The sequence below is a fragment of the Neofelis nebulosa genome, chromosome 3 (assembly GCF_028018385.1).
Source record: "Neofelis nebulosa isolate mNeoNeb1 chromosome 3, mNeoNeb1.pri, whole genome shotgun sequence".
NCBI lineage: Eukaryota > Metazoa > Chordata > Mammalia > Carnivora > Felidae > Neofelis > Neofelis nebulosa.
Window position 1 is genome coordinate 187,501,502 of NC_080784.1, and position 144,179 is coordinate 187,645,680.

The following is a 144,179-nucleotide window of genomic DNA, read 5'->3' on the forward strand; positions in this document are numbered from 1 at the left end:
TTTCATACTTTCCATGTTTCTGAGTTTAGTTAAAAGGTGCTCTCTGTCCCCTAGATTTGCATGCAGTCACCTAAATGTTCTTGTAAGATTTACTGTTTACACTTAAGTTGTTAATCCACTTGAAATTTATTTTTGGACTTGTGAAATTGGGATACAAGTTCATTTTGTTCTAGATGAACAGCCAGTTGCGCCAGCACTGTTTATTAAATAAACCATTCTTTCCCATAGAATTGAAATACTACCTTTGTCACATATTAAATTAAGATATATATTGAGATCTATTTTTGGATCCGCTCTTGTGTTCCACTGATTTGTCTACTCTTATGCCAATACCGGGCTGGTTGTATTACAGTGATTTTTATTATAGCGGCTTTCAGTTGAAGACAATTCTCTCATTATTTATCTTTTTCATAGTTGTCTTTGCTATTCAGGCCTTTATATTTCCCTGTGGATTTTGATATAATCTTATCCAACTCCCTCCACCCCTCAAAAAGATATTGAGATAATAAATGGAATTGTGTTATGTCTATTGAGGGGGAGAATTGATACATTTATTTTTTTTTAATTTTTTAAATGTTTTTATTTATTTTTGAGAGAGAGAGAGAGAGAGAGAGAGCAAGCAGGGGAGGGGCAGAGAGAGAGGGAGACACAAAATCCGAAACAGGCTCCAGGCTCTGAGCTGTCAGCACAGAGCCTGATGCGGGGCTCGAACCCACAAACCGCAAGATCATGACCTGAGCGGAAGTTGGATGCTTAACCGACTGAGCCACCCAGGCGCCCCAAGAATTGATATTTTTAAAATCTGTAACAGTTAATGTATTTCTTAAAAAAAAAAATAATGGGGCGCCTGGGTGGCTCAGTCAGATAAGCGTCTGACTTCGGCTCAGGTCATGATCCCACAGTTTGTGGGTTTGGGCCCCGCATCAGGCTCTGTGCTGACCGCTCAGAGCCTGGAGCCTGCTTTGGCTTCTGTGTCTCTCTTTCTCCCTGCCCCTACCCCACTCATCTTCTGTCTCTCTCTCTTCCTCTCAAAATACATAAATAATGATAAAGAAAGAAAGAAAGAGTATTACCACATTTTAAAAATTAAAAATTTCTCAATAGAATTAAATGTCCAGTCACTGTTTAATTTTCTCCAATTATCTCATGATTTTTCAGTTTGCTTGTTAGACTCAGGAGCAAAATAAAGCCATAAACTGCACTTGGGGGGTGATTGGTTTTTAATTTTTTTAAATCTGTGGACTCTCCCTCTGCCATATTTGTTCTTGCAATTTATTGAAGAAAATAGATTGTTTAGCAGCATTTTCCTAGGCTGAATTTTGATAATTGCACCTCCTTGGTGTCATTTGATGTATTCCTCTGTCTCCTGTAGTTTCTGTATATTGGTGGTTAGATTTTAGAAGTCTGATCAGACTCAGGTTCGATTTTCTGGCAAATCCTCCGCAGAGAGGGTGGCACAGGATGTCTCTTTGCTGCTCAGCACTTTTCTATCCATTGAGTTGTTAGGGGTCCCATAAGGGGTTATTTTAATTCCATCATTCCTTCTTTATCATTAACTGGAGCAGCTTTAGAAGTTTCTTCTACAAAGATGCCGTGTCCTTTACAACCACCTGGGTACCTGGAGTACAGGTTATGCAGGAAAACAAGATAAAGGATTGATTCCAGAAGAGCTGGTTTCCTGGAATCCTCCAAGGGTGACCCCTGAGTTTTGTTTTCAGTGTGTTTGTTTTGTTAACAACTAATGGGCCTAAAATATTGATGTGTTTCAATTATAGTTATTAATTTTGTTTCAGCAGCCTCTGGGAGCCTCTTCAGGTTGCCTGGCGAGTTCTTTGCACATAGCCCTGGGAATCTTTGCGGTCATATCAGAGGAAAAGAAGCTCAGGTGCTCAGAGCAGGGGGTCTAGACCTGTCCTGGCTGTAGTCCCAGGGACACTGCTGCCTTCTAGAGAAAATGGAATGAGACCACCATCCGGGCATTTAACGTTACCGGGCTTAGTCACTGTTTCTGAACTTTTTCAGTGGACAGAGTAGAAAATGGGGTTTATTTATCAGATTACACGTATCATGAGTTTATATTAATAGCTTTTGTTTTTTGAGAGAGAGAGCAAGTGGGCAAAGGCAGAGAGACAGAGAGAGAGAGAGAGAGAGAGAGAGAGAGAGAGAGAGAAAGAGAAAGAGAATCTCACGAAGGGCAGAAAGAGAGGGAGGGAGGGGACACCTGGGAGGCTCAGTCAGTTAAGCGTCCATCTTGGGGGGGGGGGCGCCTGGGTGGCTCAGTTGGTTAAGCGTAGGACTTCGGCTCAGGTCATGATCTCAGGGTTTGTGAGTTTGAGCCCTGCATCAGGCCCTGTGCTAACAATTCAGAGCCTGGAGCCTGCTTTGGATTCTGTACCTCCCTCTCTCTCTCTCTTCCCCTCCCCCCCTCGTGTTCACCCAAAGTGGGGCTCGAACTCACAAACCCTGAGATCATGACCTGAGACGAAGTCAGATGCTTAACCGACTGAGCCACCCAGCCACCCTATTAACAGTTTCAATTCAAATTAAAGACTACAAGATTTTTACTTAACTAATTGATCTCCTTTTTTCCATACTGAAAAAATTTGGTTGTTAACAATCCCAGAAGATTGTTTATTTGAAGCCACTCTGCATACACTGCAGTCTCAAAATAACCATCTCCATGCTACCTCTGAATTTTTTTTTTAATGTTTATTTATTTTTGAGGGACAGAGAGAGACAGAGCACAAGTCGGGGAGGGGCAGAGAGAGAAAGGGAGACACAGAATCTGAAGCAGGCTCCAGGCTCTGAACTGTCTGCACAGAGCCGGACCTGGGACTCGAACCCACGAACTGTGAGATCATGACCTGAGCCGAAGTCGGACGCTCAGCTGACTGAGCCACCCAGGCGCCCCCACACTACCTCTAAAACACAAGATTTCTGAAAGCAGCTAAAGATAGTTTTTGCAATTCTTTTCTTGCCCTTAGGGCATATCTCACTAGGGACAGGCTATCAAATTACTGTGCTTTAAAAATCACTTTATGTAGGTTCTCTCTGTATAGTTGTGCCACCAACCTGATTCCAGGTGGGTTGGGTTCATTTGGTTACTTTCAGTTTTCAGAGGTTGCTTGTTAAAAATTTAAATTGGATGTGTAACTATGTAAAAGATACATGGTTTTAAAGTCACATCTAAAAGCAAGACATATTCAGAAAAGTCCAGCTTCTGTGCCTGCTTATTCACTCTTTCCCCTAACAGGAAGTCATTTAAAACTGCTATGACGGCTAATTAACTTTCCAATTTTAAATGTAAGTAGATTTATGCACCTGAGTACATATACTAGTATGTGTGTATGTGTGTTGTGTATCTCCCCTTTCTTCAGTGGTAGAGAATTGTATATACTTGCTCTCTACCTTGTTTCATTTAACAAACTGTCTAGGGAGAGATCACGCTTTCTCCCTGATGTTGAGAATTTTAATATTTTCATCCAGTGGAGTTCCTATTCTTTCTTGCTTATCAGTCTTGAATTGGCCAGCATGCCCTCGATTAGGTTTTCAAATGCACCCTTCAGTCATATCATACATCCTCCCTTTCTAATCCATCGACAGCATCCAGCAGGTAAGATGTGTTATTTTATGATATTATCTTTTCCCATCCAAGGGCAAGGTATATGTAAGTGTAAGGGTATCAGTTATATCTCATATTAATATATAAATTTAATTTTGGGAATGCAAGCTGGTGCAGCCACTCTGGAAAACAGTGTGGAGGTTCCTCAATAAAACTAAAAATAGAACTACCCTACGACCCAGCAATTGCACTACTAGGCATTTATCCAAGGGATGCAGGTGTGCTGTTTCAAAGGGACACATGCACCCCCATATTTATAGCAGCACTATCAACAATAGCCAAAGTATGGAAAGAGCCCAAATGTCCATCGATGGATGAATGGATAAAGAAGATGTGGTATATATATTCAATGGAGTATTACTCGGCAATCAAAAAGAATGAAATCCTGCCATTTACAACTACATGGATGGAACTGGAGGGTATTATGCTAAGTGAAATTAGTTGGAGAAAGACAAAAATCATATGACTTCACTCATATGAGGACTTGAAGAGACAAAACAGATGAACATAAGGGAAGGGAAACAAAAATAATATAAAAATAGGGAGGGGGACAAAGTAGAAGAGACTCATAAATATGGAGAACAAACTGAGGGTTGCTGGAGGAGTTATGGGAGGGGGGATGGGCTAAATGGGTAAGGGGCACTAAGGAATCCAATCCTGGAATCATTGTTGCACTATATGCTAACTAATTTGGATGTAAATTTAAAAAAATAAAATAAAATAAAATAAAATATATATATATAAATTTAATTCAATCCCAATTCAAATCTTAACTTGACTTTTTTTTTCACTTTACATTTTTATTTTGGGGCGGGGGTGAGTGAGCACAAGTGGGGGAGAGGCAGAGATAGAGGGCAAGAGAGCATCCCAAGCAGGCCTCATGCCCAGTGCAGAGCCCGATTCAGGGCTTGATCTCATGAGTAGTGATATCATGACCTGAGATGAAATCAAGAGTTGGATGATCAACTGACTGAGCCACCCAGGTGCCCCCCTAACAGGACTTTTTAAGGGAACTTAGTAAGCTAGTTATACAATTCATAAGAAAGACAAAGGGACCCAAATGGCCAAGAATTTTTTGAAAAGAAGAAAAATGAGAGAAGACTTTCCCTGCCAGATATTGGAGCATAGGCTGAGAGGCTACAGTGTGGACATAGTCTAGTAACATCTGCTCCTGGCCATAATGAAATAACCAGCATCCAGATTTAACTTCCTCCCAACACAACGAAATTACTAGACAAAACATACAGAAGAATGGTTTCAGCCATTGGTCAACAGGCAGCATAGAGAAGGAAAACAAACAAGGTGAACCCTAAGATTGCCCAAGCCTACTGCCCACAGAGAATTTCTCAGCTGCAGTTCAGGGAGGAGCATCCAACCAGAGTGACCTCTGACCTGAGCACAGAGTCAGTGTCTGAAGAGGTCAAGGCAGCTAGAATGTGTGGGTCACACCAGAGAGGAAAGAGCCACATGGAGAGAGCTCTGAAGACCTACAGAGGGTTCCCTTTGAGTGTTTCAGCCTGGCACTCATCAGTACATGTGTATCTTACTGAAATCCAGTTGCTGTGACAAAATACCATAGGCTGGGTGGCTTAAACAATGAACATTTATTCTGCATAGTTCTGAAGGCTGGAAGTCCAAGATCAGAGTACCTGGTCAAGTTCTTGGTGAGGGGTCCCTCTTCTTGGTCATACCCTTAGGTGGTCTTGCTTGGTGCTGCTTGTAGATAGGAAAACATCCTGTGTTTCCTCCTCTTTTTAGAAGGGTGTCAATCCCATCATGTGAGTCTCACCCTCATGACCTCATCTAGCCCCAATTACGTCCTAAAGACCTCACCTTCAGATGCCATCTTGTTGGGGTTAGGGTTTCAATGTATGGCTTTGGCGGATTCAAACATTCAGGCCACAGCAATGTATATGAGAAGACCACATGTAAGTGAGAGACCACCAGAAAGGATCACACAGAACAGTCCCCACAACTAGCTTTATCAGGGTAAAGACCCTTCAGGACCTAACTATCAAAGCATAATAAAAGCAAGCTTTGAAAGGATCAGATTCCTTCGCAGTATCTTAACTGTGTCCCAAGACAAAGCCTGAAAATATTTAAAGGGACAAAAAATACCCCGTGTTGAACAAGACAAAATTCATAGTATTTGCATCTAATGAAAGTTTACCAGACGCGCAAAGAAGCAGAATAATATAACTCATGATGATGAGAAAAAGAATCAATAAAACAGACCCAGAAATAATACACATGATAAAACTAGTAGGCAATGGCATTAAAAGAATAATCCCGTTTAAGAAGGTGGAGAAAAGGGGCGCCTGGGTGGCTCAGTCGGTAGAGTGGCCGACTTCGGCTCAGGTCATGATCTCACGGTCCGTGAGTTCGAGCCCCGCGTCGGGCTCTGTGCTGACGGCTCAGAGCCTGGAGCCTGTTTCAGATTCTGTGTCTCCCTCTCTCTGACCCTCCCCTGTTCATGCTCTGTCTCTCCCTGTCTCAAAAATAAAGTGTTAAAAAAATTAAAAACAAAAAAAGAAGGTGGAGAAAGGCATGAATGTGTTAAGAAGGAGCACAGAAGATATAGGAAAGACCCACATGAAATTTCTAGTGACTGAGGTTTTGAAGGCTGAGCCATTCAGTGAATTGGCCTTTGGTGAATTTTGGCTTTTAGAAAATTGGCTTTTGGGGAATTGACCACAGCTCAGACCTGTGACTGACAGCGGGCTAATCTCTTCACTCTTGGAATGGAAGTAGCACAGCTGGGTAACTGTAGGCATTCCTCCTCTTGGTGGAGAAATGGGGGCAAGAGCAGTGTGGGTGTTCTTCTTGGCCATTTACAGGAGGAGTAGAGGAAGGGAACGGACTCCATTGGTGGGCAGGCAGATCCAAGAGAACAAGAACCAAAATTCTGGGTCACACAGAGACGCATTAATCCCACCCAACTGAGAACCATGAACTAACGGAGATAAGGCTCTCGTTGAGTGGGTGGAAATGGTGAAATCTTCCTCCTTGGTACTTCTCTATGAGGAAGATTGCCTAAAAAGTGTGTAAAGCTGGGAGTGGAAGGAGAAACTGTCCCCATCACTAAGCTCTAAGCACCACCAGCTTGTGGTGATGTGGCTGCTGTTCTCATTTCTCAGTCTGGTGGGCCTGATTCCTTATTTTCTGCTCCTTCCTGTTTTCTTTCTAGGCTTCCATTCATCTTACTTGCCTCTCAAATAATCCCGTACCTGTATGGGGCTGGTAACAAGGTGCTACCCTGGGCTTTCTGCTGCTGTGTTTATAAAGTTGACATGAGACGGGGAGACTCTGGTACAAAATACTAGAGCCTAGAGCACGGTCTCCCTTAGACTCAGGGAACCAGGGCTCAAGCCCTGAATGGCCCAGATCTTATGATCGTTCTTATGACCCCCTGAGTCCTGGGCCACTCAGGGATCCACTGGGGGTCTTTTCGAGCCAGTATTCACCCACTTGGTCAGTTGTCTAGAGGGCCAAGGGAATGTGGCCATTTGGAGTCCCTATCCTTGGGAACCTGGACAGGAGGCATAACAATGGGGCTGGGATGTCCATGAAGGGAAGGGAGAGAAGGTGTGCATACCACAGGCCAGGAACATTCATTTGTATCCTTGATCCAGATCCCTTAAATGTTGGCAGTAGGCCTGTTTGCCAGTCCTGAGGCGGTCTGAGTTCTTGCTGGTGGAACTCAATATTATTTTTTACCGGCTTGAACGCTTTCTCTGGGGCCTGGATGTTGTATCAAAACTCATGGCTTTACCTATCCCTCTGTGTCATATATTTTCATCTCTCATTCACTCAACCCCTTTGTCCGGGCTTTTATCCCCACCATTTTTCAGAAACAGCTCATATAAAGGTCATCAATGGGCTCCATCGTTCCAAAGCCAGTGGTCAGATATCTGTGCCATCTTATTTCAATGTTCATTTTCTACTGTCACTGTAACTCATTATTACACACTTAGCAGCTTAAAGCCACAGAATTTATCTTCTAGTTCTATGTGACAGAAGTTTGACAGGGGACTCACCAGGCTAGAATAAAGGTGTCAGCAGGACTGCATTCCTTCCTGGAGGCCCTAGGGAAGAATCTGTTCCTTTGTTTATTCAGAATATTTGCAGAGTTCAGTTTCTTGTGGTCATAGAACTGTTTGGTTTGCAGGCTATCAGCTAAGGGTTGTTCTCAGTTTGTGGAGGTCACATTCATTCCTTCGCTCATTGCCCCCTTCCTCCATCTCCAAAGCCAGCAACAGAGGGTTGGCTCCCTCCCATGCTTTGAATCTCTCCTTCCTCTTCTTTCATCACATCAATCTGACTGACTGTTCTGCCTTCCTCTTCCATTTTTAAAGCCTTTTTGATTACCTTGGGATTGCCAGCATAATCCAGGATAATCTCCCTATCTTAAAGTCTGTGAGCTTAATTTCATCTGCAAAGTATCTTTTGCCACATGATGTAATAGATATAGGCGAAACATCCAGAGAATGAAAATCATAGAGCCAAAGTCCTGCCTACCTTACTGGGCTTCCTAGAAACATGGAATGTTTTCTTCTCGAGATGTTTACTATTCTTATTTTAAGGGGCCTGTTTTTGATGGCTGGTTCTCCTCTGTTGCCTTCTCTGTCAGATGAAAGGACACCAGGAGGATTCCAGGGCCCGGTTCTTACTCATGGAGGAATGATCTCACCTAGTTCCATGTTTTCAAATAACACCTCTATGCTGATGACACCTAGGTTTATATCCCCAGCCCTAAGGTTTAGTTGTAGGCTTAGCTGCCTCCTTGATATCTCCACTTGGAAGTCTGATAAGCATCTCAAACTCAGCACAACCAAAATAGAACACTTTAAAAGTTTGTTAATGTTTATTTACTTAGTTTTGAGAGGGAGAAAGAGTGTGAGTGGGGCAAGACAAAGAGAGAAGGGGACAGAGAATCCCAAGCAGGCTCCATGCTGTCAGCGTAGAGCCCAGCATGGGGCTTGAACCCATGAACAATGAGATCATGACTTGTGCCGAAATCAAGAGCCGGACACTCAACTGACTGAGCCACCCAGGTGCCCCTCAAAATAGAGCTCTTTTTTTTTATTTATTTATTTATTTTTTTTAAATTTTTTTTTTCAACGTTTTTTATTTATTTTTGGGACAGAGAGAGACAGAGCATGAACGGGGGAGGGGCAGAGAGAGAGGGAGACACAGAATCGGAAACAGGCTCCAGGCTCCGAGCCATCAGCCCAGAGCCTGACGCGGGGCTCGAACTCACAGACCGCAAGATCGTGACCTGGCTGAAGTCGGACGCTTAACCGACTGCGCCACCCAGGCGCCCCTCAAAATAGAGCTCTTAATTGATTCCCTCTGACTCCCCATCACAATCCTACCCACCTTAATAAACAGTTCCACCATAAACCCAGTTGATCAGATGTCCCATATTCTTCTTTCTTTCTCCTTTCTCAACCTTCTGTTGAGACAACCCATTAGCATGTCCTGTTGGCTCTTCCTCAAGAAGAGAACCCAAATCCAACTATATCTTGCCTGCTTTTGCCATCATCTGGGTCTAGTCACCATCACTTGTCACCTGGGCTACTTCAGCAGCTTCGGTACGAGTCTCCCTGCTCCCATTTTTGCCTTTTTCCCCATAGTTGATTCTCCAATGGTAAATGGTAGCTAAAGTGACTTATTAAAAAGTAGAACAGAAATAGGCTGGAATACATGCAAACTCCTCACCATGACCCATGGGCCCTACACAATCTGGCCCCTGCTTATCTCAGTGAGCTCATCTCAGCCCAGTCTCTCTTGTTCACCACCTCCATCCACACTGGTCTTTTCCCATTGTTAACACACTCATAATAATTTCCTTCCTTACACTTCTTTGGCTGGAATATTCTTTTCCAGTTCCTAAAAAGGCTGAGTCCCTCTTGCTTTGGCAAGTGCAACTTCTAAGAGGAGTCTTTCCTAGCTACCTTCTCAATATACTCCCTTGTAGCATTTTCAGTCATTCTCTATCGTACTATCCTGTTATTATTTTCCTCACAATACTCATCAATGTCTGAAATTATCCCATCAATTTATTGCTTATTGTTTATTGTTCTCCACTGGAATATAAGTGTCTCAAATGCAGGAATCTTTTCTATTTTGTTTATCACCATAGCCTTAGCATCTAGAACAGTTCTTGACATATAGTTGTCACTGAGGAAATGTATGTTGAATGAATGAATGAATATATGAAACTTTCAAACTTTCTGACAAGTCATCTAGAATGTGTTTGGAGGTTGTTTATATTGAAAATAAGGAAACCAACTCTAATATCTTAAATTGGGTTTCCTGGGAAGCAGATACTGACATTGAGATGAGCACGTAGGAAATGTATAAGAGAGTGCTCCCGGCATCAAAACAAGTGGAAGGGAAGGGAAGAGAGTAGGATTGGACAGAGAGAAAAGTGTGGCTGTGAGAGTCCCCCAAAAGGCTGACGTCAATCCCAGTGGGAACTCCAAAGCTAGGATAGCTCTTCCAATTGGGTCCAGTTCACAGTGGGTGGGACCGAGACTTACGTTCCCATAATAGTAGGTCATTAGACATAGGCTACCCCGGTGAGGAGGGGTGCAGACACCAGCACTGCAATAGGTCTCGATGCTGCAATGAATCCTCATTGCCTCCTTCCTCTACTGCCCATCTACTTTACCCTCACTCTCAGGCAGCATCTTGGGTGCTCCCGATGGCTTACCTGGTAATAAAACTCAGGCCTTCAAATCTTAAGGGTCTGAGTCCCTGGTCATTATGCCATTCTCAGGCTATAGCTACTGCATTTGTATATCAAATTTAGAAAACAGAGTATCTAGAGGCGCTCAAATGAATCACCTGAGTGGAAAACATATTCTTTTTTATGTAGCAGCAGCCATATCTCCTTCTGGTGACCAAAGCCAATTACTTCTGCCAGGATGGTGATTCCTCTTCCCGCCTTCTGGTCCCTTGGCATGAAGAGCTTAGAGAGCCCAGTTGACGGTCATGGTAGGAGTATTCCCTTTTAGGAACCAGGACCCTTAATTATTCAGAATCCAGACTTTCAGGAATGGAAAGTACAAATTCTCAAAATGAATCATTAGAAGTGAAGGAAAGTCGAGATACTCTTTCTCCCAACTTCTGACTTCCAGATCTATGTATTCTACCTATTGGGGAAACAGCACCATATAAAAGTCATTTATTTAGTGGGGTTTTTGTTTGTTTGTTAGAGAGAGAGACAGAGACAGAACACAGAAAGACAGACAGAGAGAGAGAGAGAGAGAGAGAGAGAGAGAGAGAGAGAGAATCCCAAGCAGGCTCCACACTCAGCACTGAGCCAAAATTAAGAGTAGGATGTCCACGGGCACCTGGGTGGCTCAGTTAAGCGTCTGACTTCGGCCCAGGTCATGTTCTCATGGGTTCTTGAGTTCAAACCCCGCATCGGGCTCTGTGCTGACAGCTCAGAGCCTGGAGCCTGCTTCTGATTCTATGTCTCCCTCTCCCTCTGCCCCTCCCCTACTCTCGCTCTCTCTCTCTCTGTCAAAAATAAATAAAATTAAGTTAAATTAAAAAAAAAAAGAGTAGGATGCCCAACTGACTGAGCCACCCAGACGCCCCCAAAGTCATTTATTTAGGATGTGCATCGCATTATGGTGGATGGCATGCCATCATCATAAGATGTTGTCTCTGAGCCAGTTATCCCATCATACTCATCACTTCTGGGTATTGCACCATGTGATAGGAACAGTGTACCTCCTGGTTATGTGTCTGTTCCAGCATTTCTTTTAATGTTAAGTAGGTCCCTTTGTCTGACACAATAGTATGTGGAATCTCATAATGGGGGATTAAATATTCCATATGCTCGTGGATAATGGTACTGGCTGAGGATCTGTGGATAGAGAAAGCAAGCCCACACCTATTCTTGTCCAATGTGTTTATTCTTCGCAAAATGAATGGCTACCCCTTCCAGGGTATCCAAAGTAATTAACCTGTTATCAAGCGGTTGCTTGGGCTCTTGGAGAAGTTGTACCATGCTGGGCATCCAGTGCTGGTTTCTTTTATGAAAAGGTTGGACATTCGGTCGTTGCAACAGTTAGACCAGCCTTGTTACGTGGGACCCAGGCTGTTGCATCCACATAGCTTCCATCCCTGCTACCATGACAATTTCATTCATTTGCCCATCAAGCAAGCAATGGAGTGGCTGATGACAGAGGGCCCATCACCGGATGATATGTGGTTTATTAGTGCCTCTTCTATGATGGATGTTCTCTGATATGCATTAGCATATGAAATAAAGGTCTTCGCACTCTGCGCCCACTTCAACTGCATGGCTTTACCCTAATCCTCACTGTCTACCATTGTCCCCCCAGTCTTCCAAGCTCTCTGCTTCCAGACCCCTGACCAGATGGTCAAGCTATCCAGCATTGCCCATGAATCCCTGTGTTCTCATTTCTTCGCAGGCAAAGTGGCTGACTGAGGCGGCAGTGCAGCCTCTGTTCATTTCCAGCTTTCACCAACAAACCCAATCGAGCCATTTGTGAATCCGTCTCAGGCTTTTCCCTCTTGCATCACCTGATCATTGAGAGGGGAGATGAGCGGCGGTGTCCCGGTAAATGTGTAACAACCAGCTTACTGAAAAAAAGGAAAAAAATATGTGATTTGCAGCATTGGCTCACTTTCGTGGGAGAAATACTTCTACTGTGGTCGGTTTCCAACTATCCACGGGATGTCAGCGGGATGGCAACATTCCTGAAAATTTAACAACGAGCTCGCGCGAGCTGGTACGAACTGGCTCCAGCATACCATTACAGCTGAGGGAGGGGTGGTGTAGACCGGGGGCGGATGATTGAGCTACATGCCCGCTTCCCGCTCTGGCAGTTTTGTGCTTTCTGGTTTTATTGACGTCCAGTCCTAAAGGTTCCTCTTCCACCTGGGCCCATCCCACTCTATGGTTTGGAGAAAGTCATAGAACCTAGCTCACGAGGAGCAGTTCTAGTGTCATGGTCACTTGATGTTCTATGATAAGGTACCTGTCTCTGTTGGGGCCTGATAGTACTCCCAAAGCTGTTTTGTGAAAGGTGTTCAACTCTCTGTCATAGTTGATAGGGTTTTGATCCAGAATCCTATGGATCCACATTGTGATTCTCCAATTGTAGTTATGTAAAATCCATGTGACATCTCTTTCCATCACTGATATCCCTAACGTCATAGGATCTGCTGAGCGGTATGGCCCAGAAGGCTAGCTGTTTGCCCTCCAGCCTGGACCCGTGGCAGAATCCTTTCCAGCTGTGTGACACAGGCTCCAGGCTCTGAGCTATCAGCACAGAGCCCAACACGGGGCTTGAACTTGTAAACCACGAGATCATGACCCGGGCTAAAGTCGGATGCTTAACCGACTGAGCCACCCAGGTGCCCCGGAGTGTATTGTGCATGATGGCGAGGAGGGGATGTCCCCGCATAGCGAAGATCACTAGACTCTAAAAAATTACTTATGGGGCAGGCTCCTGAATCTTTTAAGGTTTGCCTCCCTCAAGAGTGCATGTGAATTACCAAGGCCTCCAAACTCCCAGCCACTCATTTATTTGGTCTCACTAGTATGATGGCACCAATTTCCCAGACCAGTGTGATATTCTGTGGGAGGTCCAGCTGGTTCATGTCTCCTTAGGCTCTGTTATAACAGAGGACAGCAGAGTTAACACAGCACTGGGGCAGGTCTATAAATGGAAACTGTTGCGTACTCCAAAGGAATGTGAATTCTGATTCTTGTTTTGATAGGGATAGAAAAAGGGTGGATTTGCCAGATCACTGCCACATGTCACATACCTGAGTCCATGCTAATCTGCTCTGGCAGAGGTAACACACCTGACACAGCAGCTGCCATTGGGGACGCTATTAATTAGGTTTGCGGTAGTCAATTGCCATTTTCCAGAATCTGGCTGGATTTTTCAGCGTCCAGACCAGTAAGTTAAATGGGGGTATGATGCAGACTCCCACCCATCCATCTTTCAGATCTTTAAGGGAAGCAACAATTTTTACCTTCTTTCTCTCGTTTCTTTTTAATGTGGCAAAATATATACAACATGATGGTTGCCATTTTAACCATTAAGTATATGGTTCGGTGGTATTAAGTGTGTTCACATTGTTGTGCATATACTCATCTCTAGAAAGGTTTCGTGTTTCAAATGGAAACTCTGTACTCATTAAACAAGAAATTCCCATTTCTACCTCTCCCCAGCCCCTGACAACCACCATGTTACTTTCTGACTCTATGAACTTGACCACTCTAGGCACCTCACATGAGTGGAATCATATAATACATGTCCTTTGGAGCGGGGAGGGGCAGGGGGAGAGAGAGAGAGAGAATCTTAAGCAGGCTCTATGCCTAGCACGGAGGGGGTCTGATGCGGGGCTCGACGCGGGGCTCAACGCGGGGCTCCATCTCACAGCCATGAGATCACGACCTGAGCTGAAATCAAGAGTCATTAACCAACTGAGCTACTCCATTTTACATTCTCAACAGCAGTGCACAAGGTTTCCAATTTCTTCACATCCTTGCCAATATTTGTTTTATTTGTCATAGTAGCCATCCTAATGGGTGTAAAAGTGGCTTCCCACTGTGTGTTTTTTTTTTCTTTTAACATTTTATTTATTTATTTTGAGAGAGACAGAGACAGCATGAGTAGGAGAGGGGCAGAGAGAGAGAGAGGGAGAGAGAGAATCCCAAGCAGGTTCCTAGCTGCCAGCACAGAGCCCAACGTGGGCCTTGAATTCACGAAACCACAAGATCATGACCTGAGCTGAAACCAAGAGTCGGACACTTGGTGTCCCTCCCAGGTGACCCTCCCATTGTGGTATGAATTTACATTTCCCTAATGACTAGTGATGTTGAGCATCTTTACATGTACTTATCGGTCATCTGTGTATCTACTTTGGAGAAATGTCTATTAAAATCCTTTCCCCATTTTCGGGGCGCCTGGGTGGCTCAGTCGGTTAAGCGTCCGACTTCAGCTCAGGTCACGATCTTGCGGTCCGTGAGTTCGAGCCCCGCATCCGGCTCTGGGCTGATGGCTCAGAGCCTGGAGCCTGCTTCCGATTCTGTGTCTCCCTCTCTCTGCCCCTCCCCCGTTCATGCTCTGTCTCTCTCTGTCTCAAAAATAAATAAAATGTTAAAAAAAAATTTTAAATCCTTTCCCCATTTTCAAAAAAATGTTTATTTTTGAGAAAGGGAGGGGGAGGGGCAGAGGCTATGAAGTAGATTCCCTGCTAACAGGAATGAGCCCACCTCGGGGCTCAAACTCTCGAACTGTGACATCATGACCCAAGCCGAAGTCGGAAGCTCAACTGACTGAATCACCCAGGTTCTCCTGAATCCTTTATTTATTTTTAAAGTAAGCTCAGTGGACTGAGTCACCCAGGTTCTCCTGAATCCTCTACTTATTTTTAAAGTAAGTTGTTTTTCTTGTTTCCCTAGGTTAATTTTGTGACTGTTTTCTATTCCTTATGGTTTTTTCTTTATTTCTTTTTTCACCTGTTCTTTTGCTTGCCTTCCATGGTTTAAATTGAGCATTTTATATAATTCTATCATATCTCCTCTCTTTATTTAAAAAATTTAAAAAAATGTTTATTATTTATTATTGAGAGACAGAGTGAGAGCGGGGGAGGGGAAGAGAGAGGGAGGGAGACACAGAATCTGAAGCAGACTCCAGCCTGTCAGCACAGAGCCCAATGCGGGGCTCAAACCCACGAACCATGAGATCATGACCTGGACTGAAGTCGGACGCTTAGCCTACTGAGCCACCCAGGTGTCCCTATTGTATCTCCTGCCTTAACGTGTTCCTTACACTTAAATTTAGTTGTTGCCATGCACACCCTCTTGGCTCCTGCAGGTACCTGTTAGCTAGGTCTTACAGCCTTTGTGGGACAGGGTCACTTTCCAATATTATCAACCCTAAGATGTCCCTGGAATATCATATGTTGTGACTTCACTTTATTGCCTAGTAGTCAGCAGGGGAAGTGGGGGTATATCCTGAGAGAAGTGCATTATTATCCCTCAGACAGGAGGCCTGTCACTAATTCACAAGCAAGGGCCACTAGCTTTTAATAGGGAGGAGTGGGGCATTTGGGCAGTCTCAGCAGGTTGAAGGGAATTTAGAAATTCAACATTGTTCAGGTGTATCAACCTAAGTGCCCCCATCCCATGGGTCACAGTTCCACTCTTTCCCTACCGGGGCCCTGCCTTTGACATATCACGTCTGCCTAAGTTGAGAGTTTAATCTTTGCAAGTTTCCACTTGGCTTTCTGTACTGTCAGGTTTAAGTCCTGGGACTGGTCCTCAGTGTTCTCTGCCTTCCCACTGCAGGAGATGAGAACTTCTTTATATGCTCCCAGAAGGTCTTCTGGTGTTCACACTTCACTTTGCATTGCACATCTACCACTCTAATCATTGATTATCTCTCCAAAGCATCAACTCCATTTAGCAGTAGCCATCACATCCTATATGTTTACAGTTACTATTTCCCTCATATTTTGACAGCAATGCATGTTCTTTCACTATATACCACAGGCTCTTTCCCAGTACACCATGGGCAAAACTTTTAACAATTGCCCTGTTTTCTCGTGGTAGCTATGTTCTACCCATCAACACTGATTCATTGTGGGCCGGTGACCAGTGGCCAACTTCAAAATGCAACCACGGCGTCTGCTTTCTAGGACCGTTCCCGGCACCAAATCTTTTCGAGTGGGTTCCATGAAAAGTAAACTCTGGGGGCGCCTGGGTGGCTCAGTCGGTTAAGCCTCCGACTTCAGCTGAGGTTGTGATCTCATGGTTTGTAGATTCGGGCCCTGCGTGAGGCTCTGTGCTGACAGCTCGGAGACTGGGGCCTGCTTCGGATTCTGTGACTCCCTCTCTCTCTGCCCTTCTCTCTCTCTAAAATAAATAAATATTAATTTTTTTTTTTAAAAAGTAAACTCTGAAGCAAAGATCAATGTTCAGGAAGTTTATTAAGGAGTACACTTAGGACCAACACCGGTGGAAGGGAAGAGAGGACAGCAGGATCAGACAGTGAAAAAGATGGGCTGTGATGCTTTTGCATAATGCAAGATTTGACTGGCCTTTGTCCCTGGTTCCTGAGAGGTAACTTCTAAACCCTTGGAATTTCCCAAGTGATAGGACTGTTTTTGCCATTTATGGTGGGTCTTTAGACCACACTTGAGTTTGCTAATAAGATGGTTCAGGGTGAGGGCTGGTCATGCCAGAAAGACAAACCCTGCGATTAAAAGGTTGAGGTTTTGAGGGGCGCCTGGGTGGCTCAGTCGGTTACGTGGCCGACTTGGGCTCAGGTCATGATCTCACCCATTTGTGGGTTCGAGCCCTGCATCCAGTTCTTTGCTGCCAGCTTGGAGCCTGGAGCCTGCTTCAGATTTTGTGTCTCCCTCTCTCTCTGCCCTTCCCCTCCCCCCCCCCCCCGCCACTCTGTCTCTTTTAAAAATAAACATTAAAAAGAATTAAAAAAAAAAAAGTTTGAGGCTTTGAGCCTCTTGACATCAGCCCAACCTCCTGGCCTTTAGGGAGGAGAAAAGGGGCTGGAGATTAAGTTCAATCATGGGGCTAATGATTCAATCAATTATGGCTACAAAATGAAACCCCAGTAAAAACTCTGGATACTGAAACTTGGTGGAGCTTCCTGGTTTGTGAATACATTAACGTGCTGGGAGTGTGATGTGTCCTAATTCCACAGGCAGAGGGTACAGAAGCTCTGGGTTCAGGACCCTCCCAGACCTCATGCTATTTCTTCATCTGACTGGTCCTAATTCGTATCCTTTATAATAAAATTGTACTCATAATGATAGTGCTTTCCTGAGTTCTGTGAGTCATTGTAGCAAACTAGTGAACCTGAGGGAGTTGTGGGGGAACCTGAATTTGCAGCCAGTTAGTCAGAAGTGCAGGTGGCCTGGGCCCCCTGAACTTGTGGATGGCATCTGGAGCAAGGCCAGTCTTGTTGAGGACTATACTCCTAACTGTGGGGTCTGAGCTAACTCTCTGGGTGGTTACCAACCGAACCGTATTGCGGTACAGAAGATGCCATTATAACAACAGCCCCAGATGACCTCGCAGGGAGCTCTGAGACTCTGGAGCTCACAGTTGTCCCAAGTTAGGAAGAAGGACGAGGCGCATATACTTCCACACTGTATTCAAAATGCCATTGGGGACCTTCCCTTAGCCAATGAGCTTCCTGAAAGGAGCTGACAGCTAAAGGATGTCTGCAGGTAGCCTTCTTGGGAACTGAGGGATGTCTTTCACTCTTGGCAGGATTTCCATGGCCAATCATAGTGCCGACTACACTTTGCAACCATTTCTATCCATTAAGTGGTGGAGAGAGGACAGGGTGATTAAAGGCAGTACTGAAGATTCTTGCAAATTAGTAGGCATTTTGCTGCTAAAGAGAATCCAAAGCGGGGGATTTGTGGCAACTGATCCTGGCAATTGCTCGAGGGTGATCATACTGTCTTCGCACTTAAAACTTTATGATGCCCTCCTGTTGCTCTTGGGAAGGATAAAGTCTCCACGTCCTTAGCAAAACCCCTCAGGCTCTGCATGATGTGGTCCCTTCTTGGATCTGCAGGATCATGTCTTCCTCATCTTGTTGCAGTCGTTTGTTCGGTCTATGGATTGCATCTGACCTTTGAAAGTTTTGGGGCCTTTGCACAGGCTGTTTTCTCTGTTTGGAATGCTTTCCTCTTTTTGCCTGACCAATTTGTACCCGTTTTTTAGGTCTTTGTTTACATGTCTTTTTCTCAGGTCTCCCCTAACACTCATTCTGGTCAGAACCACTTGTTATATGTGTGCAGAGCACCTGTCCCCTTTAGATGGCCCTTTTAGCGCTTATCAGAGCTTTAACAAATGACAGGTATTTTCGTACGTAGCTGTTTAATGCCTCTCTTCCTTTGATAAGTGTTACGAAGGCAGGAGCTATGACTATTTTGTTCTGTCTAGTCTCCCCAGGACTAAACTCAGTGCCTGACATGGGGGTTTAATAAACACTCATTGAGTGAGTAAGTACATGAAGTAATTAAGATAGACAATAGTGATGCAGTGTAGCGGTTAATAGTGTGGCTCTGTAGTCAGGCTGGGTTCAAATCTTCCAAATCCTAACTTGTCTACCCAGAGCCCTGTAAATGAGTCCTCCCCTTGTACAATGTAGAAAATTCAGTTTATCAGTCCACATCGAGTTTGTCAGATTCGTGGAACTTGTCCTTAATAACCAAACTCTAGGAGAACAATGTGGAATAAGAATACCTACTTAGCAGCAGCATAGCATAGCACTTAAACACAGTCTGGGAATCCCAGAATTGTGATCTTGCCCACAGTGCTTAACCCTGTCTGTGCATGTTTCCTCATCTGTAAAGGAGTCCAGCTCATAGCACCTAGCTGGAAGTTGTTGTAAGGGCCAGATAGGTTAAAATATATAAGAAACAGGGGCGCCTGGGTGGCTCAGTCGGTTAAGCATCTGACTCTTGATTTCCGTTCAGGTCATGATTTCCCAGTGGTGGGATTGAGCCCTGCATCAGGCTCCACGCTATCAGCCCAGAGCCTGCTTGAGAATTTCTCTCTCCCTTTCTCTGCCCCTCCCTGGCTCGCTCTCTCTCAAATAAATAAATGAACTTAAGAAAATATTTATAGACGTGAAACAGTGTCTGGTACGCATTAAGTTCTTTATATGCATTTGCTATTTTCATTATCGTTAATTTAGGTTGGAAGACATCTCTGACTGGACATTTGGAGCTGGTTAGTTGCATAAGACGTTCCCTCCAGGTGAATAAATTCATGCCACAGACAAATAATAGATCAAAGGTTTGTCTAGTAGATAAAGAGTTGGTGTAAAGGAAATATTTCCTGGCATTTCCAGGAAGCTCTAGGGACCTGGTGGGTGGCTCTTCTCTCTTCTAGGGCCAGTTGTATCTAAAAATCCAAGGTAGAACATCTAGGCACAGGACTCTGCCCCTCCTTCCAAGCAGTGTAAACGTTCTGGCAGATTTTGGCTTTTTGTTCCCCTTATTATAGATTCCAGAAAGGCCACTATCTTTTGGTAGGTATGGCTTTTCTTCATTCAGATTACAACACAATTGATTAGGTTATCTTTTTCTTTCAGTACAACCTAGGACCAAGGCAGAAGCATCACTGTCTTGATTTCAGATCCTCCTTCACCAGGTCTCCTTGCACATTTAAGACAGGCTGATTCTCTTAGGGTGGATAGAATTCCAACTTTTCCATCATTATTTCTCCAAAATTTTAAAGTACTTAATGGTAGCCTTCAAACTGGGAAACACATATGCTCTGGGTGCAGAGACCCACAAAAGTCATAAAAGTCATTTCACCCCAACAGTTTTCTATGGCTTTCGGATAGCTATTATGGCCGTATGACTTATCTTCCCCAGGCTCAGTGTTCACATCTATTAACACCTACCTTGCAGTGTCACTGTAAAAATGAGGACAGAAGTAGGGTTAACACTGTGGAATCCCATAATAGGCACACAGGGGGTAAAAAAAGCAAATTACGCCTTTACTGCCCGTTTCCTCTATTCTGGGAAAAGACATACATACAAACAAAATATAGATTGAATACAGGCCGCCCGTGCTAGTTTAAAAAAAAAAAAGGGCAAAATGGATCACGGAGAGTTTTGACATTTTCTCACCTCAGTTTCCCTGACATAATTGAAAGGGGTCTGGTCAGTGGCTGCAAGTTCTTTTAGATTTGGAGTTATAAAATACTGGGTTCCAAATTTGGCTCTGCCCTGTTTTTGCTGTTATGATCTTGATTAGTTTCTTAACCTCTCATGGTGTCAGACTCCCCTAAAGCCAGGATAATGGAGACGGATAAAATTTCCTAAGCAGGACTAGACTGTCTCCTCTCTGAATTTCCCAAATCAGAAGGGCAGGAAGGCCATAGTACATACACCTCTGAGCAGCCGCACCGTTGGCGGACAGAGCTCTCAGGAGGGAGGAAGCCGCCAAGGCGGAAGGAGGGCGGGCCTGGGATTCCCGCCTACGATGCGTGCGCGCGCACCAGGCACGCATGCACGCATAGCACGCACAGCACGCTGCGGAAGCGCGCGCGCAGGCCCAGCCCTCGCCGCCGCCGCCATTTTAGCTCCTGGTTCCGGCCGCACGGTGTAGGCTGTTGTAGCGGGAGGGGTGGGGGTCCTCCAGAGTTAAGTAGCTGCCCTCGACTGTACCAATACAGCCGCCAGCTTCTTTTTCTTCTTCCTTCAAATCCGCGCGCTTGCAGAGTCCGAAGATGTCCAAGCGGCACCGGTTGGACCTGGGGGAGGATTACCCCTCCGGCAAGAAGCGTGCGGGGACCGATGGGTAAGCCAGGCCGGGGGCGCGAGGCAGCGGCTCGGGCTTTGTTGGGGTCCCCGCGGAGAGCGGGCCAGGGCCGGCCTAGCCACGTCGGCCCTGGAGCCCGACGCTTTGTTTCCCTCTGGGCTTGGCTCACTAGCGGCGGGTCGGGGAAAGCGGCGCCACTCCCGGTGTTCGGCTGGGCAAGGGCGCGGGGAGATGTGTGGTGCGGCCGCCGCCCGGCCCAATCGGGAGGGTGGAGAGGCCTGCGTGGCCACGAGGGCGCCTCCTCCCCGGGCCGAGCCAAGCAAGAGTCACTTCGAGGGGAGCAGCCGGGAGGAACCGCGGACCTCGTGGCCTGGGTTCCCGGTTAAGGCCTGGAGAGGGTGGGGGAGGGCGCGGCGGGAGTATTCCCTTCCAAGGGCACCAGGTATTTCTCAGGCCGAGCGACCGCGGAGAGGACCTTGCCGGGGGGGGGGGGCGGCTGGGTACCTCGCAAGGAGAAACGCGGAGGCCAGAAAGTGAGGGAAGCGCGTGGATTCTTGTGTAGGTTGGGATGGGGGTGGCGGGAGTTGAGTGAGGCGTGCGGACGAGTTCTCGGGGGAAGGGAGAGTAGAGGGCCTGCGGGGGAAAGGAAAATGTGGAGTATACCTGATGGGCAGGAGGGCTGGTGGTTTGCAGCCACTGCATTTGTAGTTTGGCGGGAGAGCTTGTGTCTCGGTCCATTCAAACACTTCAAAGTAGATACTAGGCAAACTTCCGCTCTCTGCGTACGCTCCCGCCATCTCCTTTATTTCCTGCTTTGGCTAAAACTGGTTGTTGGGCATCCCTGGGATGGGAATTAGAAGGCATTCCCCCCCCCCTCCCCCCAAGAAGTTCTCGTTTTCTGCCCCTCTGCTAGTAGTTTTCGAAACAGGCAGACACCTTTCAAAACGTTTTTTAGTATTTATGGCAAAATGTCGCCCGTGGGGAGGTTGTTGGGGAGTTGAAATACAGACTCGTGATGGTTCCGATTGCTTTCCCTTCGCATTTTCTGAAAGCTACAGAGGAATTTAACAGTTGACTTTAGCAATTTCATCAAAATCGTTTCTTGTCCAGTGTGTGTTTTCATTCCTGAAGTTCAGAGATTTATTTGGATAATTCAGGCTAGAACACAAAAGTCTGAGTGTCCAAATACTTTTCACAATTTTATCCTTGCGTATGTGGAGAGAGCGTAAAGAATCACTGTGTCAAGCCATCTATGTAACTTCTGTGAATTTTTGTCCGCCCAAAGTTCTTCATTTGGATTGGTTTCCAGGTGTCTGTTCAGTGTCTGGAGTATAAGCCAGGGTAGGGTGTACTTTTTGATACCTTCCCCTGTTGAATGTGGAAAGCAGAAGTATGTAACATTTTAATCTTGTAGTTTTTTTAGTTTTACAATGTTAGACACTCGTTTTCTCTGTTTTTAGGCTATTTTCTTTTTAGGATCTCTCCTCCCCTGCCCCCAGCAAAACTTTAGCACTTTTGGGTTATAGTGTTACAGACTCCTTAGAGCTGGAAGTGACTTTGAAGAGTATAATCAGCTTCACTCAAGGGATGAGAGATGGAGACTCCGTTAGGGTGGCTTGGGCTCTTAGTGTGTAGCTGGATCTGGAACCTTGATCTTTTCATTCTCACTCTTGGCCATTTTCTTTACAGCACAGACCATGGCTGTAGTTAAGTCAATGCAGCCTATCTTAATGACATTTGTAACGGGTTGTAAAGTAGGGAGCACTTGGTTCTTGGTTCCTGTGAAGTAAAAATAAATTGCATCGCCTGGCTAAGATGCAACTGATGTCTCTCACAAGAGTTCACGTTGGAACAAAATACACTGGGATGCAGTGAATTCATTTATTCATATTTGTGTGTATGTGCACCATTTAAATGCTTTTCTTGAGATGAGTGGTTCCATGGTACATATAGAGCTGCTCCCTTTCTCTTGCAAAACAGATACGCTCCGTAAAAATGTGGACGTTTTTGGGTCTGCGATGGTGACCCTATGATTCTCTTGGATGTTACAGGACATCTACCTGTCGGTGAAGGAGAGTTCTTTGGAATAAAGCCCAAGTTCTGAGATATTCTGGAGAGAAGTTTCTGTACGCATTTCTGTATCACTTCTCACAGAACTAATTTTCGTTAACAGTGGGTTACAATGTTTGATAGTGCTTGGGTTCCCCCCTCCCCCCCCAATTGGATAATTTTAAAAGTTAACTTGTGTTGACTGCCGTGGAGTCTTGAAGGGTTTTTTGTTTTTGGTCCTAATAGTTATTATTAGCAAGTGGCTTTATCTAAGGGAATAATAGGCTTGTCAGTCTTACGAACTCCACTGCTGAAAATGGCTGGCCCATTTCCCCAGAGAAGGAAGGTAATTTGGTGGAAGATTTCATTTAGATTCAAGTTCCCAAACTGTATTTGGCATTATTTAGTCTTGCTGTATTTTATTTGGAAATCAAGTACAAAAGTTGAAGGTTTCTGTTACATAGTGACCTTATTACTGCTTTTTTCATCATCCCACGTTTTCTATAATAATATAAAATTATTACCAAAAAAGACAACTGAAGTATGGAGAAAACTTCACGAACATAGGGACATTATCCATTTTGATGTTTGTTTCAGAGATTACTTCCTTAAAAAAACATTTTTTTTTAACGTTTATTTTGTGTGAGATGGCATGAGTGGAGGAGGGTCAGAGAGAGAGGGAGACTGAGAATCCCAAGCAGGCTCTGCACTGTCAGTGCAGAGCCGGATGCGGGCGTGAACTCACGAATTGTGAGACATGACCAGAGCTGAAGTCAAGACTCCGATGCTTAACCGACTGAGCCACCCAGGCCCCCCAGAAATTACTTCCTAATTGTGGACAAGTGAAACAAATAAAACATGGGTAGAATACATAACTGTGCTCCCCAAAGGATTCTGGGTGCTTTGTATGTATAACCACATTTTCACTGCAGTCCTTTGATGAAAGTGAGGTTTTAAGTCACTTGCCCCAGGGAACAGAAGAAATGTCTATACTTAAAGATACAAAGAAAAGGCAGAAACTTCTCTGAAATCTTCATCCTCCTGTTTAACCCCTTGATGAGCATTGTATTTAGTCTTTGCATGGTTATTCACAAATATAAGTTGTAATATTTATTACCAGTGGGATGTTTCAATATTGGTTGTTTTTGCGTTTTGGTTTTTATTTACTAAGAAATGTGTCAAACAATAGAATAGATATACATTATCCTTTTCACTGGCTCTGTAATATTCTACTTGTAAAGGGGTATCATGACTTGTCTGCCCTGTTTCCTGTTTGTTGGTGTTTAGGTAGTTTCCCAGTCTTCATTATTTTACAAGTGAAAAGATTATTGATATGTATACATACATGTTTGTGCACTTCTGTCCTTAGGAGAACTTCCAGAAGTGAGATTGCCAGATAAAAAAGAATGCTTATTTAAAATATTCTGATTTTAATAATCCGTTGACATCTTACAAGCAGTTCTTGTTATTTCATGTGGAATTTTCACATGGTATTGTAAATTAAAAAACAAACTTTAATGATAAGCATATTTATTGGGCATTTACTGTGTTCAGGCACAATTTTAAGCACACTGCGTATATTATTTAATTTTTGCAATACTGCACAAGACATATGAGTAGCCACATTTTACAAAGAAGTAACTGTGGTCATACTGTTAGCTTAAGTGCTGAGCCAGGGCAGTGGCTCAGACATTTAAGAAACAGGTGCTTCACGACTGTGTCATACTGTGTCTACCTGCCAGTACTGTGGCTGTGTGATCAATAAGCACTGTTTTTTACTCAGGTTTTTAAACATTACTCTTATCTCAATGAGTAAATCTTTGTGCCAACAAAACTCCTGTATAATAAAAGTGCTTGTTTAAAAAAAGAAGACATGCATGTACTTGGTAGTCTACACATTATTTATGAAGCAGCGGGTTTGAGAGTCCTCCCTAGCTGACTTAATTTTTATCCTCCCTCCACCATTGAAAGTAGGTAGTTTGAATCATAGGCAGCATTTCAAGATGATTGAATTTACCTTCTGCATCCTTCCTGTTGCTTTCTTTCTTTTTTAAATTACGTATATACACACACACACATATGTGTGTGTGTGTGTGTGTGTGTGTATATATATATATATATATATATTTAATTTATTTTGAGAGAGACAGAGAGCACGGTAGGGGAGGAGCAGAGAGAAGGAGAGACAGAATCCCAAACAGGCTCTGTCCGCTCTGTCAGCACAGAGCCTGATGCAGGGCTTGAACTCACAAACCTTGAGATCAGGACCTGAGCTGATATCAAGAGTTGGATGCTTAACCGACTGACTGAGTGGCCCAGGCGCCCCTCTTTTTAAAATTTTTTAATGTTTGTTTATTTTTGAGAGAGGGACTGAGCACGAGTGGGGGAGGGGTAGAGAGAGAGGGGGAGACACAGAATCTGAAGCAGGCTGCAGGCTGTGAGCTGTCAGCACAGAGCCCAATGCGGGGCTTGAACCCACGGAGTGCGAGATCACTACCCGAGCCCAAGTTGGCCACCCAACCGACAGCCATCCAGGTGTCCCACTTCCTGTTGCTTTCTTATTTTATTACTATTTTATTAATACTTCTTATTTTGCAGGTTAGTAAATTGAAGCTTATACCTTGCCAGTGGTGTCTTTACTTCCATATCTTAGCAGTTAAATCTTGTGTCCTTAGAATGTATTTTATGCTTCCTATGCTATATTTATTTTTGGTAATGAAGTTTCTGATGAAATAGGCCCTCGAAAAACATTTTTGTATCGCTGTTAACAAGGTGATATGATTTACTTTGTCAGTCACTTTCCATCCCCCGTATTTTAATAACTCTTGAAAGATTAGGTCCATATGTTAAGTGCCTGGTACTGTGCTAGGAGTATAGTGGAGTTCATTAAACTTCTATTTTTGTCCTGTGTCTCTTGTTGGTCAGGTAATGGTCTTCTGTCACACCCTGCCCCCCCCACCTCTAGAGTACTAGAAACATGAATCCTTTGCATTTAGACCAGATCGTTCTTTAAAGGTTCTTTTATGTTCTGTGACCTTTTAGATACCTGGTCTTTGAACCATTCATGGCTACGGTGCTTCTCATTTTGCTGGGCATATTACTGTGTCAAAGTTACAAACTTTCCCATTTACATTCAGGGCAATATGCTTATTTAATTAATGAGCACCTGAGACCAGAGGCAGAATGCGGAAAGCAAAGAAAGGATGGTTGATGGCATATTTCAAAGATAGGGTAGGGAGCTGAGTTCTGAGACTTAATTTTGTGTGTTTACTAGGTTATCCTTGGGGTTCTTTTTCCCTTTGATTTTCTTTTTCTTTGTGCCAAATGGGATGAAAGGCTTCAATCCTAGCTTGTTACCTCCTGTGATTCTGGAGGTGAACACTGGGATGGGAGAAGGGAGAATCGCTTTTCATGTATATATTTTGTATGTATATGAAAAGTATAAATGGGTATATGAAAGTATATATACATATGAAATGTGTGTATGTATGTTTGCACATAATAAAACTTTTCTGCCTGTGTAAATTCCTGTGCAATTCAATTATATTTTAGGGAGGACGACATAAAATATAATTGGTCTCCTTTCTGTAGTTGGGAAACCATCCTAACTTGCTGGGTCTAGCATTTTAGCTGTATACTACCAAGGGGTTTCTCTTGTCCTGCTGCTGTGCTAGAGAATGAATGGTCCTTCCTGCTTGGCTACTGATAATTGGGGTATGGGAAATTTGTATGTCTTTTGTGTCTTATGGATAAGGGATAGTGATGTGTAAGTGGCTTGTCTTCTAGCTCTGTGTTGCTTCACTATTTCAAGTCTGGATCCAAACACCTTGTGGCCCGTTTGCTATAGGATTTGTTCTGAAGTAAACAGGATTAGTCGAATAAAGAAGCAGAGATTATTTAAAAAGTATTGTATTAGGAATCATGTCTAGTAAATAGAAGTAGATACTAGAATTGAGTACTTAAAATTGACGTAGGTTTAATACAGTGGCCATCTGCAGAATTTTAACATTTTAAAAAAAATTACTGTTGTTCATTGGAGCTTGTTTTTATTGGCTATATTTCACTTGATGGATGACAAAAATATACATAGGCTTACAAAGTAATTTCAGTGTTTTGCAGTTGTTATAAAGGAGATCGTGTAGGAGTAAACAATGAAAACAAAATAATGAAAGTGTATTGATTTTAGTATTTCTTATAGAGCAAATATATGCTTATTAAACAATGTTGAGAACGTGCTGGAAAGTGTAACTTGGAAACAAACTCACCTACAGTCCTTTAATTTATATCCTGTTACATGAAAAGGAATTGTCTTTGAGTACAGAAATAGTTTTGAATTTTGAACATACTAGTCAATGCAGAAGATACCATTTCATGTAACACGAAGGAGAATCTGGGGAAGATTGTGGTATCATCCTCTTTTTGCTTTATTTACCTCTACCTTTTCCCCACCTTGCCCTCAGTTTTTAACTTCTGCTGTCCTATTTAAGAAGGGATTTTACCTTACTCGAGTCTGAGTTCTTGTGTTATCTCAGCTGGTGACTAACGGTTGTAGAAAGAGGCCGTCCCTTAACAAAATTAGAGGCCTCATCCTGGAGGGAAAGATGTTTATGGGTGAGGCATGGAGAATTCTTGATTATAAGGACTTTTTATTATCATTATTTCTGATACTTAAGTAATTCATTGAGTTTTTTTACATTGGTTTTATACATTTGGTTGTTGGACATTTACTTTCTTTGTGACTGTAACATTGCCAAAAACATTTTGCGTAAAATTTCAGAATCTGAATTCTAAATTTTTGTTTTTAGGAAGGATCGAGATCGTGACCGGGATCGTGAAGATCGGTCTAAAGATCGAGACCGAGAACGTGATAGAGGAGATAGAGAGCGGGAGAGGGAAAAAGAAAAGGAGAAGGAATTGCGAGCTTCGACTAATGCTATGCTTATCAGTGCTGGATTACCACCTTTAAAAGCTTCCCATTCAGCTCACTCAACCCACTCTGCTCATTCAACACATTCGACACATTCTGCTCATTCAACACACACCGGACATGCAGGACACACATCACTTCCACAGTGCATTAATCCATTTACCAATTTACCCCATACTCCTCGATACTATGATATTTTAAAGAAACGGCTTCAGCTCCCTGTTTGGGAATACAAGGATAGGTTTACAGATATTCTGGTTAGACATCAGTCCTTTGTACTGGTTGGTGAGACTGGGTCTGGTAAAACAACACAGGTGAGTTATCGTATACCATGGTATATACTGTATTGATGTTTACCGTTACTAAATGTTGCTTATTTGATTCTGGTCGTCCTTCCCATCGTCTGTCTGGTAGAACATCCTGAAGAATAATAGCTGCTTTGATGGTTAGCACTTTTCAGTGACACAGAGAGTGGGAATCCGGTAGGGAACGCCTGTTTTCCTGAGTCTAGAGGAAAATAGCAGTGCTGTTTTGTTAATATTAAGTATGGCAGAACGATGCTTTCCCACCACTTTGATCCTGGGGTAGTGCAAATTTGGAGGGACAAGTTTTGTCCATTGCTTGAGTGTAGAGATTTGAACCATTGGGGCGGTTTTGTTTTTGCTATTCTCGTTTGTTTCTTTGTTTTGTTTTGTAATTGTTTTGAACCATGTGAGGATTATCTGTGCTTAAAAAAAAAATGGAATGGCTAAATTAAAGTCTGTTTCCCCGTGCATGACCTCCATCCATCTAGTTACATCCTCCCCCCGTGTACATAGAAGTAAACACTAGTATCTTGTTAGTAACATGTCTAAGATATTTTTCAAAAATGGATGAGCCATTGTTTACTGGAGCCACGTTATAGACCCCATGCTGCTTCTAATGGTTTTCATGAGCAAGTAGATCCATATCCAAGTAGAGTACACTACTGAATGTGAACTTTTACAAATCTGATAGGTAAAGAATGGCATTTCAGTGTAATTTTTAAAAATAATTTAACGTTTATTTTGAGAGACTGAGAGATGGTGAGCAGGGGAGGGGCAGAGAAAGAGACAGAGAGAGAATCCCAAACAGGCTCTGCAGGGTCAGTGCAGAGCCTGATAACGGGGCTTAAACTCATGAAACTGTGAGATCATGATCTGAGCCGAAATCAAGACTTGGATGCATAACCCACTGAGCCACCCAGGCACCCCTGAGTGTAATTTTTCATTTGCGTTTCCTTGCTGTGAGTGAAGTGTTAATCATATTTTCATATGCTTGACTTAAAAGTTTTTAAGATACTACAAAAGTAGTCGTCCCTGGCCATTGTAGAAAATGTGGAAAATCCAGGGAGTACTGAAATGAATTTAATAAATTCATGAATTATCATGTTGTGTTTCCTGGTGGCTTGTTTTCCACGTTTATATACCTGTGCTACATGTATAGAATTAAGCATACTGCATATGCGATTACCATCTATTTTTATTTTATTTCTGTTTTTTTAAAGTTTACTTATTTTGAGAGAGACAGTGCGAGTGGGGAGGGGCAGAGAGGGAGAGGGAGAATCCCAAGCACGCGCCACGCTGCCAGCACAGAGCCCAATGCAGGACTCGAACCCATGAAACTGAGAGATCATGACCTGAGCCGAAATCAAGAGTCCGGATGCTTAACTGACAAAGCCACCCAGGTGCACCTCCCCACCTCCCGCCCCATTTTTTTATTTTATTTTTTTAAAGTTACATATGCTACAAACCTATCAATTTTGGGTAGATCATGGAGACATTTTGAAGGCTACAGTGGCAACCAGAATAGGAAGCTTTTAAAGACTGAGTCTTTAAGGTGCACCTGGGTGGCTCAGTTGGTTGGGGATCCGACTTCAGCTCAGGTCATGATCTCACAGCTTGTGGGTTTGAGCCCCACGTCGGGCTCTGCGCTGACAGCTCATAGCCCAGAGCCTGCTTCGGATTCTGTGTCTCCCGCTCTCTCTGGCCTTCCCCGTTCGTGCTCTCTGTGTCTCAAAAATAAACATTAAAAAAAAAAAAAGTTACATACGCTACAAACCTATCGATTTGGGTATATCACGGAAACATTTTGAAGGCTACAATGGGAACTGGAATAGGAAGCTTTTAAAGACTGAGCCTTTAAAATGATTTTTCTTAATAAGTGAAAGAAAACTTCTTGTGGTGATATTAGGAACTGAAACTGATTTCAGTTTCACTATTACCTTGTGAAAATTTGAATAATGTGTGAAAAGATATAATAACTCTAAACTTCTTAGTATAGTATTTTGAAGAATTACTTCAACTGGTTTATCTAGTTTGCATAGTGTTAATTTATCTGTTTAGTTAACAGTTGGATAAAGCTAGGCACTGTGTCCTATGTATGTATTACCTCACTTAAGTGTTTCAACAACCCTACAAGGAAGTTAATCACCATTTTACAGATGAGCAAAATGAGCCTTAGACTCATAACAATCTTAGAGATATAGTGGGTTGCCCTAGGTTACGTAATAGATACTTAGGTGGGCTCAGTATTTAAAACTATTCCTTTGTTATAGCCAAAGTTATATTTATTTCATGCTGCTATTTTGTGGTCTTACGTGGTTAACCTTAATTCAGAGATGAGTTTATTTAGGAGCAATTAATGTAGAAGAACATCAGTTTGAAACAAAAGGTTTGTGATTATTTGGATTAATATTTATGGGTTTTTTTGTTTTTGTGTACTTACAATGGCAGGGCATTTGGGGGATTCAAAGGGAAGCTGAAAGCTTGAATAATGAGTTGCATCCAAATGCTTTTTTCACATAATCCTATTAAAAACTTTGACTCGAAACCACTAAGAGTAGTCAGCCATTTTTGGTTATCTTTTTGTGCCTGTCAGAAAAGGAAATCCTCGAAGCAAAATCTAAACTATCGACTCTTAACTTTTGACTAAGACTCCTAATAAAGTCACTTTGCATTGCAACTTGCTACGTTCCTACTATATCCATATATAAGAGACTAAAGCTAGTTCTTTCAGTCCACGGGACCGCATGAACAAGGGCACAAGTTCAGAGAGGAGAAAGCTTTGTATACCCTGGCCAGCACATAGGGTGTGTGTGAAGAGGCAGGTGAGATGAACAGCAGGCTGAGAGCCTTAATGGATCATGCTGTAGATGGGGGAGCCATTAGAGCATTTCACTGGAGGAGAATGATAAGAATTTTTACAACAATGTTCTGTCTTTGAGAATGTTGATGACAGACTCTGTAGGAGGTAATCACAAAAATTCGACTGGATAAGGTGGTAGAATGGAGAATGACAGGTGGATTGGAGTTAGGATGTTAATACTGCTGAGGGGACATGGGAGGAATTAATAAGTATTTGGAGGAAGGGGAGAAATGGTTTTGGTTTTGAACTTCTTGAATTTGTGATACCAATGGACTGCTTCTCAGGTGGAAACGACCACAAGGTTAGGTATGGGAACTGTCATTAGGATTGTTATTTGGTGTATTCTAGGTAATGTTAGAAGTCCGAGGAGAATGAGACCAATCAGGATAATGTGTAAAATAAGACTAGAGGGTTGAGGATCGGTTTTTAGGAAGGTAGCCTCAAATGGAAGGGCAGAAGCTGAAAAGAAGGGTTGGAGCCAGTTTGAAGCCTGGTTTGAAGAAGCCTGTACCCTGCATATTTCCGTTCCTGCTTCCCTTCTTAATGCTGTTCTTAGAACTATGAATAGATGGCATTGACTGCGCCGTTTTCCAAATACTGTCTGGGAACCCTTGAAGGTCCTTGAAACTCTTTCTAAGGTCCTGGGAATTTCTGAGTTTACTTCCAGTGAAAAAAAATAATGGCAACACATCCAGAATTGAAGCCCATTAGAGAATAAAACTCTTCTAGTAAGCCAGACATTAGACATCTGCAAAAATGCAGGAACAATGTACTCTTGCTAATTTTTTCTTTTTTCTTTGGAAGATGTAATTATTTTTCATAGAAAATGTTTGTGTTAGTATAGAGTGGGCTTTTATTGTTAGGAATTAATAGTCTAACAATTTTTCAGTTTTAATTTCCTAATATAGTAAATCTATTAGTTTGGTATCCTTGGTTATTTTAAGAGTATAAAGAGGTTTTGAGATCAGAAGTTCAGAAATTGCTATATTAGTCAAAACTTTATATTTTGTTTTTAAAGTGGGAGTAAGTTATCCATTTCACTGGAGTAAATTTAAAAATCTTCTGAACGTTCTTGCCTTCAGAATTCAGAATTAGTTTTAAATAGCTTTAACTGAATGGCAAATGTTCCTTTGAATTTCATTTTGTTTGGTCTTATAAAGTACATGTTTTTGCCTGTGTAAGAAGCTTGATGAAATGAGATAAATCTATAAAACTTTGCTAGAAAGCCACTTAAACTTTGGTTTGTGGGTTTACAGGCGTAGAGAGGAGACCCTTCTGTTTTAGGGTAGTATTTATTTCTGTTCATTTCAAATCCTTTAAAGATACATATTGTTAAAAAATTCTTAGGTTGCAAAGTCACCCTTCCCCTGTCAGATATCTGTCGGTGAAAACAGTTATCCCCAAATTGCAGAAGTAACCTAACTAAAATACAGTAATGGTACAGCAACCTATATACAGGTGTCCTTGTACAGATCCTGTACCAAAAAAACCCGCACGTGGGTTTTCTCTAGCATCAGAGTTTGTTAGGCTTTTGGATGCTTTTATGGACACCCATCATGAACTTACAGCAGTAGATTCCCATTTCTCGTAGTGATCACTTAGATTTTTTCCGTGGTTTTTACGCAGGTAAGTGAATGAAGAGCCATGAAATTCGAGGTTCTATTAGGTTCTATTGATAATGGAACAAGGAGGAAATGCACTGTCACCATGGCAGCCATCCAGCTTGCGCTTGGTGTTTTTGGTGATTTTTCTGGTTTCTCCAGGTGCTGTTGAATTTGAGATTGACAATTACTGTAATTGACTTTTAAGATGGCACCTAAGGTGTTGGTATTGTGCCTCCTCTCCTGGAGGCAGAAGGATAGCTTACAAACCAAATTTGAATGGACTTATAAGGCACATAGCTCTATAACTACAAGAGGATGTGATTTCTATTTTTACCTGCATTTTGTAATTCATTAAGAATTTAATTAATAGTTTCTTAGAATAATTTTGGAAACTCACATTTGTTACAAAGTAGAATTTTTCTGTATTTTTTTATTAAAAAAATTTTTTTTTAATGTTATTTATTTTTGAGAGAGAGACAGAGTGCAAGCAGGGGAGGGGCAGAGAGAGAGAGGGAGACACAGAATCCAAAGCAAGCTCCAGGTTACAGAGCCCGATGTGGGGCTCGAACTCACGAACCGTGAGATCATGACCTGAGCTGAAGTCAGACACTCAACTGACTGAGCCACCCAGGTGACCCTAAAGTAGAATGTTTCATGGGTTGAGTTTCTTTCCAGTGTATAGAGAAATGCTTAATGATGGAACAGTTGATGTTAGAGAGCGTACTCCGCACAGCCTCGGGGGACCTAGCCCGTTCAGGAGTACAGTTATGTCATATCAGTGTTATGTAGGACTCCTCCTTGGCCTAGAGAGCTCACAGAGCTCATGCTGTAAGTTTGAGTCTTAATAATTTGTGGTGTGCCTGACTGAATTTTGTTTTACATGATCGGAATGCAATAAAATACGACATGTTAAGTATACCTAATATGCAGGCAGAGTAGAATTTAATTTAAATGTGAAATTATTTGATAGATTCCACAGTGGTGTGTGGAGTACATGCGATCATTACCAGGACCCAAGAGAGGAGTTGCCTGTACCCAACCCAGGAGAGTGGCTGCAATGAGTGTGGCTCAGAGAGTTGCTGATGAAATGGATGTGATGTTGGGCCAGGAAGTTGGTTACTCCATTCGATTTGAAGACTGCAGTAGTGCAAAAACCATTCTTAAGTAAGTACTATCTTTAAAAATGGCTACTTTGTTTCTCTCCTTTCAGTTTTCTGCCACTAGACAGGGGACTTGCTAGTGGAGTCTCAAGTCATCCAAGTTTAGACTAGTGCAGAGTAGACCTTCCTAGACTTACTAGGTGACTTTTTGTTATGGATTCTCTTTCTTGCTGGTAATATATATAGTTCAGTAGACAATGAATTTCAAAGGTCAGATTTTAGTTATTTTGTGCTGTATCATAGGTGAAATGTTCTATCACTTAAATGATAGAAAAGTTAAGTGATGCATCTTAGTAAAGGATAGTTACTTTAGAAAGAAAGATGTGTGGGATGAGATAGAAATTATTTGGGGAAAAGGGCTTTTAATGTTAATTATACAGCTATTACCATGCATATATTATGAGCTAAAGAGAGGAATCTTTTGTTGTGTAATATACTCTGGGAGTCTCCTCAAATTCCTTTTCCTTTTCCTTTTCCTTTATAGCTGTGATGCATTATTGACTACCATGTGGAGCTTTTTTCTAAAATTTTCTTTAACTCCTAATTCTTTTTTCGTCTTACACTTGTACTCTGCATAAGTCGTAATACATGTTGCCTGATGGTAATTCTTTTGAAAATCTTCCCCTTTTGTTGCTTCTGTTTCTTCTGTGTATATGTGACATTTAAATCATTTTTTAAAAGTGATTTGTCACAATGTAATCTCTTCCCTGAGGTTTTTAAAAGACATTTTTGGAACAGAGTGTTACATGGGCAGTGAAATGAGTCATTGATGGCAGAAATATATGCGGTGTTGTAGGGTAAATTATGTATTATGGAAATTGTCAAATGTATGCACAAGTTACAGTAGTATAACGAACTCCCATGTATTCGGCATCTTCAGCTGTGACGGTCTTGTTTCATCCAGATCCCAACCTTTTCCCTGTTCCATATAATTTGGAACGAATCTTAGACGTTATATATTTTCATCTCTAAATATTGCAGTGTATATAGCTCAAAGATAAAGTTTCTTAAAATACAGCTATGATATTCACAACTTAAAATTTTTCCCTAATCAAAACATCCAATCACTCTTTAAGTTTCATGTCAATTTTTTCTAGCTTCTTTGATAATATTTTATTGGAACTCCAGGTTAAAGAATTCAATATTGTTTTTTTTTAATGTTTATTTATTTTGAGAGAGTAAGCGAGCAGGGGAGGGGCAGAGAGAGGGAGAGAATTCCAAGCACACAGGGCTCTAACTCACCCTGTGAGTTCATGAGATCATGACCTGAGCTGAAATCAAGAGTTGGATGCTTAGCCTATTGAGCCTCCTAAGTGCCCCTCAGTATTGTTTTGTTTTTTTTTAATTTTTTTTAATGTTTATTTATTTTTGAGAGAGAGAGAGAGAGAGCGTGCGCCCGTGGGCCTGAGCGGGGGAGGGGCAGAGGGAGAGGGAGACACAGAATCCAAAGCAGGCTCTAGGCTCTGAGCTGTCAGCACAGAGCCTGATGTGGGGCTTGAACCCCTGAACTGAAGATCATGACCTGAGCTGAAGTCGGACGCTCAGCTGTCTGAGCCACCCAGGCGCCCCTCAATATTGTTTTTAATATAGTAGCTGGACAAGTATTTATTTAAGTTAGTTTGCCTTTTGACTTTAAGGCTTTGTTTTGGTTTGTATCTTAAACTTCATTGGATATTGTTTACTTGTAATTATATAATTGATGAAAGAACTACATAAAATCATAAGATTTTATACTAATTTAAAACGTAGATAATGTCAAGGACTGGAGGAAAATAAAGGTAGATTCTACTCATTTTTAGAAGAAATGATATAATTATTTTGACATTCACTGTATTGAATGTTTCTTCCTTGGTAAGCTACAGTTGAGCAAGGAAAACGGAATTTGGAAACTGGGAGAGAAGAAAGTTATATGCAACACTGGGTCAGAGAGAGAGAGAGAGAGAGTGTGTGTGTGTGTGTGTGTGTGTGTGTGTGTGTGAGAGAGAGAGAGAGAGAGGAAGTGGCAGGCTTTCAAAAGATATATGCATGGGGCGCCTGGGTGGCTCAGTCGGTTAAACGGCCGAGTTCGGCTCAGGTCATGATCTCGCAGTCCGTGAGTTCTAGCCCCGCGTCGGGCTCTGTGCTGACAGCTCAGAGCCTGGAGCCTGTTTCAGATTCTGTGTCTCCCTCTCTCTGACCCTCCCCCGTTCATGCTCTGTCTCTCTCTGTCTCAAAAATAAATAAACGCTAAAAAAAATTTTTTAAGAAAAAGATGTATGCTTGTGGTTCACTTAATAGGGAATGACAAGTAATGTAAATTGATTTGATCAAAATGAATGTATTTTTGGCATTGTGATGTTTTCTTATGGAATGGTTCTCAGAGGCTATTACTAAACTTAAAAAAAAAAACAACCCAAAACTTAATTTTGGACAGGGTAAGCTTACTGAGATTTCTTCTAGAACTTGAAGAGCTAGAAACTAACCCAAGATTGTCTATAAGTGATAGTAAATCCCATTTAATAGTAAGGAGTTAGTGATAGTTTTGATGATAGGAATGCTTCATCATAAATCTCTAGATATATTTTGTATAGTCATCTATCAACTCATTTCTTGAATACCCCAGATCCCAGATGTTAAAAACAGCTAGAACCTTCTTCTTTTTTTTTTTTTAAATGTTGACTTAGTACTTTTGAGAGAGACTGAGAGAGTGTGAGCCAGGGAAGGAGCAGAGTGAGAGTGGGAGAAAGAGAATCCCAAGCAGGCTTGATCCCATTAACTGTGAGATCGTGACTTGAGCCGAAACCAAGAGTTGGATGCTTAACCTACCGAGCCACCCAGGTGCCCCGAAAATAGCTAGCAACTTAAGGAAGATCAGTTATAGGTAATTGGGCAGGAAGAGTGAATACCTCAGGCAGCTCTCAGTGTCCTCTGTTAGCTTTTCTCATACACAGATGAACTTTGAGCCACATAGGGAGTAGGAGCAGCAGCGCCCCCCCCCAAGTCAAATCTGTATATAACTTTTTTAAAAATTTTTTTTTTTTTAACATTTATTTATTTTTGAGACAGAGAGAGAGAGAGCACATGAACAGGGGAGAGTCAGAGAAAGAGGGAGACACAGAATCTGAAACAGGCTCCAGGTTCTGAGCTGTCAGCACAGAGCCTGATGTGGGGCTCGAACCCACAGACCGCGAGATCATGACCTGAGCCGAAGTCGGACACTTAACCAACTGAGCCACCCAGGCGCCCCTGTATATAACTTTTAATGTTTATTTTATTTTGAGAGAGAGAAAGTATGAGTGGGGGAGGGGCAGAGAGAGAGAGGAAGAGAGAATCCTAAGCAGGCTTCAGGCTGTTAGCACAGAGCCCGACTTGAGGCTCGATCCCACCCCTGTGAAATCATGACCTGTGAAATCATGACCTGAGCCAAAATCAAGAGTCAGACCCTCACCTGACTGAGCCAGCCAGGCACCCCTGCATATAACTGTATAACTTTTGACTTCCCCCAAACTTAACTTACCAGTAGCCTACTATTGGCTTCATCAGTAACCGCCAACACATATTTTGTATGTTACGTGTGTACTATCTACTGTATTCTTACAACAAAGTAAGCGAGGGAAAAATAAGCGAAAATACATTTACAGTACTATACTGCATCTGTTGAAAAAAATCTGTGTTTAAGTGGACTTCTGCAGTTCAAACATGTGTTGCTCAGGGGTCAACTGTGGATATAAATGCCTGTATGTCCATTATTTAGCCAGGGAAAAAAAAAAAAACTTCTAATTTTGACCATAGAAGGATGGTTAAAGAAGACTAACTACTGAAAAATCTACCTGGGGGACTCAGACTGCAACCATACTCTTCCTGATTTTGTTGTTGAAACTAAACAAATACTTTTTGCTAATTAAATAATTTTGTTTTAAGAGTACTTAAATTAGTGTATATTTAAGTCATCTCTAGGCACATTAAGGGTTTAAAAGTACTTTTTCCGGTGTTTCAGACATAGATACTTAAATTCTGGATTCTAGGTCTAATCCTGTGCTATTTTCAGAAGATTGAATCTAGTGTAAATTAGTATACTCTGTTAGACTAGCCTTAAAAAGCTGTCCTGTCCCAGTAGACAGATTAGTTTTCAAGCCGCCACAGCTAAATGGTTTTTATATTTTGTTTGTTGTGATTTTTGCCTGCTCCCGTCTCTTTTCTGAATTATTCCTTTTGTAATATGTTTATGTTCCATTTACCATTTTGGGATGGAAATTACAAAAGAAAACCTAGTGAGATAGCTAAAGAACAGCACCAGTCAGTGGACGATGTTGCCAGGTTTGTGACTCGTCAGTGAAAATTATTTTAATTCACAAAAATTGTGAGGAAGAAGAGGTGATAATACTTCTGCAGTGGATTTTAAGAAGCACCTTGGAGTTGTGATAAATTGTAAGAAATAGGTTATTTTATTTTGAGAGAGCAGATGATTTTTTAGGGAATAAAACAAGTTGATAGTCTTGAGCCTTCAGGCAAACATATTTGCAGTTGGTAATTTGGTAGCTAATTTAGTTACTTCCTTTTTGTTTTCTCCCCCAAAGCTGCAAAATTTTGAGATATTTTGCTATTGAGAGAACCTAGTCATTTATGTAAGTCAGTTAATTGAGTGCCTTCTGTGTGTTGGACAGTGCTAGATGTATAGTGCGGGATGTGCTAAAATGTAGATCTGGTTCTTGTCCCCATAAAGTAAATACTACAAATGGTGAGTAGGTTTCTGAAAGAGAGTACTGGGGGTTATATGAGAGCATGATTTGAAAATTCAACTTAGACTGGAAAAGAGAAGGTGGGATTTAAGTCAAGGCCTAAGTTGAAAGTAATAGTTACTCTAAGTGTAGGGATTGGGATACAGGGAGCAGAGCATTCTTGGTAGATGGAACAGCAGTTTTAAAAACTTTCTGAAAGGAAGAAAAAAAGCACTTGAGAAGACATTGTAGTCTATATATTCTTTAAAGTGTCCAAATGATTTGTGTATGTCAGCATTTCCATGCCAAATCAGTTTTGAGATGTTACAGGACTGGTTTATGGAAAGTATTGATAATTAAAGATTGGTTTCTTTCTTTTGCCTAGTTGGAGCATAAACTCTTTGGGAACAAACAGTTTGTGTCTATGTCTGTATACTTGTCTTATGCATGGAACTTAAAAAAAAATTCTGAGTTGGAAAAGGCAACAGAAGAAACTTGTCAATACAATGTAGACTGTGGGTAAATCTTAGACATAATTGTGAGACATGGGTAGCTTTTTCATGAAAAGACATTTTCCCCTATTTCTTGGTAGAGAGGGTATAGTGATAGTGTAATTTGGTGTATACAGTTTATAATTTGCCTCTAATTCTGAATCTTTTGCTTTTGGGTATCAGATTCCAAAATTGAAAGGAGTCTGTCCCAGGCTAAGGAATTGATCTGGGGTAGTGTTAATGAAACAGAAAGTGTTATGGTTCTTTATTCAAGGACACGTGTTTGTTCTTGAAGACTGCACCATCCTGAGTTGTTATTTGTGTATATGTAGCTTCAGGACAAGCTGCTGGAGAAATCGAGAAAAGTTAAGGACAGATCATAGTTTAAATCTATAATTGTGAGTGATAAGGAGAAATGAACAGTCTTGGGTCTTAAGATGTGGTAAACTCCTAGAGAGCTTGAGGGAGAAAAATTTTGAACAAATCAGCCAAAGAAGTGCTATTCTACACAATATGGGTCGGAAATTTTTAGCATTGTTTAATTTCCAAAAGGCAATCTGGACAAGAAGATGAAATAAAATCTAAAAATACTTAATAAATATGAGATTCCAGGACAAACATTGCTACAGTGTGGAGCTGGCTGGTGCAGGACCTTTAAGGTTGACACTGGGGAAGGTTTACCAGGCATTGCCATAGCAGATCCCCATAGCAGATTGTTTGGGGCCTGTGGAAACAACAGTTTGAGGGGCCAGCTGCATAAAGACTACTTAAGCGATTCAGAGTGGGTTTTCTTTTTTTTTTTTTTTTTTTTTTTTTATTTATTTTTGGGACAGAGAGAGACAGAGCATGAACGGGGGAGGGGCAGAGAGAGAGGGAGACACAGAATCGGAAACAGGCTCCAGGCTCTGAGCCATCAGCCCAGAGCCTGATGCGGGGCTCGAACTCACGGACCGCGAGATCGTGACCTGGCTGAAGTCGGACGCTTAACCGACTGCGCCACCCAGGCGCCCCCAGAGTGGGTTTTCAACAAGGCAACCTCGTTATTAAACTGATGAGAAGAGAATCAAGAGCAAATACATCCTAAACCACATCCTAAGATTATAGGGCCAGAATTGTGTCCTAGCTTTGCCACCTATTAGCTCTGATCTTGGCAATGTTAATTAACCTCCCTGTGCTTACTGCTTTTTCAGAAGATAGAGCTAATCATAACAACTACCTCATAACGGTTGTTCTGAGATAAAATACATTAATTTGTGTACAGCCCTTAGAGTAATTCCTATCGCCCAGCAAGTGCTAAGTCAACATTTTTACTTTTGCTGCTGCCGATAGCAAGGGTAGATTTCCAGTTGGAGAAATTATTGGATCTTATTAACCGGTTAACCCAGTTAATTAAAAAGAAACATAAAAACAACTTAATGAAGTTCCTTTTAACACAGCAGTTGAATTACAATATAGGGGTTTTAACTTGAATTAAAACTTGACATTACTTATCATTATGAAATGGATGAACCCAAATCTTTTAGGGCTGGAGGTAAGCTGTGGAAACAGACCATTAATTACATAAACACATATGGTGTTTATTATTTATATAATACACAGTCACATATGTTTATATAAACATAAAGTATAAATTATTTTAATTATATAAACATCAATTATAAATTAATTTCTCAAACATCTATTTTAGTAGGCTTTGTTCTAATTCAAGTATAGCACTGGGATTAGATAAAGGTAATTTTGACTAAATCTTTAGAAAGGGGTGGTAATAAAAAGTAAGTGCAGTTATTTACCATTTACTTATTTCCTGTCAGACTAAAAACTCGTTATTGTCACCTTAGAGTTAGAATTCTTGGGCTTTTGTTAATTCATAGAAAGCTAACATGATTTCCTAAAGGTATGCATGTATTATTACACTTGACCTTTGTGTTTGACTTAGGTAATTACAAGGGTTTAGTTACAGTAGGCTCTTTGTTTACCTTGCTAACATCTTACAAAATATTACATAGAACGTATGCATTTATACTAGCCCTCTGTGAATTGTGTTGTGGGGATGATAGAGCATTTCTTTCAAAATTTGTGAAAACTTGAGGAATGGGCAGTGTGTTTCGAAACGGCGCTTTAGTTGCCTTCTATTGTTGTTCATTTCTTAGGCATTTCTTTTGCTTGATTACATACGTAGCTGACTGAAACACACCAGTTGTATTTCAGCTGTTTGCCCAAATAAAACTATGTTTTGGATGCCGATCTTAAGCATTTCAGCTGAGAACTAGGAGGCTGTCTATACATGTGACAAGTGGGGTTTGATGTTTTCTGTTTGCTTTCTTTTTGTCCGTTTTTTGGCATTAGAAATACATTAAAACATTGTAGATTCCACATTATTCAAAATACTGTGTGGTACCTTTCCATGTGACTATTTACATCTAGTAGTTGTCATTGTACTCAATATCCTGCTATATATAGGCTGTTGTGATTGTTGTTTCGATGTATCAAATTGAACTTGATCGTATATAAATGTTGACTTATCCCATTACAGATGAAGGCAACATTAAGTACATAAAGGAACTGTGCTAGTGTCACCGGTTCTTCTCTGACTTGGTTGGGGGCTTAAGCTGTGAGGCAATTAAGAAGATAGTTTGACTCAGTCACATGAGTTGTGTAGATGATTTCACAGAGACAAGGTATTTCATCTCATTGGAACTGAGAAGGGTGGGAAGGCTTAGGTAGGCCGATTAACTAGGTAGATGAGCTAGGTTTTAAGTAGAGTAGAAGTTCCCACGCTACCTTGGTTCACAGCATCAGTGCTTAATAATGTCTCACTAATTTTTCATGGTAGCCTAGGCCTGAAGAAATAACTAAGAAGTCCGTTTACTTAGTAGTTCGGTCCTAAAAACTTACTAATAATATTTATGGCCTAACAACTTAGTAGCCATTTAAACAAACACCACACATACATCGGGAAAATACTTTTATTTCATTCTTAACTACCGTTGTCTATTAGTGTGATGTCTGCATCAGTCGAACACTGCAGTTTCTTAAACTTTGGGGTCACATTGGATACGGCCACCTTTATTTATTATTCCACACTGATATTTGCCTTATATTTGCTTTTTATTATAGCAACGATCAAAAATTGAGCTTTTCAAAGGTAATATCAAAAGGAATATAGCATAATGAACTACTTCTGCTAGTAGTTCCTGTGGCATCACATTTTGAGTGTATGGAAAACAATAATTAATATAAATTGTTTGGAATCATTAATGTGAGAACATAATTAGTCTTCTCTCTGGACTAGGATATCATGGAGCAAATTGAGTCAGTTTACTAATAGCAAGTTAAGTGACCTGTCTGTACTCAAAGAAGGAAGTAGTTTTCTCCTGACTGGATGTATAAATAGATGTTAAAGTCGTACAGTAATCTAAATTTGGACTGTGCTAGGGGGTTATACATAAGCTGTCCTTCAGGAGATCTTAATATTGAACACAAGTGTATTTGATTTTTTTTTTTAATGCTTATTTTTGAGAGACTGAGAGAGCACAAACAGGGGAGGGGCAGAGAGAGAGGGAGACACAGAATCTGGAGCAGGCTCCAGGCTCTGAGCTGCCAGAACAGAGCCCGATGTGGGGCTCAAACCCATGAACCATGAGATCGTGACCTGAGCCAAAGTCGGATGCTTAACCGACTGAGCCACCCAGGTGCCCCTATTTTGATTTTTTAAAGTGCTGCGTTCACATGTATCAGGTTTGTAAAGTGTTGTTGTTGTTTTTTAACATCATAAAACTATATTAATTGAGAAATACAGTGCTAGCATTTTGGACACATACAGAAGACTTTAAGTTAGTGATGAATCCAGAAATAGCCAGATCACCTTAAAGAGGTGAGTAATTTCCTATTAAACTGATTTATATGTACTTAGAATAGATGGTCAGTTCTCTTATTTTTGTACCCACGACATATAGAAGTAAATGATATTGGAAGAAATTGTTGGAGGAAGGTAATTTGATGACTTTTAGTAGCTGCTGAATAAGTACAATAGCATTCACTGTGAGCATGTTTAAAAATTGGTAATTGACCATTTCATTATGTTGGTATTGTGAAAGATGGGTAGCGTGTGGGTGTTAGACTCACCATATTTATAGTAGTGAAAAGAGCTGTATTTTATAAAGTCACTATACTATATATGCTTCTTTCTTCTAATATAGTTCCTGGCAAGCGCATGCTGTTTTAGCTTTGTCATTTCTTCTGTTTCCTTTACTGCTGTTACTTAAAAAGTATTTTACTTATAGGGGCTTTAAACAAAAATAGGTTAGATGATATGGGGGGGGAAAGAGAATAAATATTTTTTTTGGGTTATAGTCTTAGAAGTCTTTTTTTTTTTTTTTTTTTGTTAAATTTTTTTTTTCAACGTTTTTTATTTATTTTTGGGACAGAGAGAGACAGAGCATGAACGGGGGAGGGGCAGAGAGAGAGGGAGACACAGAATCGGAAACGGGCTCCAGGCTCCGAGCCATCGGCCCAGAGCCTGACGCGGGGCTGGAACTCACGGACCGCGAGATCGTGACCTGGCTGAAGTCGGACGCTTAACCGACTGCGCCACCCAGGCGCCCATAGAAGTCTTGATTCATTATAAAGAATATTGCACACAAAGCTGTTTGTGTAGCCATTTTAATGTGGGTAGTTTTTATCTTAAGTTTGTTTATTTATTTTGAGAGAGGCCCGCATGCATACACCCAAACAAGGGAGGGGCAGAGAGAGAAGCCCAAGCAGGCTCCACACTCGTGGAGCCCCATGCAGGGCTTGATCCCATGAACCTTGAGATATTACCTGAGCTGAAACCAAGAGCCAGATGCTTGACTGACTGAGCCACCCGGGCACCCCTAGTTTTTCTTTTTCTTTCTTTTTTTTTTTTTTTTTTTTTTTTTTTTGTAACATTTATTTATTTTTGAGAGACAGAGCAAGACAGAGCATGAGTGGGAAAGGGGCAAAGAGAGAGGGGGACACGGAATCCGAAGCAGGCTCCGGGCTCTGAGCTATCAGCATGGAGCCTGATGCCGGGCTCGAACCCACAGACTGTGAGATCATGACCTGAGCTGAAGTCAGATGCTTAACCAATTGAGCCACCCAGGTGCCCCCTATTTTTTCTTTTAATAGAGCCACTCATATGACTAGATTGGATTGCAGTGGGTTAATCTAAAGATTTTAGTAAACAGTAGTAAAAATTTATACAAACCTTAAACAGGTTCTGAATTATAACTTAAAACTTGTACATTCATTCATCAGTCTGTTAATGTAGGACTGACACCTTTTCCTTGAATACGGACCCTTTGTTTGGAGTTGAATTATGTAGTAAAATGTCTAGATCTTACCATGGTATTTATAAACTTCACACACTTACAAAATACACAAGCGTTATCTTTCTGGAAATCAAGCGAATTCACCCTTTGAAATTCTAGAATTCCAGACTGCTTTTACTCTTATAGTTATGTCAAGCATTTGATAGTTGTGTGTGTGTGTGTGTGTGTGTGTGTGTGTGTAACAACTTTTTCAAGCTTTTCTGAGCACATAGCAGGACATGCATATAAAACTCTTTTCTGTGCTAAGAGTTTACCATTTCATGTCAAGTATAATTATGTTGACCCAACTGGTAGGAACAGAGATGTGGCTATACCACTGTCTGTTTTAAAGAGGGTATGATTATCTCGAGGATTTATTCATTAGATCAGAGGTAATTAAGAGTGTAGTGTGGACTTCTATATTGAGTATTTAACAGGTGTCAGACAATTGGTACACTAGGTTCTTTTAAATACATCGTTTTGTTTAATTTAAACAAAAGCGACCGTATTCTCATTTTACAAACAGCATGAGAGAAGTTGGTCTTGTTCAAAGTCAGCTGCCAATAAGAAAGCAGGGACTTGAACCTAAGTTTGTCTTGCATCAGGGATACATTCTTAACCACTGTTCCTCCTCAATCGTCCTCATTCCTCATCTCCATGTAATTCTTTTATGTGTAAGTATTTGGAAAGTGGTAATTGTGATTAGATTAAACAGTTCCAGTCATTTATAATAGATAAACTTCAAAGTAGGTACCAAGAATTTCTTTGGGTCATGCTGTGTCAAGTTTTGGATTCTTAAGAAATGCAGTTTTATATTATCTGCATATTTAATCATGCCAGAATAAAGTCTGTACTTGGAAAGGTAACCAAATCCTAGCAGCATTGTAATGGCACTACATAACTAGGATTTTCAGAACTAAAGATTAACTTCTTCAGTGTTTATAGCAGGGCTGGTGTAAGACATGGCTGCTGATTTCACTTATATTGTTCTAGAACAGTAAAAATAAAGTTGCCCTGTTTCTTTTAATGACCGTATATAGTTTGTCAGATTCTATCGATGGATACTCAGATTTGGGGTCTTTGCTATTAAAAACACTTGCTGCCCTTCGTACCCTCTTAGAACCTTGTCCACGCATTTTTTCACACATGCGTAAATATATGTCTGAAATGAATTCCCTACAAATGAAATTGGTTGGGGCACAGGGTGTCTTTGAATTTTATTAGATTGCCAGATTGCCCTTCATAGATGTATCTACCCCAACCAGTAAATAATGAGCATGCAAGTGTCTATTCCTGTATTCCTTGCTGACACTGTGTTGTGGAACTTTTTTTAAAAAATTTTTTTGTTAATGTTTATTTTTGAGAGAGACAGAGACAGAATGCGAGTGGGTTGGGGCAGAGAGAGAGGGAGACAACAGAATCTGAAGCAGGCTCCAGGCTCTGAGCTGTCAGCACAGAACCTGACCCGGGGCTCGAACTCAAAAGCTGTGAGATCATGACCCGAGCTGAAGTCGGAGGCTCAACTGACTGAGCCACCCAGGCACCCGTGGAACTTTTTATATTTGTCAGTATTATAAGTGAAAAATGAAATGTTATTATGGTTTTAGTTTGCGTTGCTTTTGTATGAAATTGAAATCTTTACATGTATTTATAGCCATTTGTGTTTCTTTTTGGATCTAAGACCAGTGCTTTTCTCAACTTTCCAAAAGTATTGCTACCTGCTTGACTGACAGTCATTTGTAAGGTGGTATTTTAAAATGCATCCCAGGGGCGCCTGGGTGGCGCAGTCGGTTAAGCGTCCGACTTCAGCCAGGTCACGATCTCGCGGTCCGTGAGTTCGAGCCCCGCGTCAGGCTCTGGGCCGATGGCTCGGAGCCTGGAGCCTGTTTCCGATTCTGTGTCTCCCTCTCTCTCTGCCCCTCCCCCGTTCATGCTCTGTCTCTCTCTGTCCCAAAAATAAATAAAAAATGTTGAAAAAAAAAAAATTAAAAAAAAAAAATGCATCCCAATCACAGAGAAGGTAAATTTGAAAAAGTGTAGAGTACTATAGGATTAATAAAACTTGGTGTCTGTTCATATTCTTTGCCCATCTTTTTATGGTTAGCTGGCCTTTTTCTTAAAAAAAAAATTGTTTTAATGTTTATTTTTGTGAGAGAGAGAGAGAGAGAGAGAGAGACCGCGAGCGAGCAGGGGAGGGGCAGAGAGGGAGGGAGACACAGAATCTGAAGCAGGCTCCAGGCTCTGAGATGTCAGCACAGAACCTGATGTGGGGCTTGAACCCATGGACCAGACTGCGAAATCATGACCTGAGCTGAAGTCTAATACTTAACCAACTGAGCCACCGGGGTGACCTGAGCTGGCCTTTTTCGTATGGATCGTAGGTGCTTTTAACAGAATAGCTTTCTCGATAGAAGTTGCAATTTTCTTAACAAAATTGGCATTCTGTATTTAAGTTCTAATTTTTGCTCCTATTTTTTTGCTTTATCACACTTCATACCATGTAGAAACTTGAATTTTATACAAGTGCTTTTAATGAATTGAATTATTTGAATCCATGTGTTCCACTATTTACTGTTTTAGTTTGTTTTACACATCTTTGATCAATCTGGATATATATATATATATAATATATATATATATATAAAATATATATATATTACATGTATATATTTTAGTTTATTTTGAGTGAGAGAGAGGAGAAAGAATCTTATGCAGGCTCTGCACTGTCAGCACAGAGACCTACTTGGGGCTCGAACTCATGAACTGTGAGTTCATTACCTGAGCAGAAATCAAGAGTTGGATGCTTAGCTGACTGAGCCACCGAGGCACCTCAATCTGGAGTCTTTTTTAGATGGATGTAAGGTTTGAGGTAGGGATTCAGGAAGGCACACAGTCTCTATCTCAGTATATTCCCTCATCAGAAAACATAACACTGAGTTACTGGGGCATATTTCCCCATATCGACACATTTTCATTACTCATAATTTGAGCATTAGTCATTGAGATTCATTAAAGTTATAAATAATTTGATAGGGTTCATTAAAAATTTAAAACTTTCTGGTGTACATTTTGGGAAACATTTTCACCTTTCTGTGGGATCTTTTTTATGATTCGTTCTTTGAACCAGACCACTTGAGAGAGATTTCAAAAAACTCTTATTACGTATATGTAAACACAAAAGTAAACAAATAATGCCTTTGCAGTATCTCATGTTTTGCCATACTTGGTTCACGTCAGAATTGGTGATACTGGCTGGTGTGAGGTTTGGCACTAGTTGTTGTACTGTGCCATTTGCGTGTGCCCGTTACAAAAAAATACTCCAGTTAAGTTGATACTACTCAGCACGCTGAGGTTTTCTTTGGTTTATTTTCTTAATTAAACAGGGTTGGAAATAGGAACTGCTTTTGACTTGCTTTCCGAGCATGTTTTTGCTGCTTTAGGCATCTATTTAACATGCCTCTTATTTGCCTTGACTTAGAGTAGTACTGTTTCTCATACTTTAGCGAGCGTCAGAGTCACATGAAAGCTGGTTAGAATAGATTGCTAAGCCTCATCCCCCAATTTGTGATTGTGTCAGGGGGCAAGACCCAAGTTTTGTATTTCTAACCAGTTCTCAGGTAATACAGATGACTTTTTAAGCGAGTCTTTGTTTCAAGACCGGAAAACACTGGATAACGGTATCCAGTCAAATGTAGAATTTGACTCTCTTGTGCAATTTTCAATTATTAGTCTGTCATTGAAACTTCAAAATTAGGTAATCACAGTTTTAATAGTGTGACACCCTATTTTTGTGACTGATGCCTTAGTCTGCATAAATACTCCATGATTATTATGAAAGGTGGTAAAACTTAAAAGGAAAATGGTTATAATTTATAGGATCACTAGTACCCGGTTCTGCCTTTTTCTGTGCTCTGTGTTAGGTTATTTATTTATTTATACATACATACGTGGAGGGCCTCATCTATTTAGTAGTACAGCAGATCATCGGTAGCTTTTCTTTTTTTCTCAAGGTTAATAAAGGCCTTAATTTCTCTCTCTCTCTCCCTCTCCCACACACACACACACACACACACACACACACACACACACCCCTCTGTGCATAATTTAACAAGGAAAGAAAAACAAGAATCCATAAAGGATACGAGGGAGCAGTTCTGTTAAAACACAGATAAAGTGCTGTTCCATACAAAACAGCATAAAGAATAATAATCAAGTCACTCTGAACACGAAGAAATCATCTCATAAATCATCTCATAAATCATGTAGCCAAAGTTGCCAGTAAATCTGGTATTGGCTCAATTAGGCAAACTGCTGGATCCTTCCGTCCGTTTTCCTCTGTGTAGCATAAGTAAACGACACTGACAGCAGGCCAGGGGGGTCTAGATGGAAGGAGGAGTACAGAGAGGGAGGAAACCTGGGGATGATGGGTCTGTGGTCTTGCTCCCTGCCTCCCCTCTGGTTTTGAAATAGGCCAGGTCAGTTGGTTGTGGTCTTCATTATTTCTGACATTTTTGACCTGTTGAACTTGGGTCTTGATCTAGACCCTCATCCCCTCTAGTTTGCCAGTGAATATGCCTATACTTTGAACCTCTTACTGTACTTTGAAAAGTCCACAATGTTCCCAGAGTCAACGGCTTAAGTTCATACTAGTATACTTTTTATTTAAAATTTCAAAACCTCAGACATACAGCACACATAGAAGAATTTACTGCGTATAAATATAATACAATGGTAACGACTGCCTCAAGCCTAGTAATCAAAGCATGCCGTAAAGGAGTCTGTGATTGTGGTGACACACAACAGAAGGATTGTCACAAAACTCTCAAGGCCTAACACACCAGTTTTCCAATAAAATACACTTAAGTTTTTCAGATGTTAATAAGATACTCCAGTAGAGACAGAATTAGAATTTTGAAGTGATACATGAGAAAGATGTTAGTTAGATCTAAGGCAGAAATCTGTCCAGGTGTGGCATACACTTAAAGAGGGCATTGCTCAGTTTTCAAGTCAGATGGGGAGGGGGAAAAGGACATAGCTGTTTTTGGAGGACACTTTTATGTGACTTGCATCTGGTGCTGGGTTATTGATAGATCTAGTTCTGTTTCCCTGATGTAAAACAAAAGACCACCTAAGGGTTGGGATCAATTAAATCAGGGCCAAAAAAAAAAAAAAAAAAAAGTGCGGATGACTAACAGCATCCACTGTAGACGAAGAAGGACAGAGAAGAGTAATACTTTTGTTTGTTTTAATATAATCTCTCTGTTCAGTAGATCACAAACTTTTTTTCCCTATGTTTCCAACTCCCACCCCCACACTAGCTTACTTTTTGCTATTGTATTTATCCGTACATTTTCTTGGGACTTTGAGGAGAGTGTGTTAATGTAGGAGGGGCCCAGGATTGGGAATCCGTACAGTGATAACTAGTCTTAATAAGCTGCTTAATTGGCTTCAAGACCCTGGAAAGATTAACTACTAATATTGAATTTTGTTCATTGGAAAAGCAGCAGTATTGACTGTATTTTTAAGAGACCTTTCAACTTTAAAAATGTAGTTTTTCCTGAAGTTCTCTGTAAGCACAAACAGTAAGTTTCTTACATTCCTGTGATAACAGGATAGCAGTAGATAACAGTAGCATCTCGTGGAATTGGATCATTGGGTGATGATCGAATATTGAGGTACTAGAGTAGTGTTGACAGTCTGTCTCTGGAGTCTGGAAGTCTGAGGGTTTGGTTGACCATTTAACTGAGTACATACACTGTGCCTAGTTTCTAATAAAACGTGGCAAATAGTTCCGTTAATGTACAGTATTGGTGTTCTGCCATATACACCAATTCTCAGCATTTGTTCTCAGAAAAATATAAAAGAATGAGTATTTGGGTTAACTGTGCTTTTGAATGCTTTTACTTTACGCTGTTGAAGCTTGAGGAGTCTGAGCAGGAAAAAGATCAAAATAAAGAGAGTGGCTTTTTATCTTAATGTGTTTCAAGGAGTTTTCAAGTTCAAGTCTGATCTGTTATCAGTTCTGTGACTTTCTCATATTTTTAGTATGTGAGATTGAAGGTACATTTTTACAGTCTGAGGGTCTTACAGACTGGTAGCTGTTTGGTGCTTATTGCCTGTGAATGCTTGAACTTGATCTAACTGTACCTATTTCACTTCACTTCAAGTAAGTAATGTGCTGCTGTTGGAACTATGTATTGAGGTAACTTGCTAATTAAAATGTCTTCAAAAAGATGACACTAGGATTCTATTTTGAAATGAGTAAACTTGGAAACCGAGCAGTATGGTGGTATGAATTTGATAGTATTTAAACAAATATTTATTGTTTGACAAGTGACCAATTTGGTTTTTGTTCTTTTGGTTTTTTTCTTGCCTTGCAAGGCAACAGACAAGCGCTTTGTTGAGTCTGAGGAAGTTACTCGCAAAGTAGATGAAAACTGTATTACGTTTTGCTACTGAGATAATGTGGAAAAGGATTGCCTGTCTTATGTCAGTAATCACATCTGAAGGCAGGAGAAGTTCTAAATATCCTCAAATAGATCAAAGCTATTTCAAAGCAACTACAGGCTCTAGTGTAGCTGATTCATGCTCTGTGCTGCACTGTCATTAAGGCATTGAGTCATAGTTTAATTGGCACTGGTTTTTTTTTTTCATGGTCTTAATATAAAATAATCTTGCAGGTAGTGCTGTGTCAACTCCAGAAACGTAGTTTGCTTTAAAAAATATGGCCAAAGAAGAAAGAAGCCTAAAATATATTGAGTAGGATGGGTTTGTTTGCCAAAAGTCTTATTAAATTTAGAATTAAGTTCAGGTGAATTAAAGAGAAGGATTCACTTCTATTGTACATTGTCAATTTGGTGAATTTAAGTGCTCCAACAGATGGCATTAGCTAAAAATACCAAGTTGGTCTGTGAAAGATTAGGTTAGGCTATTTTGTGAAAAGTAGAGACCCAAAATAGCAAAGTCATAAATGATGATTTCAGATTTTTATACTGTTTTTCAATTTGTAAATAAACACATTAATTGAATGAACTGTGACTTCAGCATTTGCAGGTGGACTTTATTTTGTCCACATGCCAAACAAAATATGGTTGTTGTGTGCTAGTGACGGTAGCAGGTGGAGTAGAAGGGATGGGAGATGGCTGCCCATACTGGTATTTGCAAACCACACTCCATCTGAGTGCTACATTAGCCAATTGGTCTTGAACCTTCTCTAAACCTGGTTTCCCTCTCTAGTTCATTGATTTAGCAGATGTCCTTTGCCTTTCTCTTTCATACATATTTATCAGCATTTCTATAGCACTAGTGCTGCCCCTTATTATCCCATGAATGTATTCCTTTTTGTGCTTCTTTGCCATCATTTCATTGAATTGGGTGGGGCTTGGGAAAAGAGATGGTACACTTACATGCTGTTCTAGCTCTTTTGAACCGAGTAGCCTATTGTTAGCCTAAGTGGGGAATTACTCCGGCTTTAAACAAATGTAAATTTGCATGTGGTAACATTTTAGTGTTGTTACAAAACAAGTGTCTTAGTTTTGTTTTGCAGGTTGAATATTTGTGTTTTAAATTTTGTACTTTAGACACTCATTTAAGTGATGACTTTTGCTTTGGTATTTGTGTGCAACCACGTGATCATTATATTCCATAATCAGATTTAAATTTGTTAACACGTTTTCACCATTACAGTCTCACTTGACAAGATTTTGTAGTGTATGACTTGTTTCATATATACTCTTTAGAAATTTTTCTTGATGGTTAATTTTGCAATTGATTATGAAACAATAGCACATTTGTTTTGGGAGAAGGTTTAATTTTGATTCACCTGATGTCTTTGCGTTTTATTTTTATGTCATGAAGTTCAGTTTTAAATGCCCTAAATGAACCTTGGCCAACTTTTTTTTTGTGACTATAGGTATATGACTGATGGGATGTTACTTCGCGAAGCTATGAATGATCCCCTCCTGGAGCGTTACGGTGTAATAATTCTTGATGAGGCTCATGAAAGGACATTGGCTACAGATATTCTCATGGGTGTTCTGAAGGAAGTTGTAAGACAGAGATCAGATTTAAAGGTGAAGTAATTTTTTTACTCATTTATTTCATAAAAAAAAGTACATATAAAAAACGGAACACATGCTGATTACTCTAATCAACTGTAAAAGAAGGAACCAGTAAGTACCTGTGTTGGCATTTTTCTTTGTTTCTAATATCCTTAGCTGTGTCTTCATTTTAGACTTTAGTATGATTCCACTTTTTAGTAGTGTATTTTGAAGCCAAATCTTTTCCATTTCTTTTTTTTTTTTATTAAAATTTTTTTAAATAAACGTTTATTCATTTTTGAGAGACACAGACACAGTGTGAGTAGGGGAGGGGCAGAGAGAGGGAGGCACAGAATCTGAAGCAGGCTCCAGGCTCTGAGCTGTCAGCACAGAGCCTGACTCAGGGCTCGAACCCACGAACTATGAGATCATGACCTGAGCCAAAGTTGGATGCTTAACCGACTTAGCCACCCAGGCACCCCCACCCAACCCTTTACTAAATATAGAAATTTCTTCCTATTAAGGATCAAATCTTTGTTCTGTCCCAACATAAACACATCCGTTATAACTTGTCACGTTGGGAAGTAGGAACAACTATACTCAGAACAAGCTGTTCCTCAGAAATGTGTTTACTTAACCTACTTGCCTCCACCAAGGCAGAAGGATTCTGGGTCTTAAAAATTGTTATCCTAGTTTGATTTTGCTTCTAGAAATTTACATTTTTAAAGATTGAAGTACTATGAGTAGTCATTGATTAAAACTTTGGAGCCGTTGAAGTTTGTGTTTTGTTTTAACTGAAGTATAGTTGACACACTGTGTTAGTTTCAGATGTGCAGCGTAGTGATTGGCAGTGACAGTTCTGGGTGCTGTGCTCAACTCGAGTGTAGCTACCAGCTGTCACCACGGTGCCATTACAGTACCATTGACTGTATTCCCTATGCTGTACTGTTCATCCCTGTGACCTGTTCATTTCCATAACTAGAAGCTTGTACCTCGCACTCCCCTGCACCTATTTTGCCCATCACTCCGCTTCCCTCTTCTCTGGCAGCCACCAGTTTGTTCTTTGTATTTATGGGCCTGTTTCTGCTTTTTGTTTTTAGATACCACATATAAGTGAAATCGTGTGAGCTATTGAAGGTTTTAGGAAGGAAAGTCAAAAAGTAGAAATTAACACTCTAGTAGAATAGTTAATGGGAAAGCTTTTATTCAAGTCAATTTTTAATGGCTTCTATAATGTGTGATTTACATGGAGGGAGGGTGACTGCATAGTTTTATATCCTTGGCACCTGAAGAGCCTTTTGTGCTGTGGCTTTTTTACAACAGTGTAGAAAATCCCTGTTTAATTTAGGAATTTTTCTAAAGAAGTCATGCTTATTAAAGATGATTTGGAGAGAGGAGAGTAAATTTATATCTGCCACAGATTTTTTTTATTTTTGCATCCTATGTTTTCTGTGTACAAGGTTGTCATGTCCTGTTTTAATAAACATAGCAGTAGTCGTACTGTTTATTAGTGTTGCTTTTACCAATCCCTTTTATACATTACGTTAACCTTATGTAAACAAATATGTTATGTATTTTATAAACTTGGGTTTTTTAAAAATGTTGATTTATTTATTTTGAGAGCAAGAGAGAGAGCATAAACGGGAGAGGGCAGAGGGAGGGAGGGAGACAATCCCAAGCAGCCTTCGTGCTGTCAGCGCTGTGCCCAGCGCAGGGCTCGATCTCATGACTGTGAGATCATGACCTGAGCTGACATCAAGAGTTGGGTGCTTAACCAACTGAGACACCCAGGTGTCCCTAAACTTTGGGTTTTAAGGTATTGTTTCATGAAAATATAGTTTATTTATCAGATATCAGGTTTATTTCTTATTTTTTAAAATGTAAGTGTTTTACTGTAGCTCAGTGTCTGTATTTGATTTTTTAATTGTTTATTTGTAGGAAGGCTTTTGTAGGCTTTTTTATAATTGATGTATATAGAAGAGTAAACATTTACTTGTCTTTTTTTCCTGAAGACCATGGGAGAATCCTTGAAGACAACTTTAAATAATTGACTGTTTTCTTTGCAGGTTATAGTTATGAGCGCTACTCTGGATGCAGGGAAATTCCAGATTTACTTTGATAACTGTCCTCTCTTAACTATTCCTGGGCGTACACATCCTGTTGAAATCTTTTATACTCCTGAACCAGAGAGAGATTATCTTGAAGCAGCCATTCGAACAGTGATCCAAATTCACATGTGTGAAGAGGAGGAGGGAGATCTTTTACTTTTCTTAACTGGTCAAGAGGTATCGTCATTGTTTGCTTCATTATTTAGCCTTTAAACATATTAAATTATGCAACTTTTTAAGCCCAAGAACTTGGCATATATTAACCACATATTTCTTATCCCATGGTATAAAGTTTCTCTTCAGCCTGATGGCATTTATATATGAAATACATAACCCCTTTGTATACTCTGTGGATACCTCTGTGTCATTAGTGTTAATTACCCTGAGAATAAATTGTTTTAGAATTTCACGATTTAGCAGCTGTAGTCTCGACTTTGGAGAGACCTGGGTGCGGTAAGTAGTGGTGTGTGGTAATTTGCAGTTTTGCTGAGGTATGAATTTGATCCACACAACCCCTATGAAGTCGGGTTGTTAGCTTGTGAATGAACTTGAGTAACTTGGATGCCCATCCAACGTCAGAATGAATGTTTGTGTTTTGGTTTGGTCATCTGTGTGCGCGCTGAGGATTGTAAGGAATCGTTGAAATTTTTTAGTTAGAATTTACCCGTTTTAAGACACACGTTTTATTCTCAGGTGCTGCATGTTTTAAACTTCTTTCCCACGGTAGCTTTATAGGTGTGCTGTGACATTCTGGAGCTGAAGTTGAGGAAAAAGCTGTCTGGATAAATCCGTTTCAGAGAGCTTTTTGGTGGAAGCTGTTCTTAGAATTTGTCTTCTGTTTGAGTAGGCTTTATGGGTTTTCTAGAATGTGCTTCTCAAACTGACATACGTGCAGATCACGTAGAAAATTTGCAGATTCTGATTCAGTAGGTCGGGTGGAATCTGAGACTGTTGCTGACAAGCTTCCGGGTAATGCTGAAGCTCCCCAGGTTTGAGTCGCACAGGTTCTAGAGCGGCGTTGTTCTGTTAGACCTTTTTTCAGTGCCACACGTGTTCTGTAACTGTGCTGTTCAGTGTGGTAGTCAGCGGTAGCATATGGCTTGTGAGTGTTTGAATGTGGCTAGTGAGAGGAAGGACTAAATTTTAATTTTACAGCATTTGAATAAAGAGCTACCTGTGACCACCCTTTTCCTGTTTCAGTTTTTGTATGGCCCATTAGTTAAGAATTTTTTTTTCCGTTTTAAGTTTATTTATTTATTTTGAGAGAGGAGAGAGTAAGAGTGTGGGGGAGGGCCAGGAGAGAGGATCCCAAGCAAGCTCCTAGTTGCCAGCCTGGAGCCCACACACTGTGAGAGCGTGACCTGAGCTGAAACGAGAGTCGAACACTTAACGGAGAGTCGAACACTTAACCGACTGAGCCACCCGGGTGCCCCTGTTTTCACATTTCTAAAATGTTGTAAATAAGACCAAACAATGTGCAACAGACAGGCTGTGTGGATGCAAAGCCTGATGGTTTTGGCCCTTATGGTAAAAGGTCTGACCTCTGCCCCAGAACATTTCTCAAGTGTGGCCAGTGGACTGCCTGCCTGGGGAAGGAGAGTTTGTTAAAGCAAGTTCTTGGTCCTGTTCCAGACTTGCAGAAATAGGTGAAACCTGAGGCCAGATACAGGAATCTGCATCTTTGGTGAGGTCTACAGGCCACTTTTATATTTCCTTAGGTTTAAAGGTCACTGTCCCAGAGGAATGTTTAAGCCTGTATAATTCCTGTAGTACGTTAATGACACAACTCTGGACAGGGTTGTGGGGAATTGCCCTAGTTCTCCCAGATACCAAAATCAGAGGTCTTCTGTGTGATTGCCTGCCTCTGTTGGAATGTGAATTATTTTATTTGTATTCAGTTTCTACGGGAATGCTTGGTATACATAATATTTGAGCAAATGCTATTGCTTTAAGAGCTAGAAATGTTGAGTAATTGTTTATCCCTGCATTTCTTCAGTATTCATGTAATTTACGATTTGTGCCCCATTGGCCGTGGTTCCTTTTCTATAGAGCAAGGGTTTTCAACCTCAGCGCTGTTTACCTGGTAGTTCAATCAGTATTTTTGTTGTGGGGCGCCCTGTGCATTGTGGCATCTTTGGCCTTATCCGTTAGATGCAGTAACATTCCTTCCTCCGGTTGTAGCAACCAAAAATGTCTGCAGACATTGCCACATGTCCCCTGGGTGGAAAATCATTCCCAATGCAGTCATACTTTTTCTTTTGGGATATAAAACGTGTTGCAAATTCAGTTTTACGGATACACCTCTGTTGCTACTAGTCTTCCTTTCTATGTGTTTTGAATGGAAGAATTTTTATATATTTTGTAAACAAGAGTACCGAATGCTTTTTTGATGGCATATAAACAGTATGTATGCTCTGATGCAGTGTTTAGGTTGTTGAGGTCTTTTTGTCCTTTTGTATCTGGTCTCTAGTTTCTTCATCTAGAGTGCATAGCGTATTTTCTTAAACGACTTCTTAAAATAGCCATTATATTCAGATAACTAAGCAAATTAGAATTTTATCAAATATCAGATGGTCACATGAAAGGTTTTTCTATGATTTAACTTCATATACTTGATATTTTGGCAGCCATCCCATATTTGGGAAAAGGGAGTAAGCCCCATGGTTTTCAGATGTGTGCTGGAGTATATGTTTTCCAGCGAAGTTATTAACTGTAATTGTGAACTAGTTTTGCATGTGCCCTGTTAAATTTTTAAATACCCTTTAGGTGACTAGGCTTGAATTTTGAAGATCTTTAGGGAGAAAGTAGCAGAGTACCTAATGTATTTTGTTTCACTGATTGCGTTTAGTAGAGCTGACTCAAAGACCTATAAAATACTATTTTTCCATGGCTGTGAATCTGTGTTACTTTTACATGGTCAGTTAAATGGTAGATTCCTAGAATTCTCAGGACTCTTGTCTTCATAAATTTGAATAGCACCCATAAAATTTAGTTTTCTCATGAAATTTTAAAATGATTTTTTACGAGCATTTTACCATTTTGACCACTTAAACAGTAATGCTTGTGTGCTAATCTGAGTAAATTTGGGTAAAGGAGATCAATCTTAATTGGTGAAAGGTTGGGAAGAATTTGAATTCTAGAATTTCTTTGTGTTATTTTATGTTAATGCATAAAATCTGGACTTGTGATTAAAATTAAAAGTCCTTAGGGAAGCTGTACTTCTGAATTAGATAAGAGTGATTGTAACCGAAATATCAATTGTTTGTGATATGAAGATGTTGAAACCATTCTTAAAGCAGCACGTTCTTTTACCGTGAATTTTGATGAATAAAATGTCTTCCATATGCAGTGAGTTCAGCCTCCTCAAATTACTAGTCCAAATTTATTTATTAACCTATATTAATACTTTTGGAGCTGAAAGTCGTAAAAACTCCTGAGCTTCTGTCTCAACACTCAATCTTGCTCAAAACTAACAGATGGTTGCTTTATGCTGATGAATGTCGATGAGCTTTGTTCTTTTCTGAACTTCCCATGTTGACTGTGGGAATTTGGTAAACTTAAGGAAAAATTTTGTTGGAGTTTTAAAAGTGTTTAGAACTTTGCTTATATAAAAAACATAAGTGGTGTCGGAATTTTTTCCTCTCAACTTTAGAGATATCTTTATGTCCCATGCAGTAGTGCTTTTGTTTTAACTCTGTACACATTTGACACGTTGGATAGCCTCGTCCAAGTAAAACTGGAGTTACCTTGTTAAAATTCTGGAATCTGCAAATGTACGATTTTGGGTACTTTGTTTTCTGATATATGACATCTGGATGTTTGCTGGCGTTGGACCTTTTATTGTCAGGTCAAATACATGTTTAATTAAGTAAATTAAAAACATTCTGGATATTGGAATTAGTTTTTTCCTATTTTCTTTTTCTTAATTTTAGAAAAAAACTAACTTGGGGCTTATATCCAAATCTTTTTGATTTGGAAGAGATATAATTTTGTATTTGCATACCAGCAGGGGGCATTCTAATCTAGATACAGCATTTAAAAGCTTTTTTTTTTCCCTAAAAATATTTGTTTTATTTGTTGTAGTTTTTCTTTCAATCAGTAGCAGTCTTTGATTTTCTTTTAAAACTTCAGATTTCAAAGGGAACTATTAACATCAAGTCCTTAATAGTAATTTTCTGTGTGATAATTATCTAAGACCCTTATCTGTTTTTTAAGGAAATTACTGTATTTGAACGAGAGGGGAAAATTTTTGTTCTTAAGTGCCCAGAAACTTTGTATTCTTTAGCATGGAAACGGAATTGCATTTTGATTTAAAATCATTTCAAGGAAAATCATTTTAGTTTGATGTAATAAAAATACAGACTACATTTACCCGATGCATTTCCCCCCTTTTTTGTTTAATCATTCTGATTTTTAAATAAGAGATACTTTGTTGATAAAGATAGCTTCTGATTGGGTCGTCCATTGGATAGGCTTCCACATTATTTAACATACTTCTGAGTATAACCAAATTAAGGTTTCAGTAAAATTTAAATTTCTGGGTCTTCCCCCCCCCCCCCCCCCCATTTTTAAGTCCCCTTCCACTCCCTTAGAGCTTTCACCTACCTCTCATTTTCTGTCTCCCACACTCTGAGTAATCATTGTGTGTCTTCTCTTTAAAACCTGGATTTAAATGAAAATGCATTGCGATTATATTCTGTGATGGGGAAGTTTTTGAAGATGCTAAGTTATTTGGGTTAGCCTACTTCTTAAATATCTGTGTTGATACTGTAAAGGTGTTTGTTCTCATTAGGCACAATGAAGCAAATCTTCCATATAATTACATTAGCGATACGTGACATTAAAGCCTAATTGGCTTATTTAAAATATCTAGCACATCAATTTCTTTTAGATTGTGAAAATTGAAAAGGTTATGAGTGTAGTTAAATATTCCTGGGTGAGAAATTTCAATTTTAGTACAATTTGTTGAGAATTAATTAGGACATTTGACTAGAAGAAAAAGAGTGTGGAATGCCAATAAGATAGTTATCTATTTATTTGATTATAGAAATGAAAATTTCTTCAGTAGTTTTGGAAACCCAGTGAGGTTTACCTAGTTTGGATTTACCAAATTCGAAATAAGCTGTACAGAATTAAGATAATGGTAAATACTTACATGTTTCAGTGTGTATTTGTTTTGTTTTTACACTCAGACTTTTATTTTGTAGGAAATTGATGAAGCCTGTAAGAGAATAAAGCGTGAGGTTGATGATTTGGGCCCTGAAGTTGGTGACATTAAAATCATTCCATTATACTCTACACTTCCACCTCAGCAGCAACAACGCATTTTTGAGCCTCCGCCTCCAAAAAAGCAGAATGGAGCGATTGGAAGAAAGGTTAGCATAGAAATGTTCTCTGTAAACATTTCATTAATACAGAAAGTGTATCGAAGTATGAAAGTATGAGATATGAAAGTATATTGAATTATTAAGGACTAAGTGATGGGTGATAGTGATCTGGATTGCACACTACAAAATCTATTTCAAATGCAAATGTTAAACCATATATTTAGGTGGAATTTTGCATAACTTTTGACTATAAAGTAAGAGCATGTACTGTTTCCCATTCCCTCCTTATTAAATGGGAGTTTGATTAGAATGGCTAAAGAAAAGAGGGAGATGGCCTAGTGTTGTCTTTCTCTCCATTAGTAAGTGGATTTCTTTGGGGCTGGAATGTAGATTCTCTTAGTATAGATGTCTGCCTGGCATAGGAAGGGAGCAAGGGTTTTCCAAACCTGTTTCTGGGCTCTTTGTTGGGATGGGACGGGTATCTGAGTTCCAGTTTGAAACAGAACAGCTATCCTTTTATTTTTTTTAAGAGCTGGGTGTTCTAGTAGATTCTTTGAAAGTAAAATTACATTGCTTGAAAAGGTTTGAAAAACACTAGTGGAGTCAGTCATTAGGTTAAATAGTAGCTGTATATGAAATTTGTGAAGATTCTTGATCTCTGGATTTAAAGTTTTCATTTTTTAAAAACAATTTTTTTTAACATTTATTTATTTTTGAGGCGGGGGGGGGGGACAGCGCATGGTAGTGGGGGAGGGGCAGAGAGAAAGGGAGACAGAATCTGAAGCAGACTCCAGGCTCTGAGCTGTCCGCACAGAGTCTGACACGGGGCTCAAACCCATGAACTGCAATGCAAGATCATGACCTGAGCCGAAGTCGGATACTTAAGCAACTGAGCCACCCAAGCGTCCCTTAAAGTTTTCCTTTTTGAAAGTAGGTATAATTTACCTTCATCACCTTGGGAGATTATTATCAAGGATTAAGCTTTGTGTATACAGTGTACTACTATATCTAGAAGAAACTAGTCCTTCATGGTAGCTGCCATAAATTCCTTGAATATATTCACGTAGAAAAAAGTCTCAGTTGAAATATTACTTACTTATGATTTACTTATCAGTCAGATTTGGAATTTATTGCTCTCTTATTTCTATATTCAGGACTAACAGAGTCTCACAACTTTTTTCTGCTTTTTTTCAATCTTTTGCTAATGTTTATCATGATTATTGAAAAATTACACATTATCAAGGTACTTAAATATATCAGGGCTAATTATTTCTTTACATGGTTGTGTAAAAGTTAAATGAACCAGATACATTTTTCAAATTAAAGGAACTTACTGAGAGGATATACAACACCAGCTTAGTGGAGTGTAAATTAACAAGAGATTGATAAGGAAGAAATCAGCCTTCTGAGTTTTTCAGATCAGCAAGAGTAGTGAATATGACTTAAAAAACTGATCAGAGCTTCATTATGTTGAACTTTTCCAGTTATTTTAGTCGTAGTGCTGTTTCTAGAACATGTTAAAATATTTTTCCCTGTTACTTTATGTGCATTCTGAACTTTGGGGAAAACTTGAAGTTTAATGATAGTTTTAGTATACAATTCTGAAGTTGATCTGTTGACTGAAAAGTACTTGTGGAATTCTTAGCATAATTCTGTATCAGTGGTTGTATATAAAGTAGCTGTTTTCTTATATATTTCAATAGTAAAGAGGAGTAGCCTGCAGGCAGATGATTAAATTTTTCTTGAAATCATGTACACTTTGCATATCTGCATTTGTTTTAATTTGATGGGTTTTTTTTAACCACTGAGTAAAATTACATATATAGCAAGATTTGCCAAATTTGTGTCTTTTCGTGTAGTTCTTTTTATTCCATTTTTAGGTTACTGTGAGAACTTAAAAGGGCCTGAGCTTACTGAAATATATTTCACATCTGAGCTCTTTTGCTCTGTTAATTATCAGTGTATTGGAAAGTTAAGTTCAGTCTGCTGCCAGTCCAGTAGATGATACGTTTTCTAGGATCTTCAGCTTAAGCTCGTGGAGTATAATTGAACTCTTGCTTTTTGTGTTCTTTTAAATCATAAGGATATTGAGGAGAGTTTTGTCTTCCTGAAAAGAATAACTCAGCAGTAGTTGGATATATGTGTGGTGAAGGCCATAGATGATGAGGGGGCCACTGGAGTCCCCAGGGCTTGGGGAATCCCATCCTGGGCTTTTAATTCAGAGTCAAACCAAGGGCCATAGTGCTGCTTCATCATCCATTGATGGTGTTTCATTCAGCTAAGGCTACAGGACCTCTTGCTGGGAAATCATGTTCTCTTCTTGGCATGAGTCAGCTTCATCTTCCAGCCTGAGAAGAGCATTATCACAGCCCTCCTGGATGGACCCAGGAGAGGGAGGGAGGACTTCATTAGCGCTTGGTGTGTCATTGTCATGCGAAAAAAAGAGCTTTGAAGCCTGGCACGTTTAAGGAAAAGTAAACGTCTTTATGGAAGCCTAGTTACAGAGAAAGATTCACTCCTCCAGTTCTGTTTTTGGTGCCAGGTGGAGAAGTTGCCTGGAGGAAGGTAGGAGTGCCAGCTGAGACCCAGAGATAGCAGAAAAACACCCCGGCCAAGTGCCGTGACTGGCACGTACGACGAGCCGATGACCTAGCAGGTCGCAGGCGACCGTGACCCTTAGAGAGGTCAAAGGGATTAGTGGGACTTTGGGGGAAGGCGGAAGGGTATGGCGGAAGATGCAGAGGTTCTGTGAAGGCAAGTGGCTGGGTACTGGAACAGGAAGAACTGGCATTCTGTTGCTGTTTTCCTGTTGCACTATTTTAAACAGAAATGCCACAAGTTTGATAATGTCCTGTTTATATTATAAAATATAGGGCTAGAGGCCAAGGCTTGCTGCTTCTGTCATGAATTCATTATACTGCCAGTTACTAGAATGGAGCTTTCATTCATGAGTGTTAAACTGTCACTGATTGATATTCACAATTGATTTAAAAGTACAAAGGAACGTTTAGGGATTTATGTTCTGCTTCCAAGTGTGTAAAACAAAATACGATTTGATTCTGTTTTTCGTTAAATTTGTTCTAATATAAGGATACTAGCTAGCATAAAGTAGAAGGTAATAAGTTAGAATGTTTGGAACAAAGAGAATATTTAATACAGTTTTTAAAATTCCACCAAAATATTTAAGTATAATTCCATGTTTATATTGGGGCACCTTTTGTAAGTAGTGCCTTGTTATCTTACTGAATGTATTAACTTATGAAAAATAGAGTTTATAATATGATTGCAGTAAAAGAAGCAAGACAGCTTTTTACTATTAAAGTTTTAAAATGTAGGCTCTATTAAAGGTAAAGTTTTATGGGCATTGGGGACTTTAGCATTCCTTTTGCAAATAGTTACTGAGTTCCTTTTACATGGACTTCTAACACAGCACTACTGGTAAACAGCTTCAAAGTTTCAGTGATCAAGAAAGTTGAGAATGCATGTATTTATGTGAGGGTAGATCATGTTACCTGTTTTTGTTTATTTATTTGTTTAATGTTTATTTTTGAGGGGGGGGGTATGTGCAGGGGAGGGGCAGAGAGGGAAGGAGAGCGAGAATCCCAAGGAGGCTCTGCCAGCACAGAGCCCTACATGGTGCTCAGACCCATGAACCTTGAGATCATGACCTGGGCCTAAATCAGGAGTCAGACGCTCAACCAACTGAGCCACCCAGGCACCCCCATTTTACCTGTTTTGATCATGCTTGACATTTATTCACGTATTTGACTTTCAGCTCAAGCTACAGTAGTTTTATAGAAGCATTAAAGTTTGCTCATCAATAAATTACTTGTATGCATCTTTTGACTAAGACTTAGAATTGCTGTTTTATAGATTTGATGTTATTAAAATCCAGCAACTATTCTTTAATTTCACTTAGTTTTCATTAATTTTGTCCATACAAATAGCTGATTTTTCTGTAGCTTATCTTACAGTTTACTAATTAACATGGCTCAAAGCATACACTGCTCAATAAAAAAGAGAAATGGCCCTTGTGGAGATGGTTCTGTAGTTTTAAAGAGAGGCTTAATGATCCACTATCTGAAGATAACTTAGTGTGGTGCTGCTGGGACGTGTACAAATAAAGAAGTTAATGTCCTTACTGAAGTGGCGACCCCCGCAGAGTTCCCTGGGGACTAAAAATCCAGACTAGTTGAACCTAAGTGCATTATTGTGTCCAAGTAGAATTCAAGTAGAGCAACTCAACGAACTCTGAGTTCTACTTTCAAGTGGAATTACTGAAATAAGTCAAAGTGGATTTCTTTGGAAGGCGCGTTATTGAGGGGGAAGAGGATACATCTAGATGAAAGTTTAATCTTAACACTTCACATAAAAACATAAAATTGGCAGTGACGTCAAACTTGTTTCCACAGAGTTTATTCTATATTTAGGGGTTATTTACCTGGAATAATTGCTTGGCCAATGAGGTTTGAACGCTTTTTAAGGTTCTTTGAGTGCGTATTGCCGTGTTACAGTCTAGAAAGCTTATCCCATTTATATATATTCCCATTGTTCATATGTAGGTCCCTTGATAAATTCAGGATCACTTTGTGTTCTGGCCAGTTCCTAATTAGATCATATGCCACTTAACATCTAGAACATACTTAGGCTTGCATTAGTCCACTGCTAAGGTTTCAAGGGAGCTGGGTAACTTTTATCATCTCCCTTATTTGTTCTCAGGCGTTATGTATGTAGGTTTTCTTTCGGCTTAGCTAGTATTGCCTCTCCATCTCTAGTAGTAGAGTTATTATTAGAAGAAGCACCCTGAAAGTTGTACAGTTTGTTATGTGAGTTTTTTCCTCATTTTGTCCCCAAACCTACCTCCCATGGTTTCAGAACCCTGCCTTTTTGCTCCTAGACACCTTAATAATTATTAAATCAGTATGGTAGGCAAGTCCTGCTCAGATGTTTTTTAACCAATTTTTCTTTGGGGAAAAAACTTGAAAGTCCTATTTCTCTGGTCTTTTTTAACATTACTTTGACTTTTGGGTAGCAGTAGACTATCGATAATGACCTGGGGTTTGCCAGGATGACCTAATCCTGTGATTCTTTAGCACTTGGGGAATCACAAATCCACACCTCCTTGTAAGTACGCTATGATTTGTAACATACACACCAAAAGGAGATGCATGCACATGAAATGAAATGATTTTATGGAGGAAAATTATTTTTAAGTAACTCTAAAGAATTGATGTCATCAAGAAATTTTTATCACACTAACTGTATTCTGTTGTAGAAGAAACCTGTGAAATGTAATTTTTTCATTTCCTCCATTGTTCTAAATATTATATCCAGAACCATAGTAATTTCACCCCAGAATTCCAGAAGACTCTAAGAAATCACAAGCATGTATCTGGTTCTGTAACAAGTTTATAAGGAATTTTTACATTTTTTATGCAATTTTATTTGTTACAACTTTGTCTTATCTAGATTAATATGCAGGAGTTAAAAAAAAAAAAACACGGTAATTGAGGTTTGGGAGTGTTAAAAACCTTTCCACTAGAACTCATCTTTGCGGGCTTGCTCCCCAGCTCTGCCACCTGACTCCTAAATTCATTGCCCCTTCCACCACAGGACGCTGACTTTGTAGAAGAATATTAAACTCAGGATAGTTATTCAAATTCACCTGTCAACCTTATATGCTTTGCTTATGTTTGCTTCAGTTCTAGCGATTGAGCCGTGTGCGGATCATCTAAATGTCTTGAAAAATATTTCAGTAACCTCAAACCTCCATGTTTCTTCTCTGTTGGCTAGTTAGCAGTCTTTGCAGCTGCCCAGTGAAAAGAAGGATTTTGGTTTTAGATACGTGAATGATTCTAAAATATTACCCTGTTAGTGGCTCCCTAGTAAGCTTTAAGACCTCCATGATGGCCTGGCGGTACGAGTCCTTTAATTTTTTAGTTGTGCTTATGGACATTTCTGCCCATGTGCTCGAGTTTGAGCTGAGTTCTTCCCGGCTCTCTTGCGGCAGATGCCACCCTAGCCTCGAGAAGTTTCCTAAGTGCCGTTTTCTCAGTAAGCTTCCTTTGTCTTCGCTGTGGAATTAAACCCTTTTTAAGTCCCACAGGGAATCTTTGGCGTCATTTACACTTTCTGTCCATGTCTAATCTTCCTTCACAAAATGTAAAAGCTGTAAGAGCAGGCTCTATATCTGATTCATCTTCTGTGTCAACTGCTTGCATATATAGGCATCTTCCCTTAATGGCAGTTTTCTGTTCCTGAAAATCAAATGTTCTGGGAAAAAATACTAATGAGAATCCCATTTACTTACTGTTTAAGAAGAAAAATTGCATGACATGTTAGTCTCAAAGCCCAACCAGTTTCCTAAAATATATCTAAAATCCATCGTATATTTACATAAAAAAAAAACTAGCTACCATATTAGTATGTAAATGATTTAAACATTATTCCCTGGCAATAAAAGGTTCAAATGATTCTTGACGGTTGGTATGCAGTGATGTTTTGTTTGAGACTGTACTCTTTTTAGAAAAATATCTACAGTTGATTCTTAAGATTTGCCAGATCTTGGAGTAGAACTTGAGATTTGACCCCCCACCCGCCCCCTAGCCTTCATGTGCCATTTTGTTTAAAATGTTGAGTTTTGGTGATACAAAGTTTCCTTATAAATATTGTCAGAAAATATTGAAATATTGAAAGAAAATACTGAAATGTTGTAGAGTTTGGATAATAACCAAATAGTGTTCTGTAAGGGAGGCATTTCTGTAAGGTAAGCTTGTGTTATTTCGTTATTTTTCTTTTGATGCTATCCTTAGGTTTAAGAAATCAAAACATAATGTGATTGAATGATAACCTGAAGTAATAGCTTTTGTTGAGAAAGAAATTTGCTGTAATGGACTAAATGAAATTTTGAATTGAGATCTTAAATGTTAATTTGTCTTGATAGTGCATTGGCTGTTAAGGATGAAACCTTATTTTTAGTTTATTTACTGGATTGAAATTCATTGTTCAGTAGAAGTTCGTGGCTATTTTTTTTAAGTTTATTTATTTATTTTGAGAGAGAGAGAGCGAGAGTGAGCGAGCGCACGTGAGTGCAGGGGAGGGGCAGAGAGAGAATACCAAACAGGCTCTGCACTGTCAGCAAGGAGCCTGATGCAGGGCTGGAACTCAGGAACCAGGAGATCATGATCTGAGCTGAAATCAAGTGTCAGACGCTTAATTGGCTGAGCCACCCAGGCACTCTGTCATAGCTATTTTTACTGTCATTTGAATTTTACCTGATTTGTAATACAATTTATGTACTATTTATTTCTTAACAGGTAGTTGTGTCAACTAACATCGCAGAAACATCTTTGACAATAGATGGTGTGGTATTTGTGATCGATCCTGGATTTGCAAAACAGAAGGTACATATGTTGGTACTTTAGTTGTATACTTTATTAAATTAGTGTTAGCTTCACAGTACTTACTATCTACTCATGTAATGACTGGAATTTACTTTTTAGAATTTTCTGTTGTGTTTTGTTTTCAAACGTCAGTGGTGATGAGCTCTTTCTGTTCTAGCTGGCTCTCATTTCGTAAGCCCAGGCATGATGTTTAGTCCTAGGCTGCTTTTCTTTTTCCTGTAAGATTGCTTTGGCCTTTTTGTTTTTGTGTAGTAATAAGGGAACAGGATTGTCATCCCTGTAGATCAGTCACTTCCCCTTTGAAATTAGGGTTTCTGTTATTGCCAGGCATAGTATCTGAAAAGGTGTTAATTTCTAGTTTACAGTACTGAATACCAAGCACTTTGGCCAAATGGAGTGACTACTCAGTAAATAGTGTGTTTGTTCTGTGATTCACAGATCTTTGATTATATTTGATTACATTTTGTAGGTATAATTGGGAGAATTTGTTACACGTAGTGTTTGTCTCTGATGGAAATTTTTCTCTTTAAATTGGCAGTATGAAACTGATTTCTTGTGGATTAGGTTCAAAATATATTTCTTGAACGTTCACTGTGAACATCAGGTGTTGAAATTGACAGGTTCTTTTCAGGCAAAAGCTTTCAGCGCTGTTTGTCCACTATATTAAAGCAAGATAAAACTGGTAGAACTGAAATTATTTTATTTATTAATTTTTTTTAACTTATTTTTGAGAGGCAGAGAGAGAGACACAGAGACATAGACACAGAATATGAAGCAGGCTCCAGCCTCTGAGCTGTCAGCACAGACCCTGACGTGGGGCTTGAACTCACGAACTGTGAGATCATGACCTGAGCTGAAGTCGGATGCTTAACCGACTGAGCTACCCAGGTGCCTGAACTGAAATTATTTTAAATTCGGAAGAGAAAGATGATGTAATCTCTGTGTATAAGAGCCTTTTCATCTTAGCTTGAGTCTTCAGAATGATAGAGTCAGAATATCTGAAAGAAAGTTAAGGCACAGGATGACTCATTCTCAGTTTCCATTTCAGTGTGATTTACAGCCTTCATTAATACTACTTTGTTTATTGTGGGTTTAGCTGTGGACTTTGTATACTTTATGTTAGATTACAGTTCTGTGTTTAACTGAAGAAAAAAAATTCTGAACGTTATTTCCATCCCAATAGGTGTACAATCCTCGTATCAGAGTTGAGTCCCTTTTGGTGACAGCCATTAGTAAAGCTTCAGCTCAACAGAGGGCTGGTCGAGCTGGGCGTACCAGACCTGGGAAATGCTTCAGACTTTATACCGAGAAAGCTTACAAAACAGAAATGCAGGTAAGGGGGTTTGCTGTATACTTACTATGTGTTTGGAAGGTTAAGTTGAACTTGTTACCAAAAGAAAACTGTTTCATTTACCTCATCCTGCCTTTTGGCACCCTTACCTCCTTACTTTTTCCCCCGAGAGAGATTTATGGTGTAATCTACCAGTATAGCTCTCTGTTAACAGTTGCAAGTTGAAGTGAACAGCAGCAGAAACACTTTGAACCTTATAAAGCTAGTTTCACAGAATCTGATCCCTTTCGGGTATGTTCCACATGTATTTTTCTCCTGTGATCAGTGGTTTAGAAGTAATGCCAAAGTAAATAGCCAAAGAGGCAGAGAACAGATACGTTTTGTTTTCTGGAGCAAGAGGATTAAGGCATGTTTAACAGAATAAACATTTTTGTTTTTTGCTAGGATAACACCTATCCTGAGATTTTGCGTTCTAATTTAGGATCAGTAGTGTTACAGTTGAAGAAGCTTGGTATTGATGATTTGGTGCATTTTGACTTTATGGATCCACCAGGTATGAATCCTCAAAGCGTATTTTAGCAAATGTTGTAACCAGAATTCACTAGTTCTGCATTGTATTCTTTACCCACATGCACACATGCACATAACACCCCCTTTTTTTCTTCTGTGTGCATCCAGAGAAGTCTTGTATATTAGGATTAAAACTAAGGAAGTGATAATTATATGAGAAAATTTTTCTTCATTGTTTTCTTTCCTTGGAATAACTAAATTATTCTCGGAATTATTGATTGCATAAGAAAATGAGAACTTTCCTTATTTTTTTTATTTGAGAGGAAGAGCGAGCGTGTGTGTGTGTGTGTGTGTGTGTGTGTGTGTGTGTGTGTGGCATGGGTCAGGGAGAGGGGCAGAGTGAGAGAAAGAGAAAGAATCCCGAGTAGGCTTTTCGCTCAGCACGGGGGCTGATGCAGGGCTTGATCCCACAACCCTGTGATCACGGCCTGAGCCGAATCAAGAGTCGGATGCTGAGCTGATTGAGCCACCCAGGCACCTCTGTTTCTAATTTTATTTTTGTGAACAATTATTTAATTTACTTAGGAAGATGACAGTTTTATCTCCTGTGCAGGGAAATTTTGCAAGTTTATATGATTCATAGTTTGCTAGATCTCTGTAACTGAATTTGATGACAGGTTGAGTTTTGAGTTTGGTCCACTGTAGAATGAAAAATGAGATTGCTTGTAATAGTTTGTACTTTATCACATTTTTGCTTATTAAGGCAGTTTGTTTAATAGATTGCCTTTTCCCCCAGCTCCGGAAACTCTGATGAGAGCCCTAGAACTTTTGAATTACCTGGCTGCTTTAAATGATGATGGAGATCTGACCGAATTGGGATCCATGATGGCAGAGTTTCCTCTAGACCCACAGCTCGCTAAAATGGTTATTGCAAGTTGTGACTACAACTGTTCTAATGAGGTCCTATCTATTACTGCTATGTTGTCAGGTAATAGAGGGAAAGGAACTAAACAAAGCCCAGCTCTTCACAGTTTGGGTGGACTTCACATTTGGTTTTGTTTTTTAATATTTAGCATGATAGCGGATTTTATAGATGGTTTTGAGGAACTCATTTTGTTTCCTAAATACCTTGTAAATAGCTTTATAAAGACATAATATTTACAAAAGTAAAGTAATTCGTTGTGCACGAAATATAGTAAAAACATTGGCTCTCTTGAGTGCAGTAAAATTGCAGTAAGGGAAGAGTACGTCTGAACACAGTTGTAACTGACTTCTTTGATAGGTCCGTCAGTTTTGCGGTTTATTACTGAAAGCACGAGCAGAACCTGTTCTAGTACTTGGCACTGTTAAGTGAGCCTGAGACAAACCCAGACAACTGTCCTTAAATTGAGCTTTTCTAGTGGCAGTCAAACAAAACATGAATTTTAAACTTAGTATCAAATAAATAGAAGTAGTAATGTATAATTTTAGGCTTAGAATCTAATCTGATAATTCTTTTACAGTGGCAGAAAGCACTTGATCAAAGAAATATACCTAAAAGATAAACTTGCTAATTTTGGAAATTAGAGCATTAAGCTGAACAAATCATGCTGTTTTTAGTGGCAGTAAAACATAGTCCACGAATGAACTACAACTTGGAAATTAGATTTTCCAAAAAGAAGAAATACGGCTCGTTACTGTTCACTGATGCTCACAGCTAAAAATAGAAGACATCTTACGTTTTTACTGATGGTCAAAGTATTCTATACTACTGGTTCCAGTACTGGGGAGAATGACTTCCAGTTTCAGAGTGGTTTATTAGTCTTAATTACAAACTTAATGCCTCAAATGATTCAAAATCTTACATGGAATTAAAGGATAAATTTAAAAGATTTCTAAATATAGCAATTTTGGCTTAGTTTAGATGTATGGTATGTTTTAATGGTGTGACTTTTTTTATTTAAGAACTAGCTAAAATGTTTTTTTGCAGAGTTATGACTGATCAGACTCAGAGCAGATGGGCAGGGCAGTATCGAATCATTTTAATAAAATTGTAGTCTCACTTGCGGAGGTGGTGGTAGGTTGTTGTCTGCCTTTCTTACATGTTTTTGTTAGATGCTCCCAGTTGTACTTCCACAGGATTTTAGTTTGTAGAGAAAGTGTGGGGCAAGAGTTAACAGACTGTTTGTGTATTTATTTGTTATCTGCTCGGTTTTTATTCTTCCAGTTTCTCTATCAGGCATTCTATATAATTACCATCGAGTGACTCTAGATTATTAGGCTTTTAAAACAACTGGTTATTGTGACACAGTTGAAATCTTCCAGCTGTATCTTTTACTTGTAATAAGGAGCTCTGCAAAACGTAGGGGTTTATTAGCATATCAAGAAAATGGACATTTATGTGTAGCAGTCATTAAGCATGACGCTTTTGGGGGGACAGTGTTAAAGGGTGAGGAAGAAGTCATGGAACAAAAAGTTTGCCCAGCTTATAATGCTTTGATTTTCATTTAAATAGTTTTTGAGGTTTTCAGGTCCTGATGTAAATAATGCAAATCAAGGGCCTTATAGGGTGCTACTTATTCCCACTGTTAATTCTGGGAGCTAGTTCTCATTAACTTTCACATCTTTGAGAGGTTTCTGTACTTTTACGTATTACCTTGCTTCAGTTACATTAAGCAAGACATTTAATTATTACTTATTGTGATCATGTGTCATTGTCTCTCTTGGCTTCTTTGGTATCTTTTTAAAGGGGAAACTGTATGGGAAAGTAAATTGATACTGTATTTGATCTTGTTGTTGGTTATTCCCATTATCTTCTATCTGGACTGATCATTTATACTTTTTTATATTGACAAGGTTTTAAGAGCTTTAAAAAAAATGTGTTGACAAAAGTCCCAAGCTGTTAAGTATTTTTATTTTCATATTGCTTTTATGACTATGGAATTGCTAAAGTGAATTAAGGAAAGTTGTATTTTAAAAATGTAGTGCACGCTTTGTAACAACTTAAAAATTTATGTGAAATAACATCAAGGCTCTAAACAAATACTGTAGTTACATATTTTGATGACCCTTGAAATAATGACTGTTTCAGACTAATTGTCAACTTTTTAAATACTGGATTTTGCCTTTTATATTGAGGTTTTGATTCAAATAACAGTTTTTTTTTTTTTTTTTTAAACTTGGGACGCCATTCTCTGATCTTTTTATTAAAATGCTGGAAAACTAGGCTGAATCTCCCCAGCCTTTTTGAATTTTCTTAATTCAAAGGCGGTTTAACCTTCCACCACTACTGCTATCCTCAAAACCCAAGATTTCATGATATTTTTTATGTTTACATATGCTTCTGCTCACCGGTGCTAATAGTGATACCCACCAGTTGGTAACAGCCACGGCACTAGGGAAAAAATTACAGTAGAAACGTGCCAATAGATCGGTTAGAAAGTTGTTTTTAGCCCTGCAGGGGGCAAATAGAGCTTCTAACTTCCCTAGGCACTCAGTGGATTCGACGGATGGCCTTTTGAAAAATTACATTTAGCTTAAAGGCTATTGACACCATAATTCTGGTTATTGGTAGAGCTATCGGCACTGGTTTTTGAACTAAGTTGAGCTTTCTATCTCTAGTATCTTGATGGCCTTCAGAATAGCTGTTTTGATGCCTACTTTTAGATCTAGTTAAAATAATCAGGTACTCTGTAGCTTTGAAACCCTCTTGTCTTACAGATGTGGTTAGGTGTTGATGTACCAAATCAAGGTAGTAAACAGTCCAAGATGCAGTTGGAGGCCATCCTGCCCTGCCCTATGCTCTGTGAACTGACCTAGCTAGGCCTTGTTCCTCTATCTGTGAATGCGTGACTCATCGATATGGGCGTTTGTGTTGGGCCCATACCAACCTTGTTTAGTCCCACAGTGTTTTGTTCGCCCCACGGAGGCCAAGAAAGCCGCAGATGAAGCCAAGATGAGATTTGCCCACATAGATGGAGATCATCTGACACTGCTGAACGTCTACCACGCTTTTAAACAAAGTAAGTGTAAATTAGATTGAAGGCACTCTTTTGTCTAAATGTCACTTGCAGCGCATAAGATGTTTCTTCATCTCACTTTCATTTATTATCCGTGACAACTTTACATTAGAAACCCAGAGGTACTTTAGGAAAAACTCCTGACTAGCATTTAAAATAGAAATTGTCTGTCTTTTTCAAAGTTGTTTGCACTTGTAATCAGGGGAAAAGCACCGATTATAGAAAGCTGGAAAATACAGGACAGTAAACACAAAATATCAGTATAAAATTTACTACTAACACAGACATTTTATATACTTTCTTTTACTGTTTATTTTCATACCGTTTGTATTTTTGTAATTTTGTATTATTTATAGAATCTTTACTGCTTAATAATTTTACTAATAAATAGCTCTTAAATAAATATAAAACTGCCAAAACAGAAGACTGGGCTGCAGATGTGAACGATCATTCTCAGGTACAAGTGGTCTGTAAGCGGGAGGAAAAGTCAACTTTACTTGCAGAGTTCAAGAAGAGCCATTATTATTGAGAGGTACCATTTTCTCACCTATAAAATTGGTTACAGAAAGGAGGTTATAGAAAAATAGCTCTCAGGTGTGTAGGAGTAGGTTTAGTGGAACAGTCCTACACTGAGGTGGGAATAGAAGTTGATGTTGTCTTTATGAAAAGCAGATTTTATGTTATCAAGAACCTTAACGAGTTCATACCGTTTGACCCAGAAATAATCTATGCAATTATCTTGCAGTATCCTGTGGACACAGATATAGTTAATGACTTCACCTCAGAATTATTTATGATAGTAAAAAAAAAGGATTTATGATAGTAAAAAAAAAAGGGGGGGGGACTATCTAAATTGCCCACGAGTAGAAAGATAGTTCAGTGATTTATGCTATAGCCACATGGTAAAGTGTTGTTCTAACTTTAAATCATGTTTTCAGAGAGTATTTAGTGACGTGAAAAACATTTTCCAGTTGTTTGAAAACAAGGAAATGCGGTAATCAAGTTACTGCCTGATACTGTTGTTGGAATCGGCCATTTATAAAAATTAGAAAGTTAAAGAAAAAAATGCAGAAAAAATTGCAACAGGTTGTGAAAATGTTTGATATGTATGTATCAGTTTACCTGTTGGGTGACACGCAAAGAATGGTGTAGCTTTATATCATCACCCTTTACCAAAACTGGGGTTCACAATCACTGTTGAGTCTGTGTTTTCTGCTGTTAAGAAAATGGTTCCCTAATTTATAGCCTTGATAAATTTTTCACCTCTGGTTTTCTTTGCAACTCATTGTTATCTCATAAAAATCTCTGTATACGCCTAAAATAGTGTGTTGATTTTGGCACATCTCCTTTGGGGTGGGGGTGAATTTATTTATGTCAGAGTCTAAAAGTGCTGGAGAGCCCGTGAGTGGAGCAAAGAGCAGAGCTGCCAGAGTCCTGCACGTCTGTGCAGGTAGGAGTTGACTAGAATTGATAAATAATCTGTTTAAAAAAGGAAAAAAAAAAAAAAAAGATGAAGGCCAGAAGGCCAGTATACAGTTTACTTCAGAACATTTATCCCTCTCATGTGCAAAGTATTGATAATGCATCATGTTTAAAGATTTTATTCCGGGGGTAGGTCAGTCCAAGAAATACTCTGTATTCCTTTGTGTGTCGAAGTGTACCGTGGTGGTTGATGCTGGGCGACCACCAGACACGTAACCTGTGGACGGACTATGAGAAGAGGTGGAGGGGGGAGGGCCTTGGAAAGGAAGGCTCCTGTCCCGTCAGAAGGAGCAGATTCATATCCATCTTGCCTCTCAAAATCGTTTGGTATCATTAAGATACTGTTTCAAGTGGGATTTAAAAGATGTCTAAAGGAGCAGCACGGGTTTTTACCGTATGGTCTCACAAAACATTTGAATGTTCTTTTAAATTAGGAGATTGTGTTATTTTGTTCTTTAAGTTTTGATAATTGGCACAGCAGTCAGCGTATTTGGATTTCATAATTTGCTCTGAAAATAAAGTTTAGGGCGCCTGGGTGGCTCAGTCGGTTAAGTGTCCAACTTCAGCTCAGGTCATGATCTCATGGTTCGTGAGTTCGAGTCCCACATCGGGCTCTGTGCTGACAGCTCAGAGCCTGGAACCTCCTTTGGATTCTGTCACTCTCTCCCTCTGTCTCTGACCCTTCCCTACTCTCCCTCTCCCTCCCTCCCTCTCTCTCTCTCTCTCTCTCTCTCTCTCTCTCTAAAAAATAAACAAACATTAAAAAAATTTAAAGTTTGTATTGATAATAGAACTATGCATTTGGATTTTAAATATGAATGTAATAATTCAGAAGTTTAATACTTCAAATGATAAAATTACTAAATAATGCTTATCTTTACATGTTGGCAGTTGGGGGCTTTCTATGAAAATATTGTACAGTAGGTATCTATGAAAGTTTTATCCTACCTTTTTTTTTTTTTTTTTTTAATTTTCCATTTCGAGAGAGAGAGTGAGTGAGCACTTGTGGGGGAGGGGCAGAGAGAGAGAATCCCAAGCGGGCTCTGGAGGGTCAACACAGAGCCCAGCATGTGGGTGGAACTCAAGAACCATGACCTCATGACCTGAGTAGAAATCAAGAGTGGAACCCTTCACTGACTGAGCCACTCAGGCTACCTGCCCCCCCGCCCTCTCCCTCAGTATGATTAGTGGAGGGAGTATCGTGAGTGAGTGGTAGCATCCACTTAACTAGATACTTGATGCTTGTCTACTACATGCTTCTCACTGCCATAGGGATGGTAAGCTGTTGGGTGGTTTTAGACCTTTTGTTGTATATGCTGGTCTTAATAAATAAGGTCAAAGGCAACAGAATGACTGAACACTTGGTAAGTGTCTCCAAAGGATTCAGTCTTTAATTACTGACCTATTTTCAAATAAGGAGAGCCATTAAAAAAATAGTGTCAGACTTTAGATCTCCTTATAATACTTGGACATTTCATATCCATTTGTTGAATTTGGAATATTTTCACTAGTTTTTAAATGATGCTGTGTTTTAATTAAAACAAGTATGTTTGAACAATAGCAACTGTGTTTCAGGTATTAGTCAAGAGGAACCCTTTCATTACAGACGATGGTTGATTATACAGTGCAGCTAAAATTCATCTTAATACTGTTGAAATAGAAACAAGGGGATTTAAGTTAATTTGCAACACCTTGATTTCTGTATGTGTATATATGATTTCACTCTGAAATGATTGGATTTTAGATCTTAGAAGTAGCTTACTGGATTGGTAAGAAATTTGTAACTAGCATTATTTTAAGAATATGTTCCCATTTGTAGGTTTTATTTATCAAACTATTTCTCACGTATTTAGAAAATACAGATAGTATTTGTTTATTGACAACTTGAATTGCCATTTTGTTACCCTTTAGGGTATGAATTCTGAAATTTAGAACTCCAGAAAGCTGTACTCGTGGGCAGAGTCTGCACATCAACTTCCCCTTTCAAAAGGCCCCCTTTTTTATTGTCTCAATTTGGACATTACCATTGCTTTTCAGCTCAGTACATTACAGCAGCATAAGCAAGAATACCTCTAAAGCATACTTTCTTTGTCTTCTCTCTGGAAGATATTTGGTGCTTTGTTTAAATGTCAGTAAGTTCAGATGGATACTGCTTCTCATTCTAGATGGGTGAACTAATGGTCTTGAACACATCAGTTCTTCAATTGAAAGATCGTTTACTACCCCACCTACCCACCCACCCTTTCTGAATTGTGGCTGCATTTTGTAATGGGCAAACATTTATTAATATATTGGTTGTTTTTTGAAAAGCAATTAAGAAAATATTGTATGTTATAATTGGTAGAATCCTAGAACTAAGGAGAAAAGAAAGTGCCAAAGATTAATGTACATTACAGAAACGGTAGGAAGGATCAACAGTTTTGATTTTTAAGGAACCCTCCCCCCCCCATTTCACAGTAACCCTCTTAGGTTTATTTATCAAAAGGCCTCTGAAGTAAATAATGAAGTTTTCCATTGTGACTCTCTGGGACATAAAAATGTCACTGTATAATATTTTCTATTATGCTGCAGTTTGAGCTCTTTGATTAGATGAGAAGACAGTGGATTGGTTGGAAGCTTGTCAAGGAGTCATCAGTGGAGAGATATCCCTTTGATAATAAATAAATACATGGATTGAAATTATTTGAAGTGTTCAGCTTTGTTTATTAATACTAATTAATAAGCCTTGTTTATTAAACATGAGTGGGGATTCCAGACGTCCTTATAAACTATATCACTTGTATTTTAATTTTTTTTACTTCTATAATACAGCTCTTTATTTGATTGTAAATTTTTATTTTAATTCCAGTTAGTTGACGTTGTTACATTAGTTCAGGTGCATAATGTAGTGAATAATTCCAACACACCCGTACATCATCCTGTGCTCATCACTGTTCATAGGGATACACACACCCCTATGTTTATAGCAACGTTACTTGACAGTAGCCAAGATACGGAAGCAGCCCAAGTGTCTGTCAGTTGATAAATGGATGAAGAAGAGGTGGTATATATATACAGTGGAATATTACTCAACCTGAAAAATGAGTGAAATCTTGTCTGCAACAACATGGACAGAGTTAGAGAGTGTAATGCTAAGTGAAAGAAGTTGGAGAAAGACAAAACCGTTAATGCTTTCTTTCACTCATGCAATTGAAGAAACAAAACAAATAAGCAAAGGAGAAAAAATAAGGGAGGGGCAGATCAAGAAACAGACTCAATTAATTGAACAAATTGATGATTACCAGAGGGGAGGTGAGGGGGAATGAGTTAACAAGTAGGTGGTGGGGATTAAGGAGTTCGTTTATCACTCGAACTTTAGATCTTGTTTGGCCAACACCAAGAGGCACATGGGTTGCAGTGAAACTTCGAAACACTTCAGGTTTCACAGTAGTCACTTGAGTTCACTTTTATAACTTCTAAATTGTTTTTGGTAATCTTAATCTAAGGCTGTCTTCTCTTTGAAAATGAGAAAGACCTGGATGGCATTTTATCAAATTCCCTCAACTCAGTCTGTTAGACTGCATTAGAAACAACCAGGTGGATGTTCGTGGGTAAAATAACTTAATTCATTAAAAATAGCGTATTCAAAATCCGTTTATTCAAAGTCACAAAATCCACTAGCCAGAAACCTTAGTGCTGTTTCTGATTTTGCACTTCACTACAGATTTTTGGGAAAGTTGATAAAATTTTGATTTGTTTTTAACGCTGATGTGGGTAATTTTCCTTTTTGGATTACTTAGTTTACACTTAATAATGATTTGCCTTTTTAATTAGGTAATATACCTATTTGGATGATTCATGTCCACTTTCTTTCCCCCTCCCTCCAACTTTGTAGATCATGAATCGGTTCAGTGGTGTTATGACAACTTCATTAACTACAGGTCCCTGATGTCAGCAGATAATGTACGCCAGCAGCTGTCGAGAATTATGGACAGATTTAATTTGCCTCGTCGAAGTACTGACTTTACAAGCAGGGACTATTATATCAATATACGAAAAGCTTTGGTTACTGGGTATTTTATGCAGGTATGTGGATAATGCACGCATACATAGTTAAATGTTTACATAATGTTTGCTTTAACAGCCCTTTGAATCTCCTTTAAACACAAGGTAAAGAATGCCTCTGATTATTGATTTTAAATGTTACGTCCAGATTCTCGAATCAACTGATAATGCTAAGAAATTTTATGTGTCTAATGAGTAACAGATTAATTTGCTAAACAGCAAAGTCAGTAATCCGGTTACATAGAAATCAATTTGGAGTTAACTTTTTAATTACCCATCTTTTTTTTTTTTTTTTTTTTTTTTTTTTAATACCAAATGAGGTGCTAGCCATTTTCAGGTGGGATTAACGATTTCTTCAATGTAAATTTCAATTCTTGGCTTTTGATAAACATATTGAAAAGTTTCTGTGACTAGATCTTAACTGGGGATGTATAAACAATGCTGAAGTGAGACATTTGTCTGTGTGGATCCAGAAGTACAGTTCACTTTCCTCTCTGTAGAAACTAAAGACTCTAAAAGTCAAATACTCAGACAGCTGTATTTGATTCACAATGCTGTGGAATGATTATTGGTATTTACAACTGAGAGACTTGGGTGCTGGGAAGAGACAAAAATGTTATTTTAAGTGATAAGATGAAAAGTAATTTAAAACGTTTCATTTAGTGTGAAGTGTAATATGTATAGTGGGGACTCTACTAACTGAAGTACAGCTTGTCAGGTAAACATAGCGGACATTTATTTTAAGGGATTTAAAACAAATTATGTTTAAAAAAAACTCTGTGGTTGTAAAATTGAAAACAAATCAATCCATTACTTGGGATTGGATTGATTTTAATTTATGTCTTCTGTCTCCTGGTTGTTTTCTCATTCTCTATTTTGGCTATGTCTATTAAGCAAGATGTGGCCTGCCTTAAGGCCAGATGAGCTGAATAAATAGAACGGACCCAAATGCACAAAATCAAAATAAGAATTGATTGGTGCATAGTCTGTAGTTGAAATCATAGTGACAGTAAGAACTTTTATTGTGACATCTTCCAAGATTGCGTGCTTATTAGAGTTAGGAAAATAATAGAGCTAGGTATGAAAATTCATTCTTCAGACTCTTTATTCTTCATATTTAATAGGTACTAGTATACAGTGGCTTCTTTTTGACATATTCTTAGATTTGCTTCTAATTCAGAAAAGATTGGCAAAGCCATATTCAAGCATAATGGGTTTCTAATTCTCTCAGGATTAAACTTTGTTAGAAACAGGGCATGCAGTATAGTACCTGGCACCTAGCAGGTGCTTAGTAAATATTTAGTGAAGGAAATGGAGTTCATTTTCTGTTATTTATTCAAAGTTATTCACGTCAATTATTCACACACATTCTTCATATTACTGTAGGTCTAGAATTTTAAAGGGTGTATTGTCTTCTGTTTCAGTGTTTGTTAATTAGTTATTACATAAGTGCCACCAATCGATATGTTTGATTATAGAGAGAAGTACAGGAAGGAATTACGTGCACCTTCCCCCCTCCATTCTTTTTCTCTTCTCTTCTCTTCTCTTCTCTTCTCTTCTCTTCTCTTCTCTTCTCTTCTCTTCTCTCCTCTCCTCTCCTCTCCTCTCCTCTCCTCTCCTCTCCCCTCCCCTCCCCTCCCCTCCCCTCCCCTCCCCTCCCCTCCCCTCCCCTCCCCTCCTCGTAGACTACTTTCTCTCTTCTCCCCTCCCCTCCCCTCCCCTCCCCTCCCCTCCCCTCCCCTCCCCTCCCCTCCCCTCTTTGTAGACTACCTTTTGCTTTTCACTCCTTTTTGCTTTCTTTGTCTCTTAATTGTGAATCTTCTAGTAATTGTTCATCTAATACATAGTTGTTACCTGGCACTAAAGAACCCTTTCTAGTCATTCTAAGGCAGGAAGGACCAGGTAGTGTATATATGAGGCTCTGTGGGCCCATGAGGTCACTGTTCACCTGCTCAGCTCTGTCTGCCCTTGCAGTGCAAAAGCAGCCATGGGCAAATGAGAGTGTCCTTGGGTTCCAACCAGACTGTACTTATGGACCCTGAAATTCAAATTACATAATTTTTACTTGTAATACAAGTACATAACTTACATAATGCAAATTACATAATTTTTACTTTTTAATTTTACGTATGTCCTTACCCCACCCCCAATTATTTAAAGATGTATGAACCATTTTTGGCCAATAGGCCTTACAGATGCAGGCAGTGAGTTGGATTTGGCCTGCGGTAGTTTGCTGTTCCCTGCTTTTATCAGGCAGTGATAAAATAAGTGTAGCCATCGAATTAAAAGCAAAAGATGAGGCCTGCTTGTTCCTAATCCTATAGGTAGCTTTTCACATGTTTGTTTTGTAACTGGCACATCAGAAGCATTGTATTAACTTACGGGGTTTTGGTTTCAGGTGGCACATTTAGAACGAACAGGGCATTACTTAACTGTGAAGGATAACCAGGTGGTTCAGTTGCATCCCTCTACTGTTCTTGACCACAAGCCTGAATGGGTGCTTTACAATGAGTTTGTTCTTACAACAAAGAATTACATCCGGACGTGTACGGATATCAAGCCAGAATGGTAAGCGACACCCTTTGTCCTAACAGAGTTTGTTAGTATTTTGCTCAGAATGCAGTCTGACTTCGTTGGCAGCAGTCTTGCCCTTCCTTTGATTCCGAGGAACTTGATGGTCTCATCAGCTCAGGATGTGTGCTCCATGTTTAGGTATGGGGCTTTCACCGAATGGTATGGTTGATCTCTCTCTCGTGATTTTGCTTTCCTAAGATGACAGAGGGATTGTTGGTATGGGTGTGGGCGGGATTTGCAGCCAAATACAAAATCACAGCTGACTAGCATCAAGGGTCTTTGGAGTCCTTCTCTTGCTGTTGTGATCGACTCAAGTCTCCTGGTACTGTCCTAGATATCAGTCAGTCTTTGTATTTTCTCTGTTCCATTATCATTAGCTCTGAATTATTGATGATTTATATGTTGATACTTTGGAAAGAGTTAAGCAAGCCTAAAAACCACACATCTCGTTGTATCTTAGCATATTTGATTTGCAGTTTGTTATTGGAACTGATTGCCATCATTTTTTAAAGTTTGTTTTTTTTTTTTTTAATGTTTATATATTTTTGAGAGACAGAGACAGACAGAATGCAAGCAGGGGAGGAGCAGAGAGAGGGGGAGACACAGAATCCAAAGCAGGCTCCAGGCTCTGAGCTGTGAGCACGGAGCCCGATGCGGGGCTCGAACTCACGGACTGCGAAATCATGACCTGAGCTGAAGTTGGACACTTAACCGACTGAGCCACCCAGGCGCCCCTGATTGTCATCATTCTAAGCAAAATTACCACCCTTCCCCTTTTGTGTGTTTGGCTTTTTATTTTGGTTAGTTGGTTGGTCGGTTTGCCAGAATCCGTTCTATAACTTAAGATAGGAGCCGTCAGCTGGGAATGGTGGGACTGAAAACACTTCTTTTAGTTGATGACACTTGCTGTGAGCCTGCTTTCTTTCCTACACAGATTTATCATGACTTCTGACACTTGTGTAGGACATTACCATTTTATCTTAAAGGCTTTGTTGAGAAAAAATTGTATGGCCAAACATTAAAAAAGATTCAGTCAAGGGAACTCTTTGGGGGTATAGAGCTATATTTATAGTTATTAAACTTTGAGAAGATCCAATCATTTGAATACCAAGATATTTCTCCTACAGAGCCTGTGTTACTCTAACCTTGGAGAGGTTGGTCAAAATGGTGTTCTAAAGTGAAGAGATTAGTGGTCTAATTTTCATATCTTTGTATTAATGTAAAGAAAGGTTTTTAAAAGATTTTATCTCCAGGTTTTTTTTTTGTTTGTTTTGTTTTTTAAGTCTATGGAAAGTCCAACATGCTAACTAAAATAAGGCATTTCTAAAAGTGGTGTTAGGCATTTGTAATTTTAATGTTGATTTGGGTTTGTAGATTTGCCTTTGTTCATCATTATATTAATGAGTAATACCTATCCTACTAGCAACTCCAGTACTTTCATTAAATGTTAATTTGGTAATTTTTCCCCCCCTTCCGGACAGGTTGGTGAAAATTGCCCCTCAATATTATGACATGAGCAATTTCCCACAGTGTGAAGCAAAGAGACAGTTGGACCGCATCATTGCCAAACTTCAATCCAAGGAATATTCACAGTACTGAATTCAGTGCTTAGAACTGAAGTTATTCAGAGGACAGCTTTAAAAGATGAATGAACTCAAAAGTTCAAGTTGTGCTCTTCACGTTGGTTCAATAATGGCCTTTATTTGAAAGCTTTTTAATTTTTCTTTACAGTAAATATTCCATTCTGATTTCATAAATTAAACATTTATGCCTCCCTTTTGTGTTGACACTGTAGCTCATACTGGAAAAGTCGATCAATGTTTTGCAGTTTATTGAAAGTAGTTCTATATATAACAATGTTATAAGCATTTCTTTAGAAATGGTTGAAAATGCTTCTAAAATGTGATTATCGACCATGGTATGCATGATCGTTGTAATTGTTGACATTCCTTTTAGAAGTTGTGAAATGTTACAACTTGTGCTTATGTAGACACAATCTTCTGTCTCAGTACAGAGGCACTGACTTCAATAAAGTCTATTTATACTAATTTCAGCCAAAGCACTTTGATATCTTTGTTCTAGTCTCTTTATGGCTTCTTCTCAAGCATGGGGCTATTTTTTTAAATTGTAAGTATACCATGATGACATACTTAGCATCGGTCCACAATCTTTCCTACTTCCGTAGAGAAAGTAGTCATTAAAGCAGTATTTTCAAGAACATAGTGTGGCACTTTGTTAGGTTAATCAGGGTGTGGTCTAATGGGATAAAAGTATATGGTTTTCATTCACAAGGCAGAGTAATGAATAGCTTTCTCTGGTCTTAAAGTTTATTTCATAAGGGTGATTTTGCACCACATTTTTAGTAGATCTTTTCTATACAAGAGAAACACCCTAGCTTCTGAAACCAACATGTATTTGTATTAAGTAGATAGTAGGGAGTGATGTTATGTTACAGATCTTAGTCCATTTTACTAGAATCTCGGTGTTGGATAGTTTATGCAGTCTACAAAGTAATTAGTGTGTTAAAATGTGAATTTGACTTTCCATTTCCTGTGACAGGCAGTAGACAAGTTAAAAACACCTTTTTAACAGCAAATGAGGTGTTTGGTGTGACCCATCAAAGGGCCTGTAATAAATCACTTCCTTTCACTTAAAGATTAAATACTGTACTCATTAATGTCTGGACTCCCGTCTTCTCTTCCTCCCTCTCTTTTACAAATATTTAAATGTTAAAGGGAATTTATAGGTGTGTGTAGTTGGAATTTAAATGTACCTTGAAGCATACATCTTAACGCAGTTTAAGGGAGTTAATTGGGCAGATTAGAATTTTTCAGGCTGTATACTTTTTAGTGTATAGGTAGCTGTTCTTAAACGATGCCGGTGGCTTAGAAGAGTTCAGATGCTTCTGGAAATGTCTCATGTTCTTTTCATGGAATAACCTAACAATTTATTCTGCTTTAAGAATTGGCAACATTATCTGCTAGAATTTTTTTATTTTTATTTATTTATTTTTTTTAGATTATGTTAAGAAAATCTGGGCACTTAGATTTGTTTCCCCTAAACCGGCACCTTTTGCCAAAGTATTATGTTGCATTTTTTTCCAGTTGCATCTTCTTATAATGTGACCATCTATCTAGTTTTAAATAGATGTCAGTGTCGCATATGTATTGTTTAATCTTGTGCTTTTTAAAATCCTAGATGAGACCATTAAGTTTTCTTCACGAGAAACTCAAGTTGCCATGCTGATGTAAAGAACGCAGGTTGGCATTTGGCAGAGTTTCTAGGAACAGCCAGTGCTCTTTACATCTTGGTAAGTGATGAGTGTGCACTGGGAGTGGCTATGTGGAAACGGTAGCGCGAGCTGAGCTCTTTTTTATTCTGCCCTCATGCCCACCCCACTGTTCAGTTTTGCAAGCCCGGCCACATCTGACCAAAGCTGTGAGTCTTAAGCACTGATGTTATTCACAAAGGTGTGGCTCTTAAAATCGGTGTCCTTTAACCCATTTATTGTAGGCTTGCCAATTGGATACAAAAATGGTTACAATTTCCCTTGTTTACCTAGGTGGTTACAACTATCAAATGAATCCTCTCAGTGGTGTGGAACAAGAAAATTAAATGTAAAACGTTGTCCCTAATACTCCGAAAATCTTTCTTGATGATCTTGTTTTCTTGAAGAATTCTTGCCTCAAAATAGTGGAGCTGCTTTTTGTTGTGAATGTAGCATAAGAAAGGAAGGCCATCAGCAAGTAGAGATTTGGCAACAAGTTGAGGAAATGAACTCAACGAACGTGGGGGAATAGGACGAAATACACCCCTCCAGTCACACTACTTAGCCAGAACCCCACAAAACAGAAAGCATATGACTTAGTCGTAGGATTTGAGGCTTGTAAGGTAACACAAACACCTTCAGATTCTCTTGTGCATAATTTTGATGGCTATCTCCTGTGTTCAGATACTTTAAAGAAAACCATTAATTTCGAAGACATCTTAATAGTTTGCTAGAAATGCTGAGTTAAAATTTCTTTCTCTGTGACTAATTGTTTCTATTTCTTGCTTTTAGAGCAAAGTTAGTTAAATAAGGATGTTTGTTTTACTGCATGATGCTATTTAGATACTTAACTTTGTCTTCTTTCTTTACTCTGATTTAGGCTGAAGAGCCTGTTTTCCCCTCTTCGGTATGGTTGCTAGATAATCCTGAATATTCCTGATTCTGCTAGGTATTCTTTGGATTGTAGCCAGTACTGTGGTCTCAACTGGGCAGTAGCCAGTACTGTGGTCTCAACTGGAACTTGTATTTCTCAGGGGACCAGACATGACATCATTTCTGTTAATGCAGCTTATGATCACATTAACCGTTCAAACATCCGCAGCATACTTTTGGTTCATATTAATCTTACCGTAAATTTCAGGTCTCTAATTTTTATGTGATAGTTTGGCATGTGGCTCAGGGCCAAGAAAAGACCCTCACAGACCGTGGGCATTGATAATCTTCAGAGACCTCACCATCTAGTGAATTTAAAAATAAAGTTGACAGATTCGGTATGTACCTATTTAAGCAATGATTTGAATTTTAAAACTTCTTTTTATCCTAGAGAAGGTGGGGGTGGGGGGGGAGTTGTGTTCTTAGGTATTTAGAGTGATGCGCCAGCCCTGTACCTATGGGTAAGATGGCCCCGTAGAGAACCATTGTGCAGGTGGTCAAGTAGTTTATCTTGCACTGAGAACATGCTGCTGCAGTGACTTCTGATTCCTTCTCTTGGAGTACACTGGCTACATTATGGACACTGGTTTGCTTGACCGAATTCTCTAGCTTGGACTTGGCCATTGCTCATTTCTAGAGTATTTGAACCAAAGTTAGCAAAAGCAGTTCTCTGTCACCACCTCTGTTACCAGTTGCGTGCTAAATGTAGCCCAACCTGGGAGTTCTTAGGTTTGGCAAGTTTTCTTACATTTTTTGTTTTTATGTGGGCTTATTTTTATTCTCTCTTAAAAGATGCTGTTTTTTGTAGGGCCTTCATTTGTAATTATAGTAGGTTGTAGTAAATGGAACGTGATGGAGAACTCAAGTCATAAACTTGGCAAAGCCACATTTAAATAGCTTGGGGTGTTTTTGTTTGTTCTTATTTTTGTTCGTTCACATTCTCCCTGATATCAGCGATTTCATTTCATTAGTAGTATTCCTTCATAGGATTTCTCTAGAAATTACTTAGTGGTACTGATGGTTGTTCATTTTATTAAGCACCAGCTCTTAAAGGCATTGTGTGGGATTATAAAGAGTAGATTCATAATTCAGAGATCATCTCAAATTATGGTCTAGTTAAAAAATGTGCAAAGGTCTGAATATAAAGCATGGTATAATGACTGTGACAAGACGGATCAAAGAGCTATAGGTATCAGGAAGGATGGGTTATAATTAAGCAAGTGTTGTCACAAAATCCCTGATGGTATTTCAAACAAAACTGGAAATAACAAAATGATGGGTGAAATCTTCCTTTTAGAAATCTGTAAATTTTTTTTCTTTTTTTAAGTTTATTCATTTTTGAGAGAGAGAGAGACAAGAGTATGAGCAGGGGAGGGGTAGAGAGAGAGGGAGACACAGAATCCGAAGTAGGCTCCAGGCTCCGAGCTGTCAGCACAGAGCCTGACGCGGGGCTCGAACTCACAAACTGTGAGATCATGACCTGAGCTGAAGTCAGATGCTCAACCGACTGCGCCACCCAGGCGCCCCTGTAAATTTTTTTTCTTAACACTTAAAGCTGGATTCTGGGCAGCCACTTGCAACTTCTGGGTTAAGGAATCGGGAAATTTTGTGGAGGAGTTTTAGTTGGACCTCACATATTAGGCTTTCAATCAGCACGGAGGATTTCTTAGACGATTAACAGGATTTCAGGCCAAGAGTCATAGTTCAGACCGTTTTTAAAGTTACGCTTTAATTGATGCATAGTTTACTCAAATGATCCCCCCCCTTTTTAGGTCTTCAGTGTTAAGTGTGAACAGTTTATGCAGTTGTGTGATCATCACCACAGTCTACACAGCATTTTCATCAACCGAGAGGGCTTCCTTTCCCCTGTTCTTTGTAGCAGATCCTCTTGCCCCACTCCCCAGTGCAACCACTTAACTTTGTCCTTCTGTTTTTGCCTTTTCCAGAATGTCAGAAATGGGATGGTACTTACTGTATGCGGTTTTGTATCTGGTTTCTTTCATTACTTTTAAGATTCATCCATACTGCACGTATCAGTGCATTCCTGTTGATTGCTGGATAATGGTCCATTATGTATGTACCATATTTGTTCATGCATTTATTAGTTGCTAGGAAGTTGGGTTATTTCCAGCTTTTGGCTATTGTGAGTAAAACTGTTTGCATGCAGACCTTTGTATGGATATGGGTTTTTATTTCTCTTGGGTTGTAGGATACGTGCATGTTGGATTTTAGGAGAAGGTGCCAACTAGTTTTTCAAAGTACTGTACCTTTTTGCCGTCCCACCAGCAATGTACAGGTGTTTTAGTTGCCCTGCACCTCACCAAAATCTGGTAGTTACCCATTTTTGTTTTCTGTTTGCCATTGTAGTAGGTATATCTTAGTTCTTCATTGTGGTTTCAGTTTACATTTCGCGAATGACTAATACTTAGCAGTGTCAAGCATCTTTTCTTGTGTCCGTTTGCCATTCATATCTCCTCTTTGGCGAAGTGACTGGTCGCATCCTTCACTCTTTTTAAAATGAGTTTTATCGTGGAGTTTAAGAGTCCTGGGTATTCTGGATCTAAGTTCTTACTGAGATGCACGTTTTGCAAATGTCCCCGCCTGCTGGCTTTCATTTTCTTAAGAGTCTTTGTAAAAACAGAACTTTTAAATACTGTATAAGTCCAATTTATCCTTCCTTAATTCCTTTAATGGTTTGTACCTTTGGTGTTCAGGGCCAGTTTTGATGGTCTCTTAAAGGGACAGCAAGGAGCGTAGTTTGGCTGGAGCATGTTCTCTAAACAGTTAGAGAAACGGTTAAAGAAGACTATTTAGGTGATACAGAAAAACACTTCATAAGGTAGACCATCTCCTTTTAGAGAGCTGCAAAACAGGGCAGAAGGCCAGAAGCTTTTATAGGATAAAGAATAACGAACAAGGGGAGACAAGTAGAAAATGTCTGATTGTCAGCCACGTAGACAACCTTGTTTGAGGTGAGAAGGCCCAGAGTTGGCTTGACGTTTGGCATTTCTGGTCAAACCAAAATTAACCTGACTTGGTTTGCTGATGTGGCACTCCGGCCAGGAGTGGCTCCGTTTGGGTCCTAAAATTTATTTCAACAATATAGAGTAAGGACAGGTGAGGTTGTGAAGGTAGGTTGGGGTTGAGTCACGGAGGGCTTTGGAGGCCAGGTTGAGAGTGGATCTGAGTTCAGCAGAGAGGATAGAGTGTAGGAGGTGGGCATTGGCCGCTGCTCGAAAAAATACTATAACCTAAGTAGTGAGATTAAACTGAACAGAAGAGTAAGAGTGAAAGAGCAAGAGACAAAGTAGTGATACAAAGAAAAAATAGTGATTAAAGACAGCTGGTTTAGCCTGTGAGTGAACGAATGAGTGGCGTGCCAGTTGTGAATCCAGACTTGAGAGCGTTTTATGGAGACCCTAGCTGCCGCTAGAAGAAAAATGGCAGAAATTTACAGACAGAATCCTTCGTAAGGGAATGGGCGAGATGAAGGAGAGACCAAGAGAGAGAACGATTCTTGCCGCTTCGTGTTGCAGGAAGGTGGGATGGATGAGGGCTGTGCATGTTGAAGAAGGCCACCGGCTTTGGCAGTTTGGCCTTCAGCCACCTTACATAGGGATTAAGGTGGAGGCTGCAAGCAGGTAGCCAAGAGAGCCGGAGGCAGCCTGCCCATCTGCCTCACGTAGCCCTGATGGGGCATTTCAACCCAAAATACCCGTAGGTCTGGCCAGGACAGGCCTTCCTGACGTTTAAGCGTGGCACTTGAGGTAATCTGCTACTCTGGGGTTATGGCTGCCCCCTGTAGGTAGGTGCCTGTTCTGGTTTGCCAGACCCCCTTGCCTTCATTCACTCTGCCACCCCCCTGGCCTCTGTAGGCGATGTTGAGTGAGAGAGGGTTTTGAAGTGGAAAAGACTTGCAAAGGCTACTTTTTACAAGAAGTCGTATGGTTAGGATTGAAATCAAGAGGAGGGATCCTGTTTTAGGGGCGCCTGGGTGGCTCAGTTTATTGAGCATCTGACTGATTTCGCTTCACATCGTGATCTTTGGGTTTGTGGGTTTGAGCCCCGCTTCAGGCTCCATGCTTCAGTGCATTGCCTGCTTGAGATTCTCTGTCCCTCTCTCTGCCTCTGCCCTGTTCATCCATCTTAACATGTTTTGGGGGGAAATTTCAAATTAATGTCTCAGGAGAGAGTGGGGTTGAGGCCAAGCTTGGTTGCGTTCACCTTAGAAATGAGAAAATTTCCTTAGAAAGATATTAGGATAAAGAAGGGACAGTTAAGGGACCTCAACTCAAATGGCCTCTTAGGGGGAGAGTGCAGGGATCAAGTTCAGGCTTGAGGGAGGGGAGTAATGTGTGAAGTTGACAATGGATTTCTTCTTTGGTTCCTCTTCTGTGGTCTTAGCCTGGGAATGGAAAAATCGGGAGAAGCCTGCGCAGCTTGATAGGGGTGCCTAGGCGTGAAGAAATGTGGTAAAATCTTTAAGATCTTGCCATTAAAAAGAATCATTGATGGCAGCTGTCCCCATAAACTCATCTAGTATCTGTGAATTTTCCTCCTGCCTTGTGCTTCTGTGATGTTTGGTCAGTAGCATTGGTGCATACATTCACTCCACAGTAATGGTTGTGATGTCTTTGCTGAGAAGCCTCTTCATTTCAGCTCATAGATTCATTTTTTATATGAATCGTTGGGCAATTGAAATTTTGTCATAGCCAGATCTGAGGCCTGATGAGTGAAATGAGGCATGCTCTCAATTTTAGGGAGTGACTTACTTAACAACCCTTAATGAATGGAAATTTATTTTGATGCTTACAGAGGTGTGTGTTGTTTTACTTTAGATGTAGAATTGCTAAGAAGTAGAATTGCTAAGGCTAGATTGTGGGGAATATTTCAGCCTTATTGCACTAGGTCTGTTTAGTGTCTTATCAAAGAACCTTGTATTTGATTCATAGGATTTACCTACCAGGGCTAACGTTGTTCTTTAAAAGGGAAACATTTTAATTTTTGAGGAATGATAAACTCGTCAGTAAATTGTAGCAGAAATGATGAGAAATTTCATCTCTGAATGGTGATCATGTATGTATGACATTACTTGAGTATATTTGCCCTTAATTGTACAATCTCAGTTCTCCTTAGTGTAAAAACATACAGTACTATTTTGTAAAATACTTGAACATTGTTAAAGCTTTGTATTTGGTGGTTTTGTGTAATCATTACTTCCCCAGATTAATTAATGAAAGAAATTTCTTTGATTTAAGATCGTTAATGTTTTATTATTTACCTTTTTACATTTAAGAGGGGCTGTATTGATGATGTTGAAGATAGTTTTTAAGCTTTGAATGTCTGTCTGCATTTGCCTTCTGGAGACCTTTAATCGCCTTCAAGAAATATAGGACTTTGTACAGAAACTAATGACTGATTGCTTTAGAGTTGTCCCTTTAAAATAATGTATTGATTAGGATCCGCTCGTGTCAACTCTGGTACAAGATATCTTGTTTGCAGGGAAACACATTTCCCCATTTTTGCTTTATTAGTGGAGAAGTGTAATAATGGGTACCTTTTATTGTAGAGGACTGACACGAGTCGATTGCTCTTGCAGGTTGTGGTCATGTTTTCACTAAGAAATAGTAAGATAGACTGAAGGCAATAGAAATGATCAGGCATGGTGGAGGAAAAGAGAAAGCAATCAATAGCGACTTTTAAAATAGTTCATGGGAACTCTTCAGAGTCCTTTATCAGAACCGAACCTTACAACTCTGGGGTATATTCCATTATTTCCATTTTTCTGGGGGGGGTGGGTACTAAGTTCCAAGGTCCTGTGGCCACTTAACAGCACAACTGGCTATTCCTTACTCTGCCTAAGGGCCCCTGTACTACATGATTTTCCCCTGAGCTGTCTACCAGGGAGCTTGGATATATAAAGCCAGTTTGGAGTTTTTGATCTGCTGCGTGGTCCTAAGATTGTGATGCCCGTAAGTTTAGAGCACTATCTGAATTGTGTATTAGGCATCTCTATGACCACGGTTTTCCATTCTGGTTTAATGTTCACCAGAAAATTGAAAGGGGACTTTATTGTATCCCTGGTCCTCTCCTTAAGTGGGGCTGTAAGGGTCTGATAAGGATACCTTTTTTTAACTGGTAATTTGTTTATTATAGTGTGGGTTTTCAGTGCAACCTTCTCCTGATTGTGTTTTCAGAATGGATCAGTGAATATAATCTGAAGGGAAGTCTGAAGCGAACATAATCCAAAAGTCATTTGTTCAGTTTTGGGATTCGAAGTATTTCCAACCGGGGTGCCTGGGTGGCTCAGCCAGTTGAGTTGTACAATCCTTGATTTTGGCTCAGATCATGATCTCATCATTCATGAGATCGAGCCCCCGCATCGGGCTCTGTGCTGAGCACACGGAGCCTGTTCAGGATTCTGTCTGTCTGTCTGTCTGTCTGTCTCTCTCTCTCTCTCTCTCTCTCTCTCTCTCTCTCTCTCTCTCTCTCTTTTCCTCCCACACTTGCATGTACTCTCTCTCTCGCACTTTCAAAATAAATAAACTTAAAAAATATACTAGTGAGAAATGTTTGCAGACCAAAGTGAAGCGTGTTTATTTCCTCCTGCTCATTCACACTAAACTGCTTTTCCCCATGACTTGGAGCCATCGTGATGATAGATTGTCTCTCTCATTTCTCTACTTTCAGTACAGAGTATTCGAGGCTGTTTTTCTCCACCAGGCTGGGCGTCCTAGAGCTGTGTTGCTTGTCTCTGTCCCTAGTACCTAACCCTAGGCCTGGTATGAAGTAACTCTTCAGCAGATATTTTACAAATACAACTTCTGTGGCTTTCTTGGGTTTGGTTTTTTATATCACTGTTCCCTTATTCCTGGCAGTGATAGAACTTAAGACTTCCTACTCTTTTCACCCATTAGACTAAAAAGCAGATTGTTCAAGGGTATGTAATGGAATGGGGCAAGAATATGATGTAATGCACTTTGGTAAACAGACCGGATTTTATTTTTTCCTTTTCCAATCAGGTTTTAAACCCCATCTCTGCCCTTACCCAGCAGTAAGATTGTGGATTTGTGACTTACCCTAACCTGATTCCTCATTTGTATAAGGGGAGGCTTGATTATAGTACTTTACATAAAGTGTTCGGTTCACTAAATGAAATAACCCAGAACTTCTGGTCCAATGGATGCCTATAATTGACAGCTTTTCCTATTCCACTGTTAAACATATGAATTAAGTAGGTATTTTGTGGGGGCCTTAATAAAGCTCTATGTTTTTTTTTTTTTTAAAAACGTATTTGTTTTGAGAGAGGGGCAGGGGAGGAGTGAGAGAATCCCAAGCAGGCTCCCCGCGGGCAGCACTAGCAGTGTGGAGCCTGACGTGGGGTTTGAACTCCTGTACCGTGAGATCGTGACCTGAGCCGAAACCAGGAGAATCAGCCACTTAATCAACTGAGCTATCCCGGCGACCCAAACCTCTTCTTTATATGGAACTTGAAACAATTATTGTGACCTCTTTCCAGAGATCGGTCTTGCTTTTTCCCTGACTCTGGATTCTCGTGAAGTCCCTTGGAAAGAGATTCCCCTGTGTAAACATCGATACTCTGCTGTGACCAAGACAAGCAGATCTGCGTCACCTGAATGCTTTCCCTTCTTGATTTCATGGTAGGGGATGCTTTCAGGGAAGTATCCGGAATGTATTGGATGTATTGAAAGGAATCACAAGCTTTTCACGGGTAATCCAGATTGTATTTATGTATTGACAGAGTGTAGTGTCTGTGACTGTACCTGTTGATAGATCTTGTGCTCCAATCTGCTGAAGTCATCATCTGACTTACAAATAAATGACCAAAGTATTGATGTACTGGGTGAACTCAGCATCATGCCCTCTTTAAACCTCTAGTTTAAGTTTCCAGGGGAAGGCCTTACTTGTTTTTCTTTTCCTTTTTTTTTTTTTTTTTTTTTTTACGTTTATTTATTTTGATAGAGCATGTCACACAAGCGGGGGAGGGGCAGAGGGTGAGGGAGAGGATTCCAGACAGGTTCGCACTGTCGGTGCAGAGCTCCACGTGGAGTTCTATCCCACAGACTGTTGAGCTCATGACCTGAGCCGAAATCAGAGTCGGACGCGTAACCGACTGATCCACCCAGGTGCCCCAGGCCTTACTTGTTTTGACCTTCGTTTTTAGTCTCACGACAAGGGTTTTGGCACAGTGAGGCAGGCAGGAGCAGGTGTTCAGACTTACAGAAGGGTTTTGGAACTGTTTGGCATAAATTATTATTTTTCCTCTGTAGCATTTCTTTTCGGTCTCATAAGGGAAGGAAGAAAAAAAATAAAACTTAAATGGCATGAGCTTGTTATATTTCATATTAAAAAGTAATACCGATAGCTTTTATTACCGATAGCTATTGTATGGGTATATCTAGAGAAGTGCTTTTTCAAAATTCACTGACGTTACGAAAGGGAGTATCAGGTATTACTTGCCCAACTTCTTCCGTTAGCAAATATATAAACACCATTGATCTTATATTCATATTTACTATTACTAAATCATATCTGAAAAATACAAAGACTGATAGTGACCTAAGAGTTTTCCACGGCCATTGGCTTTCCCACAGAATTCCTAGGCCTGCTTAGCTTTAATCTTTGTAAGTTAGTGTTCAAAGTTTTGCTCTTTATTAAAAAAAAATAGCTTAGAAAGATAAGTGGCAGTTCATCACTTCCCAGGGCCCATCCCTCTTTTTATTTCCAAGTCATTATCTAGGTTCTGAATACAGCGTTGCCACCCTGGCGCCCCCCCCCCCCCCCCCCCCCCCCCACTGTTCTGCACTAAAATATTTGAGATAAGTCCTTAGTGTTGAGGAAATCCTGAATCCTAGAGCCGGGGGGTTAAAAGAAATACAGTGACAGGCTATGAAATAGTGTTGTCATAACTTATCAGTGGCTTGTAAATAGGGTAGTTGCCTTGTGACACCATTTTGAGTGAAGGCAGTTTAATTGCGTTGGCTCTGTTTAGATAAGCATTTGGGATCCACAGTCAAATGTGTGAATGCTGTGGTTTAAAGTACTCCCTTATATAAGATTTGATTTCTTAAGTGATTTTTCTTTCTAAGTTCTATTTTATATCAAAAGTTATTTTGGACAATGTCTTTCACTATGTACCTGGAGAAAGAAACCTCACGTACAAAATGTATGTAAATCCAGTGACTGTAAAAATTGGAAATTTGCAACATGAATGACAGTTGGTGATTTTCCCCCCATGTGTCACCCCTCACCCCCCAGTCCTGTGGAGACAATTAAACAATTCTAAGAATTTGTAATTTTTTACTTGTGTTCTTTTTCCTTGAAGAAGACTTCTTCTCTGTTGAGTGAAGATTCTAGAGTCTGGGCATATCACATTCACGCTTCCAGCCTCATTGCTTCCTGCAGCATAAACAATCAACACTTAAACCACTGAGCATTTGCCAGGATACTCGTAGAGGAAGGCTGCAGCTATTTGAGCTAATTTTTGCATGCTTTGTCAATTCAAATTTTCTACTAGGTTGAAAATCCACTTTGGTTTGCAGTGGTGATGGGTTTTATCCTCTGATGATTCAACCTTTTCGATTTTTGAAAGAGAGAAGCTTTAACCTTAGCAGTCATGTATGTAGCACTTTAAAATTCAAAACAAGAATTTGACTCTTTGACTCTTAAAATGATACCGTGTGTTTTGTTTCTGTGGAATGGGAGGGCCAAATGGATAGTTAGTTTCTGTTGCAATTGCAACGGCTGTCATAAAATCAAAGAGAGTGCTGGAAGGGACCTCAGAAGTCCTTGATTTCAGACCCTCATTTTCAGAGAAAACCAAGGCCTTGAGATAACCAAATTCTCTTCAAGGTCATTCAGTTTATTTTGTCTCCTCATTCCGAGTCAGGGCTTTCCCCCCATATCCAGTTACATACATGGTGGCTTTTAGTTCGACCTAATTTTCTGCTTTCCCCAAATAAACAAAAGTGGCTTTTGAACTGTACCGGTGGCATTAAAAGACCGTGGATGATAGTTACCAAAACTTGTATGTGTGCATTATTTTAGTTATTTCACCATGAAGGAAGTTTTAAACCTTTGCTAATTTTCTAATCACGTGATTAGGATCTGATATGGCTGTAAACTATTGACCCTTTAAAACTAATGATCTAGTTTATTTATTTATTTTTTTCATTAAATTTTTGGATAATGCATACCATTTTCTGACTTTCTTAAGAAGGAAAAATCTGTTGGACTCTGGAAGAAAAGCACATTTCAAACACATTTTGATTTGCCCTACCATTTTTTGAACACTACTTTTATGTCACAGGTCTTGTGCTGATTAAGCACTTAACATGCACTGAATTTAATCCATTTTTCACAAAGGCCCAGCCAAGGAAAACTAGGCCCTGTGAGGTTATGTAACCTGCCAAAGGTCTAGGACTGGTGAGAGCTGCGTTTTAAACTTTGGTAGTGCAGGTGGAGGGTAGGGAGAGCAGACCCCAAAGCCCCATTAACTTCTCCCTCCAGCCATGTTCTCTCCCCAGTCCAAGCCTGTGCGAAGCTGGCCTTTGTTGTCCTATCTCTGTGCCTCTTGGGACATGGTCTCTTGAAGGCCCGGGCTTTATGGAGAAATCAAAGTTTTACTCCACCCTTAATTTGCATCCCTCCTGCCTCGGTCTTGCCAAGTTTGGCAAATGTCAAAGTATATGCCCAGCCGGTCACATCATCATTTGAATTCTCAGTCCATTCCTACCATTCCCATCCCAGGGATTTCCCGTTTCTTGGCATTCCCGGCTGTGCATTATCAGAGATCTTGTTAGATTTTTTTTCTTCTGCATTTCCAGGTGTTGTACGAAGCTCTCAGGTTATCTGGGTCTAGAATTGTTGGCTGTAGAGGTTAATCGCTCCTCCATCTTTAATCAGAAGAAACGAATGGGGCCCCATCACTGCTGCCTAATGAATTATTTGTACAGATGTCGAAAAGATAAATAGTAGTTGATGCAATCAGCTGGGTGAAAGTTTAGTAAACTCTCCCTGACATATTGACATACTTGGGCCAGCCGATTAGTCCTGTCCTTTTAGCAGATCTCACGAGTTCTATTGGCGCCATTAAGTGGGGTTGATAAACCATGTCTATTTATTTTCTTTTTGCCCGAAGCCCGACACCCCGTGGTCAGTCTTTGAAACCAAAGCATTTCTTTGGGGGGTTAACTAGGAAAAAGAGAGTTCGGTTCTTGGCCTCCCACCTCCCGCTTTTAGCTCCACCGCGGAGGAAGTAGCTGAAATACTGAGCCAGGGGCCAGACCAGGAGAGCCACACGGTTCTTGAGACTCCTCTACGTTATCCCTTCACAGGGACTTGCCTTGAGGAGGTGGGGATTCTGAATCGCTTCTTTGCCCATTGTCCTTGTTACTCGAGAGCTGAGCCTCTGTTCCTTCCCTGATCTTTCAGAGAGGCATCAAGTGGGGTCTCATCATTCACTTGGGCGGTGGGGGTGGGGGGGGGTGGGGTTAGACTCTAAAGTCATTTCTTAAGGCTAAAATCATTATATAGTTCAAATTAAATCTCCCCGTAGAGGGGAGATGTTAGAGATACATGCTGGACTATTTCAAGAGGGGAAATGTGGCCATTTCCCCCTTCAATATTGGAAGATTACAATTTTTAAGCTAAGAATTGGTATAGTTGATCTTCATTCAGAGTCCATTTACAAGAGTCCCGCTCTTCATGAAGACGCGCTTTAAGAGGCAGGCAAGCCTTGCGCTAAGCAGGTGGCAGATTCACACCTCCTCTATTTCATAAGACTCAAGGCCCTCTCTCACTTGTATTTTCTCTGACTTTGTTTTGGTCTTTGGTGGACAGCTTATAATTGAATTAATCGCATTTAACTAATTCATCGCTGTCTTGGGTTTTGTGAGAATTAAGTTGGGTAGTAGTCATGGTGACAAACGCTTTTGTGAACCCTAAGATCCCTGTGGTAGTCGTGAATGCAGTCCTCCAGATATTTTTGGTTCCAGGAGTACGGTGGGTTTTCGCATGCCCCAGGTGATTTGCTTGAGCCGACGGGACGGAGCGGAAGTGACAGGGGCACATCTGAGTGGAGGCTCTAAGAGCACAGGGTGCCCTTCCCGGGCTCCCTCTCCCTCGGCCCCGGCAACTTGCCAGTGGAGGGGACACAGCAGAGTTCCCAGATGACCTCAGGTGGAGATGAGCAAGAAATAAACTTGGGCTACAGAAGCCACTGACGTTTGAGGACTGTTTGTTCTTAAAATATAACCCTACCCTGCCTCATGTGCACGGAACGCACACGGGTCTTACTTGGTATTGTGCTGTCTGACCTACAGGCCTAACCAATCAATTAAGCCTTAAGGTAAATGCACAGCTGTGAGTTGTATCTACAGTGAAATCTTTTAGGGACATCTGGCTGGCTCGGTTGGTAGAGCATGGGACCCTTGATCTTGGGGTCGTGAGTTCAAGCCCCACGTCGGGCATGGAACCTGCTTTAAAAAAAAGAAAGAGTCTAGGGCATCCTGGGTGGGTCAAGTCAGTTAAGCGTCTGACTCTTGGTTTTGGCTCAGGGCATGATCTCCTGGTGTGTGAGTTCAAGCCCTGGGTCTCACGGAGCCCTCTTGGGATTCTCTCTCTCTCTCTCTCTCTCTCTCTCTCTCTCTCTCTCAGCACCCCTCCCCCACAGTGTGCACACACTGTCTCTCAAAAGAAATAACGTCTTCAAAAAGAAGAGGCTAAAATGAAATCTTAGATCTTAAAACTCATCATAGATCCAAGATCCTCCAAGGATATGTTTCTTTCATTCCTGATTTCCACTAACCTAACGCCATGGGCCCTTGTTGATAAGACAGACTTGCCTTCCAGTCCTGGATCCACTGAGGAAATTACTTACCCTTGCCGTTTGGTCATCTAAAATGGGGAAAGTATTGGGGCGCCCGGGTGGCTCAGTCGGTTGAGTGTCCGACTTCGGCTCAGGTCATGATCTCACAGCTCGTGGGTTCTAGCCCCGTGTCAGGCTCTGTGCTGACAGCTCGGAGCCTGGAGCCTGCTTCGGATTCTTTGCCTCCCTCCCTCTCTGCCCCTAACCCACTCGCATTCTGTCTCCGTCTCTCTCAAAGATAAATCAACATTAAAACAATAAAATGGGGGAAGTATTGGCATCTACTTCTCATACGTATGTATTAGTATATATCAAGCATAAAAATATGTAACATATTTAAAGAACGTAGTTCCTAGCCATGGAACAAGTACCCAATAGATGATTATTGTGGCTTATTTGTAAATGACTAGGAACTATGCATCAGGTAGGGCAGGAAAGAAAGTCCCCTTTGCAGTGAAGCCAGCCCAACCTCTACAAAGTTTGAGAAGCAACTAGCCCAAGTTCTCACGTGTGGGCCTAGGATCCATTTTCCTCCTCCAGATCTAATTTTCTTCTCATGCCATGCTGTCTCCTCTTTACATTTCAGTTTCGTTACACCAGGTGCCATTCCCTTAAATTAGCCAAGAGGAGTGAGTTGGGGGCCTTCGTGAGGCTGAGGTAAGCACTTGGGGAATGAAAACACTAGGCTCTCCAGCCCCGCCCAACCCCCCGTCCAACCCCCGTCCCCAGTTCCGCCTCTGGAACCGCCTCCAGCTGTACCCAGTCTGCTTCTCCCTTCTTAGAATTATTCTGTTGAGTGACATGGCTCAGGGCTTGGGGACGTTAAGGGTGGGACGTTTGGAGTGGTTCTTAAGGCCCTGGCTCCCAGCACTTGCACAGCTGTGGGACTTCACATCTGGGTGGTGCAACAGGTGCTTCTAGAAGCTCTAAGGGGAGGCAGGGAAACAGGTTGTCCTCTAGAGCTTACAAAAGAAATGCACATCTCTTGACAGCATGATTTTTAGCCTGTAAGACCCATCTTGAAACTCTGACCAAATTCCTGATGCTGCTAGATTTATGATACTTTGTTACGGCAGCAAGCTAAACGAATACAACCTGTATCGGGTTTCCTGCAAAAGCTCTAAGCCAGGATGGTAATGCCTTCTGGTTCCCTCTTCCTAAAATCTCCCCCACAAACCCACATGGCTTCCTTCCTCACCTCCTTTACCTTCTTAAGTCCCTCTCTACTCATGTGCCCCTTACTCACAGGGACCTATTTCAGATAACACACTTCCCTATTGCTATTTCCACTGCTTTCTTTCTTTTTCCTAGCACTGATTACAGCCTGACTGTAGGCTTCCTAAATGACATTCCTGCTTCACCTGTATTCTTAGTGTAGTTTGTACATTTCATCCTCAGATCTTTCAGGAAAATGAGGGCACTCTGCTTAAATGACAGAATGCTTCAAACACACAGCACGTTGCCAGCAAGAAATCGGCATTAATTCCACATGGCAAACGGAGAAATGAGAAAAACAAAAGTGCCTGGTCCAAGACCAGGGGCTTTTTTAAACCAGAATTGTGGGGATTTGGGCTGCTGTGCTGGGCAGAGGACAAAGGTGAGCCCAATGGCTCGCAGGACTTCCCAGGAAGAGCAGATTTGTTTCCTCCTAATCGTTCTCAGAGATCAGCAGAGCTGGAGGGGAGCTGGGGAGATCATCTGGATTCACCCCCTGCCTTTGCTGTGTGGCTTTTGAAACATTCCCTGGGCTCTGGAGTTTCAGAAAATAGTACCCCTCTTCAGAACATTCCTTCTCCCAGGTTCCATCTGGTCCCAAACTTCCCAGCCTTCAGCGAGCCACTTGATAGGTTTTATGATACCGCTGGGGATAGAGAAATCCTGGCCGACCTGGCTCCATGCAAAGGCAGTCAGGTGGACTGGTGACTGTCGCAGGCCCCTGGGACTAAGCTCTTGTGCCTGGCTCCCCGAGGTGGTGGGACTAAGCTCTTGTGCCTGCCTCCCCGAGCTGCCAGCTGCGGGCAGGCTTGAAGAGGTAGTGGCTCCAGGAGCAGCCTTGAGCCAGACTGTGGTGGGGAAGGTTGTATATGAACACCTCTTCTCCCCTTCATTGGATGATTCTCAAGCACGTTCTGCACCGTCTCCCACGACCGAGCTCCAGATGCCCTGGCAACATGAACCTTGACCATGGCCCTTCTATTAGCTTCCTTCCCTGCCCCGTTTTCCTACCAGGACTTTCAGGGATCACGTTCCCGCTTGCAAAATAGACACACTGAATTTCCGTCTCAGGGTCTGCTTTTGGGGAAACTCAGCCCGGAAATCATCCCTTAGGCCCACCTTCGCCAGCTGGCTCACCCCGTGGGTTCTTCCGTGCTCACGTCTATCTGGGCGGCCGCTCAGGGCATTCCCCATCTCGTCCCATCCTTACCTTCTCATTCCGCCCTAGCCCATTCCGTCCTCAGCCTGATAGCCCTCTTCGTACTTGGCGGATGTTCACTGCCTTGTGACAGCTCTGGTATTCAACTTTTGGTGGAGTCAGGGTGGACAGAGTGGGCGTATCACTCCCCGTGTGACCGTAAGTTCCTGGTGGGGAGGGACTGTCTTGTTACACGTGTTCATCTTAGAAACCTTAGAGACTATAGTTTCTGCACGTGTGGTGCAGCCCGACATCACTCCCGTGGCCTCCGCGAGTGCAGGAGAAGAGGTTCTCGCTCTCTCAGACCCTGATCCAGACAGTAGGACTTTAGGCAGCTGAGCTCACAGTGCCTGTTTCCTTGTCTTTGAAAACGGGAATAATAATAGTATCCAGCAGAAAGCAGCGTTGTGAGAATTAATAGAGTTGCTACTTTTAGAGCATCGCCAGATCCATGGAAAGCACTCGGCAGATGCTCACTATTGTGTGAGCAAGCTAAATAAACATTTTTGATTCTGTGGAAGCACTCCTTTCCAGTAAGGTTGGAACTGATTGGTCGGTGAGTAAAAAGATGGCTCCTTAAAAATGTTGTATCCCTGGGGCGCCTACTGTCACCAACCGGTACATTAGATCCTGAGAACTCCTTGGAACTGAAAATTTGTGGCCTTTGACCAGTGGCGCATTTCCACTTCGCCTCGTCCCCCACAACCAACCACCCTTCTGCTCTCTGTTTCTAGCAAATACGATTTTTTTTTTTTTTTAAGATTCCACATATAAGTGATACCACACAATACTTACCTTCATCTTTTTCTGGCTTATTCCACTTAGCATAATAGACTCATCCGTGTTGTGGGAAATGGCAGAATTTCCTTTTTCAGGGCTGAATAGTATTCTTTTGTATCTCCGTCGCTACCTCTTTTTCTTTATGCGGTCATTCGTGGAAAGACGCTTGGGCTATTGCCATCTCTTGGCTGTCGTGACTAAAACTGCTGTGTTCAGGGGTGTGCAGATACTGCTCTGGGATACTGATTTCATTTCCTTCTGATATATACCCGGGAGTGGGATTGCTGGATCATATGACAGTTCAATTTTTAATGTTTTGGGGCACCACCATTCTGTTTTCCATAATGGCTGCACCATTTTACATCCCCTCCCAACAGTGTATAAGGGTTCACTTTTCTCTGCTTCCTTGCCAACATTTGTTATCTCTTGTCTTTTTGATAATAGCCACCCTAACAGGTGTGAGGTGATATTGGGGCTTTGATTTGCATTTCCCTGACGATTAGTGATATTAAGCACTTCTTTTATGCACCTGTTGGCCATTTGTAGGTCTTTGGAATATATCTCAGATACATGGTTTGTGAACGTTTTCTCCCGTATCAGTGGAACAGAGTAGAGACCAGACATAAACCCAGACAAATACAGTCAACTAATTTTTGAGAAGGGTGCCAAGAACACAATGGCGAAAGGATAGTCTCTTCAGTAGATGGCATTGGGAAAACTGGATATCCACATGAGAAAGAAAAACTGGACCCTTATCTTACACGACTCACAAAAAGTAACTTGAAATGGATCAAAGACTTAAATGTAAGTCCTGACACCATAGAAGTAAAAACAAGAACGAAAACGAAACAGGCAAAAAACTCAAAACAGGGAGAATTGAAAAATGTTTAAAAGTTACAGTGGTAGTTTTCCCAAATACATTACAACAAGATTCTTTTCATGTGCTTCATCAGTGTTACTTCCACAGTGACGATTGGTAGATAATTGGTCCACCCAATGAGTAAAGACAGTTTCTAGACTCACTGGTCAGCCTAGAAGTCATGGGGATGAGGTTGCCTAGCACTTTGGTATAGACACACATGGAAATAGAGGCATGTGGTAAAGCTCACAGGGACTGCAGCCATTGACCGACCAGACAGTTGATTGTATTTGTAGCCAATATAAACTGTGTAGTACCTTCTAGAAGAGTGGGAGACTATGATGGAATACCATGTGTTGCACTGTTCATGTTCTACAAAGTGGAACGAGCCACTGGGTCAGGCTGTAGCCAAAATCAACCTTGTAGAGCTTTCTAGAAGAGTGGGAGACTGTGATGGAATTCTGTCCCTTGAACCAACATTATCCTCACCAGACCGGGTCTAGCCTCTCAAAGGAGTTGGTCCTGGTAGTTTCCTTTCTGCCACCTCCCGTAGAGGGGCCCTCCGCACGCAGTCCTGTGACATTGTAGAACAAGCCCATGTTTTATTATCTTAGTGGGATTTTATTGAAGTTCTTCCCATCAGAGTACCCTCTTTATTTCTTCATGACCAATCACCTAAGGATCTGTAGGCCTATTCCTTACATGGACCTGTTGAGCTTAATTTCCCTTCTTCAGGCCGAACCCCTTTTCTTGACTTTTCCTCAGAGAGGTTAAAAAACAAAGCCAACCGACACCAAAACCATCTGTATGGAACTGTATCTAGGAAAAATTCAGAAGAGGCTGGGCAACCTGGAAACATGACCGATAAGTCCGCATTGCCCTGTTTCCAGTGGAGGGGCTGCTTCTCAGGGTCAGTGGTTGTGGGGGCGGGGTGGTGGAACAGTCTGGCTCAGCCTTAATTCAGAGACAGATGTTTCTGCTGAGCCCATATCCACGTCTCTAGAACTTCCACCCTCTGCTCATTTAGAACAGCCCACGAGATGGGTTTGGCTCAGCGTTACGGCCTCCTGTTTTGCAGTTGCACAAATCAGAAATCAAGGCCCGGCTCTCTTGTGAGACATGTTCCCCTGGGCGACTTGCTCTCTCAATTCTGCTTTCTCATCTGTAAAATGGGGATAATACTGTGGTGGGCACCAGATGAGTTTGAGGCGGACACTGAATGGAATCACGCAGGTAGAGTAACCTAGCACAGGACTTGGCTCATTAATAGTGCCGTTCCCATGGTACTGACCCTCGAGACCCTTCCGCGCCCCATGGCCTTTAGAAAACTGGTGGACTGCTGCCTGGGTGCCCCCTTGTGTCCGTCAGGAGGACTGCCCCTTCCCTCTCTTAACTCTCTTTCAGCCTTCCGTGAGCTCCACTCGGGCACAGGGCTGTGTGGCCCAAGCACGCTGTCCCCAGAGTACCATCTCACTTCATGTCTGTCCTTGTCCAGTACCGGTCTCCTCCCTCCCCCCTGCCTTCCCCCTTCTCTCCTCCTCCAGCCCCCACCCTGCCCTCGCTATCAAATCCTGCCCGCCCTCTCTCGCTCTAGAAACCTCCCCTTGCATCCCTGCCTGCTGCTGTCCGCACCAACACCTTAACACCCGATGTTGCTGGTGGATTTGTTGTCTTTTCTCGTTTCTCCCTAAATAGGCTTTGGGCACCTTGAGGACCAGATAAATATTTTAAGTGCCTCTTTTTTCTTCTTTGGTGCCCGGGCTGGTGACTTGTCCTGTGCTGTCTGCTCCATTCTCACCTACCAGCTCTTCGCCCTCTGCACTGTCCTCCCCACCCTCCTCCTCCTAGCTTCTGCTCCCAGTGGGTCAGCGTCCACGAGAAACGGGCATTAGCTCATTTAACCCCCAGTACCTACGGAAGCAAGTAAGAGTCTCCACCCAGAACGGTTAAGGGTCTGGCCCACAGTCACGTAGTCGGCAATGTCGCAAGGACCGGCTGATCCCAGGAGCCTTAGCCACTCAACCACTTAACCGTACATGCAGCCCATCCAGCCGTCCGTCCGTCTGTCCTTCCCACCGGTGCCGCCTGCTGCTTCTGCCCCAAGCGCCGCACTCGGGCTGCTGGTGTGCGAGAGAGGCTTAGAGACCCGGGAGGGAGAGATGTGCAGACCGTTACCGTAAAAACTGTTAAATAAGAAAGCAAAGGGGAATAAGCAGACCGACGGGGAAGAGGCGGCAAGGAAGGGCCACGTTTCTCAATCGCGCAGGTAGTGCCTGATAAATATTAATTATTCGTTGATTAATTTGGCTCCGTTTGTTCCCTGGGAAAAGCATCTGCTCTCATGGCGAAATGAGCATGTGGGGGAATGCGGTCGGTAAACTCTGAAGCACTTACAAATGTAAGCACGCGTGCCTGTGGTTACCTGCCAGGTGAAACCCTGACACGTAGTAGGTGCTAAACCCACGGCATCAGTGTTTCTAAGGATGAGTGTCCAGAGTGCTTGCTTTGCTAATTTAAAGGCAAAAAACTTTTTTTTTTAATGGCTCATTTATTTTTGAGAGAGAGACACACACACACAGTTACGAGCAGGGCAGGGGCAGGGGCAGAGAGAGAGAGAGGGAGACACAGAGTCCGAAGCAGGCTCCAGGCCCTGAGCTGTCGGCACAGAGCCTGACGCGGGGCTTGAACCCACCAGCCGTGAGATCATGACCTGAGCTGAAGTCGGACGCCCAGCCGACTGGGCCACCCAGGCGCCCCCCCCCCCCCCAAACCCTTTAACATTGTGAAGCTCTTCCCTCCCTACTTTTTCGCGGTCAGCCCCGTAGCACATTTTGATGACAATTCTCCATAGCCTACAACTTTTATTCTATTTTGGGCAGTGACCGAGGTGCCTTCTCTTGCACCCACATAAACTCACCATTCACTTTACTTTTGCCCCACCTCTTTGACCCCTCGCATCTTGGGTGGGTTCTTCCCCTTAAGGGTTGCCTAGCCGTTAAAGGTACTGGAGGCAGGTGAAATCGAGTTCTTGTGTTCCTCGGGGTGAGTTTCTTAATTTTCCCAGGGCCAAAGCCTTAATGCTCACGTTTGTGTGATTACACGACCTGCCTTGCGGAGGCTTCCGTGAAGATGCCAGGAGGTGGCATTCCCCCTACCTCGGTGCCTGTCGTAAAGTAGCTCAGTGAAATTGTGTTCCGGCTCTTGAACAAATGACCTCGAATTTAGCGGCCCTGAATTTAGACGACAGGCGTCCTCTTATATTCCATGAGTGTAGGGTCAGGTTTTCCAGGATGGGCTTGGCGGGTGCACTTCCGAGATGGTTCGCTCCCACGGCTGGCAGGGTGGTGCTGGCCGTCGCGCGGAGCTCGGAGCTCACTCAGCCAGAGCGCCTTGCCGCCTCGTCACCGGGCCGCGTGACGGAGCCCAGCCGCTCCCCGAGCGTGTCCCGAGAGACCGCGACGCAAGCTGTAATGCTTCTCGTGATCCAGCCTCACGAGTCCTCGGATGTTACTGCGGCTGGGTTTGCTTGAGCAAGTGACTCCCTAGGACCCGCTCAGATGCAAGGGGAGGGGAATCAGACCACACCTAGTAAAAGGAATTATCCAAGGATTTGCGCCCGTAACGTAACTCTCGCCAGGAGCAGGAACCGTTGTTATTTGTCATCCCGAGGCATGAGGTCAGCGGCAGCTTCTGGGCGCCTGCGCTATAACCGAGGGTCTCCTCGGGGTCAGCCCTACAGCTGCTCCAGCTGTGCGCGTAGCAGCTGGTTCCCTCCTTGTCTCCGCTGGCCTCTCTCTGAACGGGAATGCAGGTTCCAGAGCTCCCATGTGTCTAACCATCTGTCCCCGTGGACTCTACCTTTTTCTCCTCTGTGTTGACAGCCAGCCTGCCTGCCTGCCTTCCTCCCTTCCTTTCCTTCCTTCCTTCCTCTTTCTTTCTCTTTCTTGAATTTGTTTTCCTGAGTAATCCTTTAAGTACTGTTTAAATTCTTTTTTTCCCCCCAGTTTTATTGAGATACAACTGACAAACAGCACTGTGTAAGTTTAAGGTATACAGCGTCATGATTTGACCTACGTATATTATGACGTGATCATCACACGTGAAGTTCAGTTAGCACCCACGACCTCGTGTACTCACAAAACATTTCCCCTTCCTTGCGATGAGAACTTTCAGGATCTACTCTCTTAGCAATTTTCAACTATGCCATGTAGTAGCGTTAACCACAGTCCTTAGGTAGTCCTTGAATCCCCAGGTTTTACTTCTAGATGGGAGTTTATGCTCGTTGACCCCCGTCATCCAGTTCTGCCTGTCCCCACCTCCCGCCTCTGCTGACCACAGACCTGAACTCTTTTTCTGTGTGTGTGTGTTTTGTTGTTGTTGTTTGTTTGTTTGTTCGCTTGCTTTTAAGTTCCACATATAGATGAGATCATACATATTTGTCTTTCTCTGACATATTTCACTTAGCATAAGGCCTTCAGGGTCCATCCATGTTGTCACAAATGGTAGGAATTTCTTCTTTTTAGGGGGCTGAATAGTATTCCATTGCATATATGTGTATACCGCATTTTCTTTATCCATTCATCTGTCTAGGGACACTTAAGGATGTTTCCCGAGTCTTGGCTGTTGTGGACTGTCCTTTTCTAAGTCATTCAAATGTCGAGCCACAGGAAAACCTTGGATCACGTTGGTGAACATAGCAGCCTCACAAATACACTCACATTCTGGGGGTGCTGGGGTAGCTCAGTCAAGCGTCTACCTCTGGATTTCAGCTCAGGTCATGATCTCATACTTCGTGAGATCGAGTCCTGCATCAGGCTCTGTGCTGACAGTGCAGAGCCTGCTTGGGATTCCCTGTCTGCTTCTCTCTCTCTGTCTCTCTCTCGGAATAAATAAACTGAAAAAAAACCCAACAACTCTCATTCTGTGCTTAAGGTCTTAGCTCTGAGCGTGAACTCAACAAAATACAGATTCTGTACTCCGTGACGTGAAAGAACTTGGTTGTCTTTGATTCTGTCTTCTGGATTATATTTGGGAGTCATCCTGAGTGCCCAAGTGGTTTTTCATATCATGAGGACTTTAGGTTTCTTTGTGGTTCTGATTCTGTTTTTTCATAACTCCAACTTTCCGTTAAATATCTTGCTTGGGCACATTTTCCCCTGTCCTGGGACATCTGTGGCAACTCATTATTGAAGTGTGTAAGGTCTTATTTTTTTACTTTCATTATGTTCTTTATTTACCACAACCAGCATTTCTCAAAGTGAACCCTGATAGAGATTATATGCACATAAAGGCCCTGATGTCAAATAGGTTGGGGAAATGTTGACTGGCTTAAACAAAGTCAAGCAAACAGGTTTCTTTACGGCAGGACTTCTCAGAACCTTTAACTAATGTGCACTTTGTATTTCAGAGAGAATAGCGAAGGCCACATTTCGTGGACTTATGTGATTCTAGACTCTTTTTAAAGGGCACTTCCCAGGACACACGTTCTGTGGGACACACTTCGGGAAAGGTAGGCCCAAACCTGTGCTCCTTTTTGGGGGAAGAGGCACACGGCCCACCATTTTGTCAGTGTCTGCATACCTTCCCTTCCTCCAGGCAAAGTTTAGTGCTGCCCTCTCCTGGGATCCTGCGGGCAGCCTGGTAGAGGAGAGAAAACCGGGTTCCTTCAGTTTCTCCCTTTGCTGGGTGATCCTGGGCAGGTTAGCCCCATCAGTCTCAGGTCTAATGTGGAGTTAATCCAGTTCCCCGAGCTGGGGCAGTGGAAAGATTATGAGTAGTAGTGCACACGGAGATGGGGCTGGAGCAGGTGCCCCGCCTAGGCTGCCTTTCTCTTCCCGGGTTTGGGGACTGATCCACCACCGGGAACAATGAATGAGCGCACTCGCCCCCTAGTGGGCATTTCTGCCTCTGCCACGTGAGTTGACCATCCTCAGAGAAGACCAGACGGCTTCCGTTGGCTTGTCAGCAACTGTTCTGGTGTGTGGGCAATTCGTTTTAGACTAATGGGTCAAGACATTATTTAAATGAAGACGATAGATTTGAGAGCAGAGACGGTGGGTTCTTTTCTCAGTGAGAGATGAAGTACTCTCCCCATTATACAGATGCTGTCCTCGAGGTCGCCCAGAAGGTGATCGGGTGGGGGCGCCTGGGTGGCTCAGTCGGTGAAACCTCCGCCTCTTGATGTCGGCTCAGGTCATGATCTCATGGTTTTTCAGTTCCAGCCCCATGTTGGGCTCTGTGCTGTCAGCACAGAGCCTCCTTGGGAATTCTCTCTTTGCCCCTAACCTGCTTGTGCTTTCTCTCTCTCTTTCTCAACATAAATAAACATTAAAAAAAAAAAAAAAAAAAAAGGATGTGACCAGGTGACAGTGGGACTCCCAGTGGGTCATTTTCACACAGCTGAATGTCTGCGTAGACAAACAAGATCTTATTACCTTTATCACGTGTGGTTCTTGATTTTGAGGGGAGGACGGGGGGGGGGGGGGGGCGGGGGAATGATTCACCCGATTCTGTCTCTGATTGAAGGTAATGTCCGGTATCTCAAAGTCTTGCAAATAGGAGGCAGTCCATGACAACAAAAGTTATTGGTCATTGAGAGCTTGGTCTGTCCGGAAGCGTCCTAAGTGTTTTACTTATTTAATGCTTGCAAGAAGCCTTGGAACATGGCATATAATGGCCGTCCTTCCCATCTGAGAGTTGAGCAAACGGAGGCACCGAGCATCTGAGTCACCTGCCTCAGGTGGCACGGCTGACGTGGGTTGAATCCGGCATTCGCCACCCACGCGGTCTGACCTCGCACCTGTGTGCCTAACCAGCACACCCCCCTGCCTCTCCCAACGGCCGGCTGCCCACCTTGGTGGCCACAAGTATGTATCGTGCCCCTGTTGTGTGCCCACCCCGGTGCCAGGAGCTGGGAAGGATACAGAAGATTCATGAGACTATTTGGTATCTATGATTGCTCCAAAATTGGTTTTGACTTCTTAATAAAGGGTAAAATCCCCGAGGAGAAAACTGAATGATGAAATTTAAAAGAGCAAGTTTTTCAAAGTAGGAAGAAGCTGGTTAATAGCAGGCTGAAGGGCAAACATGTTTAAAAAAAGAACCGACGCCGGGAAAACCAACACTGTATTAGTGACACATATGATTTGTATGCCTGTGAGCAGGAAAATGCAAAAGGGGGAGAGAGCTGTCTTCTCGAGTAAATGAAGCATAGAAGTTCATTAGGACTATAAAGAAGTGTTAAAAGAGGAAACCCTGCCTTCAGAGCATCAATGGATGGTAATATAAACCATGTCAGGTAGGTGCAAATTGGGAACTGGAGATGCAAAGGCCCGATCTGAGGAACACATTTACAAAAATATCAGCTAAATAATAAATTATTAAATATGTTAAAAGCTAAAAGGATCTTTGTGTCTGCAAGGCTCTTAAATTCAAGAGAAAAAAGTGCTGGGTTGGTCTGGTCCGAGAGGGCGAGGGGAGGGGAATGGAGACAGTCTGGCTGGAATAGTCCTTCCTCCGAAGACGCACAGGAAAACACCCTGGGTAGAGCTTCCACAGGAAATCATTAGGCCCAGGCCACATGCAAGTCCCCAGGGGAAATAAAGGAACAAGTTAAAAACACCCGGGCATTTGAAAGATGGGAGTCCCCCGCCCTCATTCCGCGCCCAGGAGCCTGAGGCCTGGCGGGAGATCCCTCTGCCCGGTGCAGGGAGGTCTGGCCACTGAGGCCCTTCTCTCCCCCTCCGAGTAGTGCCCTTCGGCCCCCCCCCACCCCCACCATCTTTGTTTCTGGCTGCTCAGGATCGCGGGGTGCGGTGACTCTGCAGGCCCAGTGCGCCTGCCTGGCGTCCAATGTTTCCTCTGCCCTCCGTGCCACCTCTCCCACCGGGCTGAGGCTGTTTACCCCACGGATGGGAAGGAAAGACCCCATCTTGGCCCATTCTTAGTGACCAAGTGAGTGAGTGGCCAAGTGGCCAAGTGAGTATGAGCACAGGATTCGGGCCAGACGGAGCTCGGCCCCTTGACCTGCTGGGTGACCTTGAGCAGCTGCCCGATTGTGAGAGGGCAGTGGTGATCCCGATCGTGCTGCACTGAGTTCTCCAGGCACCCGTGGTGCACCTCTTTGATGGTCTGCTGGACACGGTCCCGGCCTGGGCAGGGCTCAGCGGAAGGGGAGTCAGCCCTCGGGCCCCTCCCTGCGGGCTCGTGCCGTTGTCACCGCCATCCCGTTGGGTCATCATCGGCATGTCCGTCGTGTGACCGACACGGGAACCGGTGGAGCGAGGCTGGTGAACTTGCCGGAAGGCACTCGGCTGGAAAGAGGTGGCGCTCGCTCCAATCCCACGGACCCGATGCCTGAGCTGTGCCCTTAGCGCCTACTTACACAGAAAGCCAATAATCGCGTGGACAACTGTGCCGTTGGAGCAGTGACGGGCCGCACGAAAGAGAACACAGAGCCTGGCGAGCCCGCATCTGGGCATTTCACTGAGGAAGTGACATCACTGGAATCCGAAGACTAGGTCGGAGCGAACCAGGAGAAAACAGAAGGAGGGGGGGTGGTCCTCAAGGCAGAAAAGGATGGGACGTAGGGATGTGGAAAGGGCGGGGCACAGAGCTAGCTGCCTAACTCCTGTGTGGCCTTGGCCAAGGTCCTGAACCTTGAGGGGCTTCAGTGCCCTCATCTGTATAATGGAGAGAACAGGAGGTAGTCCTACCAAGCGCGTGCCCAGCACGCAGCAGGAGCCATCGTCAGTGTGACTTATGGTCACGAACAAAGATGTGTTCTTTGTTGTCATCGTCCCCCTAGGGGCCCCCCGCCCCAAGTCTCTGCCTCAACTCTGACACCACGTGAGAGTTGAGAGAAGTCAAGGGTGGTCAGGGGGGGCCCAGGAGGCTTCTCCCTCAGTCTACCAGAGTAAACGGAGTAGATGAGAAGCCGAAGTCACTGAGAATTTTCTCGGCTGCCCTGGCGCTGAGACTTACCAAATCGTGTGCAGAGTTTATCTGAAACTTTTTTTAAAAATTTTATTTATTTTGAGAGAGAGAAAGCACGAGCTGGGAAGGGGCAGAGAGAGAGAGAGGGAGAGAGAATCCCACGCAGGTTCCCCGGCAGCACAGAGCCCGATGCGGGGCTCGATCTCACAACTGTGGGATCTCGACCTGAGCGGAAATCAAGAGTCAGATGCTTAACTGACTGAGCCTTCCAGGTGCCCCTCGTATTATCTGGATCTTGATCCCGATATGGGGGCAGGGCCCCACAGGCTCCCGAGCCCATGTGGCTTGTGAAGTCTCAGGAATCCTGGTGCACCACGGATTAATACAGATGTCATAGTAGCCTGGATTTGATCTTCAGCAGCCAGGCCAACTAAACACTTCAGTGTCAATGCCAACAATAGCTCCGGCACTCAGTGTCCCCCCACAGGCAGGTCCCTTAGACCATTTCATGGTCCCAGCAGCCCTGCCCCACGCGAAGGGTCACAAGCCCAATTTGCAGACCAGGTGACTGGGCTGCATCTCAGGCCGCTCGGAGAACAGAGCCAGGATCAGCCCGATCAGCCCCTCCAGCCCCTGGCCCCGGAGCCTTGCCCTTCTGCCTCCGTGCCCTCTCACACCTGTTCTTCAAGAGAACTTCCTAAAGGTACCGCAGAGTATCATCCCTCGGGTTTCGTTTCGTTTTGTGTGGAGAGACTTGGAGAAATCGGCCTCGACTGCCGTGAGATTACCTCCTTGTCGCGGGAGTATCGCCTCCAATCCTACCTCTTCAAACGGCCTAAATTCTCACCGCCGCTTCCGTTCTTTAAACCAGAGGCTGGAACGGTTTTCCTGGCACCCCTCAAAGCCTCAAATCGTCTCGCTCACACGTTTGCGTACTTTTACTGCGCGGCTCAGCCTGCTGGACGGCGGGTCCCGGGGCAGTGGGAATCGTGTTGGTCTCCGTTCTCCCCTGGGACGGGCAGATACCTGCGTGAGGCAGGCGCTCCGTGTCGGTTTCTGAGGGCGCTTCGTGAACTCTCTGGGTCGTAATGCTTTTTCTTATTTCATTTGGTTCTTTCCTTCCTTCCTCTCGACCTCCCTTCCTCTCGGTCTTTAGGCAAACGTGTATCGTTTTGTGTAGTGAGACAACAGCACCGAGAAAAGTCATTTAATATTAAAAATCGGGAAATCATAAAATGGGCAAGGTACCCTTCCCAGGGAGTGGGGGGGCGGGGGGACGGGCTCTGGTTTCCCTTCTGTCACTCTCATACCCTGTCCTCCAGGAGGCCTCCGAGCCAGCTAACAAGAAGTAACACTTAACCAAATGCTTTTCTGACTCCCCAGGCCTCACACGTAAACCCCCTTCATGAATTGCACAATTTAATCCTCTCGCCAGACCTGCCTGATAGGTGTTATCATTGCTGTTACACAGATAAGGAGTCCAAGGCCCAGAGAGGCCAAGCGGCGTGTCCCAAAAGCGCCCAGCTTCCAAGGAGGCAGTCCTTCAGCCGGGCCTATCTAACTCGGAGCCTGAGGCCTAAAGCCTCATCACTCGAATTGCGGGCCCCAGGCCAGCAGCATCAGTCTCACCCAGGAGCTTGCTAGAGAATGCAGAATCTCAGGCCCCAGCCCAGCTTCACCAAGCCGGGAGCTGCACTGTGATGAGATTCCCCAGGTGGTCTGTGTGCATGGTCAAGCTTGGGAGGCCCTGGTCGAGCCACTGTGCCCGGTGGCGTCGCCCAGACTTTCCCCACCGCCTGCCTCCCTCTCGCCTGGCCTGATGTGCCTTCCCACTGCTCGCTGGGATCTCACTGACTAGAAATCAGCAAGAGAAAGCAGTAGAAGCCACCTCCTGACTACTCTTGTGGCGACTACCCAGCAGCTCTGAGATAAAGGTTTGAAGACAGAAGGTGTTTGAAACCACAGACCTGTCGTGGGGATAATCTACAGCGTGCCCATATCCATGTTACCCCTTTCCAAACAGTGGGCTGGGAATAGGATATTTTTGTTCTTTGAAGAAAAATAAATACTGCAGGCTTCATAACCGGAGGCCTTTCTAATATGCTTAAAAGCAGTCCAGAAGGCCCTGACTGAAGGATCTCGTGATAGAACAGCAAAGGTAAATTATCCCGGCCTGTGGGTGTTTGTACATGATGATGGAATGCAAACAAGCATCGTTTGGCTCAGGATGCACGCGCACACACCAACACAGGCTCTTTAGGGTGAGAAAACAAAACGATCAGAAGAGAGTCATCCGGTGTTTAATTCTGCCTGGGTAACAGATCGGAGATGAACATTTCTCCTGTCTGTGCGCGTCTGTGGGTTGTACAACCTGATAAAGTCAAGGTGCTGGCCCATAGCTTCAGGTTCTGCCAGTTTCTTATGAAATATCAGGGCTTTTCCACTAGTGTGAGAGCCAAGGCAGAGAACTAGAAAGATAAATGATTTAATTCAGGCTGTCAGGTTCTGTTTGCTTGGAAGCAAGGATTCGCGAGGAGAAAGCACATTAATTGAAGTCTCAAGGTGGTAGTGGAACACATTTTCTTTATTACTGCTTTCTGTGCAGGGGATTGCTTTTTTTTTTTTTTAAAGTTTATTCTGTCTTGTTCAGTCAACGTTTATCGAATAGGTCCTGTGCGAGGTGGGGAAAATCAAAGTAAGACCGGCTTGTAGGAAATGGGCCGTGGGAGTGGTTAGAAACAGGGAGAAGAGAGACACAGAGTTTCCTCGGGGGCTGGTACAAAGGGCTTGCTCCAAACAAGTGACTTCCAAGCTAGAGTTGGAGAAGGTCTTTGCCAGGCAGAAAGGGAAAGGGCATTCCAGGCACATAGAACGACAGGGGCAAAGTTAGACTCCTGTGGAAGGATCGACTGTCTGTGGGACTTCAGCGTGTGGGCCGAGAGACCCGTGACAAGGAGCAGAGAAAGTTACTTGTGAGGAGAGTGGAGAGGGTAGGTGGTAGGAATTGCTCGTGAGGGGTCCTGTGGCCTTTTAGGCCACACGGGCTCATAGGGAAATACGTGCCTTTGGGTCAGGTGTGGGTGCCTAGAGTGGAGGCATGGGAGGGATTGTTTTAAGGGCTTTGATCCAGAGAGCAATGGAAGCCCACTGAAGGGAAGCCATGATTAGATCTGTGCTTTGGAAGGATTATCCTGGGGCACCTGGGTGGCACGGTCAGCATCCGACTCTTGATCTCGGCTCGCGTCATGATCTCAAAGTTTGTGAGATCGAGCCTCAAGTGTGGCCCCGCACGGACAGCATGGGGCCTGCTTGGGATTCTTTCTCTCTCTCTGCCCCTCCCCCACGCACACTCACGCACGTGCTCTCTCTCTCTCACAATAGTAACCTTAAAAGTTTAAAAAAATTTGAAAAAAATGGAAAGACCATCCCACTCGCAGGGTGAAGGAGGGCTGGTCGAGGGTAAGAATGGATGTAAAAAGACCTGTCGGGAATCTACTGTAAGGTCCTGGCAAGAGAGGAAAGTGGCCTGGAAGTTTTTAAGGGGAGGAAACACCGCCTGCGGGTGTTGAAGGGGAGGGAGGGGCCAAAATTACTCTTCTCCCAACGTGGTCCAGACTTCCTCCTGATTGGCTCTTACGGACAAACACAAACACAACGTGCGTGGGATCTTCAAAGGGACCTCCAGGAATGGTGGCCCCAGGTGGTCTGAGCGTCCAAGCTTCTGTAGACGTCTCACCCCCTGGCTATCTAGAGCCTCTCATTTTTCAGCAGAGGTAGCAGCCAAGTCAGATAAACCAGCGTGACAGGTGATCCGATCTCAAGTCCAGCCTTTATTGGCTTCTCTCCCACTGAACTCCGGTCCTCTGCTCAATGGCTGATACTGTAAAGTCACTCACTCAGTATCCATTGCCACGCCTCCTACTTAACCCTTTGGTACTTAGAGGCCAGAAGCTGAAAACTACATTTCCCAGATTTCTTTGCGGAAAAGGCCACGCATGTGACTAAGGTGCCCCCAAACAAGGTGCCTGCTCTAGACGGACAGGCAGAAGTGCGCAACGTATGGTGGCTGCTCGGGGCAGGAGATCAGTCTGGCAAAGTCTTGTTTTTCCAGGGCAGCGGGTAGTGGAGTGGCTGGTGTCCACTCCCTACGGTCATGCGGCTTCTTTATCTGGCTGTTTTGTTCCTATTTGTAGCATCTAAACCCAATTCGCTGGCCCATCCCAGTAATTACATAAGTTCCCTCAGACTTATCTGCTTAAAGTATTGAAGTGAACGCTGTTGCTCTGCGAGTAAGAATCTGCAATTCATTTATTATTATATATTTTCTTTGTTGCTCTACGTATAGTGTTACTTTTCCCTGAACAAAGTATGAACTCTTTAGAGAGGAGGAAGAGGTCAGGGGTCCTCTGTAATGTCAATCAGTTTGCCTGCCTGACAGCCAAATCATCGTTCTTCCAGAAATAGGAGGCTACCAGATTGTGCCCTCGTTTTCCTCTGGGAAACCACATCTTCTCCACTCTCACAGTTTACATGCTTTGGTAGTGTGGATTCCACCAACAGAGCCACGGATGGCCATGTGACTCAAGTCTGGTCGGTCAAGAGTATTGCTTCCCACTGGCTAGTGTAAAGATGCCTGGACCCAATCAGAGCCAGTGACTTGTAGTCTCAGGGTTTTGTCCGACACTGTTGAGAGAGAGGGGCATCTGTCTACTCTCTTTCTGTTAGAACCACCGGTAAAAAGGAGGCGATGAGCCAGGTGCTTTACCGGAGGCTCTGTGAGAGACTGGGCATGAGGTCAACCCAAAGGCAAGCAACACCAAGAAACTGTTCATGCTGTTCGAGCCTTGTGTAGATCCAGCATTGCCTGAAGACAGCCCTATCCTTGGTCTCTTCAGTTAGATAAGCTAACAAAACACACACACACACACACACACACACACACACTCTCTCTCTCTCTCTCTCTCTCTCTCTCTCTTTTGTTTTAGCCAGGGAAGTGGAGTTTTCATCACTTGTAACCATGAGTCTTGACTAAAACAGGAGTTGTCCCTAAATATCTCCTGATTGGCTCATCAAAACAAAAAAGCACAAAACAAAACAAAACACCAACCACCAACAAAAACCTGAAGGCCTTGACTCCTTATTTCTTTTCTTTTCAAATTTTCTTTCACGTCTACTCCAGAGGGACCCACATGCTGACATGGCTGCACTTTTAACGATTTGGTGGGACGATTCAAATAAAACTGAGAGGCACCCTGATCCCTTATCCTCTTAAACAAACTGGCAGCTGCTTCTGGAAGGAGAGAGGCTCCAAGTGAAGGCCAAGCAATGAGAAGGATGATGTGGCTCTGAGCTCTGTCCTGTGGTGGATGCTGAATTGCCTTTGTGGCGCATGATGGTTGAGGACATGTGCCATAGCACCGTATTGCAGTTAGGGTTACTTGGGTTTGAATATTACTTCCGCATTCATTAGATGTGTGATCTTGGCCAAGCTGCTTAACTTCTATGAATTCAACTCAAACTGGCTTATAATTAAAGAGGAGTTTATTGGCTTGTGAATTTGGAGAACCCAGGGAAGTGTCTAGCTGCAGGTTGGACTGGATCCAGTTGTTCAAAAGGTGTATGTCAGGAACCCGGGGTGCTTCCTGTCAGGGCTGGATCTTCAGGCTGGCTTTCCTCTGGGCTGGCTTCATTCTCAAGCCCAGTTGGGTTCATTCTCGTGGGAGTAACATGGTCTGGAACAGCTCCAGGCTTACATCTTCCTGGCTTTGCTCTCCCAGCAGAAAGAGCATACCTCTTGCCCTACAGCTCCTGTGAAAATCTGAGGGAGAGCTCTTACCAGGACGGCTTGGGTCACAGGCACATATCTGGAGTGAGGCAGTTAGGTCAGATCACCGAGACGGGGGAGGGAATGTTTCTCAAAGGGAAAGCAGGGGGCTGTTACTGGAAGAGGGAACTGATGGTAACTGGGTAAAAACAACAGATGCCACTTCTTACTCTCCTAGGCTGTGTTCTCTGGGGGAAAGTGGAAATGTAATAGTTCCCACTTCACAAGGTTTTTGTAAAATGAAATGAGTTAATGTTTGGGTAGCAGATGCTCTTGGAGCCCCACCCATATCCCCACAGCCCCTACCATTTCCATGTACATGGCCGCAGATTCTAACAGCCTGTGCATCCCTCTGCCTGAGGACTTTCTCTGGCGGCCAGACCCCACCTTATCCGTGCTTGCCCCAGGTCGTACGTACCGGGGAGTTAGCAACACCTGGGAGCAGCCTTTAGCTGAGGAGTTGGAGGGTCAGTACCCAGGTCCTGTCCCCCTCACCCCTACGATGGGTGAGTCTGATATGTGCACGCTCCACTACCTGCAAGGTTTTCTCAAGCAGTACTGGGTTCCAGTTGCCCAAGGTAGCAACCATCATGCGTCCTTCACTTCCTGTTCTCACTTCTTTTACTCCCCTACTGTGTTTCCTAGGATCTCCTCCCAAATAAACAACTGGCACTAACACTCTTGTCTCACAGTAAGAAAGACTGTCCTGCACTCAACATCATGCCTAACATACCGTACGCATTCGGTACGTGTTTGTACTTATTATCGCCGTAGTTATTTTCTGCCGTAGTTTGTTGTTGCCTTAACTGCCGCATCCTTCCTTATGTCCTTGCCTTTCCGTGCTTTTCACTGTTATGCCGTTCCTCTGCCCTCCGCACTTTGCCTTGTCTCGCTACTTCTTAATTTTCACCTTTCCCCAGGGTAGCTGCACTTTTGATGAGAGGCTGGAAATTTTTAAACAATTACAGAGAAAAATTGGCAACTAAAATAATCGTTAGATCAAACAACATTTGTCAGGGACTATAAACTTCTTGAAGGCAGGAAGGATACTGGTTTTCACTTTGCTTAGAAGTAACACATGAGTTTGTATTCAGAGGGCTTTTAAAAATAAGACAAATTAGCAGACTTTGTTTTAATAAAGGAAGGAGACTGAATGAATTCTACTTCTTTTGTGTATCACATCTGCTTCCCCTCTGCAGTTTTAGCCCAAACGATCATTTTTTATCCACATCCACGACAATTTGGCCTCTCCCATCTGCAGAGCAGAGCCACCATTCACTAAATGATACTCTAGTGGTAGAGACTGTAAATGCACCTCATTTATAAAAAGGAAAACACCCCAGCATCATCTGGACTATTAACCAATTTCCAATACGAGATTAATGCAAAACTTACGTCTTGGGGGGAAAGTGTGAATAAAGATGGATTTTCTCATTAATGGGATGATACCAGTTGGACAAATCACACATTTTTGCTGTGACAAATCATGACTTGGCAAGATGACAGGAATGTATGCAGAAGAAAGTTTGGTTTGTCTTGAGAAAACCAACTACAGCGGATTTAGAAATCAAAAGCTTTCTGTTTCGGGTTTCTATCTTCAGACCTCTGACTACCATACAGCAAGAAGTTGGCAAGGTGGCCGGGGTGATCTTTCCTCAATGAGCTTGCTCTCTTCTCTCTGCTTCCCGAGGGGTTGTTGCATCTGTTCTGGGCCCCAGTGGGGGTAGGGAGGGAAGGGATGGCTTGTTTTTATGTTGTTGGGAACCGGCAAACAAACCTCCATGTTACTGTGCTCATGCCAGGTGAGCAAATCTACTGAGAAAGAATTCTTTCAGGGTGACAGGGCTGCCCCGGGAGGGTGGCAGGCTGGGCAGAGAGGGAGGCGTTCTATCAGAAGTCTGTCCAGGCGGCCCTCTTCGGGCCTCCTCTGCTTAAAGAGAAAGAGCCAGAGATTTGAAGGGAGCCAAACATTGGTGGCTGGAGGCCAGACTTCATTTGTACAAATGTTTTCCTGCGTGTCACTCCGAGAAGATTCTTTCCACCTGTCCCTGCCTTTTGCCCCTTCAGGTCTCTGCAGTCCCGGGCCTTGCTCAGTGGACCCATGCACCTGTTTTTCCTGTGTGTTTGGGGTCGGGCAAGACTAATATTCAGGGAAAGAGAAGTCACGAACCAGAAGTCTTTGGTTCAAGACCCAGCTCTGCCTTTTAACTAGCGGTGGGTTGGAGGGGGAATTGGGAGTCTGAGTCCGATTCCTCATCTATAAAACAAGAATAGTGAGAGCTTCCTAACAGGGTCTTCATGAAGAGTGGATGAGCTAGTGAATGCGCGATCATCGTTTAAGTGAACACGTCTCACAAATGTACATTTCGGCAGTTAGAGGGGGGAACCACTCTCTCTATTCCTGGGGTGGGGGGTGCGGTATGTGAACGGGTCATAGGGCAGTACTATGATGGGCTCAGTTAGAGCTGGATGGGAGAGGTAGGCGGGTCTCAAAGTTTGGGTTCAGTTCCTACTGGGCAGCTGGGTGAACTTAGGCAGAGTTCTTTAGCATCTCTGAGCCTATTTCTCATCTGTGAAATGGAGATGAAGAGTCTGATTGTTCCAGGATCGTTGTGAGGAATAAATCCACTCATTCAACCAATACGAAAAGGGGATCACAGAGACAGAAGTAACTTCCTCTACTGGGGTGGGGGAAACCAGGGAAGCAATAAGTGGCTGCAGGCACAGAATGTAAATTTGAGGTACACTATACAGTTGACCCTTTAACGGTATGAGTTCGAACCTCACGGGTCCGGGTATACATGGGTTTTTTAAAATAAATACAGTACCGTACCGTGAATGTATTTTCTCTTCCTTATTTTTTTCTTGATAACATTTTCTTTTCTCTAGCTTACTTTAAAAAAATTTTTTTAATGCTTATTTATTTTTTAGAGAGAGAGAGAGAGAGAGAGAGAGATAGTGAGAACCAGGGAGGGACAGAGAGAGAGGGGGAGACACAGAATCCGAAACAGGCTCCAGGCTCCGAGCTGTCAGCACAGAGCTCGACGCAGGGCTCGAACTCACAAGCTGTAAGATCACGACCTGAGCCAAAGTTGGACGCTTAACCGACTGAGCCACCCAGGAGCCCCTCTAGGTTACTTTGTTGTAAGAATATAGTATATGATACATATACAAAACATATGTCTATCAGCTATTTATGTTGTTGGTAAGGCTTCCAATCAACAGTAAGCTATTAGTAATTAAGTTTGGGGGGAGTCAAAGTCAGACCCAGATTTCAACTGTGTGGAGGTCTGTCCCAACCCCTGCATTGTTCAAAGGTCACCTGTAAATGAAAGCACTCTACAGACTAGGTTTCTATAGAAGCAATATTCTATATTTCCATAGTAGAAATATTATCTAAAGAATTTTATTTAGAGAGGAGAGCTAAGAAACCCCAGACATTGGTCCTAATCTTATATTTTCCAGTCCTTTTACATTTAATATCTATAGGCTTACGACTGCAGGAGGATTAAAACAGCATGAAGAATGCTTCCGTCTTTCCCCAGGAAACAATAGAAGGAATGATGGAGGTGAAGCCCCTCTATTCAATAATGGTGAGATCAGCACTAATTTTGATAACTGAATAGAATTTTGTGGGTCTAATACTTCTTAAAAACTATTGTGTTTTTGAAGCGAAGTCAGTCAGCATTATTTGGGTCTGAAGTTAGTACATTAAATTTCATCTCTCCATGTTCTTTCTTTTCTTTCTTTCTTTTTTTTTTTGGTTAGGAAAAAAATCCCTTTCCCCTTCATTAAAATCTGTAGTGGCCAGTGTGGTTAGGGACTACTGATTTGAAACACCATTGTTCACAAACCCAGAAGAGGAAGGTGACCTAATTTTTTTTTTTTAAGATCATTTGATGTATCTTTGAAAAATAAGTCAGTCTCAGGAAAAAACAAACAAACAACCCTCCCCCCCCAAAAACCCCCAAAATACAAGTATTTATCCAGAAAGCTAATATATTTTCTGAATCTCTACTTGGGAGCAATGCCATTTGCAAGAAACAGAAACTCTTTCTACAGAGATCCTTTCTCCTGCTTTATTTCCCCTCTGAAATCATGAGCCGATGTTTGTGACATCACTGGGTTGCTGTGGAAATGTTTATTTCACAGAGGATTTCGACCTCAAGTGGGTAATTTGTAGGAGGAAGTGTGAAGTCTTGGAAAAACACAATCGGTTTGAATAAAAATGGGCAGCATTTGAAAAAAGAATTCAGAAAGAAAACAATATAAATTGTCTATAACAGGTTGTTTCAAGTTTTCCTGTGAGCATTCCAATACTTGTAAGAGCATCTTACACTGATAGGCCCATTTTTATTTGAATTTTACTCACTGGAAAGATCTGTATAAAGAGTTGGGGGGAGCAGGTAAGGAATGGGTTTTTGCATTAAAAAAAAACTTTTGGCTACTCAATTATTAAAACTGAAAAGGAGATTTGGTCCTAAATACCATCTTGAGGTGTGTGTGTGGGGGGATTATATCTGTTTATATTTTTAGAACATACAATAGACTTAAGAGAATTGCTCCATTTAAAGAATTGTGACTCAAGGGGCCTGAGTTTTAGTTGCAGAAGCTACAAAATCCCTTTTCGTCTGAAACTGTTAAATCAACAGAATGCCAAACTAGAGCCTTTCTTCCTGCTGGGGCAGTATTGTCCCCTAAATCCACTTTCCAGTTTTCTCAGCCTAGCCTAGTTTGATGTAGCATTGACTTAGCTTAACTACAGCAACCGGCAAAAGGAAGTGGCTTTGCATTTGGGATGGGAGGAGGCGGCCACGGGTGTGTGTGCGTGTGTGTGTGTGTGTGTGTGCCTGCGTGTGCGCACGCGGGGGACGAGGGGCCCGGGGAAAGAAAGAAAATCGAGACAGAGCAACTGTGTGAAAATAATTTCCCGTGGCTGGAAGAGGGGTCTCTGCACGGGAAAGCAATTTTAGGAATTAAAAAAAAAAAAAAAAAATCTTCAAAAGAGGGCGGGAGGAAGGCTCGCTAGGAGGGTGCGGGGCGTAGCGAGGGACATGTGCGTCTCCGCGGGCATCTTCCTCTCCCCCTCCCCGCGCGCCCACCTGCCCGCGGCCGCACCCGCGCCCCCTGCCGTCCCGGAGCGCGCGCGGCCGGCCGTGCGGGGAGCCGGGGGTGGGGGTGGGGGGGCTGCAAAGGTCTGGCGGCGCGGGCTGATTTAGTGGCCGGGGCTGTAGTACAGGCTGTCCCCGGCAGCCGGCGGAGTCAGCGCGCCCACGTGACGGCCCCGGCTCTCCGGTGAGCTCCCCAAACAGACGCACACCCAGCCACACGCGCGCACACACACACGCACGCACCCCCGCGCGCACACGCCCGCCCGCCCGCTCTGCCTCTGCGCCCTCCATCCCGGCTCGCTCATTCTCTCGCCCTCTCGCTTCCCCTGCGGTCTCTCGCTCTGCGCGCACACACCACACACACGCACACGCACACACACGCGCGCACACACGCAGCCGGCACAGGCGGCGGCGGCGGCGGCGGCGGCGGCGGCGGCGGCGGCGGCTGCCCAAGTCAGGACGAACCTCTGTGGGTACCGTCTTGAGAAGGCGGCGGCGGCGGCGGCGGCAGCCCGAGCATCCCTCCTCACCCGGAGAGCGAGCACCGCCGAGAGTTTGCGTTCCCTTTGCCGTTCCCTTCCCCCTCCTTTTCTTTATTTTCAAGAGAATTTGTTCTTCGCTTATTGGTTTAATTTGATTTTGAAAATTTTGGGTTGCTTTTGTGTGTGTGCTTTTTTTTTTTTTTTCTTTCCTCATTTTATTTGCATCCAGAGCATGGCGGGCTGCGGGCTGTCGGAAGACACCTTCTTCTCTTCCTTCTTTTACAACTACGGCTCCTCCTGGGAAACCCCTTCCAACCAGGTAAGGGGTGGCTCGGGGCCCGGCGGCGTCGCGCCCCGTGCCCCCTGCCGCGCGCTCACTTGGCACTCGGCGGGGAGGCAGAGGCTTGGGAAGGGGGTGGGGAGGCTGGGGGGCCAAGTGGGTCGCACTGTCTGGGTCAGTGCCAAGCGGCGAGAGGAGGTGCCCCTCTTCCCCAGCGCCAGCTCTTCAGTCTCCAGGGGCGGTCGCGTCCCTCCCATGCCCAGTCTGCCTCCCTACCCCCCCCCCCCCCACCTCCCAACCCAGTGGGAACCCGAGAAAGAGGCAGGAGCCGGCACGTTACCCCGAACAACTCCTGGCAAAACCGGGGAACTCGAGCGCAACCTTCCCCAAGTCGCCGCGGGCGCCGCGCCCCTGTGCGCCCGGCGCCTGCCCGCCCTCCAGTTGCGCCGAGGGGCTGCGGAGCTGTGAGTCCCCCGCGACGTGCTGTTCCCCTTCCACTCTCCCCCGGGCCCGGAGCTATCTCTTTCCCTAAAATGGCTGCAATCTCAAGTGGAGGCGTCCCCTGACCCCGCGGAGGCGGGGGTGGGGGGGGGCAGAGTGGATGCTCCGGCGCCCATGACCCCGCGCTTCCCATGGCGCGCACAGGCACCCCACAAACACACACACTTAACTTTGATGACTGTGCAATGCAGTCCGGCTGCATCGTGCCCTCGACGCTCCCCGCCGCCGGCCTCTAGGTGTGCATGTCGGTGTGACTCCGAGGTGGAGGGGCCGGGGAAGCTGGAGGTGGACGCCGGAAGGGGGGGGCGTGGAAGGAGATGGGTGTTAGCCGGCCACGGATAACCTGGAGAGACAGGACTGTGCTCAGGGTCTAGGGGTGCCAAAGCTATTCTGAGAGCCAGAGCGAGCAAGAGAGAGAGGAAAAATGCCTTTTAATTAAATAACTGTTGTAGTCTGCTGCCCCCACCGCTTGTTTGGTGAAAGTCTACAGGCATCTGTCATCTCCAAACTACACGGGGAAGTGGAGCTGGAGTCGAGGGAGGGGAGGTGTGTGTGTGTGTGTGTGTGTGTGTGTGCACGCGCGCGCGTGTATGTGTGTGTGTGTGTGCGCGCGCGCGCGTACACGCCCATGTCCTGGCTGGGGAAAGTTGGGGCCGGAGGAGAGGTGAAGGAGCAATGGTGAAAGGCAGCAGCAACTCGGTGGGCGGTCGGGGCTCCGGGCGCTGGGGATTCCCGAGCCCGGCGGAGTGCGCGCCGCGGGGGGAGCCGGGCGGCGGGGGTTGGGGGTGTCGAGGAAAAGAGCTCGGTTCGGCCCGGCTCACGGGGCCGCCGCGGCGTCTCTTCTCCCCAGCCTGCCCGCCAGCCTCGGCCGCTCGCGGGGCTGCCCGCCGCACTCGCCGGCTCTGGCGCGCTCCCTCCCGGGCCCGGGGCGCAGCGCGCTCCTGTGAGCTCCAGGCTGAAAAGCCAAACCCCCGAAGCAAAACAACCGAAAAATGCGCTCCGCCGCCCCCGCATCACCCCCAGTTTCGAAGAAACGGAAATCTCCAAACTAGTAGTTGCCGGGCGAAGCCCTGGCGTCTCCGGCGAGGGCTCCCCAGAACGCGCCGCGGCCATCCGAGTGAATAATACATAAGGGCGGTCCGGGAGCCTTGGAGAGGCTCCTGCCTCCGCGGCAGCAGCAGCGGGAGGCGGCGGCGAGCTCCGGCCAGACCGCCGGGCCGCCGCCGCGGGTGGGGGCGTCTGGGCGGCCCCCGGGAAGCGCGCCCGGCGCGGAGCTGCGGATGGGGCGAGAGGGCTGCCCAGGCGCCTGGAGTGGGGGTTCGGGGCGAGGCAGCCGGGAAAGGGGAGGCCCCGCTGTGAGTAGAAACTTGAAGAAACTGCCAGGGTGGTCGGGCTGGCGCTGGAGTTGGGGGACTCCAGGGGTGCCGTGGCTGCCCACGGCCGGTGCAGGGGGGGGCTTTCTTCAGACCACCCCCCGGGTCCTGCGGGACCCCGTGCTCTGCGTGCTAAGCCGCACCGGCTCCGGGTAGTCGAGGGCCAACGACCCAACTCCAGCTCTCCAGGAGCAGGCGTCCGCGCTCGTGTGTGTGTGTGTGTGTGTGTGTGTGTGTGTGTGTGTGTGTGATTGTCGATGAGTCAGAAACCAACCCCAGCTCGCCTTTAAGGACCCAGACGAGTAGGAAAAGGCTTGAAGCGCACAGCCCGCACGAGCCCGGCGGGGATTCGGGACTCGGGATTCCTCGGCAGCGCCGCGCCCCCCAATCCCGGAGTCAGATGCGTTAGGATAAGTTTCCAGGCGCGTACCTCCGACCTGTATCTCGAGGCCGCGAAACTCAGGCACTGCGTTCGCCTCTGAAAAGAGAGAAAAAGGATGGAAGGAAACTCGCAGTGAGACAGCTTTACAGCGATGCGAGCTTTGGCAACATCTTTAAGGAGATAGGGAACAAGTCGTTTGTGAGCGTTTAAAGAGCGTAGGGCCGTGGCCCGAATTTGCAAGACTGGCAGTCACGTGCAAACTCCTTGGAAACCGTAGGAGGTGGGCGAGAGGGAGGGGAAAGGGGGCAGGATCGGAGTAAAGGAAAGAGGGAGCCAGAGAAGCGGGGGGGGGGGGGGGGCATTTATAAAGAGGAAACCTATCGGTTTCCTCGGGTAAAGTTAGTTTAACTTGATTTGGAAAAGCATTTTCCCAAAAGGCAAGATCTTTCTTCTAGAAAGGGAGACTCGTGTTGCTAAGAAAATCGGAAAGAATTTCTGATAAAGCAGCTGGCGCTGCTCTGTGGAGGATGATTAGCTCGCAGGCTGGATTGTACGGTGGGGAGAGGGAGATTATTTGCAATATTGATCTCTCTTCCAGTGGTGCGGTGTGAACTTGACGATAAAGTACAGAAACAAACGAGAGATGTATCTCATTAGAGAAGGGTGCCCTCAAGTGCTACCGAAGCCTTCATCTCTGGTGGTGAACGCAGCCAGGCAGGGCGTCTTGCCGGGGTTTGCGGTTTCCCCCGCGGCCGGATCACCATTTTCCAGGGATGCAGCTTTGTGCCTAAGAACCTAGGTCCTTAGTGCTCTCCAGTTCACATTTTCAGCGGTGGGGCATGGGCACATGACCGAGAAGCCTGCCCCTAACTGTTCTTCGTCGAAAAAGGAGAAAACAAACAAACAAAACCAAAGGCAACACTAAATCTCATCTTGGACTCAGGCAGGGCTGCTATGGGGAGGCCTGGGCCAAATTTGAGAGAGTGAGACTTATTCATGATTTTTACCTGAATTCCTGCCAAAAAAGCTTACAAACCCTCCACTCCCTAAAAATAGCTTTGCTCTTCAAATATAATTTGTTTACTCTACCTCAATTAAAAATAAAACCATCTTCCTGGTGTTACAAAGTGCTTATGAACGTAAGGGTTGACTGTACTAAAAAAAAAAAATCAAGCTTTTTATTTCTAGATCAATATGATGTGCTCTCGACATCTAATACCATGTAAAAGGAGCCTTTTTACAACATCAATAGCAGGCAGGCATGTCTCCCTAAGAAGCTCTTTTCCTGGAATCACAAGGCATTTTGATTACGTTCATTTTCACAAGAAACATGATTATGACACCTCTAGTTATAAACAAGCAAGTGAAAAAAAATAATGAGGATGGGGGCTCTTTATGTAGAAATCTAGAAATTTGGAAACAACTGGGGCATTTATTCACTACCGAACCCCAGAACAAAAACAGAAACCCAACCACGAATGATTGTTGACTCGAAGGTGTTCAGGCTTCTCTGTGACATTTTAGCACTCAGGCTGGGGGAGGGGGGATCAGGGTGATATTTTGGGAGAGAGCCCAATGTGTATCAGAGCCGAAACTGCATCTGTTACCATTTAAAAACTGGGAAATTCCATCTTATATCTGAATAGACCATGTTGCAGATCGTTTGCACCCACTTGCCAATGTGCAAAACATACCATAGTGCGAGTGTGTGTGTGTGTGTGTGTGTGTGTGTGAAGCATCTGCTTAGGTGGAATTTATTTCTTCGATTCAGATGAAAACCCCAATTAAAGTGTGTATGTGAAATGTCTCTGAGTTGGCTCAGTGCAGCAGACAGCAGACCATTCTTTAATTTACAGTTTCACGCCTAGGGATGGCAGTAGTGTGAGCTTCCAAAACCCAGCATTATCTTTTTCTGTTGTGCTTTTCAACCTGCAAGGCTCTCCTGTGGTGGTTTGAGTCTCCATCATGATGCGGAAGGTAGAGTGGTCATTACTGCTTGCAGTGTGAACCTAGGTCACCTTTATTTGGTTGTCACTGTGTGAGCCCAAATCAAGGCAGGCCGGGTCTGTATGATATTGAATCAATCAGTGGGAAGTGAAAAATGGAGCCAATCCATGAGGCCAGACATCTGACGTTACTCAGACGTTACTCAGAACTGATTGCCCAGTTCTTCGGTTACTGGATAGCCTAACCTGAGTTTGTGAAGAGACCTACTACCACCAGACTCGACTATGCTTCTTGGCTTTTCTTGCCCCCCCCCCCCGCCCCAGCCCCTGCCTCTCCCTCAGATTTTCCAGACTCGAAATATAAAATGGCATCCTTATATGGACACACACTAGCTTTCCAGAGTAGGGAGTGACTGTTTTGAATTTGGCCCTGGAGTTTTGTTAGCCAGCATCTGCAATTCTTTCTACTCACTCTATCTTTTCAAGCAGGATAGAAGTTTCAATGCAGAATCATTAATGGATGTGGGTAAGTTGTTGAAAGCTTGTGCTGACTGCCTATTTTTTTTTTGGCTTGGCAGAACTTCCATGAATATGGATAGCCAAGCAGAAAGCAGCCCACTGAGGAACGCTTCTTTCCCATCCAATCCAAGTACTATAAAGAATTCAATACTCTTTTCTTCTTTCCTGGTTATTTCATAATTCTCAAAGTAGTAACAATGTTTGGATCCACGGAGGTGAGCCAAGACTTGGGAATGTCCTGCATGTACAGGGTTGTTGGAAAACCAGTATCTTAAAGTTCAAAAGATACAAACTGGGTTTCTAAATTTTTTTTTTTTACATTTATTTATTTTTGATAGAGAAGGAGCACAAGTGGGGGAGGGGCAGAGAGAAGGAGACAGAATCCAAAGCAGGCTCGAGGCTCTGAGCTGTCGGCACAGAGCCCCACACGGGGCTCGAACTCACAAACTGCGAGATCGTGACGTGAGCCGAAATCGAACGCTTAACCAACTGAACCACCCAGGCGCCCCTAAACTGGGTTTCTATGCACTTTAAACATTTTTATTTTCCTGAAAATGTGCGGATGAACTGCAAAGTCATTTTTAGGTGCATTTCTATATATTTACTTTAAATACATTTTAGAAGTACATTTTCTAAATCTGGCTCACATGACCCCCGTTTTCCCAACGTTGGGTTTCTCCTCGGTGGATAGAAGAGCAAAAGAGACTTTTGTAATATTTTGGGTTTCTTGGGGGTCTTCCTGTATGGCTGGCTTCCTTAAGGCACCAGCTTGGAAATACTGTTTGCTTTTCCTTGTAAAATTCTGGTAACCTAAAACTTAGGAACCAAACAGCAGTGATGAGAGCTACCGTTTTTTAATGCTGTTCCAAACACTCTGCGAGTATTTGAATCCTCTAATCTCCAAGACAACATACGAATTAGGTACTTTTGTTATCGTTCCCATTTGATAGATGCAGAAAATAAGGCACAGAGTTAAATACTTTGTCTCTCAGTGCTGGGTAGGGGCGAACCTAGGGTATCCTCTAGCCAGTGTGGTTTCAGAGCTCAGAGTACCAACTAATTCTTTCTCTCCACACTACTTACTCTCCAGTACAATGTAAGACATCACGTGGCTGCAGGTACATGTCTAGCAAGTTTGTGATGGTGTCATTCATTTCCCAGCTTCATGAAATAGTGAAGATCGCCTGTGTTTGCCCAAGTTTGTCCATTTTTTGTCTGGTCATTTACATAACCGGGTAAGATTCTCTTTGGTAAATGAGATGAAGTCTTCTGTTTCAGCAAAATCAACCGTAACCACCTGATGCTTTTCTTTTTTCTTGGTGATGGACTAAATGTTTTCAGTTTGCCCCCCCCCCCCACTTTCTTTTTTTTTTTTGGTTTGAATGGTTGATTCAGTTTGAGAGATAGGGTCTTTAGATTGCCAGCTCCCAACCTCAGATAATTATGACTTAGTGGAGGACCCATTACAAATATATGTGAGTATCAGTATAATAACACTCTATAGAACAAATATAATTTTAACATTCATGAATAGAATAGTTTTATAAATAATCACTCAGATGCATCATGAAAATCCTATCATACGTGTGTGTATTTGTGTGAGTTTATGTAGGATCTATGTGTCATGTATCATATGTATGCATATATATGTGTGTATATATATACATATATATATATATATATATATATAGGCATAAACTTACTCTCATTATGTAAGCAAACCCATATCATGTTGAGTTGCCCTGTATACGGTTATATTTTCAATTTAGTCCCAAACTTATCCTTTTCAGCATGGTCATGTTATAACAGGTGTCTTTTGCATTGAATCATGCATCTAACGTTTCTGTCCATCATGAACCTCAGGGCTTTTAGTGGTTCATCCCTTATATTGTGATCTTCCAAAATACAGTCGTGGGAAGGGGAGGGAAAACATTAAATGTCAGTAGTTACAGCAAGACAGTCTCTAGGAAGAGGGCAGTTTCTCGGTATTTTCACATTCCTGTGGCCCTAGCGGAAATGTAAAAGTGCAGGGTTTGCATTGGAATGAGAACGGGGTCACCTACCCTTTGTAGTCATCATCAAGGAAGCAGAACTTCCTTCCAGAGAGACCATAGGAAATCAATGATCACACTTTGCCAGTGAAGAGGTAAATGTGGACAGCAGCCGACATTAAATAAAAGGGCAGCAGAAAAGTGATTTACTCTAGAAGGCAGTGTGACTTTTTGGTCCGTTCAAAGAATTCACGTTTTTGATATAATAATTACATTTAAATAGTTTTCTCTTGGAGAATGTTTTTGGAAAAAAGGAAAGGAGAAATGCCATTAGGTGATGCTACCCGCGTTTCCCTTGAACATAGCTATTTTAAGGAAGGCAGAGTGTCTGGAGTATGGTCACAGATACGCCCTCCCCTTATTTTTGTCTTAGGAAGAATTGACCTGATTTGTTAAAGTTACTGGATTTCCGTTTGATTGTTTTTAGATTTCGCCTAGTCCCTGATGCAGAGGGGAAGCTTGCCGCGGGGGAAGGCTCCCCTCGACAGCAAAGTGTTGCAGAAGAATCGTCCTACAGGAGAGGCCTGGGGTGGGGGGTGGGGGCGGGAGGAAATGGGGAGAGTGATCGCTGACGTCAAGGGAAATGTAAGTTTGGAAGCTTAATGAGATGTGGAAGAGCAGGTGTGCAGTTCTAATATGCGTCCCCTCTTTTGCGTGCACTTCGGATCGCTTTGGGAGCATTACCTTCTTCCCGGAGATTTGAAATCTAGAACTTCAGGCGATAGCTAAGGGGCAACAGGGAGCCTTTGGCTTCTATCCGGGAGAATACGGAACATCCGTGTAATCTCTTGCCCGAAAGCGTATCAGAAAGTGTGTTGGTTGTGTAACGGCAAAGCAAAACAAGAAGAGGCACAAAGAAAAAGAAAAGTCTCACCAGCAACCCCTACCACAGTTTGCTCCAATTTATTATTTCTAGTAGGAGTTTAGTCCCTAATGTTAACAATGAGTGATTATGATTCTGTAGTTTCGTTTACAGCATAAATTAGCATTTTGTTTTCTGTTACGGCTTTTGGATGAGGAATTATAATGTATAATTTGCTGAAAATAGATGTTATCATCTCTTAGGATGAGAACAACCACATAAACTTGAACAAATGATAAAAATGGAATCAATTACATTTCAAATGGAAGCAGTTTACAAACCTCCAAATACAAAGTGGCAATAGTAGCTGGTTATTGTAACAAATAATTAGTTTTTTTAAACAACATTTATTGAGTTCCATTGACAATTTGGTAATTGTTCACAGTCGACTGTAGCCCTCCCTCTTCCAGAATGAAATGTGGTGTGGAATGACTGCGTTTTATAAACTGCACTTTTCCTCATTATTTAGTGCTGCCCCCGGAATGCACGTGTATTTGCATAGGCAACCCCTTCTCACTAATAGGAAAATGTTGACTTGAATAAAACGGTGTCGCCAGACCTAGTTGATGGCTTAAGATAAACACCCAAGGGCTGATGATTGGCAGTGTTTTCAGGTTCCAAAGAAAGAAAAGAAGCAAATAGTTTAAAAGGGTGTGTGCGTGTGTGAGTCTTTGTTGAAGGGGGAAACATTCAAAATGATTTATCAAATAGACGAATCGTATTTTTGCTTCAGCAGGAATTAATTTCTCTTTGCACTGCTTATGCTCCTTCTCCTACCTTTTCTGTAGTGTCTTGTTCTGGTTTATGTGCCGGCTCACCTCCCACACTACCTAGGAGCCTCCCTGGGGGAAGGCACCTCACCTGCCTTGGTTCTAGATCCTTCCTCATGTCTAGCCTGTAGTGGACACACAGAACAGATGTGTTGGATAAATGGCTAAAATTTCAGAAAAATATATGTGCCATTACATTACATACAATATTGTGTGCCATTACATGTGTCACCTTATTTATTGTTCTTTGTTCCATCTCGGGATGATGAGGGCAATTCTGCAATGTCATTTTGAAAACGGGAATTTGACTCGGAGAATAAATGAATCCTACCTTCATTTCAGCGTCTCCAGGGAAGAGCGTGATTGGTTTACCATAAGCTCACTAGACCTCTTAATTTTTTTTTTTTTAACGTTTATTTGTTTTTGAGACAGAGACAGAGCACGAACGGGGGAGGGGCAGAGAGAGAGGGAGACGCAGAATCGGAAGCAGGCTCCAGGCTCTGAGCCATCAGCCCAGAGCCCGACGCGGGGCTCGAACTCATGGACTCACAGACCGTGAGATCGTGACCTGAGCTGAAGTCGGCCGCTTAACCGACTAAGCCACCCAGGCGCCCCGACCTCTTAATTTTTAAAATGAGAAATTATGAAGTATATACTTAAATTAATAAATTCAGAAAGGATAAAGGAGGAAAAGTGGGAATCTGAGAGCTTTTGATTTTAATTTTAATTTTTTTTTGGTAACTGCTACAAGCTGAGTGGATCATTTGTTTTTGATTATTCCTAAGATTAATCTATTTCTTTAAAGTTAATATGCAAAGAAATATGTTCAACATCACTTTATTTTTAGATCCCACGATTGAGTCTGAAACAAATCAGTGGTGCATTATAAACACACAAGAATGTATCTAATGACAGGAGTCAGGCTGAACAGATGCTAAAATAGATGCTTCGTGTGAAGTCGAGGGAGCTGCAGGAGGGGATGGAAAAAAAAACCCCAAAACCTCTAGAAGTTGGAGGGCTTGTGAGGCGAACCCTATGGAGACTTTTTACCCGTGAGATAGGTGCTTGTGCAGTTCAGGGCCGAAGAGACTCCATTTGCTTCTGCGTAAAAGTAGGAATAATGATACCCATCTCCGAGAATACTTGTAAAGATGAAAAGATGCTATTGACTGAGTCAATGTTAGGTCTTATCAGTCCGTCCTCAAATATTTATAGAGTCCCTACTGACGCGGCAGCCTAGTGGAGTGCCTGGCACATGGTGGGTTCTTAATAAATTATATTGAGTCAATAATAATAGAATCCATGTATTGAACACTTACTACAACATTCCAGAAACCTTATAAAGTGCCTTATGTGGATTAACTCATTTAGTCATCAGAATAACCCTATGAGGTGGGCACTATTATAGTACCTGTCACCAGTGAGGCAACTGAGGCACAGAGATCCCACAGCTCGTAAGTGGTACAGCCGGGATGTTTGCCTATTGTGTCTGGCTTCCCAGCACCCGTTTTAACCATCATGCTAGGCCGCCTTCAGGTGGATGAACCAGTGGATGACAGGAGAATCAAAGAGGGATCAAACATGTTTCCTTCGGCATGGTTCTGGGACACAAGCCGGGCATCACCTCTCTGCCGCAGAGAAGCTTAGAAAATGCTTTAAGAAAGGAGCAGAGAATAGTGCTATCTATGGTCATTAGGAGGAGGGAGAGTTTACTCTTGCCTGGCAGAATCACAGAAGGTTTTAAGAAGGTAGTGACATTTGATTTGGACTTGGAAAGACGGAGAGAATTTGGGCAGGTGAGAATAATAAGGACGGGAGTGGGGCACAGGGAGTATTTCTGGCAGAAAGAAAACATGGGAGGAATTTGTCAAGGAGTAGTTGTAAAGGGTTTTTTTGGCAATTTGTTTTCATTCAAGATTTATTTTGTGCCTACAATGTGGTGTCCCTGTCCTCAAGGAGCTTTAATTTTTTTTTTTAATGTTCATTTATTTTTGACAGAGAGAGAGAGAGAGAGAGAGAGAGAGAGAAAGCAAGCAGGGGATGGGCAGAGAGAGAGGGAGACACAGAATCGGAAGCAGGTCCAGCCTCTGAGCTGTCAGCACAGAGCCTGACATGGGGCTCGAACCCATGAACCACGGGATCATGACTTGAGCCGAAGTCGGATGCGTAACTGACTGAGCCACCCAGGTGCCCCTCAAGGAGCTTTAATTTAGTAGGCAAGACATAGATCATGTGACATGTATGGTATGTGTGTAATTTTTATCATAGAAGTCTTTTTGTATCTATATCCATACATACACACGTCATGAATCTGTCATCTACTATTCGTCTATTCATCCATCCATCCATCCATCCGTCTTTATCCTACTTATTGATTTATTCATTTATTTTTGAGAGAGAGCACGTGCGAGCATGTGCACAAGCAGGGGAGGGACAGAGAGAGGTGGGGACAGAGGATCCCAAGCAGGCTCTGCACCTGACAGCAGAGAGCCCGATGTGGAGCTTGAACTCAGGAACCGTGAGATCATGAACCTGAGGCCAAGGCGATCACTCTACCGACCGAGCCACCCAGGTGCTCCTTTCCTCACTCCCTTTAAACTGCGAAGTGTCAAGAAAGAAAAAGAATGTCTACAGTAAGACCAGGTGAAGGGGCGAGGTCTGTCCTGAAACCCATGTGTGACTTTGGAAATTTACAAGTGGGGCCCTCCCAGGGCGAATCTCCCTCCAGCGGCTCCCCTCCAGCTGGATCCTGTGAGTAACACAGATCCAAGACTTGCTTTCCACCCTGTTCTGTCACAAGCAAGCAAGCTTTGAAACTTCGTTGGAAAGGGAGGATCTATGCATCATTCAAAATCCGCTCTGTTGACAATGTCAAGAGAACAGTTTAACTAGTAAGTCAAACGTAAGATTTTATTTTGGATCTTCTTGAACTTTAATAGATTCCTAACCTTTTTCTGGGTTAAAATGAGTCACCCGACCTAGAGAGTAAAATAGCATCTGAAGTTGGGGCCACACTCTGGGCCTGTGCAGCTGTGCTAATGAAATCTTTTACTTCTTTCTTTGTGTGATGTCAGACCGAAAGGCTTACATAGCTTTGTGAAAAGAGCCAAAAAATTGTAAAAGGGGATGGAATCATCTTTACAATGTTTATCAAAGGCTTGTTATTTTTAGGAAGTAGGACTCCATTGCTAGTGGATTTTTTGATCTGCTACACAATTGCATGAGAAATAATTGAAAAATTATTTCCCCCAATTCAACTAGTCCTAACGACCACGTTGCTAGAGAAGAGTGGGCTGATTCCTTGGGTACGTGCGTGAAAGTGAACATGCTCGTTCATTCTTCCGAGATTTTGGCGGTATCCATTCTTTTACTGTACTAGGATAATCAAGTGTGATGATGTTTTTGGGGAGTGTTTGTAAACTGTAAAGTTCTGTCTTAGTCATTATCATTATGGTGGAAGGAGGGTATGCTTTCTGAAAAGGGAAACCGTTTTTGTATTATAGTAGCACTGAAAACAGACCCAGAAATAAAGTAAATGTTAAATAAATAGACATTATTCTCACTTAAGTAGTTATTTTTAAAACGCTTGCTTACAACGATATTAAAAGTTTGCATTGTGGGGCCTCACTCCAGGAGCAAGGACTAAATCTGTATTAAATCTCTTTGCCTCCGCCGTAATGGATTCCATCAAGTGACCTCGCAAAGCATCCCAAACAAGCATTGACTGAGGTCCTTTCAGGCTAATGAGTCTTCCCCAAGCATTACTTAGTTGTTTAAATAAAGTAATTAGAGAATGTCCTATAATACGAGAGCCTTCGGAAATACTCGAATAGCCCTCCTTTCTGGAGAATTTTGGGAAAATGCCTCCCAGATTTGGGCATATATAGTAAGTAAGCCTTTATTTTAATGTTTAGTTTTGAGAGAGAAAGAGGGGGGAGGGGCTGTGAGAGAGGGGAAGGGGCGGAGAGAGAGGGGGACAGAGGATCTGAAGCGGGCTTCGTGCTTGACTGCAAAGAGCCTGATGTGGGGCTCGAACTCACAAACAGATCACAACCTGAGCCGAGCCGACTGAGCCCCCCAGGCTCCCCAATGAAGAAGTCTTTCTAAACAGTAAGCACTGCTCAAATGCTAGTTGTTACTAGTGCTTTTATGCCTGCATTGTATGTAAATAGCTAGTTTTTTTCTTAGTTGATTTATAAATGCCGTGTGTTTTTCTTTTTTTTTTTTATAACATTGTTTGCACCCCCCACAACATTAAACACACTGTTGGACATGAAATAGGTGCTAACTAAAATCTTTATCAATCATTTCAATAGAGAAATAAACCTGGGCTCATTATGGGAATTTCAAGATATCAGCCCCTAATTCAAAAATGGTCAGACCATAGAGGGGCAGAATGTTCTCCTTTGAGTACCAACCCCAAAGGCCCTTTCCTTCCAAATTAGGACTAATACCTCTGTTGTCCTGCATTTTCAAGTGCAGGGAATACTTTCCTCCTTTATATTTGGCTACCTAATTAAAAAAATATGTGTGTAAACTTGTTTTCTAGGGCACGGTTTTTGAATATCATCTGCCAGGAAACTGATAAAAACATATCATTAATTTTTCTTATCGATAACATTTTTGTTCTGGAAAATTTTCCTAAGAAAGTAAAGAAAAGAGAGGAAAATCAAAACCGTACATAATGCAAATACCTAAAGAGAGTCACAGGTGATATTTTAACATATACACTTCTCTACTGTGTTCTTAGCCTTCAGATTTCATTTTTGAATTGGTATCCTATGTATTTTTGTAACCTGATTTTAGCCCAATAAATCATACCCGACTGCCGTGCAGTATTTCATATGCCTTTGTGTCCCTTTTAATGGCTCTGTAGTATTCCATTGTGCGATTATAGGACAATTTATTTAACCATCCTCCTAAATATTGGGTATTTAGCTTGTTGCCAATTATGACTGAACCTGGGGGCATATCTATGATTATTTCTTTAGGGTAATACTGAGTGGTAGGACTGCCAGGTCCAAGGGCATAAACATTTTAAGACTTTTGTGTTACTTGCTTCTCAGAAAAGAAGCACCAACTGAACACTCCGAGTAGCTCTTTGTTAAGTTCCCAGGTGGAGGCTATTATATAATGAATCCTCATAGTACAGTATTTTCTTTGCCTGTTTGGAAACTTCAAAATAAACCTTTTTTTAATGACTATATCAGTCAGGAGGTTATACTCTTTTTTTTTTCTTTTTTGAGAGAGAGAGGGAGCACGCATACATGTGCACATGCATGAGTTGGGGAGGGGCAGAGGGAGAGGGAGACAGAATCCTAAGCAGGCGCCATGCCCAGCGAGGAGCCCAATGCAAGGTTCCATCTCATGACGCTGAGACCACGAAGAGTCAGGCGCTCAACCGACTGAGCCACCCAGATACCCCAAGACGTCATACTCACAACAATGATGACCTTTTGTCTTCAGCTTTTGCAAATCCTTTGGGCTACTAGAACAAAATGTGGGTTAGGTGACCCAAGCAAATAGTTTATGTCAAGAATTTAACTCTGGTTATCAGATGAGCACTTTTTTCTCTTTTTCCAGGGCCTATCTCTGCAAATATCTACCGCCTTATGTTCTGTTGAGATCTAAAGAGAGAAAAATCTTTCTTGTTCCTCTCACTGAATTACTTAAACTTCAACACAAGGAGTAAGCCTGGACTGTAAGCAGTATGTCTTGTCATTCCAGAGATAATTCCAAGGGAAGAGGGATGTTGACTACAATGCACTCATGCGTCGTTATTGTTGGTCTGGTCTGGACGCAGACAAAACAAATCTTAGAGATATTCATGACAATAAAAACTCTTGTACAAAAGTCAGCATGATTAAGTTCTGTAATGAAGGCCATTCTCATTTCTCTCTGGCTTTCCCCACTTCCTTTCCCAGATGACCTCCTTGCGACTTTTCTCAGTAGGACTTTTTTAGGACGCTTGGTCCATCGGCAGTATAAACGCCCTTTCCCCAAATCTTGCCTTGACTGAAATTTCATTCCTTTCTAAGAAAGTGCATTTTGGGGAGGGGGCAGCAGTCGTTCATTTGTTTACATCCCTTAGGCCCAGGGAAGCTGTGGCCATTGTTGCTTCCAGAACATTATACTATCTCACAAAACTGTATGATCCCTGCATAGCCTCCAGTGAAATTCCCATCAGACCTTTCATCCCGGCCATCTTATCATGTTCATGTCACTTCCCTGTGTCCTTCAGGGCCCAGGACCTGGCTCATGTCTCCTCTCTACCCCGAATGCCACCACCCAATGATCTTCAGCATCTGTGCATGGGGAATGTACCCAGTGGCTTAGCTTCCAAGTGGCAGCCCAGTCACGTCACCCACACCCTGGCTTCGTCCTTTGGAATGGCTCTGCTTCTAGAAACTTAAACTCCAGTGTAATCATCTATGACTGTAGTCTCGTAGCCTTCCTGCTCCCTCACCCATTTATCTGCAACATGTCTGTCCCTGTACTGCTCTCCCTTTTCCCCAGGTCATCAACCATACTTTCCCCCCACTCCTTTAGCCAGCTCAGATCCTAGGATACGTCACTTTAACCATTCTCTTGAGAAAACCTCAAAGCCCTTAATCTCTTGCCCTTCTGCACCTGTCCGTTAAATCTCAGTCTTGGATCCGTCCAACCAACTGCCTTGGTTTGCTTCCACAGGCAAGCTTTTGACTTGCTATTGGAAAAACCCAGTCATGTTAAAGAATGCTGCTATAATTTTATTGTCCCCCACCTCAGTGCCATTCAAGAAGCCTTGTTTGGATCATCGGGCTCACTCACTGTCCATATCTGCAACTGCAGACACTTGCCCACTGTCAACAACTCCCCTGCCCACCCTGGCTGTCTTCCCAGGTGAAGATTTGCGATTACCCGATATAAGTTCCATCAGCTTTTGGTCTCCTATCTGGAAATCTCCATCTTTCCAGCCCCAGTTTTCCTTGAACCTGTGGATATCATTCCCTCCCATTCTCTCCAGGATGTTGAGCCATTAGTTATGCCTTTGTGACTCCACTTAGGAATAAATGTACCAAGATCTCTCCCAGCTTGAAAAATTTCTCCATCAACATTTCACTTCCCTTTAGACGTTGTCTGTCACCTTTTGTTGAGTGGCATGAAAGACCCAGCTGTTGTTGGGGGCCATCCATTTTAATGACGTAAATCCACAGATTCTTGGAGCAAAGGGGCAGTTAGTGTTCCAGGGCAGGGAACCTGTTGCCATGCTCAGCAAGAGACTTGTAGACACTCACTGTTTCCAAATCCTCCCCTCCCTTTCACTTTTTAGTGCCCTTTAATAATGGTTTTAGCCTTCACTACTTTGCTGAAGCTCTTCTGGCAATGACTTTATAATTCCCCATTGCTGGGGACTCATATTAGTTTACATATACGTTCTTTAGACATTTGTGTGACTTCGAGTCTGTTGAGAAATTCCTTTGGCTTCTGTGGCATCTTCCTGTCTTTCATCATGTTTCCTCCTCTCCCTCATTGACTCTCTTGCTTTGCCTGACCTTCGTCGTTCCTGGGATCCCACCTGGATCTCATTTCACTCTGCGCTTGCTCTCCTGTGGCAATCTACCCACCCACGAAAATCAGTGACATGCATGCCTTTGTCTTTCAGATTTGTGTTTCCAGGCAAGATCTCTCTCCTGGGCTCCAGAACTGTTGAACCAACTGGATATTTGACAGTCCTATTGATATTTCAAGCACAACATGTCAAATATGTCCTCATCCAGATTATGTTGCTCTTGAATTCCTTATCTGGGTAAAAGGCAATAATACTCATTGTACCTCTCAGTTAACTCTTGCAGTATATACCAAGCCACCCAAAACTTTGTGGGTTAAAACAACCATTTGTAAGTTCATAATTATACGGGTCAGGAATGTGGGCTGAGATCAGTTGGGTGGTTCTTCTGCTGGATTTGGCTAGGTTCAATGATGCTTGGGGTCAGCTGGCAGTTGATGGTCTGACCCCTATCTGGCAGAGGGCTGGCTGTTGGCTGGGCCATGGGGGTGACTGAGCCATGTTTTCATGTATCCATCATCCGGCAGGCTAGCCCATGCTCATTCACATAGCAGTGATCACAAGGTTCTCAAGAAAAGCAAGAGAGAGGAAGACCAAAGGTTTCTTGAAGCCCCTTGCTTTCATTATAAAACATTACTTCTGTCTTATTCTGTTGGTCAGAGAAAGTCACAAGGCCATCCCAGATTCAGGGAGTGGAGGAACAGATTCTACTACTGGAAGGGAGGGGCTACATGGCCACGAGGACCACATATGTGTTTGGTGGCTGTGGGAGTGGGTGGGTGGGAAGGAATTAGATTGGCTTAAAGTGGTTCATGCAATGGTAGAGACCTGGTAAATCCAAAATCTGCAGAGTAGATTGGCAGTTTGAAGACTCAGGGAAGAGTTGCTATTTGATTCTGAAACCCATCTGCTGGCAGAATTCTTGCTGAAGAGAAATCAGTCTTTCTTCTGATGGGACTTCAACTGGATCGGATGAGGCCCACCCACATTATGGAGGGTAACCTGCTTTACTCAAAGTCACCAATTTAAGTATTAATCTCATCCAGGAAACAGCTTTACGGAAACATCCAGAATAATGTCTGGATGCAGGTAGCCTATGCAGGTACCACGGCCCAGCCAAGTTGACACATCAGATTAATCCTTGCATGGTCCAACTGTCTTGGTCCCTGAGGCACTTCGTGGTATAGAGCAAAACAACTGGAATTTAGGCAGAAGGAATAAACTAAAACAAATAGTCACTGACCTACAGACATATGTAGAGCAGAGTCTTGTTGAAAATGCCGTTGAGGTCTTGCCTAATTAAGATGTTATCCAGCCTTTCCGAGAGATGTGCTGTAGTCTGAAAAGGAATTATCATGTGATTTTCTATAGCTAGAACAGAAAATAGGATAAGCCCGAGTGTTTCAGGAAAATTTGAAATCATTGTTTGATGGTGAACTTAATTCCAGTCGATAAGATACAACACAAATGCAGATACTTGTTCATTTTTATGCAAACACGAAATCAAAGTTTATGATATGTACTGGGAAGGGATATTATAGATTAAACAAAATCATGAAAATCAAAGAATTATTTGATTAGGAACCCAAGCCGAAGTGCTGATTATCGTAGCTCAGTTATCTTCTTTACTATTACTCTTAGATCTATTTGTGATTCTAATCAAATTCCCTGGCGTTTCTTGTCTTTGAGCAGACTCGGAAAAGTTATGACAAGAAATAATTCTTTCCTCAGAGAGTTTTTGGAGCCCGAAAAAGTCTTTCATAACCGAAGAGGTCTTTGTTAGGTGGTCATTTGAAGGGGCAGCGACTGGCACGGAGCTACATCTCCATTAAGCCTTAAAAACATTTTTAAGGGTGAGGAATTTGGAGCCAGCAATTTTTTTTTTTCTTCAAATGGCCAAATATTCAGATGATGACGTACTGTTTTCAAAGATGTCTGTAGGCATCCGGTCCAGATTTAAGATGCAGGGTTTATGAAATCAAGGGAAGAGAGAAAGGTTACTTGTAATGATGAATTTAACACAGTGGTTATTAATACTGTCATTGTTTTTACTAGTGAGTATAATTCAGGCTTCCGATTCCTCTATTTGTGCTGGGAAGAAAAGAATCTCTGAAACACTGATGTCTTCTTCCCGGGAAGGTTTGCATAAGAAATCTGCCTTGCTTTCAAATTTTGACCTCTGCAAATTGAAAGCTATTCAAATAGAGGTTCTGAAAGGAAATTCGAGAATAGCGTAATGGTGAAAGGTACGGTATTTTACAACCAGCTCTGCAAGGTACTAACCTTCAGTTTTTTGATCTATAAGATGACACATGTGAAGAGCTTAGGGTGATGCGTGGCACGTGGGAAGCGCACAGAAGCCACAGCAATGATGTTAGTATAAAATTGGGCAAAGGGACACCAACGTTGTACCTGCGAACTGATGCTAACCAGGTTTACAGGAGGCAGTTGTGGGGAAACCATGGTATCCATTTGACCTCATTTTTCTCTGTCCCTTTCTTGACTTGTTCCCACAGACCATGTTGGTGATGAGGTAAGTTTCAAGAAAATATTTTCTAGGAACAGACACGTTTATTCCTTTGTTGAGAAGCCCCGTGGCCGGCTGCACACCAGTCAGGTCATTTCTAGAAGGTCTGTTGTCCGCTTCAGATTTTAATATTTCTTTTCCCCGATTTGCAAACAAAGTGGAAAAAATTGCCTATATATTTGCAGGGAATAAAAACATGTAATACCAAAGAAAATTAGAAGGCAAAACTCTCGAATAACATGATTCTTCAGAAAATACAATCCAATTATAGGAGACAGGTAATATCCAGTTTTTTTTTTTGGCTGACCTATAATAAATGCAGATTGCTTAGGTATTTAACATAGAGTGGTATTTCAAAACCAAATGGTGACTATTATTTCCATTATCAGGGGGAAAAGTAATGTTAAGGTAGAAATGAGTACTTTGGGCTTATAAATGGGAAAAAGAATCTTTTGAGCAAAACTAGCTGAAATATTGTAACTCTTTGGATCTCAAGTTAGAGGAGTGTTCTTTCAACGAGTACTTCGGGAGGCTTTATCCTGTTCCAGGCACTGTTTTAGAACCTGGGTGGAGTGCAGTGAGTAAAGAAAGAAAGGTCCTGGCTTTGGTGGAATTTATAATCTGTCGGGGAGAGGCAGAATGAACACACAAGTAAATGCAGGCACCGGATAATCTGTGAAACGATCAGTGCTGAGAAGATTATGGAAAAGGACCCTGTGATGTGTCGACAGTGAGCCAGCTGGTGTGTGTACCGTGGGGGGGTGTTCAGGTTGGGGGCTGCTCAAGGGGAGTCCCTCAAGGAAGCCTTGTTGGGGCTCGGGGAGGTGGCTGTTCCCGGCTGGCCGGCGTGGAAAGTACTTCCCATGTGGCTGCAGCAGGGCAAGTGAGGGGATGTGGCTGAGATAAGGAGGGAGGTAGCAGACCAGATCCCAGGAGTCACGAGAGGAGTTTAGAATTCATTGTCAGTGCTACGGGAATCCCCTGGAGATTTTTAAGCAGGAGAGGGACATGGCCTGCTTTGTGTTCTCAGAAGATCCCCCTGGCTGCTTTGAGGAGGCTGGGCGAGAACGAATAAGGGGAAGAGCGAACCATTGGGGCTCTTGCGTGATATGGATGAGAGAGGTGGGAGATGCAGGGACTCAAGGGGGAGAGTCGTTTCCCCAAACAAAGAATATGGGCAGCTGCCTCCATTTCCCATCGTGGAGAAAGGCCACCTGAGTGTCTGGTGGGAAGATGCCAAGACAAAGCTGAAGGTGGAGCCTCAGACGCTGAGCAGCGGAGGGACCGTTCGGGGCCGAGGCACGGCCCGCTCTTTCGTGAAGTGAGTGTTGGAAAGTGTGGAGCAACGCTATAGCCATCCAGTTATATGGGAAAATATCGTGGTGCGGGTCATGGAGAGAGTCAAGAAAATTTGGCATGTCCCAAGTTAAGTAGCGCGTTCAGGGCAGATGTCCGTGGTCTTTGGTAGCGAGTTGGCTTCTAGTGGAGGATGAGCAGGTGTCACTGTCGTCGACACGCTCTGCGGACCCTTGTAAGTCCTCTGGTGGTTTTAAATGGCTAAATGAGCAGTGCCCAGCTGGCTCAGCCCGTAGAGCATGAAACTCTTGATCTCGGAGTTGTAAGTTCGAGCCCCACGCTGGGTGTAGAAATTACCTTAAAATAAAATCTTAAGAAAAATAACTAAGTGAGCAGACCACTCTTGTGTCCGTTGCTGTAAAGAACAGTCCGGCCCTGTTGGAAGAAGGGCTTGGTGCTGAAGTCTTCAGTAGGTCATTGCCTCGGTTGTTGTGTGGGAAAGGATGTCTTCTGGGGCTGTTTCGTGCCAATGTTTCCTCCTTTTGTTTGCAAGGAAGAAAACCCACTACACACACCCCCACGCCCCCACGTGCCGCCCGCACCCCCACCCCCCCAGGGCTTGGGTGGCTAGCAGGTGTAGGTGAGGATTCAGACTCATTATGGGAATCTAAGGTCAGGAAGTGAGGCCACATGTCATGCGAAGTGGGACCGAGCGCTGTGCAGTCGAGGCAGAGGCTGCTCGCCCCTGCTGTCTTCAGAGCCCCTTTCTCCCTGACTCGTGTGGCTTAAAAGTCATCCCAAATGGCTTCCAGTCCAGATTCTATATCATCGCCTCTCAACTCCATTGCCCCATCCCAACCGACGCTCCTTTCCCGCCTTTCTTTGCTCGCTTGCCCAGAGGACGGTTGTGTTTGGTTCAGCTCCTGAAGTTACCTGCCTGGTCCTGCTTTGTGGTGATGGTCTGGAGCCCGTCAACGTGGCCCCTCATGCGTCCACTCAGTAGCACCGGACAGAACAATGACAGATGGGTCTAGCGTCGCTGTTTCGTGAAGAAGAGCTGTCTTTGGTTTCTCCACAGCCTTGGGATCACTTGGCAATGGAGGGAGGAGAGTGTTTCTGGTCATGTCATGGAGATGAGTGGTGGGGGGGCACCGTTGTTACAGGGCTGGGTGGCCTGCCCGAGAGCATTCGGGATGTGTCTAGGAGGGACAGGGGAAGGTTGCAGTGGCGTAGCAGCGAGTAGAGAAGAGATGCTCCGGGGTTGAAGTGACCAGCTCTGGAAGGGGGTGTTCCATATGTGGCAGATGAATTTTCACTTGTAAAATCAGGCAAAGATGTGAGACTGTTGTCTAGTAAATTCAGCGTTTCCCCCTGTCTTAGTGAGTTTGGGCTGATGTAACAAGGCGCCGCACACTCAATGGCTTATAAACAACATGTATTTGTCACAACTCTGGAAGTCCAAGGTCAGGGTGCCTGGGTGGTTGGGTTC

General features: G+C 42.5%; 2 protein-coding genes and 1 long non-coding RNA gene across 4 annotated transcripts in view; 2 read left to right on the top strand and 1 right to left on the bottom strand.

Annotated features, from left to right (window-relative positions):
• Positions 1-12,089: 12,089 nt before the first annotated feature.
• On the bottom strand, positions 12,090-20,745 carry LOC131507758 (uncharacterized). The gene is made up of 3 exons (XR_009259688.1): positions 20,572-20,745; positions 20,309-20,465; positions 12,090-12,247 (listed from the first exon to the last, which is right to left on the bottom strand). It is a non-coding gene; the product is annotated as an uncharacterized LOC131507758 (long non-coding RNA).
• A 34-nt stretch (positions 20,746-20,779) lies between these two features.
• On the top strand, positions 20,780-83,194 carry DHX15 (DEAH-box helicase 15). Of its 2 annotated transcripts, XM_058722951.1 has the most exons (14): positions 20,780-20,981; positions 27,797-28,232; positions 33,658-33,851; positions 52,278-52,437; positions 54,471-54,689; positions 59,720-59,887; positions 67,156-67,242; positions 68,426-68,575; positions 68,978-69,086; positions 69,840-70,031; positions 72,922-73,044; positions 78,398-78,588; positions 80,966-81,135; positions 82,623-83,194. In XM_058722951.1, exons 1-14 carry the CDS (start codon positions 20,911-20,913, stop codon positions 82,738-82,740), a joined length of 2,388 nt encoding a protein of 795 aa, XP_058578934.1. In that variant the 5' UTR covers positions 20,780-20,910; the 3' UTR covers positions 82,741-83,194. The 2 variants fall into 2 exon arrangements, with proteins under 2 accessions (XP_058578934.1, XP_058578935.1); XM_058722952.1 differs by lacking the exons at positions 27,797-28,232; positions 33,658-33,851.
• A 39,195-nt stretch (positions 83,195-122,389) lies between these two features.
• The window catches only part of PPARGC1A (PPARG coactivator 1 alpha), a 645,787-nt gene continuing 623,997 nt past the window's right edge, over positions 122,390-144,179 (top strand). The window contains exon 1 of the mRNA XM_058722956.1: positions 122,390-122,953. The gene's annotated coding sequence lies outside the window, so the exon portion shown is untranslated. The remainder of the gene's footprint in view (positions 122,954-144,179) is intronic.

Coding starts and splice junctions, on each gene's coding strand:
- DHX15 (XM_058722951.1), top strand. CDS start 20,911: ATGTCCAAGCGGCACCGGTTGGACCTGGGGGAGGATTACCCCTCCGGC. Junction 28,233..33,657: donor GGTCTGGTAAAACAACACAG/GTGAGTTATCGT, acceptor ATTATTTGATAG/ATTCCACAGTGGTGTGTGGA. Junction 78,589..80,965: donor TTACTGGGTATTTTATGCAG/GTATGTGGATAA, acceptor TTTTGGTTTCAG/GTGGCACATTTAGAACGAAC.